Source organism: Tasmannia lanceolata, unplaced genomic scaffold, assembly GCF_043159265.1.
Source record: "Tasmannia lanceolata isolate RefF3 unplaced genomic scaffold, GAP_Taslan_0.1 ptg000037l, whole genome shotgun sequence".
Classification (NCBI taxonomy): Eukaryota; Viridiplantae; Streptophyta; class Magnoliopsida; order Canellales; family Winteraceae; genus Tasmannia; species Tasmannia lanceolata.
Genome location: NW_027518714.1, coordinates 54,211,847 through 54,331,588, shown reverse-complemented (window position 1 = coordinate 54,331,588; position 119,742 = coordinate 54,211,847). Strand labels below are relative to the sequence as shown.

Here is a 119,742-nt window from a genome sequence, read left to right as displayed (position 1 = left end):
TGAAAAAAATACTCACTATAAGGACTTACAAGTTACAACATATAAAAACTCTCATAATCACATCATTTCTCTCTAAATCATGGGGAAAAGAAATTCCCCCAAGAATTTTTTTTTCCTCAAAAATGTTTTTCTTGCAATCAAATAAAGATTTACCAGGAATCAACCCTATTTAATTTCTATTTAGAGGGACCTTCAATTTATGATCACATCATTCTAATTTAACCATAATCATATCAATTTCCTTTAAATCGTGGAAATAAAACATTTGCCTAAGAAATTTTTTCCATAGGAAATGTTTTTCTTCCAATCCAATAAAGATTTGTCTTGGGTAAAAGTTTTTATGATGTAAAATTTAGACCAACCACCAGCTACCATACACATCTGACTTTAATATACAACATGGACAACTATTTCAAAAAAAATATACAACATGGACAAAAAAATTCCCCCTATAAAAATTTGGGAAATGATAAATGCGCCCCTTTTCATCACAAGCATACCCAGGTGCATTGTACATGGCAATCGGGTCACTCTATTCCTTCAAATGTGAAGTACATCAGCCCCTTTGCAGTCATAGATACACTGTAGCTGGGTGTCCCAACTGATGAAAAGGGGTGCATTTATCATTTTCCTAAATATTTTCCATCAAAAATGTTTTTCTTGCAAAAGAAAAATGTTTTACATGGCTAAATTCTAAAGAATTTTTTTCATTGCAAATGTCTTTCTTCCGATCCAATAATGATTTGTCTTAGGTAAAAGGTTTCGGGACCTAAAATTTAGGGGTGTAAATGGATATTCGAAAATTTGATTACCGTCCGCATCCGAATCCATTTAAAGCGAATATTATCCGAATCTGTTTCAAGCGGATATTATCTGAATCCGTTTATGAGATATCCGGCTCTTAGCGGATGCGAATCTGGTAAATGGTATATCCGATCCGTTTAACATCCGAATTCGAGAAGTAAATCCTTTTTATTTATTATTAATAATATCATTAATATTTATTTTTAGTAATGACACACTATCTTTTGTTTCTATAAGAAAAGTGAATATTCTTTTTAGAAATATAAAAATAAAAACAAAAATAGCCCAAACCCATTCCATCAAAATAACCCAAACCCATTCCATCATATACAAAAAAAAAAAAGGAAAAACCCAAAGACCACTACCAACACTATCATCCATCCCCATCGCCTCCCTCTCTCTCTCTTTGCCTTTGTTTTAAAAGGAAGAAGAGGATCTCATATATTTTAGGGTTTGAGAGTTAATTTTGTGAAGAGAATGTAGAGGTCTAGTTTTAGAGTTTGGAAAATTCATTAGAGTAAGTAGGAGAAAAAAGATAAAGTGCTGCAATAAAATGTTCGAATTTACCGGATAAACGGATACGGATAATATCCGAATTCGAACAATATCCGACGGATACGAATTCAGTAATAGACATTAAATATCTGTTGAATCCGAATCTGAATCTGAATTCGGATAGTGTATACTGTAATCGAATTCGGATATAGCCATATCTGCTCCGAATTCGATCCGTTTACACCCTAAAATTTAAACAAACCACTAGCTACCATAGGCATCTGAGTTTAGTACACAGCTAATAAAACATTTTCTAAATATGGAACTAATTTTATGACTAATGTGTTGAAGGGCTAGATATGGCTGATGACTCTTGTTCACAACTTAATTATTCCTTCAATTCATACTTTGCTAGATCCAAACATCTCTAGAAGCTTCAAGCCATACGAAGCTCCTTTCAATTATACACCGTTGGCATAAAATTCGCTATTGGGACCTTCAAAAGCAAGAATCAAATTGCCATTAGCGTCAGAAATAATAACTCCACAACGACCTCATCTATGATATCAAGGATGTCAGATAATTATCTGTTGTTTAACTAAAATTTTGTTTATTCAAGTAATGGGGGAGTTAAATTGTTACGAGCTTTAAATTTTTCTACAGATTTTAGCTAAAACATTTTTGTTTTTCCTAGAGGGATTGAGGTCATTATTTTTCACTATTGCACCGTGCGATAGGTAATACAAAGGAATATGTAATCTATAATCTTAATTTTTTGAATGGGAGTTTTAACATTAACCCATTGATTAATCTTTCTCTATTAAGTTTTGAACTTTTCATCATCAGCACTAATGACCCTACCTTGACCAAAATATAAATTGAAATTGAAAATGATTAAAACTTTAGGAGGTAGATTCAAATGGGTTTGGATCTCAAACTAGAAAGGAAATTATTACAGGGATAGATAGTTGCTTTCTTTTTCTCTTATAGGCACCCTAAGCACGTGCAATGCACGTGCATATTTACTAGTTCCTTATAAGGCTAGAAAAACCAATGTTTTTGTTGGCGGAAGCCCCCCCTATTTGTTTTATTTATACCTTGTTTGCTTTGGATCGTGAGAATTGATTTTGGCTACTGATATCCCTCACTACCATGTTTTGATAACGAGACAAGCTCACCTTGTTTTTTATTATTTACCGAACTCTCAAAAGCTGTTTCAATTTTCAAAGAACTCTCAGCAGCCAATTAGGGAGGGAAAGGCAAGGTGAGTTTAATCCAAAACTGATTATTGGTTTCAAAATCGCTTTTAATTTTGAGCCTAATAATCAGTTTGGACTCAAAACCTGGAAACACAGACGATCTCCTACTCTCTCACTCGACGGAAAGAAGCGCGAGAAATTAGAAAATGACGGACGGTCTCCTCCTCTCGTCTCCCATCTAGGATTTTGGGGAAATCCAAGATTATAAAATCCATGTATCAAAACGGCTCCTACGAAGTCGTGGCCCAAGGATGGCATTAAAATGGAATCAACCCAGAGCATACCCGATTTTAGGTCGAACCAGATTTTAGGTCAGGCCAGGTTTATCTTTTCCTATAAGGCTCCAATTCCTTCATTGTAAAATGGGCGTAAAACAAATTTTATGCCTTTTTCAAATGAAGATGTCAGGTGGGGTTAGGGTTGAGACCTTGGGCAACTTGACCCGACCCCTTTCATCCTAAATTTATCATGATTTTCAATATCTTAAGTTCATGTTGCCTTTTTATGTTTTTTTATGCCTCTAGTCAACACGAACCCAACCCAACCCGATTTAGAAATTCAGGTTAGCCGGGTTGGGCTTTGCTAGATTTAGAGGGGTCTTGGGTTAGGGTTGAGGTAATGCTGTCTTTTGTTATGCTAGTGTTGGGTAGTGCGGCTAGAGAAGGAGTAGAAGAAGGAGAGAGAAAGAGTGGGGGAGAAGAGAGAGAAGGAGAAAGAAGAAGAAGGTTTTGTCTTTGGGTTTCTCGGGTTTTTCTCCCGGGTTCATCTTTCGGGTTACTCTTTGTGTATGGTCTTGAGTTGAAAGAAGCAAGGAAAAGGTTGCAGGTTGTGGGTTTTGGGTTTAATCCATAGTTACCGGAAACTTCTGAGGCGCTACCTGTGTGTTTCCTCTTAATTAAGAGTACACTTCCTATTTAGGAGATGATTTCTTCCTAAAAGAATATTTCTCCTTTTAATATAACAATGGATGTATTTAAAAAGAGGTGCATTTAAAACTTGAAAACTCATCTGAAGTAAATTATCTGGATCTTTTTCCAACCCTTTAAGATTAGATTTACATGAACAAAACATAAATTGTAAATTCCTAAAACTTTTAATTTCATTTATTCACGGTCTTCTTTTCTACTTAGAATCCTTGCATATATTAACCATTCCTCCCTAATCTACTACAATCCTACTCTTTCTATATACCTGTTCACTTCCAATGAGACTTATTACATGCTTCATGTTGATTTTCAATGATGCTTCTTGCACTTTTTCACTTTACTCTATTTATAGATTTTCACATCCCGCATTTTCTCTTCTCTAAACCCCTCGCTTCCCACTCTGGCAATTATGGTTTAATCCATGTAATCCTCGTATATTGCTTTTTTCTCATCGTGGAAGATCATGTTTCTCTCCCGTGGATGTAGGCTTGGCCTAACCACGCAAAATCTTGGTGTTCATCTTGTGGCTTGTGTTTATATTTACTTTTTAATTAATTTGTGCACAATCAAATCGGAATTGCTCAGTGGATTTTCTCAACAAGTGATATGAGAGCTGTGATTGAAGCGATCGTCGAGGGGTGTTGTAAGTGGATTGTAGTTACAGTGATCATCAAAGGGTAGAATGATTGTCGGAGAGATTCTCGTTCGAGGTAGAGTGCTACAACGAGAAGTGCATTCAGTAATCTAAGATGGAGGTAAAATCGAGTTATACCCAATTCAACATTGACAAATTTGACTGAAATGACAGTTTCACCCCATGGCAGATGAGGGTGAAGCGTATCCTACTTCAACAGGGATTGGCTAAGGCGTTGAAGAGAAATGATGGGAAGACGAAGAAGATGATGGATAACGAGTGGGAAGACATCATGTCGAAGGCGGACATAACGATTCGGCTATGTCTGATAGATAATATTATGTTTAATGTTATGGTAGAAGATGAAGCGCTTAAATTGTGGGAGAAGTTGGGAAAGCTTTACATGTCAAAAAGCTTGGCCAACCGACTGTATCTGAAGAGGTAATTGTACAGACTAAAGATGCAGGAGGGCGAAGATCTTCTGGAACACGTGATTGTGTTCGATGGGCTTTTTGGATCAGCTCCACAAGGTTGAAGAAAAGATGAAGGAAGAAGACAAGGCCCTATTACTTCTTACTTCACTTCCTGATTCGTATGATAATTCGGTGACTACATTATTATTTGGTAAGGATACCATGAAGATGTAAGAAGCCACGACGGTGCTCTTATCAAATGAGACTAGGAGGAGGCCTAATCAAGATGATGGTCAAGAGCATGGGTTTATGGAATATTGTATCATGACAAGACCTACAGAATTTCTGACTCTGTAAATCTCTGATATACCAACCCTTTACTGAAAACTCTAAACCATATTATTTGTCCTCCTTGGGTCATCCAATGAACATAGGCTCACAATGTGGACATCGTGAGCAATATCAAAAGGAGTTATCATAAGGTAGACAAGCCCTACAATAAGCTATTGAATTCTGAATCGAAAGAATTATTGAAAGATCTGAACTTATTGAATTTTGTACTATGCTTAAGAACCAATGAAATTCTTAACGTGTGTCTCCCTTTGAATCCTCTAGATTATTGATATGTGATAATTGACTCTTTTCAAATCCTCCAGACTACTGTCAAATGATATGTAAATTTCTTTGATTCCGTCGAAACATGAATAGGATATGTGACTCTTTTGAACCCCTCAGTTTTTGAAAGTGACCTGCGATTGATCCCTTTGAACTCCGGTAGAATTGCGACCATATGAACTCAGTCCCCATACTTGTAAGACTATTGACTTGGCTATTCTGTATATGAACCTTTGAAGTCTCAATACTTGTGACTTTCTGGTTATTGATCAATTGACTTGTGTACCAGAACCTTGGAATTCTGACATTTGGCTTCTTTGGAATAATCCATCTTGAATGCAGTATCTGATTTCAGAACTGTGAATGATATTGAACTTTGATATATTTGTTTTACTGTCAGTTGCAAACTTTCCTCTCTTGGCCTGTTTAACTGTAGTTGCGCTTTATTGTTTAGCATTAGCTCACCCGTGGTTTGCAAATTTCAGATATTGAACCCTATTCCAGCATGGGACATGGAGAGCATCCCCTAGCCTAGTTTTGAAGACGAACCCGTTTATTCGAACTGCTGACCGTGAGTATCATTCATTGTGTTTATCTTGAATTATTGTAATAATTAAATAGTTTATCATAATAGAAAATAGTGTATAGTTCTGTTGGCTATTGTTTTGAGGCAAATTGCTCTGATATTGTTTGCACTTATTGATATCAAATGCCTTGCATGCTTGTAGCCTTGTAGGGTTTGCCTTGCAGTTTGTGCGGTGCTGTTGCGTCATGGGTTGGATCTAGGGTTTGGGGTGTGGCATTTTCTTTTCATTATGCTTATAAAAGGGGAGAAGTGGCAAACCGTTAATGCATAGAGAGAAGTAAAGAAGCGGTGTACGGGTGTAACCTTTTGAATAAATAAGAATCAAGAGAAAGTGATTCTCTCTCCTAGCCTTTCTTTTTATTTTCTTCATGATTATTGTTTTTTTGCTTCTTATTGCTTTGATTTCTTTTTTCTACATATAATCCTTGTTTCCAAACTGCTTGGGGTGAAAACACTAGGAAAGGAGCGGGAAAAATATTTCTCTTTAGGCTCCGTTTCTTTAGATGTAAAATGGGTGTAAAAAAATGTGGCCCAACCCGAATAAATGTCAAATCAGCCCGAGCTGAAATCGGGTTGAGAAGTGTCAGGTTTGTGTGTTGGAGCCCGGCCCAAGTTGCGCCCCCGGCCCACACGACAGACATTATTACACTGGAAAGTTGGCGTCTCGTTGTGCTCTCAATGTCTAGCTGCCATCTCTCTCGGTCCCAACAAAATTTGGAATGTTTAAAAGGGAACTGATATATTCGTCCCCTGTTCTTCCCCGGGCCACCCCTGTATCTACACTATTCATTTTACACTAGAAAGGGGTGGCCCACGGAAGAAAATGGGGCGAATATATCATTTCCCATGTATAATAAAACATGCAGTACCCACAGATATGGCATGTTGTGGGCCCCTAAACCCACAACTACAAAAACCATTTTTCGGACGATAGGCGGCAATGTGGGTGAGGGACAGATAAGGGTCATGATATTTTCATCCCCCCCCCACAGTACGCATTCGCCCCCCTTATAAGGCCAACTTTAACGCTTTTTGAAGTCAAATCACCTTAGAGGGGGGCGAATACATACTGGAGGGGGGTGAAATTATCATCTCCCGACAAATAAATGGGAGATGAAAACGATGCCAGTTGTGGGGCCCATCAATCTGCTTTTACGCTAAAAGTCAAGTAGTCCGTGACCTCCATTTGGATCTTGTGAGCCCTTTCGTGCTTTTATAAGAAAATGCATTATTTACTTTCTTCTCCCTCTGGTTTGGTATTTCCACCCAATTCCCTTTAGCTACTACTGGAAATAAAGTGGGGCCCACGAAAATCACGGGCACCATGGGGAGTTCGGACAGTGGCACTGTGTAGTCACGTAAAAGTTCCATCACTAATTTATGAATTTATGAGAATGCTAAAGTGAAGGGCGACCATGCGAAAACCAGCTGCAAGGCCACCTCCATTGGATCCACATCATCAAATTAAAGTGAATTTATAAAAGCACTAAAAATATAGAAATAACAAAATAATCAACGTTTTTTTATGACAAGGATCCAATAGTAGCACCCTTGCAGCTGGTTTTTGCATTGAGGCCCTTCAGTTTAGCACTCCTCATATATCAGCTTTATATTTCGAGGAATGCTAAACTAAAGGGTGCCCTTAAAAAATCAGCCACATGAGCGCCTCCATTGAATCCAGGTAATCAAAATGCATTAATAATAGCATTGAAACATGTAAACTAAATAAATATTTAATACATTTTGATTACTTGGATTCAGTTGGGTGCTCCTATGGCTTATTTTCACAAGTGTATCCTTCACTTTAGCATTCCTTAAATTTATGTCACTTGTTCACATTGATATTAATATTGAGTAAAATGATATTTCCACCCCCTTTCCTAATACTTTCACCCCTTCTTTTTTTTTATAAAAATGACAAACAGGCATAGGAAAAAGAAGAGTTAATTTCAAAAAATAAAAAATAATTAAACGAACTTGAAATGGTAGAAAAAATGTGGAAATAACTAATAAATGAACATGTCAATAGAATAATATTAAAATAGGAATAATATCAATTCTCACCAGTATTTTTATCCCTCTAGTTTAGGGGTCGCAATGGTTCGGTTTCGGTTCGGTTCGATCCCCAAACCGAAATTTGAATCGGTTTGGTTTTACCAAACCGAATCCGAACCAAAACCAAATTTTCGGTTCGGTTCCTCCAATTTTGTCACCCCTTACTCATAATCATTGGAAATATTCGGTTTCGGTTCGGTTTGAGATCCCCAGACCGAATGAAACCGAAATTTGAATCGGTTTGGTTTAACCAAACCGAAACCAAATTTTCGGTCTGGTTTTAGCTCGGTTCCAGTTCGGTTTGGCCAATTTTGCCACCCCTGCTCTAGTTTGTCAAAGCGGTGGAAATAACCAATAAATAAATAAATATAATAATTTTAAAAATAGAAATAATTGCATTATTTCACAATTATTTGTACTCCTCCAGCTTGTCTTTTTCTTAAAAATGACCTCATTTTCGAGAAAAGTAAAACAAAAAGGTAGAACTAATTCAAGAAAGGACACATAAAAGGAGCTGAAAATATGGAATAACATTGAACTTCTCTCATCGTTAGTAAATATAAAACTACTAAAATGTGCATTCCTGTTACAAAAATAAAAGATCTTCTAACCATAGTTTAGAGACTCAAAACTTGACCAGGCTTGAAAGCGATTCGAGTCAACTTGACCGAGTTACATCACTCAATGAACACTCTAGCCTACAGTAACTTCTAGGCAAGAAAGTAGAACTTCTAGGCAAGAAAGTAGAAGGTGAAGGACAAAAACACTCACAAACATACACATGTGGTATATACAAGACAAGCCACAAGAATTCGGTCAGGTACATATGTAACATGTCTCTGAGTTGATTTATTTTGTTTTTTTGGCTATAAATGTTCCTATCATATGGGGAAGTGGCTAATACCGAGGACCAACGTTTGCCAAACTCATTTTCAATTAATTTTATTTTTCAAAATAAAAATTTTCTTGTTTTCAATGAAACCTGCAAAACTACCATCCTTTGGCATATTTTTTTTCTATGGAAATTGGTTGTTTTTCATAATTTTATTTTACATAGATCCAAACGCCTCCTTAAGGCACGTTTGGCCGTCATGAAAAAAAATAATGGAATATTTGTTTACCAATGTAAGGGAGCGGCAAAGAGCTAGGTAGGAAAGAAAAGAGATTTGGTTGATTCACTTGCTAAAAGTCAGGTGGACTTGCGCCCATTCTTCTTTTTTTCATCTTTTTCTTTTTCTTCTTCTTCTTCTTCTTCTTTTTTTTTCTCATTCTTTGGTGTTTTACATATTTTTTCGTGTTTTCTATTGTTTCTGGCATAGTTTTATAACTCCCCCGTGTCATCTTGGACTCCCTCAATCGAGTTAACTCCCTTTTACTTTGGTCGTGTTCTGTGTTTTGCCGGCGCGTTTTGCGTTTTACCCTACAGAGACAATAAAAACTCCTTTGATTCTTCCGAATTATGGCCGCGTCAATCGAGTACTCAGCCGCATCAACCGAATACTCGACCTCGCCGTGCTGAGTCGACTAGGATTTTCTTCGACAGCGTTCCGCGCCACATCCGCATTTTTAAACACTGATTTTTATCATTCCTCTTTTTCTTTCTTCAGCATTTTTCTTGTTTCTTATTTTCTTTGTTTCTCTTTTATTCCTTCTTCACGGCCCTCTTACTCTTCTTTTGAGTTGAAATGGCAGTTAAGGGAGCACAATGACGTGTAAAAACAGTAAAAATTAGAGAGTGAGAAGAAAGAGGTAAAATGGTCTTTTGGACAAACCACTTTCATGGTTTGAGGACAGCCCTGTGAGTTTTCCGATATCTGTGCAAACGACCACAGTCTTTCTTCCTTTGGTGGTGTATTTATCACTACTCTTTTTACCCCCAACAAAGGCTGGTACAGGGAAGATAATGGGGCGAATATCTCATTTCCCACCGCCAGGCCTACCAACAAGAGTTGGTTTGCTTGTAATTTTGCATGATGTTGCTTCCAGTGGGGTGTGGTTCTGCGTGGGTCCCATTTTTTCCCAACCAATGGGAGGTTAGACTCGTGAAACGGCTAGAGCCCTTGTTGTCCTGTACTTATGCCGGTCCCACCAATTGCACCGCTTCGGTCCTCTTTGTTTTGGAAACAATGTGACCCATGCAAAACCTCAACTTCAATATGGGACACGGACTTTGTGGATAATTGGAACGAACTCAACAGGTGTGGCTCTTTGGCTTAAAGTCTTGGGTATGCTCCCCAAGAGACGAGAGTTCGAATCTCACTGGGCTTACCCGATGCTCGTGGTTTACGGGTGATTGCCCGCATCCGGCGGGCATTAGTCCCAATCTACAAAGTAGGGTGGGGACACCCTACTCATAAAAAAAAAGGAACGAACTCACCTTTTCCACTCTATGTACAGAAAAGTGTTCTTAGGTATGCTCCCCGAGAGATGAGAGTTTGAATCCCCCTGGGCTTACCCGATGCGCGTGGTTTACGGGTGATTGCCCGCATCCAGAGGGAATTAGTCCCAATCTACAAAGTCGGGTGATTGCCCGCTTCCGGATAGGGTGTGTACCAAAAATCGGATCCATAGGGTCGTCCTAGCCCATCCAAAAGTGAAGGGAAAAAAATCGGCAGACACCGTTTGTTCACAAATCTGCCCATTTTTTCCCTCAACTTTTGAATGGGTTAAGATGATACTATATATTTGATTTTTTTGTGGACACCCTATCTAATTAAGGGCCTTCCCAATGAATGCTCATTGCCAGGTGAATTAAATTAATAAAACAAAATCTAATAAAAGGTGAATTTGTGTGTCTGCCAAATGGCTTCAAATCCCTATATATACATACAAGACAAGGTGAGTTCGTGCATATTATTAAAGCATGGTTGTACCTATAATCATTTGCCTATATATCCGAGCCTTTTTCTTCAGTGTTGTATTTGTGACTACACTTTTACACTACAAGCGGGTGGCCCAAAAGTAAGAAAAAGGAGTGAATATATCATTTCACTAAATATGTAATCTATTGATATTGGCACTATCATCATTTAATAATTGCACAATATAGCCTATTGATACGGGGCTCACATTATTTGGTGATCTAAACCATACATTTCTGGGCTCCCTCCCTCTCTAAATCTTTTATATCTAGAAGACTAGAAGTGATATATTTGCCCCCTTTTCTTCCCCAGGCCATTTCTAGATGAGGGGTGGCCTGGGGAAGAAAAGGGGGTGAATATGACAGTTCCCTTTTATATCACCGAATAATGTGGCCCCCACTATATTTTTTTTTTCTACAAGCACTGTCCACGGCCGTGTAAAAAACTCTGTAAAATAACCATTTTTGGTAATTCTTGAATGGATTGGCCTTCTACTTTCTACAGGGTGGTGGTCACTGATTGGTGTGGAAACATTAGAGAATGGGATAACAGTCACAAAAACGTGACTCTGTTCAGTCAAGCCTTGCATTTCAAGGTGTAATATAGCTCTTCCTTTTCATGGTGTGTGTATGGTTTTTCCTTTGCTCTAGATAAAAAAAATGGAGGATTTTAGATGATAGAGAAAGAGAAAAGTCTAGTGACTTTGCTGTGGATATGGCTTCTTCATGGATGCTTATCTTCTTCATCATCTTCACGGCTTATTCTCATCAAATTTCCATAGCCAACAACATTCCTCTCCAACTCAATGATGATGTTTTGGGTCTTATATGCTTCAAATCAGAACTTTCAGACCCAACATCTTATCTCAGCTCATGGAATGAAGATGACAACACCCCATGTTCATGGAATTACATTAAGTGCAATCCAATCAATGGCCGCGTCTCCGAACTCTCCCTTGCAGGTCTCGGTTTATCCGGTAAGATCGGACGAGGCCTCGAAAGATTACAGAATCTCAAGGTTTTATCTCTGTCACAAAACAATTTATCAGGTGAAATTCCACCCCAACTAGCACTCATCTTCGGCCTACAAACGCTTAATCTTAGCCATAACAGACTCTCAGGTCGGGTTCCAGACGATCTTTGCAACATGACATCTATCAAATTCCTCGATTTTTCACTGAATTCTCTGTCTGGACCAGTCCCAGATCGTCTTTTCGAGAACTGGTTTTCGCTTCGGTTTGTTTCTTTATCTGGTAATTCCTTTGAAGGACCCATTCCTTCTACACTTCCCAATTGCACCCTCTTGCAGGGTCTTAATCTGTCTAATAATCATTTTTCGGGCAACACCGACTTCAGCAATGGAATTTGGTCACTGACAAAGCTTAGGATATTAGACCTTTCGCACAATTTGTTCTCTGGTTCTGTTCCTCAAGGAATTTCAAGTCTACACTACTTGAAAGAGCTTAACTTACAGGGAAATCAGTTCTCAGGACCATTACCATCAGATATTGGATTATGCCCCCATTTGAATTACTTGGATTTTAGCAATAATTTGTTTTCAGGAGCCTTGCCCGACTCGATACAGAAACTTAATTCTCTGCCAATCATTCGTTTAGCCGATAACAGGTTTACAAGCGACTTGCCTCATTGGATCAGTAACATGAGCAGTATCCAATTATTAGATTTCTCAAACAATGAGTTCTCCGGGAACCTGCCGGCGTCACTGGGTGATCTGAAATCACTGAAATTTTTGAGCTTATCCCACAACAAACTTGAGGGAGAAATTCCAACAACACTGTTTGATCTTGCATTAGAAGAGCTTGATTTGTCAGTAAATGGGTTCAACGGTCCAATACCTCCGGGCTCTACCCGACTGTTCGAATCACTTCATTTGTTGGATCTGTCAAACAATAAGCTTATAGGGGATATTCCTCCTGAGATGGGTCTTTGTTTCAATTTGAGATACTTGAACCTATCATGGAATAATCTCAAGTCAAGGTTGCCGCCAGAGCTTGGATATTTTCAAAACCTTTCAGTGTTGGATCTTCGTAACAGCGGGTTATATGGATCGATTCCGGAAGATTTATGTGATTCCAACAGCTTAAATGTCCTCCAGTTGGATGGAAATTCCTTAAACGGGCCGATCCCAGAAGAGATCAGAAATTGTTCTGCGCTCTACTTACTGTGAGTTCCAAAGCCTATAAAAGGTTTTTTTTTTTTTTTTTGAAAGGTAACCATTACTTTTCTGGTACCCAAGAGTTATCATTATAGTGTCAAACTTCCTTGTAGCATTGCCTTGATGCTTGATTAAGCCCAAAGTTATTCTTTTTTTGAAAGATAATAGTTACTTTTCTGGTACCCAAGAGTCATCATCAAAGTGTCAAACTTCTTGTACCATTGCCTTGGTGCTTGCTTAAGCCCAAAAAAATATTACAGTTTAAAAAGTATTTCTTGTTCATTTCATGGTTTAATTGAATGTGATGTTGCCAATGCAGGAGCTTGTCTCATAACAGATTGAATGGGTTCATTCCAAAGGCCATTGCAAGTTTAAAGAAGCTCAAGATTCTGAAATTAGAGTTCAACAATTTGAGTGGAGAGATACCACAACAGTTGGGTAGTTTGGATAATCTTCTTGCAGTTAATATTTCTTACAACAGGCTAGTAGGCAGACTTCCAATTGCGGGTATATTTCCAAGCTTAGATCAAAGCTCATTACAAGGAAATCTAGGCCTGTGTTCTCCAATCTTGACAGGACCCTGCAAGATGAATGTCCCAAAACCTTTAGTCATCAACCCGTTTGCTTACCCCAAGGGAAATAATAGTGGTAATTTAGTCCCCGAGTCTAATTCGTTAAAATCGAAACCCAGAATATTTCTCAGCATTTCTGCAATTGTGGCGATCTCTGCAGCTGTTCTTATAGTTATTGGGGTTTTAGTGATCACCATACTTAATTTTTCCACTCGAAGGCGGTTAGCATTTGTTGAAAATGCAATGGAAAGTATGTGCTCTACTCCGAGATCGCGGGCTCCAGCCATGGGGAAGCTTGTTTTCTTTGGCCCTAACAGTGATTTGAGATATGAAGATTGGATCAACAATGCTGAATTGCTACTAAACAAGGCCTCTGAGATTGGCAGAGGGGTCTTTGGAACAGTGTACAAAGCTTCTGTAGGAGGGAGGATTGTCGCCATTAAGAAGCTCATAACATCCAATATAATTCAGTACCAAGAAGATTTCAATAAAGAAGTTCGAATCTTAGGGAAAGTGAGACACCCAAATCTGTTAACACTTAAAGGGTACTATTGGACTCCTCAATTGCAACTCTTGATTTCAGATTACGCTCCGATTGGAAGCTTACATGCAAAACTTCACCAGAGATCCACATCTAGCCCCCCTCTTTCTTGGGCTAATCGGTTTAAGATCGCTCTTGGAACGGCAAAAGGACTAGCCCATTTGCACCAATTCCGTCCACCAATCATACATTACAACATCAAACCAAGCAATATCTTGTTGGATGAGAACTACAATGCAATGATCTCGGATTTTGGATTAGCAAGGCTTCTACCAAAGCTAGACAAACATGTTCTTAGCACCCGGTTTCAGACCGCACTTGGCTATGTTGCACCAGAATTAGCCTGCCAGAGTTCAAGGATTAGTGAAAAATGTGACATATATGCATTTGGGGTGGTGATTCTAGAGCTTGTGACGAGGAGGAGGCCGATGGAATATGGGGAGGATGATGTGGTTGTGTTGATTGATCATGTGAGGGTACAGTTGGAGCAAGGAAATGCATTAGATTGTGTGGATTTGAGCATGAATGAGTACCCTGAGGAGGAGGTGTTGCCTGTTCTCAAGTTGGGTTTGGTTTGTACTTCTCAGTTACCTTCCAGTAGGCCATCCATGGCAGAAGTCGTCCAGATACTACAGGTTATTAAGACCCCAATTCAAGATAGAATGGAAGCTTTCTGAAAAACCAAACCACAGTCTCTATTGGAGAAATTAATGATGATAGACCCAAAAGACATTCCTGTTGTATGCATTTTTCTTCTTCTTTTTCTTCTTCATCTACTTCTTTTTCTTTTTTTCTTCTTCATGTAACATGCTTCAATTGATTGCTATTTTCCCTTGGATTGATCTCATATTCCCTCTAATGAATGATCCCTTGAAAGTAATGAAGCCTTTATGTTCTGGGTTGCCATTACAACTTTTAAGAAATTGTTTCTTCACCATCATCATCATCATCATCATCATCATCATCATCATCATCATCTTCTTCTTCTTCTTCTTCTTCTTCTTCTTCTTATTCTTCTTCTTCTTCTTCTTCTTCTTTTTCTTCTTTTTCTACTTCTTCGACTTCTTCTTCTTCATGTAGCATGCTTCAACTGATTGTTAATTTCCCTGGGATTGATTTCATATTCTCACTAATGAATGATCACATGAAAGTTGTGAAACTTTTATGTTCTGGGTTGCCATCACAACTTATAAGAAATTGTTTTTTTCCCAGTGAGGGATTTCAGATGAATTGTTTTTTAAATTGATTGCTATTTTCCCTTGGATTGATTTCATATTCCCTCTGATGAATGATCAGATGAAAGTTATGAACCCTCCAAACCTTTATGTTCTGGGTTGCCATTACAACTTTTAAGAATTGTTTTTTTCCCAGTGAGGAATTTCAGATGAATTGTTTTTTTAAATTGATTACTGTTTTCCCTAGGATTGATTTCATAAATGAAAGTTATGAATCCTCCTGTATGTGGTTTACGGGTGATTGTGTGCATCGTAGGGGTTAGTCTTGCCCTAAACGGGGTAGGTATACCCTATGTCATTAAAAAAAAAGATAAAAGTTATGATGATTTTATGTTCTGGGTTGCCATCATTTTTAAGAAATTGTTTCTCATCCTCTTTGTCACGCCCCGACGCCATTGTGTAAATATTGTCCGGTTCAGAGTCTTCTATCCACCCCGGTTTTGTTTTTCAGCAGTACTAACCGTGCCCGACCCATCCTGCAGGGATGCTGCGGGATGGCTGAGAACGCGTATAAACAGGGAGAAGGCGAGTTCACATATATAGCCCAAGATCTTTCTCTCTCTTTCCGATATAGGATCTTACAATCCACCCTTCTTAGGGCTGAGTGTCCTCCCTGGCACACCGTATTGCGGGAGGTACGGCTCTTATACCATTGTGTCATGCCCTGACCCCATCGTGTAAATATTGTCCAGTTCAGGCCTTCAAGGTCTTCTACCTGCCCAAATGTTATTTCATGGGTTCAAGGCAACAACATTGGTCCATGGAGATTGGCAAAAATTTTGGATGGCATCAGTTGTATGATTAACGATAGTTTTCTCTCTTTTGTTGATGTCCCTAGGAGTGCCTATGATTTAGCGGATCGACTTGCTAAATCCAAGGCATTGAGGGACTCTTTTTACTTTGGGGCTTCTCTTCCCAATGACATGAATCAATCTATTATTTTTACTCTTAATATAAGTTATCATTTACTCAGAAAGGGTCTTCTACCTGCCCCGGTTTTGTTTTCCAATAGCACTAACCATGGTCGATCACCTCGCAATAATGCTGAAAACACGTCTACACAGAGAGGAGAGTTCACATATATATAGCTCAAAAACTTTCTCTCCCTTTCTGATGTGGGATCTTACACTCTTCTTGTTCTTCTTCTTCTTCTTGTAACATGCTTCAATAGATTGCTATTTTCCCTACGATTGATTTCAAATTCCCTCTAGGCTCTGTTCACTTGTTTTCTTTGTGCAGGAAAAGAAACTGTGACGGGAAACCTGTTTTCTCCCTGTTCACTTGCCCAGATTAAATGGAAAAGAAAGGAAAAGGTAGCCTATATTTTCTCACTACAGTGAGAAAATCGTTTTCTTATCAAATCGTTGGGAAAATAGTTAAGGGAAAGGAAAAGAAAGCAGATTTTCCACGTAATATTTCCGGATTTCCACGTCAGTATATATCTTTCCCGAGAAAGGAAGAGAACAGCGGTATTTATGCTTTCTCGGATAAAAAATGAGCGATTTTCCTTTCCTTTCTAGCATCGGGAAGACAAGTGATGAATTATCACATGAAAGTTACGAAGCTTTTACCTTCTAGGTTGCCAATACAACTTTTGAGAAAGTGTTTTTCTATGATCATGACAACATAGCCAGCCATTAGAAGGTTTGTTCTCAATTATGTAAAAAGAAGAATATACTCTTTTGCTCAATCCAGTCACCATTGGTGCAATGTGCTTGGTACTAAGAGTTCACATTAAAAACTAGAGTCAACCATTGAATCATTGAGTCAGCTCAGTTTCATTGCAGCGAGTCAATAAAAAATTCAAAACCCTTTCAACTCACCCGAGTCAATAAAGAAATGAAAAATGCATAGACGCTGTGGCTCTTATATTGTTTCCTTACTGTCACTATTTCCTTACCCCAACCATGCAATTTCAAGGGCAAACCTAAAAAACCAGGTATACATTGTCAGGTGGCTCTAGTTGAGAGTAAAACAGTCATTTTCCATGCGTTCATCCTGACCATTGATCAAAATTAGGTCAATAGTTATGGTTGATTCCAGAGATGTAAACATTCAAATGATTTCTAGCTTTTAAAATTAGACAAAATTAGAGGGAATCTCTTTGGAAATGGATAACTGTTTGCCTTTGATTAGCTTAGATCAAGAGCAAAATGGTCTTTTTAGAATCAAATCTCAGTCCTTAATCAAAGCCCTAATCAATGGTATTGATTAATCATGAAAAATTCTGGGCTCGGGTGATAATTCATTTCCAAATATTGTGGTTGATTGCATGAAATCAGCTTTTTTTTTTTACCAAAAATCTCCTATTTTTTTTTAAAAAAATCAATGTTTGTAATAATCTTCTCTAAAACAGAACTGAATATTCTTGCCTGTGTAAGAGAAGTCATGCCCCCTCATATTAGAAGGATTTATGGTCTAGATGCCCTTAGTGCATCATATTCACCTGGGACACATTGAGAAGGGCACTTGTGGAGAAGTTTGAAAAAGTGCATTTTGGCAAAAATCTAAAAGGAAGAAAGTAACTATGGCATTTTGAGTCCATCTTTGCCATTGGATTAGACTTTTTTCATGATATTGATCGAAAATTTTGTGCTTTGATTACGATTTTGGACTCACAATTTCTCAATTTCTCAATTTTCCAATCAAACTGATCTTGTTCTCAATTGAATTGAGCAATTGATCACTCTGATCCCTAGTTCGAGCTACATAAGTGTCCCAATTTCTCCAATTATGAGCAGATCACAGGGTTAGCCTCAACACCCAACACTGAAAGCTTAAGCATTTGGAGTAATTGGTTATTTCACAAACAAAAAACAACTTTGAAACATCGAATTAGCTCCTTGTATTACTTGAAAAGCATAAAAGATAAGCTGCTATGCAAAATATAGGTTGGTCTTTTTCAGTAGGTGGAATCACATACTTCAAATTGCTAGTAAGAAAGATGGCACATGTTTGACATGTGAGAGGATTCCATGCCCCAACCAAATTGAACCCAACACCCTAGAACATTCAAAAAAAAAAAAAAAAAACTAAATGAGATGGGAGATTTCACTTACCCGGAGCTAAAATTTTCTCGGATAAAAAAAAAATGTCCACAAGCAAAGGTAAAAACTAATTCGGGACGAGCTACCCATCACAACAATCAGTTCAGAACAATGTCTTATTCAAGGTTTATCTATCCTACAATCAAACAGGCCCTACAAGTACCTCAGATAAACAAAAAATATGATACGAAAACAATAAGAAACAAAATCCCACCTGTTGCATGAAAGCTTGCGAAACAATAGTCCTTGCACCACATTGAGTTTACTTGAAGAATAAAGCAGTCTAACAGTGAAAGCTCTTTGTTTCTCGAACCTTCTACATCTTGATGTGAAGCCTTCCTTGCTCTACTCTGAAGCCAAACATTTTTGCACTGTACATGTATAAATATATATGCTGTGTGAACACTGCTCCTTTCACAGCATCTAAACATCATCGTTGATCAAGGCCTCTCTGCATCCAAAAAGAAGCAAAAAATAAACAAGCGTTGGCCGCTTATGAGCATCCTTCAATCAAAAATAGGAGTCCAGATAATTATATGCATGCCTTTTGCCATACTGAAGCAAACTGGCATAAGTTCTGTCCCACACTCCTATAAAGATGGACTCGTCATCTGGACTCATTGAAACCCCAGAAACCTCCCCAAAGAAATCGATTTCTTGTCGCTTCTTGTAATCTGCTTTGGTATTATAAATGTGGACAAAGTCCGCAGGTTCTGCCACTGTCATGAATTGCCCATCTGAGGAGAAATGTATTGATCGAACGGCACCCAAGTTTCCCTTCAGAACTGTAACGGCAGATGAGAGATTTCTAACATCCCAAACACGGCATGTCTTGTCCTGATTTCCTGTGGCAAAAGTTCGGCCATCTGGGTGCCATGCTGACGCGAAAGAATAATCCAGATGACCTAGAAACTGAGCTACCGTCTGTGCATCACAAAACAATTTGCAGCATATGAGTTGGAAACACATAGGATATTGATTGGCTGCAATCATGGTTTTAAATCTCCGTTCGGTTTTGGACTCAGTTGAAACCGAAATTTCGGCCGAAATACCGAAATTCGGGAAAAAAACAAATTTTCATGTTTTGTAACGAAATTTCAGCCGAAATCTTGGGATTTTTTTAAAAAAGCATTTTAGTGAAATTTGGACATTTCGGTTTCGACTGATTTCGGTTTTGGTCTTGACCGAAATCCGAAATTATGGCTGCAATATAATCCAATTCCAGAGGTAAACTTTTAAGGCATTTACCTTTCCAGTTTGGGAATCCACGAGCAACCCAGCAAGCTGGTCTCCAACGACTGTGAGAAGCCTACCATCTGGACTAATTGATGTGTGCTGCAAAGCATTTTGTTCAGCCAAAGAAATTTACAAGTGTCAGATGGGTAAAATAATAAGGAAGAAGCCAATCATTCAAACACGTCCTCATCGTTTAAGAAGTTAGTAAGCGGAAGGGAATTGAGAACTTGATGGTATTGGTAAGAGGAAAAATACTCACATTCACAGGTGATTGGAATCGGAAGTGATTCAAAAGCTGAAACCTCTCTGCATCGAATTCTCGCACGCCACAATCATTATTGGATGTCATGAAATGGATGCCGCCACTGTAAGCAATTTCTTTACATGCATCAAACTGTGTTCCTCAGAAATATCTGCCGCAGAAACTAAATAGAAGAAGGTAATACCTTAAACAGTCGTAAATTTCAACTGCATTTGTGATCGCATTGTCATCAAAGGTTGTCCTGCTACAGAAGCTAACACCTTGCCAGTCCAATCTCTGGAATACAATCAAAGTACACCATTAATCTGATGATGAAGAGGCCAGTAGCAAATTGTATTTGCAGAGTTTTTAATAGGCATCTCGCTGTGTGTGAAGGTAACACATAGGCACACAGAACGGACACCTATAAATTCATATTAGAGGCACTGCTTAACATACAACATATGCTTATATCCGCACCTCAACATGTAAGCATAATGGATCTTTTCAAATCTAATGTCAGATGTGAATGAAACTGTCCATAAAAACCCATGGCCGTACATGCATATTAGACCGCATGTTTGCATCCATATATCCATATACTAAGAAACCAGACTTCAAAGGTTTAGGGGCCTCAATCATAGTTACGGAGTTGGGAAACCAATTCAAGGAGTGAAATAGGAAATATAAAAAGGAAACAAGATTTAAAAAAGAAGAGGGAAAAAGAGAAATGGGAAATCAACACCAGTAATCTCCTTATTGGTGGAAAAAAGGCTACTGAAGACAAGGAAGTGTTGGTTATAGAGCACGATTATTCAACATGACAACATCTGTCTCAAGTCCAGGGTGTGGAGGAGCCCTTCTTCCTGGGCATTCATCCAATATGGCTAATCCTGAGGAAGGCAAGTCGCTTATCGCTCACTCCTTTTGATTGAAAGCAGTCCTCACAAGCGGCGACGCATCTAACTCATGCATTTAAGCCCCCCCACCCCCCCCACCCCCCTTTTTTTCAAAAAGGTTATGAATTTTATTCCAATATCATAGCAAAAACATACATAGGGGACAGGTTGTCCTCGGTTGCAATTGCCGTGATAGCAATAAAAAATAACAATCCGAATAATCCAATACAATTACATCTCAGTATTTCCCACCGTACTTCTTTCATCCATGATAATCGTAGTCTCCTGGTTGGCCCCAGCCTTAGCGAGTTAATCTGCCATGGAATTCGCAGATCTTCTCATGTGATAAAATTGTGGACGAATGACTCTAGCCAGATCCCGAATTTCGTCGATTTTTGCTTGCTAATCGCCAAGGCCCACAACGTAAGTTCTTAGCCCATGCAATGGTGTTTGTGGAGTCACCCTCGACGATAAAGGGTCCAATGATGTTTTTACCATACCATTTCAATCCAAATAAGAGAGAGGTTACCTTGGCTTCATTCGCATCGCATATGCCAGCCGGGCTTGAATATGTCATGACAACAGCTTCATCGCAATCATGAACGACACCACCAATTCCAGCCCTGCCTGGGTTCCCAAATGAGCTCCCGTCAAAATTAAGTTTGAACCACTCCTCGGTGATGGGTCAAACGCGGCTGAGGTCTTGCACGAGATATCCTCTCAGAAATAACCGTGGACCAGGTTGCCTGATCACTCTTTCACAAAATAAAAATAAAATAAAAATTACAAAAATTCAAAGAAGAGGAGATCGACTAATCACTTTTACGCAAGAAATGGGGACAAGAAAAGTCGCTAATTGGGAGTGATAAGGATGGTTATTGTAAAAACAAAACTGTTGGCTTATGGGGGCCAACGATGCCCCCTGTGCTTGGAGGGCTCAGACCGCCCCATGGTGTGATTAACCCGTCCTGTCCCGCGAGGTGCTACTCAATAAAGATAACGGTTGCGCCCTTTCCATCAACTATAGCTTTTGGTAAGACTGGTACCACCACGATCCTCCATTCAGAGCAAGGTTGTGGGTTCAAGACTTCTCGTGTTCATCGCAAGAGAGGGGGGGGGGGGGGGGGTGCGCTTATGGGGGCCAATGATGCCCTATGCTGAGAGGGCTCAAACCGCACCACAATGTGACTAACCCAGCATGCCCAGCGATGGTGCTACTTATGCATGGTCTGGAGGAGCTCTTCTTCCCAGGCATTCATCCAACATGGCTAATCCTAAGGAAGGCAAGTTGCTTATCTCTCATCTCCTTTTGATTGAAAGCAGATTTCACAAACGGCAAGGCATATAGCTAATGCACTTTATTCTCGCGTAAAAGCAATCAGTCGAACTCCTCTTCTTTGCATAACTTGAATTGAAAGTTGAAACTTTCAGTCGGAAATACTTGCTCATCAGAAGCCTAATCCCGTTTAGGCACCTCTTTCTGGAGCTACTGATCCATTTTATGAATCCAATTCTTATCTGAGATTTTAGGAGTTTGATTGCTTCACCTATATGGAATTATGTTGATTTTAATAGACTTTTCGGTAAGGCTTAGTACGTGTTGAGATGTGGCCATTTGAAAAAAAACATGAATAATATTTATTTTTTATTTTTAAAGTAAGCCTTAGAAGTACTTGGGCTTTTGGGCTGAAACTGGCTGTTCAAACTGTTTCTACATTGGGGGTTTTTTTATGTGATTTTTAAATGAGTTCAAGAGAACGCTAAAGTTGCTTTTAGGTGGACAATATCTAAACAAGTGAAAAACATATATAGCATACTTCAAGTATCATTTTACCATTGTTTAAGAAAGTCCTTTGGATTATAGGAAGGTGTCTCTTAGTCCAAGAAAAAGCATAAATTCTTAGTGATAAGAATGGCTATTATAAAAACAAAACAAAGGAATGACACTAATTTGTGGATTAGGTCAGTGACGCAGGATAGGGAGAGAAGAATAAGAGTAAAGAAGAAGAAGAGAAGAAGAAGATGAGAAGAGAAGAATAGAGGAGAATCAGGGAAAATCTCAGACGCTATATCTTAATCAAATCATCCAAAAGTGAATATAAAGTATACAACTAGCCTATATATAGGCATCAACAAAAACAAAAAAGACTAACATGTCCCCAAAACCAGGAAAAGAACAAAATATCCCTAATAAAGCCAAAAATCCCCAAAATGTCCGTACGAACAACAAATAATACCCAAAATGTCCCTACGAATAATAAAAAGATCCCTATGGGGCCCCCTGAGTGCGGCCTCGCCTAGAATAAACCCGTAAGGGACGTCTACGATCCCCATCACTGCCAAGACAATGCGCAACCAAATACTGCCAAAAAGAAAAGAAAGCAGTCGTTGGCCCTTTTCCTCATATCTTCTATTCCCTCTTCTTCTTCTTTTCCACACAACCAAATACTGCCAAAAAGAAAAGAAAGTAGTTGTTGGCCCTTTTCCTCATATCCTCTATTCCCTCTTCTTCTTCTTTTCCTTTGGTGGGCTCCATTAAGTATGGCGAGAGTGAACTTTCCGACAAATTTTTTGACGGCTACGAGGGGGCTCACTCACAGGTGCCTTCATGGCCCGCAGACAACCTCAAAACAACTAATTCGTCAGGCCACAACTTTGTAGTCAATTCTCTTAGATTAATCAATAAAAGAGATCTTTTAAGCTTTCTATTCCATTTACTTTGCACGTTTTTTAATGGCTACTTTGCGTGTTGGAGAAAAATGGTAATGATCCTTACGCCTTCTATGAGATATTTGCAAATTGCAATCCATTGGAGTGACAGGAGTCCATCCGGAGATGGATTAGAGGTAAACAAACATCAAAAGGGTCATCTCTTATACGGTCCCTATGAAGTGAAATCTCACTCCCTTTTAATCTATAATAAGAGCCACGCTCTCAATGTCACCTAGTATATCACAAGGTGACTTGATAAGTATCATCTCTCATTTATGGACTGTGTTAGAAGCCAAGTAAATCCGATGAAGAAATGTTTCTACCTCTGAAACGACTCTGCAGATTATAGATTACATCTTCAATATGTCTAAGGATAATTCCCCACATCCATAAAGAGACCAACGTAATGGAAAATTTCTCACCAAGTAGAAAAATCACTGTCCTGAGCTCTCCCTCTATCTGCAAATTCTATACTTAAGAATAGACCATTTTCAGACCCTCTCTCCTTGCACTTCTGGAGCATAAAAGTAAATCTTTTGCCCTTGCACCCAAGAAAACAAAAAAATACATGTGTAGCCACAAGTCAACCAGGAAAAGAGGAATTATAGTTTTTCTCTAACAAAGACTATGAGGTGAGCAAGAGTTACAAGAAATCACCATAATGATGGAGGCTATGGTACATGCCCGTGAGCATAACAGACTCCTTGGGTTGTCTCTTGCAAACTCATGGATTAGTAGGAGTGATTAAAAATCCAATCATTAGTATTAGGAAGGCGTAGTATTCCATTGGTGGCAATATCCTAAATTTAAAGAAATAAAGTATCTTGTTGCTTCAGTCTCTGTAGGAAACTCGGAATGATCATCCCTCATGCTAGGTAATGAATGATGCGGTCAAAGCTCTTCTTTGTCAGACTTACCTTTTTTTCTAAAAATGTTTGTCAGACTTACCTTCTTGAACACAAATTGAGGATCTGCCTTCATGATAAGCAGGTCAAGGAATTGATCTTCTTGATTAGCAAATCAAGGGACTTGTTCTCAATAAACATATCAATGATTGGTATTTTTTATCAGAAGATCAAGGGATTGTCGTCTTGATACCAAGGAATTGGTCTTCTTGATCTTTAGATCAAGAGCTTTGTCTTCTTGATCAACAAAGCAAGGGATTACTCTTATTGATCGACACATCAAAGGCTTGGTCTTCTTGATCAGAAGAGATTGGTCGTCCTGATCAGTAGACTAAGAAATTGGTTCAATTCGCAGTTAAATTTCTTTTTGATTAACATGTGGGGTGAGTACCACCCCCGTGTTGGCATGGAGGTTGAAATGCAAACCCCTTTGGTTAAGAAATAGAGTTTCTTCCAAATTGACATGAATGGATAAAAATCATGGGTCAACATGGAGGGATGAAAACCCCCTATGGTTGGCATGGTGGGGCTAAACCCTTTTGGATGAATAATTGAAACTTTGTCTTACCTGGCATGAATGGGTGAAGCCCTTCTATGATTAGTATCGTTTGATTGGATGACCAGCGCATCTTATCCCATGATCCAGAAATCAATACAAGGACTTGGATTCAACAATCAATATTTTTTATCTGATCATCAGAAGATTGATGGAGACTCCAACAATTGACAACATTCAATCCAACAATTAGAGGAACGGTTTTTTAGTTGATGATTTATATCAATCGATCTGACAGTTGGGAGATCAATCAGATAAAGTTTATCCAATATCAGGAGTCAGGAGATCAATTGAATACCTGGGATTCAATTATCAATATTTTTCACCCGACGATTGAGTGATCAATTGAAAATTTATGAGCAAAAGATTGATTTGATGATTTATGTCATAAAAAAAAACCCAATACCTTCTAGCCAATGATCAAGAGGTCGATCAAAGATCTTATATCCATATCTTATCTGGCAAATGAAGAGATCAATTAGAGGTCTTTGATCAATTGATCAATATTTTATATCGAACTAAAGGCAGATTGATTGGAAATATTTGATCGAATGAGAGATATCTACTCTCTTGAAAATACAGTTCTTTCTTCTCTTTTCAGCCATTCTCCCACATCTTTCATTAAAATTCATTTCTTATCTCCTCCCAAAGGTGATTGACTCCCGTTTAGGCATTTACATGGACCCAAGTGATGGAGACAACCACCTCCACGCCATTCATATGTGGTTTTGTGCTCCACGTAACCATGACTTGCACTCATAATTGCATGAGGGGTCCATCTATTTGATTTACGTGAATTAGATAGTGGACCTCATCCATTTGGTTTATGTAGAAAAGAGATTTGTCCCCATCTAATTGACAAATAGGACGACAATCTTTTCTTGCATGGATTAGAAGTTGGCTCTCTCTCAACAGGTGGGTCCTGCTGCTTCTTTATTTGCACATGTACAATGGTGGCCCCATCTCCTCCCATTCTATCTATATTAAACTATTAATCTGTGAAGTCCGTGCTTAAATAGTTATAAGGAAATCTCGCAGGCCTTGTCTTTCAGTTCCATACTTCCATGTGATAATTTCTGTGGCCCATCCCCTACTTTGCACAAGCAAAGCTCGTGGGGCCCATCTCTCCATCAAAGAAAAAGGACTTTTCAGTCCCAATGTCCACAATTTCATTGCCAACAACATGCAGGCATAGAAAGCCTTGCAAATGTGCAACTATGATGAATTATGAAAAAATGTGATCATGTGCAGTATTATGTTGTAACAAACATGCAATAAATGAAAGATCACCCTTGAGTATAAGTAGAGAAATAAACTTACCTTACAAATAAGTTCTCCTTGGAAGCCTCCTGCAACCAGCAAATTGTCCTTGACTGCAAGCGTACTAATTTGAGTTTGTGTAAAACCTTCTAACAAACTTCCCGGGTATTTCTATACAACAAAATAATAGAAGTAATTCACAGCTCAAAAGACAGTAAAACATAGCCACCAAGAGTAGCTAATTCACGCAGTTAAAAACCATAACCAGCTGAAACTAAGAAAATGAAGAAAGTGCATGCAAACACATATCAATAAAAACAACAATAAAAATGGCCTAGAAAATGAATTTATGCTAAATGTTTGCAAAGGAATAAGAGATTAAAACCTTAGAAGGTGCCACATGCCCTGAGAAATTGAGGACATCTGACAAATTGCAAGCTAAAGAGGACCAATGAACAACAGAATAGTTTGACATGAGATAGACATCATGTTTGGAAGTAGACCAGACCAAGTTCCTCAGCTGCAAGCAAAATGATAGAAGTAAATGTCATTCTAAGAATTGAAATATAATTTTATAGAATATGAAGTAAAGCTATTACAACAATTAATAAGAAAATGTTTGTTGTGTGTCTATGTATGTGCCCTTCAATAAAAAAGATTCAGAAAAATGCAAACATTCAACATCCAACATACAGCATATCATTAAGATTAAAGCTCAAAATATAGAGTGATGATAGAGCTCAAAGAACTTTTTTGACAAACAATTAGGGAAACAATATTAAAATAAAATGTCAAAAGACAAACTGTAACTGGGATAATTAAAAACAAAATAATAAAAAACGGTAACTTGTTAGAGGAGGATTGACTTCAATTTGTAAAGGAGAAACCTCTGTGATGGTGGTTGTCCTACATAGCTCCATTTTTATTTGCAAAAATCACAAACTTCTACTCCCACATTATTAATAAAAAGAAGAAAAAAACTCCCAATCTGATGCACTTCACATGATCCAACAGGCTTGAGACATGCTATAGGAGAATGGAGGGGTGGCCCAGTGCAAGAGGCTCCGGCCATTGCGGGGTCTGGGGAGGGCTAGATGTACGCCGCCTTACCCCTGCTTTGCAGAGAGGCTGTTTCCGTGACTCGAACCCATGACCCCAAGGTCACAATGGAGCAACCTTACCGTTGCACCAATGCTATAGGAGAATGGAGGGAAGACGAATAATAAAAAAAAGGCCTAAAAAGATGGCGTACTGATACACTGGCATTAGTAGGGAATCCGAGCTCCATTCATCATGAAAATACAGTTCTGGGGTTATGGCCTTCCGAAGATCCTTTAATGTCATGGAATTGAATTAAGATAACAATTAAGTAGGCTGAAATTCAAAAACAGTTTTCGAACTTACATTTTAGGAGTTATGGTCCTCTTTTATTTCGTTTTTTAGGCTAATTAGAATTGGTTTTGTGAAGTCTCTCACGAAGAGACTGTCTGATTGTGGGAACCTTTTAGGACTTTAAACTTTCTATTTAGATTTAGATTCTAAGACCCATGGATGCGGTCAGTAGAAGTTATTGTCAATTTATTATATAGGTTAAGAAAGTCATTTGATTCATCTATATTCATTTGTAATATGTAATAGAAATGGTGTTTATGTAGCTTCAGATAATATGTTAAGCGATATATAGAGAGGAGATTAGTGGAAGGCAACTCCTACTCCTTTCCACCCGATTCATGAAGCCTCTCCCTTCTTCTACTCTGCTTATTTTCCTCTTCATCTATTCTCGAGCTTGACAAAGGGCAGTAGGTTAAATTAGAATCAAGGAATAAGCATGCTTACAGTTACTGGTTAAGTAAGGGTTATGGATAATATTCAATGTGTTCTTCCACTATCTTTCTCTATATTCCCTTCTCTGAATTGTTTTGTAGTAGGGATGCTTTTTTATTTCCTTCAGTTTTGGTGATTTTTCTGCTGCATTAAGAGGGACATCTTCTCCAGCCTAAAAGAGATGTATAAATATGTTAATAGCAAGTTAGCGACAGAGTAGCTGTTGAGGTAAAAAAAATTACCAAAAAAAGGGGAAAGTAAATAACCTTTGTTAAAAAAAATGGCCACACGGCCATTGGGGAGGATCCTCCTCGCAAAGCTTCATCCCCTCAGAGGATGAAAAAATTCTATGCCTTGGTAGAGAATGCTAACGTATTGGAATCCGACATGTGTCTAACATGGGTACTTCATCCATTCAGTAGAATTCGTGTAACATGGGTCGTAGGGTTACAATAAATACTACAAACTGAAAATTACAAAGTGAAAATCATACAATGGTAGTTCTATCATATCAAGAGCTCATTCAAGTGATTACGGAGGAACATAAAGATTAAGGAAATGAAGAAAGGCACCCTATAACCTCAGAAGAAAATTAATGCAAATCTAGGGTTTGCAAATCAGGTCAGGGAACTTTTGGAACAATAAAAGGGTTATTAATTTATCTTTTAAGTTTGCATCTAAAAAAAAAGGTTACTAATTCAAAAGGATGCCAGAGGAAATAGCTTTACCAGTAATGCAATGGCTTTACCACTAATGCAAGAGGAAACAGGTCTACTATTAATGCTCCAATTCAGATGTAGTGAATAAGGAATTGGGAATAATTCCAAATGCTCTAGATACACCATACGGAGCAAACAAATTTGGTTAATAACCTAAGGAAAGAGCTTTACCAGTAATGCAAGGGGAAATAGCTCTATTATTAATGATCAAATTGAGAAATAGTGAATAAGGAATTGGGAATAATTCCATATGCTCTAGATACATCATACAGAACAAACTACTTTGTTTGAGAACCCTTTGACAAATTGTGAAAATTGAAAACATTATCTTTTCATAAATGGTGAAGAGAAGACACAAAGTGCTTGCCACTAACTTCATTGAGTTTAAGAGATGGCACTAGAGCGGTAGGCAATCAACTTGAATCCTATCAAATAAAATAGCTCAAGATGAACATATGTCAAAAATGTTTCATAAGAAAAATGCTCATAACCATAGTTGTCAGAGTGGGAAGACAGTTCGAGAAGCGATGTGGGAACGGGGGGCGAAAGTAGGAAGTGAGGGGTCTAAGTAAAAAGAGGAAATGTGTGGGAAGCATCATCAAAAGTCATCATGAAGCATGGAATAAGCCACATAGGAAGCAAACAAGAAACAAGTAGAAAGTGATGGACTAAAGTAGGGTAGGGAGGAAGGATTAATGTAGGTTAGTAAAAAGGACTTCGTGCTGATTAGAATTACAAGTTTTAGGGATTTGTAGTTTTACATGTTTCATTCATTTAGGTTTAATGTGATTTTAGCTTCAGAAGTAAGCTTCCAACCCAACTAAGAAGCTTCGATAACTATGGTCCTAACACGCCAACAACAACTAGAGTAACAAACAAACATGGAAAGAAAAGGCATAGCAAGATATAGTGTAAGACTTGCGAGAAAAAAAATTCAATAAATGCAAGGGAAGCAAGACAAAATGCTGAACAAATGAATGTTAAGTTTAAAATGATGTACTGTCCAGTTCCTAATATTTGACAATGCGCTAGCACGTCGGCCAATAGTAAAAGTCCGTACAAACATCAATTGAATATTTCATAGAAAAGTCACGTATGCGGCATTTGCAAAAATCTACTGACCTGAAAATGAAGAATAGTGGGTGTCACCAATCTCGTGTTGTGCCGAAACTCATAATAATTGCCACCTTTTTCCATTTGTTTGCATTCCTAAATAAGTGGGTAGAACTTTCAATACATCAATGCCAACAAAAGCTTATTACAACTTCCTCTGCTTATAGTCAAATAAACTATGGTATAGAAAAAGACCTTATCAATGATCTCCCCAGATGAGGGGATGTTCTCGTAGTTCTTATACTGTTCCAGACGGGTCTGTCTATAATTTTCCCTTGTTATATTCAGTCTGTCCCACGGGATTCCCTGAATATCCTTTCCTCTCCGGGCTTGCGCGGATGATGTATCTGTCACTCTAGTGAGCTGCTCACAATTCAATACAGACATAGATTTTAAGAAACTTTTGATGTTTGCAGTTATGAGCATCTAAATAGACCCCAATTCAGAGAAAAAAAAGCATCCACTCAAGTAGGCTAATAACAAGAAAAGGAAACTATCAATAACACTCTAGTGAGCTGCTCAAAATTCAATAGAGATATAGCTTTTACGAAACTTTTGATGTTTTGCAGTTATGGGCATCTAAATAGTACCCAATTCCAAAAATAAATAAATAATCTAAGTGGGTAATTAATTTGCATATGTCTGATTAAAAAGGGGGGCTAATAACAAGAAAAGGAAACCAACAATATCACTCTGGTGAGCTGCTCACAATTCAATAGAGATATAGATTTTATGAAACTTTTGATGTTTGCAGTTATGGGCATCTAAATAAAACCTCAATTCAAAAAAAAAAAAACACCTCCACCCAAGTAAGCAAGCAATTTGTGAATGTCTGATTAAAAAAGGGGGCTAATAACAGGGAAAAGGAAACTAACAATATCATAGTCATCATCATGCTCTGCTTCACCTCTGCCTCTACCATTAAACTTTTCATCCATTTCTTCCACAAAATCATCCATTTCACCCTCTTCAGCCATATAATCAAAGTCCTCCCCTCGATCAAAGGACATAATATCTCTGCATTACACACCAAATATGATTTTGAGAAAACCAACAAAATCAAAGCTTTCACAAATTACATAAATTCTCACTGAATTTCATCAAATCACTAAGATACCTTCCCAGCTCTAATCATTAAAAATGAAAAAAAAAATCCATTTTATGCCATTTTACGGTACAAAAAGGAAAAAAAATTACATATGAACCCTAGAACTACTCACACAAGGCATAAAAAAAAGGGGGGGAAAAGCAGAACAATGATAAAAGTAGAGATCTCGAGGCACAAAAAGGATGAACATAGATAGAAAAGACTGACCTAATGAAAATCGATCTCTGGAATGGAAGAACACTTTCTAGGGTTTCTCTCTATCACTCTAGGGTTTTGTTTTTTCCTTTCTCGGTCTCCCAAAAATGCGTTCTCTTTCCTGTATATAGATAAACTAGTGGAGAGTCTGAGAAGAGGATTACAGTACACAAAACGAGAAATCTGTCGCACGTGTGAATATTGGTCATATACCGTGGTCCTAAGTTTTGATACTGGCACTCCCACGTTATTTAACGTAAAGATAAAGATTATGGTGAAAGACTGAAAGTGACCTTTGATTTTGTCATTTGAATGTGAGAGCTCACGTTCTTGTCTTCTTGCGCACGTGTCATCGTCAAAGGAAATTGTCTTCTTTTTTTTTTTCCAAACGGGATCCCGTCTTGCTCGCAGCCCAAAGACTCTTATGGCCTTTAGACTCTTTTAACCAAGAAATCTAAACCGTTGTTATTTGTAGGCCTTTATATTGTGGCTGGGATGATCCCAACCTACTTACTCCTGTTTATTAGCTCTTGGTGGTTGTTAATGAAGTTAAGCTCTTTATTAACAGCCACTTTTTTGGGCCCCACATGTGCTTTGCAAATGTGATCAAATCCTTTAATCTGAATTTGATCGGATTAACTTAGCCCCTTGATATACAAGGCCTTATTTAGGGTTCTGCCAATAGACCTTGTGTGTGGCCTTTGCATCAAGGTAATTCTTTAACTCTGGCAACAAATCACTAGAGTTTGTGTAGGTACTTGGGCTCCAATTTTGCACTAAGTAACATGCTATTCTTGGTTCACTAAGCTCTGTTTGGTTGCTGGGTTTTTTTTGTTCCCAGGATTTTATGTGGGTAAAGGTTTAATGGTCACATCAGCTTTTTCTTGCTGACATCAGCAAAATCTTGTCTTGAAAAGGGTGTTCTCTCTTTCTCTCTCTACCCTCTCTCTCCACTCATCATAATATCTTTCTCTAATTAATGCTTGTCCCCTCTTTTGTCTCCTACCTACCCCAATTCGCTTAATGGGAGCTCTCTTAACTTGTAAATAAGGCCTTTGGTCCCTCTTCCTCTCTCTATTGATGTTCATCTTTGGTAAGAACGCAATCACGTCCAAGAAAGGTTTCCCATTAAACTGAAAAAATAGAGGAGAAGGAAGAGAAGAGCAAACGAAATGTAAATCTATACACTCTTGGTAGAACTAAGATTTTTCTTTAATTTGAATGCCCGAGATCCAATGGATTGATTTCAGTAATGTTAGTTTAATACCTTCTCAATTCTCTCATCCTTCCACTCTTACTACACCTTTCTCGCGTTACTTGTTACTTGGCAAGCTAATATTTCTTGAAAAAAATTTCATGGTCGTCTAACATGACCTACAATAGGGGAAAAACATTCCCTAATTTTCCAATCCATCTCATGCTCCCCTCAATTGCCGTCCCCTCGAATCTATCTGGTCAATCCTCTCTACTCCTCATGTTTCGTAAATCTACTCCTCATGTTTCGTAAATGCTAAATAGGATTTCCTTGAATTTTTTTTTTTTTTTTCATGGTCTCCAAACATACCAAGATCAATTGTTTTAATCTAGAGAATTATATTATAGTAAGGCCCTATTCATTTTAGGTTATGAAAAAACGATTGTGAGTGCTAAACCGATTATTGGACTCAAATTTAAACAGAATTTTGCATTTAATAATAGGTTCGGCACTCACAATCAGTTGACATAATCTTAAGTGTGAAATGATAAAAGGAGGGTCATTATCAAAACAAGGGACTGTGTCAACATTTCCCCACATTAAAATATGCTCACAACAAAAGCTCGTGGTATCTACACAACCACAAAATGATGATTTGGCATACGTGGGAAGCATTGAAAGTGATAGATATGGGAATGTTAATATACAATTCAAAGAAACAGAATAAATAAATGGCAACATAGGGAAAAAAGTTGAGGATAGGAAGAAACCTATCTAGAAGCTTCATTATATCCTCCTTAGGCCACTTACGCAACAAAACATGTAACTAACGTTTTATAATGATAGATATAAACCTCATATTTTAATAACAAGATAAGTATAAGCTACACATGACTATGTCAAAGTTTTGTTATGTCATGTATTGCTTCCAAAATATTCCACATTTTGTATGACATGTATTGCTTCAGCGAGTTACATGCCCATGCATAGCATGATCCAAGCTATTGATTTGTTGGTACCTAAGGCAAATAGGCCTTACCCCAAAAATCATCTCCATAGGATTATTGCGACCCTCTAGAGGTTTCTATAACACCCGCCAGTTTACCACCGGTTAATACATAGAAATACCCAAGATCTTGCACTAACGAGATGGAGAAAATATATGCAAACAAACCGCAACTGCAAAAGGGAGCAAATCATAAGCAACTACAAGAAGACAAGAATATACATGGTTCACCATAATGGGCTACTCCATATTAGAGAATAAAATCAGATCTTAGATCTTATTTTATTTTATTCTCTAATACTCCACGGACAAGTCAACACAAAAATCCACTATTTAGAACAAATAGTACAATGCTACCTCCACCGGTAAAATCCACCGATAAAACCCCTCTCTATCCTTTGATGTAACTCCGAAGCAACCATCAAATCTCTACACGGAGTATGAGAAAAATTCCTTTGAAAAACCCTCTAATACAATGCTTATGGAGAAGAAGAACAATGAAAGAAGAAGATCAAACCTCTAAGAAAAACTTTACTTTTGCTTCGCCACAAAAGCACTCCAAAAGCCCCCAAGAGAAAAGCCCTATTGCCTTGCTCTAACCTTTCTTCTTACCCTCAAGATGAAGAACCTTGTTTTTGTTTCACCACAAAAATCCTCCTAGAGCCGAAGAAAAACCCCTCTTCCTCCTCTCAACCTTGAGTAGAAGAACCACCTTGATTAACCAAGAAGAAGAAGAGAAATTATTGTTTTGTTCCACCACAAAAACCCTCCTAGAGCCCCAAGAGAAAGCCTCTCTTTCCTTGCCCTAGATTTTCCCTCTCTTCTCTTCTCTTCTCTAAACCTTTCGAATTCTCTAACCCTTCTTTTAACCTTTTCTTGCCTTTATGTATTTACAACATACCCCACTTAACCAATTGGGACCCACTCCAAGAAATAAATAAGAAAACAAAAGAAATACAAAAAAGTGGCGGTGATTATACATCACCATTTCAACATCGTCCTGTTGAGATGATTTCAAGGGATAGGGCATGGCATGGCCTATTTACGTTGGGGCTTGACAAATCAATGGTTTGGTTCATCCTGTGAGTGGGGGCTACTATATTTTTTAAAAGTACTTGCTTGTACATGCAGACACCATACAAAAACCCTACCATACATACAAGCAGACCCTTTTAATGATTCCTTCCATTTATTTATCTATACCATATATAAAGCAAAGCCCCCTCCTGTTCTTTTGAATTTTTATATGGTGTCTGCGCATTCATGCACATAATGTAAGCACCGCCCTTGATCTTTGATCCAAAGACAGCTGATTTTTCATTTTGGTTCTTAAGAATTGTGTTTTAGCCCAAAATTGATTATTGGACTCAAAATTAAACACAATTTTGAGTCCAATATTCAGTTTAAATCCAGAACGAACGAGGCCTTAGGGAGCTATTAAAATTGTTTTAGTAAATGTAATTATGATCTCCTTCCCACTTTAATCTATAATCATTTTTAATCTTATATTGTTTTCCTTAATTGGCATAGGTAATTAACTTATTTTGAACCAAAAAAAAAAGAAAAGTCCCGACTACCCCCACATCTCTACATAGGTGGTAACCACTCAAACTTCTAACATATTTTAAAAATAAATAAATAAATAAATCTTACCCGTGATTCTCCATGTAGCCACTCTAATTTCCTCTTCTTCTCCAACATCACCCATCCTTCATTATCTATCTTCTTCTAAAAATATTCGGCAATTGTTAATTGAAGAGAAACAAAAATAGCGTGAAACTAAGTTCGTGAACATTTAGACCGCACCTGTACGTTTTGGTCCTTGACTGCCTGCATTTCTATACCTATAGAGGTGATGATGATTAATAAAAAGCGGCCCGGTGCACGAGGCTCCCGCCATTGCGGGCTCTGGAGAGGGCTAGATATACGCAGTCTTAACCCTGCTTTGCAGAGAGGCTGTTTCCGTGACTCGAACTCTTGACCACAAGGTCACAATGGAGCAACCTTAGCTAAGGCTGTTTCTTGTATTGTCTTAATTATGATACTACATATTTTTGTGACATGAATCTATCTTAGAGAACACTATGTCCACGAAAAAATCTAAAAAAGTGCAGTTTCGAATGAAAATTTACATAAAAAAAACAAATAAAAGACTCACTTATAAGAGTGTGGGCCAAAACAAGAAATTCTTAGCTTTTCCTCCTTGCGCCTTTGGATGCACTATTTAATGTCTGTCTAACAGGTGGAAGTCATAAGGTGTTGCGGCTAGTGAGAACGAGAGAGGGAGAGTGAGAAAAATGGAGAGAAAGGGAGAAGAGGTTTTTCTCTTGGGTTCTTTTTCAAGTGTATCTCTCGGGTTACTCTCGGGTACGGTCGTGGGTTGAGAAGTGAGGAAAGGGTTTTGGGTTAAATCCATTGTAATCCTTGTGTATTATTTTCTCGAGAACTTATATGGTGGCCGACCGTGAATATAAAGCTCGGAGAGAGAGAAAAACTCTCTCCCTTGATTTTAAATCCAAGAGAAAGCCCTCTTTCGATTTTTCCTTGGTTAAAAAACCAAGGAAGAAAGTTTTGTCTCCTTCCGCCCTTTACGTTTTCACGGTCGGCCATCATATAATTTCTCTATTTTCTCATAGCGGAAGATCGTGTTTCTCGCCCGTGGAGTAGGCTTTGCCGAACCGCGTAAAATCTTGGTGTACATCTTGTGGCTTGCTTTTGTTGATTTTAATTTTTCGTTTAATCTGTGCACGATCGGCTTGTTTGCCCGATGGATTTTCTGAACAAGTGGTATCAGAGCTCAGGGCGTCGTAAACCCCGGTTTGCCTCTAAGGGCGGAAATGTCCCTCGGGGAAGATCTCGAAAACCCCAGTGTAGTATCTCATAGTTCCCACGTTGCCGCCGCGTGGAGGGGTGAGATTGTCCAAGTTGCTTCCGCGTGGAGGGGGAGATTGTTGGAGTTCCACGCAAAAGCAAATAGTCCCACATCGGATAAGTGGCTTGATTTATTTATTTTACTTTTTCATTAAATTTGTGCATGATCGGATTGGATTGTCCGGCAGATTTTCTCAACAAGTGGTATCAGAGATGTGGTTGGAGCGATCGTCGAGGCCGGGCGGAGTGATCGTGGGTGTTGTAGTTGGATTGCAGCTACAGCGGTCTTTAGGAGTAGAAAGATTGTCTAGGAAAGATTCTCGTTCGAGGTGGAGCGCTACACTGAGAAGTGCAAAGCAGTATGAGATGGAGGTAAAATCAAGTTCTACTCGACATATTTGATTTAAAAGGCATGCATTCAATGTACTCTACGGATAGAGGAATACATAGAGTTGAACATAGTAAAATAAGAAATTGAAAGATTTCGTTGAAATTGTTCGTTTGGTTTCACCCTATGGCAGATGAGGGTGAAGGACATTCTAGTTCAACACGGCTTGGCTAAGGTGTTGAAGAGAAAGTATGGGAAGCCGAAGAAGATGACAGATGCTGAGTGGGAAGACATTGAGTCGAATACGGTCAGCACAATTTGACTATGTCTGGCAGATAGCGTTATGTTTAACTTTATGGAAGAGGAATATGCCTAAATTATGGGAGATGTTGGAAAAGCTTTATATGTCGAAAAGCTTGGCCAACCGGTTGTATTTGAAGCGGCAATTGTACGGGATGAAGATGCAGGAAGACGGGGATCTTCTGAAACACATTGTGGTGTTCAATGGGCTTATGGACCAACTTCACAAGGTTGATGAAAAGCTGAAGGATGAAGAAAAGGCCATTTTGCTTCTTATTCTGCTTCCTGATTCGTATGTCAACTTGGTAATGACTTTATTGTGTGGTAAGGATACGATAAAGTTGGAGGAAGTCACGGCGTCGCTCTTATTGAATGAGATGCGAAAAAAATCCGTTCTCGGTGGAAGTGAAGAGCATGGTTAGTTGTTCATGGTAGAAATCAAAGAGGAAGGTCGTCTGAGAGGGGATTAGGAAGATTAGGAAAATGCGGGTTAAGATCCAAGGTCGGTGGAAATGGTGTGCAATGTTACCGCTACAAAGAATATGGCCACATCAAGTGAGATTGTCTAAAGCGAGCTGATCAGGTGGACAAATGGTGCTACGAATACGGCGGTGGCGGTAACGGATGAGCAGGGTGAATAATTCGGAGACGTTCTCACAATCTCCACAGGTAATCACACTTCTCATGATGAGTGTGATTTAGATTCAGGGTGCTATGTTCATGTATGCTTCAAGAGGGAATACTTTGATACATTTTAGGAGACAATGGTGGGTATAATGTCCTTGGGTGACGGGTTTACTTGTAACATCACGGGAGTTAGGACGGTGAAGATCAAGATATTTGATGGAGTGGTTCGTACTTTGGGTGATGTGATGTATGTCCCAAAGATGCGAAAGAATATGGTGTCACTTGGCCGGTTGGACTTCAGGGGTTGCAAGTTTTCATATGCAGGTGGAGCCATGAAAATCACATTCGGCTGCATGGTTATGATGAAAGGAGAAAAGTGTGGAGGGTTATATCTTCTGGTCGAGGACACGGTGACTAATGTTCCTAAGATCTCGGTGATTAGTTGGAAACAGAGGGTAGTGTGCGCACACGTAGGGTCTCTTTCGCAGTTGTTGCAGAGATGGGTTTCCAGGTTGCAGACAATGGTGAGAAGGTGACAGTACTTGTTTTGGGGATGATGAATCGAGATCCCACTCCAAGGTTCTCTGGGTGAGTCAACGGATTGGCAGCTACACATGTGCATTGGTCGTATTGATCGATTTGAGAGGAGTCAGAACCAGAATGATTCGAGGGTGTGTAGCTGGTACTTCAGAAGGCCAATGGTGGTTTTCGACAATAGCAGACCGGTGGTGGCATCAACAGAAAAATCTTCAGGTGGCTAGGAAATAAGCCAAGGTGGAGATTATTGGGAAAGTTGCCTTATTTCCCACTCGCTTGTGTGGGAAGCAAAGTTGAATAGCAAGTGTTTATTTTTAGGTTCTCTTAAAACCTATGTATAAAAGGTAACTTCCCTTATACGAAAAAGGAGGTCGGCTGCAAAATGAAAAGGGGGTTGCAGCTAGTGAGTACGAGAGAGGGAGAGTGGGAAAAAGGGAGACAAAGGGAGAAAGGGAAAGGGAGAAGAGGTTTTTCTTCTCGGACTTTTCTCTTGGGTTCTTTTTCGGGTGCATCTCTCGGGTATGGTCTTGGGTTGAGAAGTGAGGAAAGGGTTTTATCCATTGTAATCCTTGTATATTGTTTTCTCATAGTGGAAGATCATGTTTCTCGCCCGTGGAGTAGGCTTTGTCGAATCACATAAAATGTTGGTGTTCATCTTGTGGCTTGCTTTTGTTGATTTTACTTTTTTGTTTAATTTGTGCACGATCTGATTGTTTTGCCCGACGGATTTTCTCAACAAGTGGTATCATAGCTCAGGGCATGGTAAACCCCAGTTTGCCTCTGTTGGCGGAAATGTCCTTCGGGGAAGATCTCGAAAATCCTGTTGTAGTATCTCGTGGTTCCCATGTTGCCGCCGCATGGAGGGGTGAGATTGTCCATGTTGCTTCCGCGTGGAGGAGATTGTTGGGGTTCCACGTAAAAGCAAATAGTCCCACATTGGATAAGTGGAATGGATGAGGATGGGTTAGAAGGGAATGGTCGCCCTCCCTCTAAAGGCTAACTATTAGGGTTGAGTTCTACCCGATTAAATTCCCTACACAAACCTTTTATCTAGTATTTCATGCTATGAATGAGTAGAGAACTGATGGGTTCGATCATGATTTGGAAACATATGTTTTGGCGGCTTTTAAAGTCGTCATTGGTGGCTTTGGTGTGAGGCATGAGCCCTGAAGGACGCACAGGGCTTCTTGATCATATTTTAAGAGAGACTAGGGGTAGTTTGAATATGCAGATTTTAGAATTCATGTTTTAGTTTAAAAACAGTGTAAAAGAGGCTTCATGATCAAGCTCTTGTCACCTATCGTGATAATGTTTCTTGGATTTTAAGTAAGAAATCCAGGTTTTAGAAATCTCTCTTGTATCCTGAGATTTCTAAAACCTATAAACACAGGACGATTTACTACTCTCTTGCTGTCGGAAAGAAGGGCGAGAAATCAGAAAACGACGTCTGGTTTCTATCTTCTATCTTCTCTCGTCTCCCATCTGCAATTTTGAAGAAATCAAGGATTCTAAAATCCACATATCCAAACGGCCCCTAAGTGATATTAGTCATTTTACAGCTTTTTTATTTCTAACCAAATATTAGTGTCTGTTAAACAACCAATTATTCCAAAAGCTCAAGCTCTTAGAGTTGGTGTTATTTAATCATCTATACTTCAACAATCCTCACGTGTGGCCCCTCTTTTTGTGTTGGCAGTATAATTGGACAAAATCAAACTAAAACGTGAGTCCAATAATCAGTGTTGGAGTCAGAATCGGTTATCAAAATCCAAAGCAAACAAGGCCTTAACTTCAGCCCTAAATCGACTATGAAAAAGTCCCATTCCCTCCCCCGCCCCGGCTCCCGCTCCCGCTCTCTCCCTCTCTCTCTCGCACACACTCCTTGTTCCCCGGGCCACACCCTTAAGTGTAAAATAGTCATAAATGCACTATAAGGGGGAGGTGGCCCTGGCCCAAGAAATAAAAAAGGGGAAATATAACTTCCCTTTAACCAAATGTTGTTAAAAAATATAAGCATATTTGCACCTACAACATATGCACATACATCATATACATAGGCCCATAGTTTGTTGGCAAAAGACAGCCTACTTTCTATTCGAATTCCGTTTCGATGTTTCCATAGTACAAGGAACCGTTTTTATTTACTTTTTTATAGCATTTTAAAACACCGCAAATCCAACGCTGTCTTGCAAGGGAATACTAAAAGGAGCTGCCTTGGGGATTCTAAAAGAAATTTCAATGTTATTTTAAGGGTGCTGATAAATTTGCCCAAAAAAATTCCCCATCTGTCCCTATTGGATACAAAGATTTTATAATCTAGGATTGTAAAATCCGTTTTTAATTATAAAGAAAAGAAGAGATACATGAAATAAATAATTGCTCTCTCTCTCTCTCTCTCTATGAGAAAACTTTGCATCTAATTTGGACTTTGGAGTGGTCCACATACAACCATTTGTCATTGAGACACTCCTTGGATGCTTGCATTGACTGGTAGAGAGGCTAGTCTCGGTCGCACAGGCTGCCAAAAATTCGTAACTATTATTCCATAACATTTTACTCATAGGGTTTGTTTACTTACATCCAAAATTAGGAAAATCAAAGTAAAATGACACATTTTACTTTTCCTAGCATTGTTTGGTTGCCATTTACTATTCGGCTCTGTTCACTTGCATTCCCAGGAAAGCAAATCCCTAGAAAACAGCATCTTTTTTCCTTGACATGACAGAATTCTAGTGTTCACTTGCTTTCCTGTGAAAATAGAATTTCACATGCGGAATTTCTACAATAAGTCAAAAAATGACATGGAAAAGCCCATTCCCCCCACTAGAGATTTCATTTCCGACTAAAAATACACGGATTTCGTTTCCCTGGGAAACTAGTACAAAAAGAAGGGCAAGCAGTTTCCCTAGAAACCTTTTCTTGCACAAGTGAACAATTCAGGAAAACCTTTTCCTACACAGATACCCTGGATTTCTTTTCCTAATGCCATGTCGGATTCCCAGGAAAGATTTTCTTTTCCTTTCCCGGAAAAACAAGTGAACAGAGCCTTCAGGTGCAAAATTTTCTAATTCAAGTCGTTTTTCACCGGGTAACTTAATTTCCTCTCCAATCAAGAGGAAAAAGGAAATGAAACAGGAATCTATTTTCTTTAGCTTCTGATTAATTTTATACAATGAACATCCAAATAGACCCTAGGCCATGTTTGTATTGCAAGAAAAATCTTTTCCTAGGATTTTTTTTATTTCCACAATTTAGAGGGAAATGATAAATTTTAGGGATGTTATTATATGTAAAAGGTCCATGTGAATAAAACTTGAAGCGCGGTGGATCAAGCCACTTTTTCCATATGTAACTAAAACAATGGACAAACATGAAATTTTGGGAACTTCTTATTTTCCAATCTTTTCCAAACAATTCCTACAATCCAAACATGACCTAAGAAAAAAAAAAAGAATTTGAAGCTTAAAATTTATTAAGGCATTGCAATATCAAATATCAACATTAAAATATTAATCACATGAGTAGTTGAAAATAATCAAAGTTGGGTATCATTCTAAAGTTCTGATTTCACGACAATTGGATCTATCCGAAGGAATTATTCGCCTTTAAAGATTGAGAATTATTTAAATTTCCTTAGATTTGTTGTTGTCTTCATTTGTTGCACCATCATCTATTTAAAATGACTAAATATTTCGTTAACTTCACGTAAGCTATCCCTTAATTTATGCTATTAAGATTATAATATTGATTGGAGAGATTATTTTCTAAGTTACAAAAATCAAATCAAATAAAGTATAGTTTTAAAAGTTCAAAATAAAGAGTGATTGGCCATATGTATTGGAGTGATGGGAATGGAATTTTATATGATGTGTGCGCGTGAAGTCCGATATTTTGTAGAACATAGAGTGGGGCCCCACTTCTTAAGATGATACAATCAGTTCATTTAATAGACCAATTAAAATGTAAATAGGTTGTTCCTCCTAAATCATCTTCTGTAGGATGGTCCTAACCCTCTGGTCTTTGTCGAGGGACTGCATATTATAGAAACCTCTACAGATCGGAGAGTTAGGATCATCCTGTACAGCCTATTTAAGTTGTGGCCCATCAAATGAACGGTTTGGATCATTCTAAGAGTGGGCCATTGTTCTTTTTTGCAAAATACTAGAATTCGCCCACGTCATATAAAATCTTTTTAAGAAGAGAAATTATAAGATGAAACTGTGTAAATGCTTCCTTAAAAAAAAAAAAAAAAAAAAAATTCTTTACGGTGAATGAAATAAAGTGCAAGGTTAGTGGGTGACATCAATCGTGTAGTGTAGGCCTTGTTAGGCTTTATTAAGTGCAGGTGGTCCCACTTTGTGCACATCTTCACTCTTCCTTTGTATATAATTTCATAGATACCCTCGGTTCTCAATCTTTCTCTCTCTGGATGGCTGCACACGGAATTGATCTGAAAAGGAGTTTCAAAGAAAAGATCAATGACCAGAAGAAGAAGTAAGGTGACTTGGTTGGATTTTGCATGGAATTATTGATAACCTCTAAAGCACTCGTGAGGTTATAAAGCAAGATCTTTGCCATGTAAGATTCAAAAACATACATTTAATCAAGATTCATTAGACATCATGATCCCTTGTGGGAGAAAAATGTTTTGCTGAGAAGGGAAAAAGGATATCAAAATCCTACCTTCATGCTAGCATTTGAGATTTCCTAGCTTCCCTATACCGATCAGATAAGACATTGTCATGTATTTATGGTATTTCTAAGTATGATACTATCAGACTTAATTGTGAAGCCCTATAATTGCTTTGGATTCTGCCTCTTTGCCTTTTCAGCATCTCTCCCTCCTGTTTGAAGTGGCCTCGGGATAGTGAATCCATGATATGTTAGCTTTATTTTAATTCAATTCAATGCGGAACTTACTTCCGGCCATGGCGATTAGAATCCAAGATTGTGAATTTCCTCGAGCTTTGACGAACCAGGAATACGAATCGTTGCATTACGAAGAGAGATCTTCTTAAGACCTTAAAGCTCTATCGATGGAATTGGAAGCACAATTTTTCTCTCAGATTAGGGACCCTCTTTGTGATGAAACTATAGGTATAAATGTATGTGCGTGTTCCCGAATACACATATTTATAGAGTTTGGAGCTCACGAATCCTCCCACACTTAAAACACTTGGTGTTTCGCAAAGCCTAAAACACTTGGGATTTATCTGTTAGACTCTACAGTAGAGAAGAAAGGGAAATAGAAAAGCCAACGTTTTCCTCTTAAAGTGGGTCCCACCAATGTGGGCCACACCATAAAACACCAACAATTCCCAACTCGGTCCACATTAGTATATATTCACAAAGTATCTTAGAGTCTTAAAATACTTAAATTTTGAAAACTTTATGGCCGTGCCTCTGTGTGGTTAGTACTTGATTTCAACCCCAACACTTACCCATTCAGTGGCCATAGATAATTAAGATCATTCATTTTTAGGTCCTAAACCCCTAAATATTTAGGTGGAGACTCTACCTAAAAAAAATGTGAATCGTCATTTCAAACAATCTATACACTCTTTCCTAGATAAAAAACCCGTAGAGCAACTTTTTCTCCCTCATAGTATGCTCTAATGTGGGATCCGACTATGACTCTATGAGGTTCTCCATATCTAAATACAAGGGGCATCTAAGATTTGGGCATATAAATGTGGATATGATTAACATACTACGTAGGGTTGAATCTCTATGTTCACTCCAATTGGAATCCTATCCAATTTTTGAAACCTAACTACGTGGTAAAATTCCTAGAATACCCATTTCCAAGAAATGGTGTTAGAACCACTGGTAATTTGGATTTAGTTCAAAGTAATTTTTGTAGTCCTATAATTCATATTGCGAGGGGCGGTTTTTACTTCATAATATTGACAAGTTAAAATGCATGATTCTAAGAAAGGGCTCATACCGCGGGCTCATGCCGTTTAGACATGAAATTAGTCTTTCCAAGACGATATTCCTTAAGATACCATATGAAAAAGGAGAAGATGAAAAATTGTCCATATGCTTCGGCTATGGGAAGCTTCATGTACGCAGTGTTATACATTAGATAAGATACCAGTAATCTATATGACAAGCATAATAAGTAGATATCAATCTAACCCAAAAGGATAGCATTTGAACTAAGTCAAGCACACCTTTTTTTTTTTTTTTTTTAACAGTTAACAATAACTTTATTAATATATAATCATTACATGGGAGGGACAAGATGTCCCCAGTCGGAGGCTAAGAAACCCCAGACATACATGTAATTTCAAAACCCAAAATACCCAAAATTACAGTTCACACCACCAGCTCTCCCATAACAATGCTGACCGCCGGTCGATTAACGCCACTCTTAGTCAAGCACACCTTTGTATACTAAAGGCTATACACATTTATCTGGTCTACTCTTGTCTCTTGAGGGCTACACTCAGTAATCTTTTATCCTTCAAGTGTGATGTTGATGAAAGAAAGTCAGTTTCTAGTTATATCTTGACTTTGGTATGGTTCCTTTATCAAAATTCCTAATGTGTTAAATTGTGAAAATAATGGTCTCATTGCTTAAAGGAACCTAAGTTTCATCAAAAGATCAAGCACATTGAGCCGATGTGATATATTTAATAGAGGAGATATTCGATGGTTGCGGACTTGCATAAGCGAATTTCAAAACTTTTTCCTCATAGAATCTCTGAACAGGACATCGATATGGCAATAGAGTAGAAACTTGAAACCAACATTGTTCAATTGGTAGCACCGTCTGCTCAATCTCAAAGTTAACCGTAAAGGCTGAAAAGAGAGTTCGCTAACCTTGGATTACTTAGGAAGAATGGGTTGAAGCCTTTATGCCCTCTACCATCGCGGGATCCTTTGACTAAATTTTTTAATATTAATGGACATTATGATTATCATTAAGGCAAGGAACATACTATCCAGGACCTTCTCGAGGCATGAAAAGTCATGTTCACTAGCCAATGGATTCGTTCCAACACCGTACATTATTGGCATCAATATGACAGCGAGCATGTTATGAACCCAAATTGGTTCGCAATGTATGTTATTTATAACAAATAGAAAGCCTGCTTGCAAGTTGCAACCACTCTAATACTTCCTCTAAAACTCTTACCCAAGCCAGTCTAGAAACCATAACCCTTGTAAGACTCCTGCGCATAAGGAGAGCAAATCGTACCAACTACAAAATCTAAACTAATTTATTCCACCCGGACCATCTTGGCACATAACATAGCACATGAATGGCTACTGAGATCCATGGGGTGCACCCAAAGTGGGACCCACCTTGGAAGAAGAGCCCTCCGAGTTGGAAGGTTAGTATAACTTATGTGAACGGCTCCCCCAAAACCAACAAATCTCTTAGAAACCGAAACGTATGAGACTTCATGCAGTATGGTCAGGATCTAGGGGTGACGATCAAGGTTCATCCCATCTGCATAAGGGACATCCTATTCGTAAGATAAAGAACTATTAGAAAAAAAAAACAATAGATTCTGTTTGGTTGAGAATTTAACATGCAGCCCAAAGAAACAATGGAGCCCACACTGTTTGGGTGATCCAAACCATTCATTCGTTGAGATCATCGAAACCTTCCAATCGGTTGAGGTTTCTATTCTGTGCCATCCATTTTAAACATCTACAAATCGGAGGGTTAGGATCATCCTAGGGAGAACATTTTCCTGGGAAACCCTATCTACATCAGGGCCAAGTAATTGAATGGTTTGGATTACCCAAATAATGTGGACCCCAGTGTATTTCTAGGCTGCACGTGCCCACCATATAATTTCTCCTGTTTGGGGTATTTGGCCCGAGTAGAGATCCATGGTCCGACCAACCGATCCGAAGCCTGGCTGTTAGGAACGAGCCTAACAGCCACCCTGTTTTTAGCATTGCTCGCTTATTGCTCCGTCGATATAAAATATCTAAGAGTCCTGATTTTTTCGCCCCCTTGCAGGATCATGCGCCCCACTGTAAAGTGAATTGTGCGCAGACATTAACGCTTTTTGACGTCAAATCACGTCAACAGTGGGGCACATAATCCTTCAAGGGAGCGAAAAATAATTACCCAATCTCTAAACTTCAAGGACTTCGTTATTATCTTAAACATCCTCTCTCTCTCTCTCTTTCTCTCACATAATTTGGACAAAACTTTTCCTTTCTTATCGAGTTTAATAGACTTTCTCAAACCCTAGACCAAAAAAAGGGTTCTATCCCGTTCTAGATCTTTGCTACAATTCCATTCTATTGCACTTATTTGGAATTTCTTCTCATATCCTGCAATTAACCCTAGAAGATTGTTCATCTCTCTCAGGTTTGTTTCGTCTCTTTGATTCAATTATCCTGAAATCGATGCATATGTCATGGGAGAAACCTTCAATGTATTGCTTGAAATTTCATTGATCCTTTGTCAAGCCCTAGATTCACATCCTCGAGTTTGTTTTATAGATGATTAGATGAATTGTTTGTAACGGAATTTAAGATTTCCTTCCATAATCTTGAAACTAATTTCAAATTTTCACTCTACTTTTTTTTTTAATGTATTTTTTATGGGTATTTGCTCTGTAAATCGCGTAGTTCTTGATCTGATAGAAATTTAGAAAGGAAATATTGTTTTAGTTTACCAGAAGGCAGATATTATTTACTCCAAATTGTTATGTTTCAATAAACCCTTACAGCTCATTGAGAACTGTAACACCCAATTAAAATTTTACCAAAATAAGGGTTGTAAATGTTCACTGCGTTAACAAATCTTGCTTTAGCAACGATGAAACAGATTATAATCCGAGTAAAGAATTTAGAAATCAGTTATGAGGTTTCATGAGATCTCATTCGGTTAGCTTTCTCCAACTTGAACCTTTGAGTATTTATTAGTCATGTTTATATGTCACATTCCTTTTCTTCATGGAAATTTTCTTATCACGGTATTAAGGCATTAAGACTGTCCAACTCTTGTTTTTGTATATCATCCTTGTATGGTTGTGTCCTGATAATATTCAATACATTTAATTTTTACAGTGATGGCTTCCTCTTCGGATTCGTGGTTGAGAGAATTCAATGAAGCTTCCAAGGTTGCTGACGATGTTAGTGCAATGATTGCTGGAAGGAGTTCCTTGCCTCCCTCAGGCCCAGATACCCAACGGCATATATCTGCAACTCGGAGGAAAATTACGATTCTCGGGACTAGACTTGATAGCTTGGAATCCCTTCTTTCCAAGCTTCCTAGTAAGCAGCCGATGTATGTGCCTTGCCTCAGTTTATATCTACCGAAAGGCTATTTATAATTTTATTTTGTACTGAGTTTCAATTTGCATCTATCTTCTTCACTAAAAGGATACTAGGTGTATATCGATATTGATACTTTTACCCATAACGCTTCTATTTCTATTGTGTATAATTTGAGCAAATAAAATTGAAGTTCCTGTGAATATGCTGATGAAACTATATGTGCAGAATTTGTATTACTTCTAAGATATCCCAATGCATATTCTGCGAAGATCCATTCACTTTTGTTTCTTGCTCATGTTATTGGTAAAATATCCCAATGCATATCCTGCGAAGATCCATTCAGTTTTGTTTCTTGCTTATGTTATTGGTAGTTTTTATTATTCATTTTTGAAGAAAATTTCACCACCAAGCTTCTTTTCTAATAGCAAATGCTGGACATGCCTCACATTCAAATAACACAAATTATATCGATTGCAATAACAGGAGACAAATTTCAATCCCCAATCATATATTTAAGACATTTTACATGGCATCTTTCTTCATCTGGCTACATCATTCTTGCATCAACTGCTTTAAGGAATTCTTTTCTTTATAATGCCCTCATTATATGTTGCGCATCTCCCCGCATCACACTTAAAAAACGTATGACCTTTGAAATGAGGCAGTTGGGGGATGGGTGCGTGATGTCCATCGGATAACCGACTCAGGCACCATGAGATCTGGATGCTCGAGCTCCCCAGGGCCAAACATTCGCTTCCTCAACTTTCTCTTGATGTCCATATCCAATTCTCTTGAAACAGATGCCCCTCCCCTTCAAACATAGCTAGTCGTGTGCTTGGTTTCTTTGATCTTGCATAAAAAACCAGCAAAAGAATCTGGTTAGATAAAAGCTTCTGAAGATGGCCTCTCTTTTAGTTGTATTAACTTTTTATCTGTTGACTCACTTGACTGTGAAAGCCCATAGGTTCTCTTGCTTGACCTGAGAACTTGGGTTGAAAAATTCAAAGCTGGGAATTGAGAGAAGTGCTGAAGAAAACCCCAGGCTATTTGATTCAAGGATAAGCCGCCAGATGCTGTACAAGGCGTGGCATCAACCGGCAAGAAAGAGAATGACGTTTTGCAAGTGAGTTTGGTGAATGTTCTTGTTGGACATTGCCGGGAATGCGAGACCTCGAACCAAAGTCGCGGTTTCTGGAGATGAATGGGTTAGAGAAGGAGCCACAACCCAATCCCACATTGCCCACAATTTAAGTTGCCCTACTCAAATTGTTCCTCAACCTGTTGCACATAATCCTTTATCGAGGCATAATCAAGAACCCGTGCAACCTTGGGCCTTTGAGCACAATCTTTAGAGTGCATCCCAGTGATTCCCTGACAGATTCAGAGACACGAATCCATGGATCTGCCAGAAATCAACGATCAGCAGCTGTAAATGCGTTAAAGACCTGTGACTTAGTCTTCCCCAAAAAGGATGGAATCCCGTTGAGAAGAATGTAAAGATGATGCCAGAACTCCACACAGCAGCGAAGGATGTCTGCTAGAATTCCTCCCAGTTTCGCTAGTGGGCTAATTTAGTGCCACTAGGAGCTGTGAGAGTGAGAGAAACTTCTGGGTCAAATAGTCACTGGATTCAAGCTAAAGGTAAAAGAACAAAGTGGATTGACAGGGTTGCAGCTAGGATAAGGGAAGCTGGTTTTGGGGATTGGCGTTGTTGCAAATGCAGTTTCAGAAATTTCAAAAGGTTGGAATGCTGGAATTGCAAAAAGATTTGGTTAGGAAGAGACTTTAATTTCCCATCGCAACTAAAAATGGTGAACGTTGGTTCCTCATCCTTTGAGAGGCCCAAGTCTGTTATGAATATTTTAAGGAAAAGAGATCCAATGATCTCTGAGGGTGTTGCTCAACCTAGAAGCAATACCTCTTCAATCTATTTGCAACGCAGATTTGGGTATCTGGGGTAAACTTAGCCCAGGTTGGTCTGGAGATTTGGTCGCTATGGAATCATGGTTGACAAGGAGGAACTTTTCTTAGGGGGAGGTTCTAGTTTACAGGATTTCAGAATAGAAATCTTGATAATTTTGGCATCAGGGGTGGATAGAAATAAATCGATGGAGGAGTGGGAAAAAGCCATCAATTCCCCATTTGTTGAGAATTCTTTGTGGACGGAAAAATTTGAAGTCGCTGATAGAAGCCAATGGTGGTGTATTGAAGGCGTTCCTCCTGATGCGTGGTGTGAAGAAAACTTAAGAAGAATTGGAGAACGGGTTGGGAACGTTTTGGAGTTGGATTCTTCTTGTGAAGCTGGTATGGGTTATTCAATTGCTAAAATTTTAATATCTGCTGAAGGGATTTTGGGGAAGGAAATTTCTCTTCAGGTTTCCCTGAAGGGGTCTTTGAGATGGGTGAGGGTTTTCAAAGAGATCAAAGAAGATGAACCTAAAGGACCCATAACATTTTGCTCAGAGGAAAGTGATCAATCTAGCAGCTTAAATAGCTCCAGTTCTTATCAAGAAGAGGAAGATTTTTAGTCTCCAAGCGGGTTTCTAGTCATTGAGAACTAGGCCGGAGGGGGATTGGTCGAACCAGAGGCGTCCGGAGAAAACGAAGAAGCGTATTTTAGCTCTGTTGGCTATCCTACGCATGGGGCGCAAGTTAATACCTGTCCTTATGGCGGTGATTTTGAATTTCGAAATGTCTTTTCTCCTGCAGCGTACAGGTTGAAAAGCCTAACTGGGAAAGGCTCTGTTGAAGCGACTGAGGTGGACCCCACCTCTATTTTAAATGAATATTTTGACTCTTTTACTGAGGCCAGCTGTATTGTTCCGGAGCCTACACTTACTATGGGTACGTTTGAGACCGTGGATTTTGTTAGTCCACAAAGTAACAATATTCCATGGGCTTTAAACTCTTTACAACCTGGACCGTAAGAAAGCCCAGTAATAAGTTATATCGTTGGATCCACTTTAATTACCTCTTCTGGTTTTGGGTCAATCAATTCAAGCATTTCCTTTTCTTCTTCTGGTCTGGGCTGTTTGGTTCCTGGTTCCGTCTCTACCCCTTTCAATCAAAGCCTTTCAGCCTTTATTCAGGAAATTCCCATCGTCGAGTCTGATCTTCAAAGGATTTTTCCAAAGGAGATAGTCTCTCGGCTGGATTTTGACTCGGTAGCATTTTTGGATGACAGCGCAGAGATTGGTGAAGTCCAATTTGGGGTTTTATTCCAGAACCATCTTCCGAAACTCACTAGGGATGATATGTTATCCAAAATTGAGGGATTTCATAGGAAGAATCAGAAGTCACAAACGAGTTTCTTTCTTTGGGAGAATTCTAGATTTGTGTCCAACTCGTGTTTTAAGATTAATATGAATATAATAGAAGGAGACATGTTCTCTGTTTTTTCGCTTATTGCCTTGATGAATAGTTTCTGGGAAGGTTTAGCATACCTCAAAGTTCCTTTCTCTGAAATTCAGGGTTGGCTTAAAAGAAGAAGATTGCTGCAGTTTTCTAACCAGTTAGTAGAGCGTAAGGAACTACCGGAATCTTCTTTGAATAGTTTTTTTGGGGGATTTGGTATCGAAGCAGGATGTTTTTGTCTGCTCTTCAGAATCAAGGAATTTTTGTTTGGAAGGAGGGGTAGATTTAGTAGTCAATCACACGGCAGGGGTATGCCAGATTTTGGGGGTAAGGTCCCCTGGGAGTATGGAAGAATTAAAGGCGCAAATAAAAGAAGCTGAGATCAGATACTTGAAAGCTCAGATTTCGGCTAATAAGGTTGAAGATCTGATTAAAAGAAAGGCAAGGGAGTTAAAACGTTTGAAATCTGGATTAATTACGAAGGGGGTTTTTCGAGAGAAGTTTCAAAATCAGCTCAGCAGGGGAGAAAAAAGGGGAGTTTCACTCACAAATGTTAGTTCATTATGAAGATAATTTCTTGGAATTCAAACGTTTGGGGTCTCAGGGGAAAAAAATCAATTAAAGGAGTTAATTAGAAGTTCAAAGTCGGATTTAATCTGCATTCAAGAAACAAAATTGGAAGATATTTCTAGAGAAATAATAAGGAGTTGTGGTGTGAAGGCAGATTGGGATTTTTCTTTTGCTCCTTCTTTGGGAGCTTTTCGTGGAATTCTTGTAGCATGGGACGAAGTGTGTTGGCAAAGTATAGAAGTGTAGAAATGCTCCTTTTCCATTTCAGTGGCTCTTGGGAGGTTGGAGGATGAGTCTTTGTCGCTATTCACTGGTGTTTATGGGCCGGTTCAAAGGGCAGACAAAGAGGTTTTTTGGTCAGAGTTGGGTAGAATCAGAGGTTTATGTTCCTATCCATGGTGCATTGGGGGTGATTTCAATGAGATAAAATCTATAGGAGAGAGGGGGGGGGGGGGGGGGGCAATCGTATTAATCAAGGTATGAGGTCTTTTGCTAATTTCATAGCGGATAATGAATTGATCGATCTTCCTTTATTGGGATCAGCTTTTACCTGGTCTCGAGGAGAAAGTCGAAGCATACTTGATAGATTCCTTATTGGTGCTGAGATGGCTATGGTGCCGGACATCCTCCAAAAGGCTCTGATTCATTCAGTTTCAGATCATTCCCCCATTTTGCTTAATCCAAGGCTAGAATCTTGGGGCCCGACTCCCTTTAGATTTGAAATTGCTTGGTTGAATTATCCACAGATGGTAGAAAGGTTGGGAGAATGGTGGTCGTCTTATCATGTGGAAGGTCCAGCGGATGTGAATCAAGGTATGAGGTCTTTTGCTAATTTCATAGCGGATAATGAATTGATCGATCTTCCTTTATTGGGATCAGCTTTTACCTGGTCTCGAGGAGAAAGTCGAAGCATACTTGATAGATTCCTTATTGGTGCTGAGATGGCTATGGTGCCGGACATCCTCCAAAAGGCTCTGATTCATTCAGTTTCAGATCATTCCCCCATTTTGCTTAATCCAAGGCTAGAATCTTGGGGCCCGACTCCCTTTAGATTTGAAATTGCTTGGTTGAATTATCCACAGATGGTAGAAAGGTTGGGAGAATGGTGGTCGTCTTATCATGTGGAAGGTCCAGCGGATGTGATAATTGGGAAGAAGCTCAAACTTCTGAAGAAGAAAATTAAAGTGTGGGTGGGAGAAGAAAAAAAACAGATTTTAATCAGAAAATTAGTAATGGAAGAGAGAATGGTGGAATTAAAAGCTCTAGTGGTCTGGGTGGAGAAGAGGAGTGGGAAGAATTGGGTAAACTTAATCAAGAACACTAGGCTTTTCTTCTTCATGAGGAATATCTTGGAGGCAGAAATCCCGAATTAAATGGTTGAAGGAAGGAGACAAAAATACTGCTTTTTTTTCATGCTATGGCGAGTGCTAGAAGGAGAAGAAACAGAATTGTAGTTCTTAATGCTGGTAATGATTTGATCACAAATAAGGAAGACATCTCTCAAGCTTTTGTAGATTTCTTCTCAGTCCTGTACACTTCGAAAAATTTACCTTGTCCAATTCTGGAGGATGTGGATTTCAATAGTTTATCTTTAGAAGAGAGTTCTAATTTAGAAAGATCATTTGAAGAGGAAGAGGTGAAGGTTGCCCTTTTTTCTATGGAGAGAGATAAGGCTCCTGGCCCTGATGGTTTCTGCCTAGCTTTCTTTCAATCTTGTTGGTCTTATGTCAATTCTGATGTCCTTCGATTTTTCAAGGATTTCCATTGAGGTATTTCTCTTGATAAAGGAACAGGTGCCTCTTTCATTGCCTTGATCCCTAAAGTAGAAGGTGCTTCAAAAGTTTCAGATTTCAGACCTATTAGTTTGGTGGGTTGCTTATACAAACTTTTAGCCAAAGTTTTGGTTGATCGTTTAAAAGTTGTTCTTCCTAAGGTGGTGTCAGATAGTCAAAGCGGTTTTGTAAGCAACAGACAAATTCTGGACTGTTCCCTGATTGCGAATGAAGCAATATATTACTTTTCGAGAAGTGGTGGAAAAGGAGCGGTTTGTAAGCTGGATATGGAGAAGGCATATGACAGAGTTGAATGGGACTGTTTAGTTTCTATCCTCGGGAGAATGGGTTTCAGAAATATTTGGAGATTTTGGATCCGAAATTATGTCTTCGGCTTGGTTCTCTATATTGGTTAATGGCTCTCCTAAAGGTTTTTTTAAATCATCCAGAGGCCTCAGACAAGGTGATCCACTATCTCCTTTCCTTTTTGTTCTAGTCGCAGAAACTCTCAGTAAATTGATCCAGAATGGCAGCGAGAAGAGTTTAATTGAAGGTTTTGTAGTTGGTAGGAATAAAGTGGAAGTGTCTATATTGCAATTTGCAGATGACACCTTGCTTTTCTGTGTGCCGGAAAACAACAATATTTTAAACCTTAAGGCGATCCTAAGATGCTATGAATTGATAACAGGGCAGAGGACAAATCTGTTAAAATCCAGAATTTTTGATATTAATATTTCTTCTGCAGAAATTGGTTTGTTTGCAGAAATCTTGGGGTGCAAAGTGGATTTTTTCCCATCTTCTTATCTTGGTCTGCCTTTGGGAGTTGGAAGACGAAAAAAAAGTCTTTGGGATCCAATTGTAGATAGAATTGAGAGGAGATTGGAAAATTGGAAGAGAAAATTGGTTTCAAGGGGGGAAGATTAACTCTGATTAAATCGGTGCTTGCTAACATCGCAGTTTATTTTCTATCTTTATTCAGGTGCCCGGCTAGTGTGGTTTTGAGGATAGAGAAAATCCAGCGTAGATTCCGTTGGGGCGGATCAAATCGTGGGGGTGGAGTTGCTTTAGTAAAATGGGATAAAGTTTGCCTTTCTCGTAAAAAGGGAGGCCTGGGTATTCGTAGAATTAAGCAATTCAACCTTGCCCTCATGAGCAAATGGTTGTGGAGATTTGGAGAAGATAGGTCTGCTTTATGGGTAAGAGTTATTGGGAGCAAATATAGTTTCCTCTCAGGAAACTGGGAGTCAGATGATCGGTTTGAAAAAGAAAGGTACAACTACCTAGAGGGATATTATGATTTTGTGCCATGAATTCAGAAAAGGGTGTTGCTTCAAAGTCTACTCTGGAAATCGGATCGGATTTTGGATTGATGCTTGGTGTTCAAAGGATCCTCTGTATATTGTTTTCCCTGATCTTTTTATTGTAGCTGCGGAAAAGAATGTTCTTGTCTGTGATTGCTTCGAAAGAGTGGAGCAGAAAGTGGTGTGGTGTCCAAAATTTCGCAGGAACTTTTTCGAAAGGGAATTATCTTCTCTCTCATCATTATTTGATTTAATTGAAAAATGCTTTATAAAGAAATCTGGTATGGATAAAAGAATTTGGATTTTGGATTCGTCCGGATTTTTCTCGGTTAAGTCATTTTATGATCGGGGTGCTATTGGCTCTGAGGAATCCTTATCGGCCAAGGTTTGGAATTTCCATTGCCCTCCAAGAGTAAGTTTCTTTGGGTGGTCTGTGCCCTCCAAGGGTAAGTTTCTTTGGGTGGCCTGTTAGTTGCCGTCGCATTCAGACAATTGAATTCTTAAGAAAAAGAGGTATGTGGCTTGTTGGTCATTGTTCTTTATGCTTAAAGGCCGGAGAAACAATTGATCATTTATTCATCCATTGTAGTTATGTTCGCGAAGTTTGGAGTTTGATTTTGATGAGATTCGGTATTCAGTGGGTCTTTCCGTATTCTACTGAACAAGTTCTTGAAAGCTGGGATTTTGCTCCTTGGAAGAAAAAAGGCAAGGTTCTTTGGAAAATTTGTTTATTGGCAGTCTGGTGGTCTATTTGGAAAGAGCATAACGAGAGAATCTTTAATGGAAAGGCAAAATCTTCCTATGGTCTATATTTGAAGATTATTGCCCTGGCTATTCTCTGGGCGAAAAGTTCTCTTTTCTGTGCCGTTTCTGCCTATGATTTGTGGGAGGGTTGGCAGATCATATGCAATGAGGCGTCGTTCAAATTAAAGGTGATTCAAAAGTGGGCTCTTCCTCCCGTTGGTTTTTTCAAGCTAAATTTTGGTGGTGCTTCTTTTGGGAATCCGGGTGCAGCTGGAATTGGTGGTCTTCTTAGGAATGATAGAGGTGAAGTGATTTGGGCTTTTTCCGGTCCAATCGGTATAAGCGATTCTTCTGATGCGGAAGTAAAAGCAGCTTTTTCTGGAATATTACATGTAGATAATCTCATCCTGGACAAGGTGATAGTAGAAGGGGACTCGGCAAATGTGGTAAAGTGGCTTTCGGGTTCTGCTCCGCCGCCGTGGAGATTTCTCAGTATTATGGATGAGATCTCTGATTATGTTTCTGATTCAACATCAGTTTTCACTCATATTCCGAGATCGACAAATGGAGAATCTGATTCCCTTGCCAAATCTGGAGTTAGCAGGGCTAGTTTAGAGTGGTTTGATTATCTCCCTCCGTAAATTGTATTTTCTTTTTCCTTTTCTTTGTATTTTGTGAACCTTCTCGGTTCTTTCCATCAATATATTAATATTTCAAAAAAAAAAACAAAAAACTCCACACACCAATCGCCTGATTGTATCCCCAGCCACTACTCCAGGAGCTATATAAAATGAGCTGCTAACAGTCCCGTACAAGCTCTGCCATGGTTTGATTTATGTAGCAAGACCAAAAATGCAAATTTAATGGGCAACAGCAATGACTTTATTGTCAAGAGAATGTTCTACGGCTTCTCTCTACGAAAAAATCCCCTTGTCATGGCAGTACATCTCTGCTTCCGTGCGTTGTTTGAATAGAATCTAGGCCTCGTACTCAGGAATTGCCTGTGTTGCTTTAAATGGTGTAAAACCTGCCTCCAGTATCAAGCTCCATCACCAGATATATATAATTCTCCTCTTTGTATTCTGCCTTGAGACCCATGATATTTGGATGCCGAGACAATCTAGTCATTATTTCAGTTTGTCCAAGCAGAGTCTGACGACACCTCAAGCCAATTTGTTCCCCAGAACATATTGATCTTCCAAATTTGATGCCTGTTTGAAATTCAGAATGGCAACATTCATGCTGGCTACTTTTTTAACAGTTGCACTAAGCGATTGAGGATGGACTGCTGTTGCTCTTGACAATGGCAATAATAAAAACAAAGCATCTATGAAATTGGGCTTCTATTCCTTTGAAATCAAAGTTGCATCTTCCTCGTTTCATTACCCAATCGCTCTCCAAAACATATCGATCTTCCAAAATTGATGTCTGTTGAGGTTCAGAATGGTGTCAGTCAATTGGGTACTTTCATACTTTGTCACAGTTATTAGATGCAATCAGGAATGGACTGCTATTGCTTTTGTTAACAGCCACAGCAAGAACAAAACCTATGACATTGGGCTTCTGTTCCTCTGAAGTCAATTTGTCATCTTCCCCTTCTTGATATCCATTCATCACAGTCAATAAAGAGCAAATGAATGACTCCCCCCCCATCCACACACACAATTTTATTTTATTTTCTTTTTAATTGATTCTACGGTGTAGATCTGAAATCATCAGCTTATGTCCTGCTTTCTCCTCTTCTCAGTAAGTAACCTTTATCCCTGGAAATTTCGGAAGCTAACACCCCAGATTTCTTCTGTGAGTTCCAATTCAAATATCTCGGTCAATATCCAAGAGGAGCTTCTGAGAATTAAAACCTATACGTTGATATTTGACAGTCATGTTTATCTCATGAGATATGCTGAAGGAGGAGGCTTTTAGCCGACCAGCAAACTAGAACCCTACAAAAGCCGAAGATCTCTTCATTTCCATGTTGCCAAATATCTTCATAACATATATGGCACATGGTGCTAGGGAAAATACCATCAGCTAGAGGGTGAGCCTTGGCGCAACGGTAAGGTTGCTCCATTGTGACTTGGTGGTCACAGGTTCAAGTCACGGAAACAGCCTCTCTGCAAAGCAGGGGTAAGGCTGCGTACATCTAGCCCTTCCCAGACCCCGCAATGGCGGGAGCCTCGTGCATTGGGCCACCCTTTTTTTACTATCGATTCTCCATAATGGCAGTTTTCATATAACTTCTAGCTGATGCTTTGCAGTTTTTCATTTCTATTTATCCATATTGTTGATGAAATTTCTATTATGCATTCTTTGTTTGAGTAAATGGATGCTTCTTAATCAAATCATGCATTATGATTCAGGAAAAATATGTGGTAACAAGGAAACTAGTTTGATCATATACCAGTGTTATTGTTGATTTTATTTTCCACATGGATTTGATTGAAAATTGTAATAAATTGGATGATTGAGACTTGAGTTGTTGTCCTTTGCTATCAAAACCGACAATATTGTATTAGTAACACCAACTTATCTTAAGAGGTTTTTTTCATTAATCTCCTGCACTAATCAATAAAATGGTGTATAAAAATCTAGGGATAGGGAATTTTTACCCTAGTATCTCTTTTATTTGGGCCTTTGGCTTTCACTTTTTGATTCATCCTTTCTTCATTTTGTTTATTTCTATTGAAACCTTTTCTTTTGTGGATAATAAAATGTGGTGTATTTTGGGATTTTATGTGATGTTTACTATCAAATCCAACACTACCGTAGTAGTAACACCAATGTCTGCAATTCTAGAAATATGGAACTTTTGGCCTAGTCTCTCTTACCTTTTGGCCTTCTTGCTTCAATTTTAGTTCACTCTTTCTTCGTATTGTTAATTTCTGTTGAATCCGTTCCATTGTTGGATATAGAAAGTGTTATGTATTTTGGGATTGTATGGAATGTTTCTCCGGGCTCTCTTGGTGGTGAGTCATAGGACGTAGTGTTCCAAGTTGGACAAACCAAAGAAAACATTTATCTAGGCTTTTCTTTGTTGTATAGTATGGCCCAGTTTTTTTTCTCGGTTTATGGGCTTTTATATAGTCAACGGAATGATTTTTTTTTTTTACCTGAAAGCCTTGACTATGGGATATTGCGTAGAGAATAAGTGAATATTTTAGGTGTGATGCTTTACTTTGATATGTTTCAGCTCTTCACAAACTGAGACAAACAAAACCGAATCCTACCAACATTGCTTATCCATGGATTCCATCATATGCCCATAAGGACCAAAAACTATGAACATGCATATTGGCACAATTGAAATTGCAAACTAAGATTTAGGCGTTCATTTATTATCCCTTCTGCCTTTTTGTGGAAAAATTTGATGTTTGTCTTCCGGTTAACAAAAATTACAAGGACAAATCATTGGGAAGCAAAGGCCCAAATTATATTTGAGATCTAGCAAAACCCGAGTTAGCCGACTTCAAATTATATTTGAGATCTAGCAAAACCCGAGTTAGCCAACTATCAGCTAGGTCATTAGCACCCCTTGGAATGTGAGTAAAAACAATATGCTGTGCTCTAATCATGTTGCAAATCTCGTCAACCTTGGCTCTTGGATATGATTTTGAACCCCATGCTGAAATGAATATTTTTATGAAGGCGATCTCATTTTTCTGGCAAGTGTTATCAACGTTCATTTATTCTCCCATGTTCCTTTTGTGGAAAATTTTAATGTTTGCCTTCCTGTTAACAAAAAATTATTAAAACGGAAAAAAATTACAAGGACTGGTCATTGGGAAGCAAAGGCCCGAATTATATTTGAGATCTAGCAAAACTTGAGTTAACCAAGTATCAGTTAGGTCACTAGCAATTCTAACGGTTTTGTAAAAACATCAGCATGCTGGGTTTTGGTGTTGATATAAGATGTACGAATAAGGCAAGCTAGTAGCTTTTCATGAATAATGTGACAATCAATTTCGATATGCTTGATGCGCTCATGGAAAACTGGATATGCTGCGATGTGGAGGGCACCCTTATCAGTGTTTCAAAATGCATATGCAAGTCAAAACGCAGCTAAATAAAATCCTAGTCGACTCGGCACAACGCAATCGAGTACTTGATTGACGCGGTCATAACTTGGGAGAGTCAAAGGAGTTTAAATTCACTTTGCAGGACAAAAGGCAGAACACGACAAAACACGGAACACAGCCAAGGTAAAAAAGAGTCGATTCGGGAGAGTCCGCGATGTCACGGGGAAGTTTTAAGACTACACAGAATATGAGTGCCGGTTGATGATGCAAAAGCTGTAAACCCGAAGCAAGAAGAAGCCATGTTACTTCACAACAGGTAGTAGCCATTGCACGACATTCAGCTTCAGCAAATTTTTTTGGAATTGTGCTTTGTTTCTTAGACTTCCATGAAATTAGAGAAGTGCCTAAGAGGATACAATAATCTATAACTGAGCTGTCATGTGCCTAAGAGGATACAATAATCTATAACCGAGCTGTCATTTATGGGCAGCTTGCCCATTTAGAATCACAACATGCATATAATTGCGCTTCACTTGAGGAAAGAAGAATCCCTTGACCAGGAGATCGCTTGATGTAGCGAAGTAACATGTGAGCGGCATCCAAGTGTGGTTGTCTCGATGTGGCCATGAACTGATTGAGAGCTTGAACGGAGAAAACAATATCAGGCCGACTCATAGTATGATAAATTAAGCGTCCAATTAATTGGTGATAAATAGACGAATCAGGCTGAGATCACCATCAATGGAATTGAGTCTAAGATTCTGTTCCATCGGAATCATAGAAGGCTGAGAACCAAGAAACCAGTATCTTCTAAATGTTCAAGACCGTATTTTCTTTGTGAAAGAAAAATACCACGCTTAGAATGAGCTACCTCCAACCCTAAAAAATACTTGAGCGGACCGAGTTCTTTCAGGGTGAATCGGCTATGGAGAAATTGCTTGAGAGATGTAATAGAATTGAGATCATTTCTAGCTATTAGGATGCCATCCACATAGACAAGGACAGCAGTAAAAACATTTGAAGAGGGACGTGTAAAAAGAGAGTAATCCACGTTAGCCTAAAAAATTCTAGCATCTAGAAGAGCCACAGATAATTTTGTAAACAATTGACGTGAAGCCTGTTTAAAAAAGGGCGGCTTAGTGCACGAGGCTCCTGCCATTGCGGGGTCTGGGGAGGGCTCGATGTACGTGAAGCCTGTTTAGGCCATATAATAATTTATTGAGCTTGTAAACCCGAGTCTCCCCCTATCGATGAGAACTAGGTGGAAGCTTCATGTAAACATCCTCATCCAGGTAGGTCGCCATGAAGAAAGGCGTTGTTGACACCGATTTTATACATTTGCCAATTCTTAATGGCTGCAATAGTCAGAAGAAACCGAACACTAACGTGATTAGCGACGAGTGCAAAAGTCTCAGGAAATCCAAACCCTCCTTTTGCTACTAGACCTGCTTTATAGTTCTCAATAGAGCCATCAGAATTGTACTTGATTCTGTACCCATTTACAACCAATGGGTATTTTGCCAGCATGTAGATCTTTCTAGAGTTGGAAAATACGAGGAGCATTTACCCGCTTTTCCTTCCATATTGAAAGATTATAGGTTTAATGCGTAAGAGAAAAGAAGATAGATAAGATGAATGGTAGAATGATCACGTTGCCGGTGGAATGACCGTACTGAAGATGATGTTGTAAGAAACCGACATATTGATCGTTAAAATAGGGGAAAAATGAACGTTTCTCTTCTGATACTATGAAGATACATAAAACATAATATTTACGTACGTCTCGTCCCCAGTATTTGTGCTTTAGATGAATAAAATTTCGTTACCTTTTCAAAACAAAAAAAAAAGATGCATAAAAATAAATCTGTATATATTTCTCATTCAATTTACAAGTGCATACGAGTGCTATATTTATAGACAATATACAAGACTCACGAATCAATTGTGATAGGATCTGGATTTGAGCAACATCCCTCAAATTGGTATTGTGAGGATGGAATTAAAATGTTAGGCAATTACATAGGATACGTTTCCCAGTTTGTTGCCAATCTAGGGATTCTGTTTCCTAATACTTATAATTTTGTGTTCTTACACTGGTACAGTGCTCATGAAACAATGTGAAAGAAGTCCTACATATAGGTCTCATTGTGAAAGAAATCCTACTTATAGGTCTCATTGAACTATTACCAAAATCAGTCATGAGCATGTTTGTCGTATTTGTACCTTATGCCCATTGGCATTACCTTCTACTTCCAAATGAGTTGGTACTCAAGCAATCGTCTTCTTTTTGTAAAAAATAATAATAATAAATAATATATTCTGATAAAAATGCCCACAAGGTTCTTAAATATGCATTACATCACATATATGATTAGAAGGCCTAAAAGAGCTACTTGCTTAGTTACAAGGTTCCTCACCCACATGTTATATTGGGCATATGGTATCAAAATCTAAACGGAATCCCGCTCTAATATTTGTCTTTTTGAAGCGTGCAATTTTAGTCAGTAAGATTGTAAACTAACACAGCTTTTGTTCTATACAGAACAGAGAAAGAGCTGCATCGGCGGCAAGACATGCTTTTAAACCTGAGATCTAAAGCCAACCAGATGGCCTCTACGCTAAACATGTCAAACTTTGCGAACAGGTAAGTTTGTTCCGTCAGAAATCTTTTCCAGCGTATTGCATTGTTTATCATGCCCCATTTTGTCAGTTGTAATCAATGATTTAAATTTCGGTTTCGGTTTCGGACATAGTCGAAACCGAAATTTCGGCTGAAATTTTGGAAAAAAAAAACTTAAAAATCACATTTTCCTGAAATTTCAGCCGAAATTACCAAATTTCAGCCTCGGATTTTGGAAAAAAAAAAATATTAAAAAATCACAATTTCCCTGAAATTTCAGCCGAAATTACCAAAATTTCAGCCTCGGATTTTGGAAAAAAAAAAGGTTAAAAAATCACAATTTTCCTGAAATTTTGGCTGAAATTACCGAAATTTCAGCCTCAGATTTTGGTGGTTTCAGTTTCGGTCCCACCTGAAATCCAAAATTTTGGTATTTCGGCTGAAATTTAAAACCGTGGTTGTAATATCTTTGCTTGCTGGATTGGAGGTGGCGCTGCAGCTTGAGACTGTATCCTTTTCTTTTATGACTTCTCAGCTTACAGAATTAATCCAATTAGTTTTAGCAAGCTGTGCTTTTATAAGCTTGCCCTCATGGTAAGTATGTATAAAGAGGGATCTGGTACTGAAAACGCCATTATTGTGCATTTTTGGCTCCTATTGCAAGTTGTATTGTATGTTTTACAGCATTGACACTCGGTGGAAAATGGTTCCAGAATAGTTTAGAACTGTACATTTGCTGGCTTGTTTATTCCCTGTCAACACAGGTTTTCAGGATAAATAGCACATGTATAAAGGTTTTTTTTTCTTGTTTGTGGGAATACAAGAGGAGTTCCTTTGTAGCTTGTATTGTTTTGTGTGATAGGATATGGGGAAGTAAATCTTGTGTCTTTTATTGTGAAATCCAGGGAAGACTTGCTTGGACAAAATAGAAAACCTGTTGATGAGATAAACAGAACTACTGGATTGGACAACCACGGTATTGTCGGTCTACAGCGACAAATTATGAAAGGCATGTCATAAGTAAATTGTCATTGCGTTCTTCCGTTATGTATAAAATTGTATCTCTGAGCTTACCTTATGTGCATTTATCTTGTTTATTACAGAGCAAGATGAAGGCCTTGAGAAGCTTGAGCAGACAATAGTAAGCTCAAAGCATATCGCATTGGCAGTTAATGAAGAATTGGACTTACACTCGAGATTACTTGTATGTTTGTTGACCCTAGAGTTTCATCTCATAAGTAGTTCCCTATTTCTCATCACACCGTCCATTTCATACATTTTATGATTCTGTATGTTGTTACAGGATAACTTGGACCAACATGTAGATTCAACAGATTCACGGCTACAGGTATTACTCTTTTACTGGACTGGCTAGTCTGAGATCCATGTGACACATATGGATAAGCATTTGGGCATGCATTTGACGATGTGGTGTCATTCATGAGGGCCTCTGCTTGAAACGCTCCTGTGTGTCACATGGGCTATTGAATTTGGCCAAGGGCCTTTTTATCATCAATAACAAAAAGGGACTATTTCACAATTTCAAAAAAATAAAAATAAAAATAAAACAAATAAGGCACTATTAGAAAACACCTTGGGATTTTCGGCTCCGTGTATCCGAGTTCTAACTTGATTTTTCTGGTGAATGGAATGTGTACTGTTACCTTTCAATCGTGAAAATGCAGAGCAAATGTCGGCATGAAACTTCCTCTCTAGGTGGGGAATTGGGCTACTGCTTCTCTCAAAATATGCTAAAAGAGACCAACTTCCTGTTTCCATAATGGATCAGGAAAAAGAAGAAAACACTTATGCCCAATCAGACCAAATCACCAAAGAAACACTTGCCACCTCTTTCGTTTTCAAAGACAACCCAAATTCAAGCAAAATGTTTGGTGAAAGAGTAAATCTTCCTGGTTATTGGAATCTTTCAAAAATTTCTCATGAGAATAAATAGTCATACCTCTAACGAAAAAATAGAGGCCTTTGAAATTCTGAATACAAATGAGAATTCCTTAAACAAGAAGGTTCCTATTTGAAATTCTGTGTTTTTGAGCCATTTTTTCTATGATCATAGAAATCTAGTTCTAAGACATAAATTTGTTTTGAGATTCAGCTCTGAAATTCATCTCTGCACACCCCATCAATGAGTCAAAATATCCTGATATCAGTGTGGAGTTACAAATGCCTTGTTGATTAAGACTTCTCTGTTTCACCTGAGTTCTTGTGCACAGATTTGCTGCGATTGTAATAACTTTATATACTTTTCAAGAGTTTATTTAGACACATTGTTTAGACATTATTACATATATTATTCCCCCGACCGGTGCAGAGGGTGCAGAAGAGACTGGCGATTCTTAATAAGCGTACAAAGGGAGGTTGCTCTTGCATGTGTCTGCTAATAGCGGTGATCGGTATAGTGATTCTTGCTGTCGTTGTGTGGGCCCTTATCAAGTACTTGTGAGGAGTGCCAGAGCCCTTCTATCATCTTGTTGTTTGAGGAATGTCATGAGTTTGCTTGCTTTTGCATTTTCAGCATTTCATTCAGTGGTTTGTCTGTGTATGTTTGCTTGTGGAGGCAGACTTTCTGGGTATTTTCTCTGTGAGATAAAATGGCCAAGTAAAACTGGGATTCATGTTGGAATAATTAATTATGCCACTGATTCTGTTAAAGATTTGTCACAATTATAAGAGTATATATAGATGTCTTCTCCACTAGAAGAAATGTGTGCATTTCTGAGGATGTTTGGTTGACAGGAAAAGCGTTTTCCGCTTATGCTTCCAACATTTGGTCATAAACCTGGAAAAGAAATTCGTCCGAGAAGCGTCTTTCCTCTGAAAATTTCCTATGAAAAAAATGATAGATTTCTGTTACGAAATTCGGCCTGTGGGACAGTCTTGACAATGTGATCGCCCATAACTGGGGTCTCTCTCTGATCTCGTCCTCTAAGTGATGAATCTTTGCCAAATTTTATCAATAAGAGGAGGGTAAAGTACTTTGATAAACCTTTAGTTGAAAAAAGGACATAAAATAGGTGTAGAACAAATTTATGTTGAAATAAACAGAGCTAAAGGTTTCATTCTTGCATGCATGGGATTTATTTAATAGTCTATCTACCAGTCTCGTCAGCACATGTGAAGAAAGCTTCACTTGTATTAATGTTTGATTTTAGGGTTTTAAGACCGGTAATATCTTTGTATTTCGTCAGAGCTTTCATGATATTGAATGTGGTAGAAGATCCCCGTATCCTTATACCCTAAGACTACAGAAAATAACTATGAGGGCTGAGGTTAACAAGGATAACAGTGCTTCCAATGTTTAAGAAGGTTTTTTGGCTGATTAAGGCTCTGGTGATTTTGATGTAAAATGGTTTTATGCCCATTTTTAAGTGAAAAAACCAGCGTAATTTTTGGGCGATGATATTTTCACCCCCACGCATGCACTCCCTTACATGGCGATTTGACGTCGAGAAGTGTTAAAGTTGCACACTGTTCACATCAAATCACCTTATAAGGGAGAGTGCATGCTTAGGGCTGGCAACGGGGCGGGCCGGATGTTGCATTCCACGCTCCCGCCCCTGCTTCGTAGATGGTGGGGAATCCCAATCCCCGCCCCACCCCTGTCCCGCACAAAAATCCTCACCTAAAAAAAAAAAAGCTTTTTAATGCCAATAAAAAATAAAAGACAAGCCGTGTTTGTGCACTTATCAAAATATGGTAGTGCCAATGTCACTGGCCTAAAAGAAATACTTACTGTTAACAAAAAAAATACTACGGGGCGGGGCAGGCCCATCCCCATCCCCGCCCATGCGGGGCAGATCTCCGTTTTCATGGGTGAAAATTGCCAGCCCTATGCATGCATAATGCAGGGGGCGGGGGGTGAAATATATCATCTCCTTTTTTACGCCCATATTGTTAGATTTTGGTTTTTAAAATCTTATTTTTGGTCAAAAGATAGTATTTGAAAAATGTCTTCTAAGTGTGTTTTCGAAAAGGAAAAACTTTTCTTTGGAAAGACTTGCTTTTTGCAAGTAAAAGAGAAGAGTGCAAAATTAGTGTGAAAAAATAGTCCCGTACCAACTCATAAGAAAGGAAAAGTTTGGCTTATAAGGCTTTACTCTTTTCTCTACTTTATTAGTTGCACAATGGGTCTTAGCCTTGGGTTGAACCGCGGGACGGTGCAACGCACTGTTCGCGCGTGGGCTATAGGGTGCATATTGGCGCTTTATTGACTTTTTTTAGGCATACTTTGCACTTCGCACGCTGTAACAGCTAGTGAAAGATGACCGTTGGATGGTATCCCATCTACTCAATGGTCAAAGGCCCAAAGGGTGTGATCTGCACCATGGATGGGCAATCTAGTGGTTCGAAGTTAGAAGGTTTTTACACAAGCCAACGGTTACTCCAAGATTGATTTGATCCGTAGAGTCGCGATTCGACACGATCTAATGGTCAGAATTCGGTTCGGAGTTGGAAGGTTTTTACACAAGCCAAAGGTCACTCTAAGATTGATCTGATCCGTAGAGTCGCGGTTATACACAATCTAATGGTCAGAATTCAAACCCGCTGAAAGGATGTTCAGAAAAAAGTGTTTTCCAATGGAAAAAGCCACCAGAAGCTCTATAAAAACAATAGAAAATACTCATTCTATACAGAATTCGGATTTCTACTTTGTCGTACCCAAAATTGCTATTTCTAGCACAGTTCTCTCTCTAAACCCCTACAAAGTTTCTGTTTGTACTGTTTTAGAAGTTCTCTTCAAGTATTCTGTTTTCTGCAGAACCAAAACACTTGGGTCTCAATTACTTGAAAAATTCAAAGGTGATTCAGGCTTGATTCCGTTCAGTGCATAACGTCGTCAAGCAATCGGTTTGGAACCGGGCTTCATTGTATCTTGGAGGCGAGTTCGTGGTCCCCTTTGCACACTACTGTAAGGGCGAATATCATCTTAAGGAGAGCGTTTACGCACCTTGAAGCATCTTCTTATCTTCTGATCAACCGCTACACTGATTATTTCCAACACATATTAAGTCGAAAGATCCTTTCTTTCGATGTAAAACGGACATAAAACAAATTTTATACTAATTTTTAGTGTAAAAATGGGCATAAATTTTTTTTATGCCTGTTTTAGGTCTAGAGAAACAAAGGTAATTTTTTTTTAAAATAACAGACTCTTACCTTTCAATGCCGAACCCCAACTGGTTCGGGGCAAAAGCTTAGTTGAGTTGAGTAGACTCTTATTTTTCAATGCTGTGGAGAGCGAGCACTGCTACCAGTGAGAGCATGGGATTTTGCTATGGACCATCACATGAGGCATTTCGTGGTTGGGCTGTTGCATGTGAGAGAAGCCACCTTAGGTTAATTAAATGAATAAGACAAAATCTGCGCCTGTGTGGCTGCTCTCACATACAACAGTTGAACAACAAAATGCCTTCTGCTACGGTCACTAGCAAATCCCAAAGTTAAAAGTAGACAATGGTATTTTTGTCTTTTGAATCATATGACAAAGGTGAATATGGGAAGTGATATATCCGCCCTCTTTTTTTACTTGGGACAGCCAGCTGCAGTGTATCTATGATCGTAGAGTGGCTACTGTACTTCACGTGGGAAGGATTGAATGGACTTGATTGCCATGTACACTCATGTAAAGAAAAATAGGTGAATTTATCATTTCCCGGTGAAATATTTTTTTAAATAACCATGTTACTAACTCTTTCTAATTACTTAGTAAAAAATTCGCTCCCATAGACGAGGATAGTAAATTGAAGGGCGCCCTACTAAAAACCAGCTACAAGCACCCCCATTGGACCATCTCACCAATGAATGCACTTTGGTGAAATGGTCCAATGGTGGCACCCTTGTATGTGGTTTTGTTTTTCAAGATCTATAGAGGGTTAGGATCGACCCTCTAAGATTCAGTGCCTCTATAGATCAGAGGGTTAGGATCAACCTATGGAAATGATTTTTGGGGCACAATCTATTTAAGGTGTGGCTCATCTAATGGACAGTTTGGATCATCCGATGGTGTGGGCCATACCTTACATTTTAATAAAGCGAGGAGTAAGATCAAAAGTACTGTGGTGCCCATTCGAAGCTTAGGATCATCCTATGGAGATGATTTGTGGGGAACAACCTATTTAATTATTTATGTTGTGGCCCAACAAATGAGCAGTTTGGATCATCCTATGAAGTGGGTCCAGAATCCGAATTTACTCTTGGCGGGAATGGGAGACCCAATTTACTCAAAAAAGAAGAAGAAGAGAGGAAGCGTGATAGAGACACTACTCATAATTTATAAACAGAGAGAGAGAGAGAGAGAGAGAGAGAGAGAGAGAGAGAGAGAGAGTATTTTCCAGGTTTAGATGCTGACTGGAAGGGAAAGCCTTAATAGACTGATCGGAAAGAGGAGGAAGAATCTCTCCCTCTCCGATTCAAACTCATCATTGCTCCTCAATTCCAACAGCAAATTCAAAAATACGCAGGCAAGTTTATCAAAACAAAAAACCCTCCTTTTCTTATTCTGCTTTTATCTTGCTTTTACTTTCAATATATGTTTGTGAAATTAATGGTAAAGACCCTTGTGTGGATGACCACAGAACTCTCCCATTCTCCCAAACAAGCCCTCTTCTTTTACCGAAGAAAATGAAACCCTAGATTGGGTCAATTGCCCTGTTTGTGGAAATGCAGTTCGCGGGACCGATTACATAGTAAATTCTCATCTGGGTATGTTTTTTTTCTCTCATCCTTTTAATGTAAACCCTAGAATTTTATCTGTAATTCATGTTTGGGAATGTCTGTTTCATTTTTCTTGCTTTTTTTTTTCCTGGAAATTTGCTGTATATTAATTAAGAAAATGGACTGGAAAATAGAAGGGAAAAACAAAACCCTAGAAATTAAAAACATAAGAAAAACAAAGATGAACTTCATGGCTGGTATATGATGCCAAGAAATTTATTTCGCCGTATAAAATGTCAAAATTGGCTTAAATTGTCAGCTAAAGAGTTTCCTACTTGATGAGTGGTAATGACATTTTTCAGAAAAATTAAACATAATGTCCTCAATATACATGACAAATCACAGAAAACAATGCGGAGAGCTGGAATTCCTCTTGGGTCAGTTGACAACAGATAATGAGGTGCATTCAATCCATATTTTAGGTAGGGGTGCAACTTGGGTCGGTTCGTGTTGGGCTTTTGTAAAAAAATGAATTTGAATCAAAGAATGATTAAGAAATGCAAATATCATTATCTATCTCTGTAAAACCTGATCTTCTATGCAACAAAAGCATTTTTGCTCACACTTCAACTTTCACTTGTAAAATTGATAAAATGATCTAAGCGTTCCTTGTTCTGATTTTTTTGAAAATTCATTATACCATTCATGATAGGATATATGTTGGGAATTTAACCGGGTAGAACTCACTCCTAAAAGCTAGCCATTAGAGGGAGGGTGCCCATTCCCTTATAACCCTTCCCCATCTATTCCACTTATCCGATGTGGGACTATTTGCTTTTGCGTGGAACCCCAACAATATATCCCTTTCTAAATATGAATTTCATGTTTTAGTTGCCAATGTTGGTTTAGAAATGTATTCTTTAGATGCTTATTGTTTAATCCAATGATTTGTAGATGCATGCCTATCCAGAGGAACAAAACGGAAGTTGACCCAGTGTACCCTTCTTCAGTTCAGCTTTCGTTCAAGATCAAATGGCGACACTTGCTTGGGTGAACCAAATAATTTGGAAGATGATGTTAGGCAGGGGGTATCTGGTGACGAATCTGAAACGAGTTCCATTCATGAGCTGGATAAATTTGGTGCTTATGAAAATAGTGGAAGAAATGAATGTAAATCAGACTCCTTATACTTTATAGGGACCACTTTAGAAAGTTGTGATGATGTTTCAGTGGAAAATTTTATCAGGAACGATGCAATCAGCTGCAAGAAGGGGGGCACATTGAGTCCCCCTTCATGCCCACCCAACATTAAGATGCCTAAGCTTGATATATGTAGTGCTGGAATTGATATATCTGTGGCAGCTCTGGAAACTTATATTGTTGGACGCAGGTTTAGTGATGAAGTTGAACTAAAGGAAGGAGCCAATGTCTGTGTCTTGAGAGACCCCGAAAATGTTAAGGATCCAAATGCTGTCAAGGTTTATTTTCACTTTACCATTCCTATTTTTCCTTAAGTTCCTAGCAGGCAGAAGTTCATGGCATGGTTTGTTTTGAATCAGGTGATTTGTACAGATTCTGGATGCAGACAAATGCTTGGGTTTCTCCCCCGAGAGTTGGCTAAATATTTATCGCCTCTAATTGAGAAGTACTGCCTGAGATTTGAGGTACATCCGAGCAAAAAAATAGGCTAGTGAATACATACTGATAAGATAGCCATTGAAGTGCAATTTATTTTCTCCTGAGCTCTCATGCTTCTTAACTGAACATTGTTGTCTACAGGATTGCTTAAATTTTCTTGGACCTACGATAAATTTATAATCGCAAGAACTTTTACCTCTTTTATCGATCAGAGCTATGCTTCTTTCTGCAACTAGAAAATTTCCTTTTTCTTTTAGATTTTCTTTCAGCCTAGTCGATGTTTGCTCTCATTTTTTCTCATGCAATTTACAGAGATTTCCTATGCAATCATTGTAGGGTCCAACTTTACTTGTTAGGAATGGTCCTTGTTTGGATGTTTATTAAATTTTGACGGTTTCTTTTAGGCCACGTTTGGATACCCACAAGATTTAGATTTGGATTTCTCACATTTGCAGTTGAGAATTGGAACTGGATCAGATCCTTAGATTTCTAACTCAGCTACAACAGTGAAAAAAAACGCGATTTTCAAATCTGTTCTGCAAGACATTATTTGGAAATCAATATTTGTGGCAATTACCTTCACCCTCGCTGCTCCTTGACCTTGCTGCAGCAGCAGCGAGACGTTCCTCCCTCTCTCTCGTACAACATGAGCATGAGGATGATTGATGCATTTTGTATCGAAAACTCAAATCCAAATCCAAATACAAAAACATGAGGTATCCAAATGTGGCCTTAGGGAAATCTCAAAATCTGTTCTAGTTTCATGTTGCAGATTTATTTCTGTTTGGTATATTTCTCATTTAAGCTCGTCTTGCTTTGATATCATTTGTTTATGATGAACTTTGGACTCAACTTCATGAAAGTTCTGTTTGAACAGTTTTTAACTTATGGAAGTGACTTTTTAGACTTTTTGGGAGATGATTTTTTCACCACCACCCTGAAGGATTATGCGCCCCCCTTTGACGTGAATTGTGGGCAGACTTTTAACGCTTTTCCGCCTCTGAGTCATGAAGTTGAACTGCCAAGTGTTATATTCTTGTATCCTAATAACATAGACTGAAACCAGCAATATTGGGGTTAGCCTTATATAATATCTGGAAACATGCAATAGCCTTATATTAATCTGTCAGCTATTTCGTTGAGCTACAGAACCCTTGTCTTTTCTTAAGTTTTTATGTTTTGGATTTAATTTTATTGAACTTTTTTTGGAAATGTGTGGCAGGGATCAGTTACATCTCTTCCTAAACATTCTCTTGATGCTGTCCCTATTAGGCTTGTCGGTCAAGAACTGATAACCGCTTGTGGAAGTGGATTTAATGATCGCCAGGTCTTTGAGTCCTTATGGGAAAATGCCGTCCGTGTTGTTGAATATGCAAAGTCTTTTCCTCCTAGCATTACAAAATATCAGCGTAACTTCCATGTTTTGATTCAAGAGGTTTTGGAGCATCACATTCATCTTTTTGCAGAAGATGAAAAGCGGTTTCTAGGTACTTATTAGTTTTCTTTTCTTTGGATGATTATTTCTTGATCTTATCTATCTTACTAAAAAGTGTTATTTGCTTCATCTGCAGGATCTTTTGCCTCACTCTCAGATGATAGTCAGAGGCTTTTTATTCGACTCTACACACGAAAAGGTTATTTCTGTGCTATGCTCTTCCAATTTTAGTTAATTATCAATGTTTAGAAGGGTTTCTGAATGGCATGCATATCAATATATTGGCATATTTAGATCTCTGTATGAAGACAGAAATAGATTAACTTTTTGGAAATTTAAGTTGTAAAAACTAGATTGAACCCCGCCAAACATTTCAATTGAATCTGCTGGAAAATTTATTCCTAGATGTTCTTTAAGGCATGACTACAAAAAGATATTGGTATTCAAATTATTTTATAAAACCATTTCATAGCTTCATAGTAGCACTATAATAAAGGCTGAATATGATCCATAATGTTTATCGGAGAATGATCTAATTCGAAAATAAGTAATAACACGACTATATCTGTTCTAAGGGATCCTTTGGATGTCGGGTAAATTTTTGTGGAAAAGAATTTCCCCAGGAAAAAGAAATTCGTGTATGATGCACAGTTGAAATTTTTGTATCAGACAAATCAGATCAACTTTTACAAAATAGAACCTGAGATATAAAAATGACAATAAACTTCAATGATCCATATTAAATAAGAGGGATACGCTAGGGACCATCACAGAAGGCATTTCGCGGGCAGGCTGTTGCATGAGAGAGCATTCACCTCAGATGAATTAGCTGAATATTTCAAAATCTGAGCCTATATGGCTGCTCTCTCATGCAACAGCCCATCCGCGAAATGCCTTCTGCGATTGTCCCTAGAAAATCCCTGAATAAGAATAGCTTGAAAGTTCTTCAGACAAAATTTTTAGCTCTTCATTAACCTCTCCATTAACCTCTCCAAAAGTTCATCAAAACTACATGCATAAGTTTATAACCAGTCAGAAACGTAATTTTATTCTAAGCACCGATCGCGGATCATTTTCACCTACCATAACTTATATAAGAATCAGCCCAAAATAAAATAGACAGGAAATTACATTTTGCTGGCCGAGAACACAGCACATTTACATTTTCTCTAATCAGGGCTTTCAATAGCTAAAAGCAGGACAGCTGATTAGCATTGCTTTTTGAGAACCAAAAAGACATAATTGATTGGGATTTCATTGGGCAGTTTTGATCAAGGGTTTAAATTTCGGTTTTGGACTAAATTTCGGACCTCGCCGAAATAGAAATTTTGGCCGAAATTCGGTAAAAAGTTTTGAAATGTCGGTTTTTTGGGCTGAAATTCAGCCGAAATTGGAAATTTCGACCGAAATTTTGTACATTTTGGAAGTTTCAGTTTCGGTACATTTCGGTTTCGGTCTCAACCCAGTGCACGAGGCTCCCCGCCATTGCGGGTACGCAGCCTTACCCCTGCTTTGCAGAGAGGCTGTTTCCGTGTCTCGAACCCGTGACTACCAGGTCTCAACCGGAATCAACCATGGTTTTGATCATACGAAGGACAAATGTGAGATGGGCAATAAAGTATGGTTTCTGCAATTAGTAGGGGTTTGCAAAATGAAGCTGTTTTCTTTTTCCACATCTCTGCTTTGTGTGTCAGAGCTGAAATGAAATATGGGGCTAAGCCTTCTACACGAGGTTTAAAAACTCGTACTCAGACAATAAATCGCCCAAGGTAAAATCGAGTTGATTTGGGCGACCTAATGATTAGCACACAGGTTTTTTACTCAAGCATTTCAAGGGATTTCTGATGGACTCGGTAAGGCCCAACACTAGTTGATTTGGGGGAATCAATGAATGACTTGAGGACTTTTTAAACAAATTTTCTGCATGAGCATATTTTGTGTTACCGATCTTGTCCAAGAATCTGGTTTGGATAAATGCGGGGTTTACAAAGACCAGGAAACAAAATTTAAACTCTTCTCTTCCTATATGAACAACTTATCACTTTTTAAAAATAGAAAATTTTATACATGATGAGATTCCTAGATTGATTTGGGATTTTAGGTGATTAAAAAACTCAGACTAGGTAGGGCAATACTTGTACTTGTAAAGCCTAGTCAACTTGGGCAGTAGCCAGCCCCTCCCCCTACATTACTCCATTCCATGCTGTTTTTGACATTCCATTTAATGAATTCACTGGCAGAGTCTTGCCAAAGTTAGGTTTGATGAGAATCCACCAATTTTGGCGTGGGGTTTGGGGTGGTGGGAGGAGAGGAAGAGCATGGAGTGGGGTACGGGAAGGGACTGTGTATTGCTCATACTCTGAGTATTACCACCTGGCCTTGTATGAAAAAGACAAAAAAGATCAAATGGAACATTTAATTTTGGGCAATCATATGTATATGTACATTTTGTAACTAATGGTTTAAGTTCATACTACTATATTGGACTGAATATGCTCTTAGCTGTTTAAAGCTAAACAGTTCCACTGTTTGTTTGTTTAGTATGCGATTACTTATAAATTTGAGCAGTTTGGATTTCTCCGAGAGGAATATAACTATACTGTAACCATCTTCTCTGATTTAGGGCCATGGTTTCGGATGTCTAGTGTTTCTTACCCAGAAATATCTGATTCTCGACGGGCAGTTGAGGAATTGTCTGGTAATAAATTTCTTTACCTCATTATGTATTAAATACTTTCAAGTCAAATTTGCGAGTAGGATTGAGTAATTGTTGTTTCATATTCCCTGACATTTTGTCATTTTTTCAGGGGCGGGTTATATCTGTTCTTTGAAATCCACAAACGAACTGTCTGAATGTGATCTAAAGGGGGTTTTAGATGTGCTTACAGCTTTTGAGCTACGAGAAATTTCGAGTTTGACTCTTTTAAGGGTTTGTATGTTTTGCTTTTCTTGCATTCTCATCTTGCTGAAAATTTACAAATATTTTTTATTACTATAATTTTTTGACTAGAAGATGAACTGGCTTTTGATGTTCAAGTATAGATGTTTATCTCACTCGGGTTTGATATCCTAGAGTTGAATACTGCTATTATCTCAAGAGATTGCTTTTTCCGCTACCCTATGGTCATGTACAAGCATGGGTTTAAATTTCGGTTTCGGTTTCGACTCACTGCTTCTAAGTCATGCTCCCCTACTGTCTTTCTTCGACCTTGAGTTAATTCGTGGTTGAAGCTTTCTTTCATCTGGCATTGTAGGAAAGGGGTGCTTCCCGGGTTTTCCATTGCCTATGAAAACAGCTTTTTCTACGTTGTTGACCTTAGTTACTGGGGGGTTTCGGGGAAGACCTATGTGGGGGCACCTTTCGGGTGTGGGATGCCTTTGTCGTTCTTTAGTAGTTTCACTACCCAAAATGAAATCGAATGCAATCAACAAGCGGTGTGCGCGTCACCCAACCCAACTAGAGCGCTTTAGCGGGAATAAAGGAAAGCAAACTGAGCTGCTTTAGTGCGCTAGGCCTAGTCCTGTAACCATTTAGAAGGGGCAATGAGAATTTCCTCCCTTCTATGCGTGTGAGCGTGCGTTCGTTCGGAGCAGTGCAGTGAGAGCCGAAATAAAGAGCGGCCCAGTGCATGAGGCTCCCGCCATTGCGGGGTCTGGGGAGGGCTAGATGTACGCAGCCTTACCCCTGCTTTGCAGAGAGGCTGTTTCCGTGACTCGAAGCCATGACCAGCAGGTCACAGTGGAGCAACCTTTCTGTTGCGCCAAGGCTCGCCCTCCAAATTTCGGCCGAAATCCGGTAATAAAAAGTGTATTATTTTATTCTCTCTGAAATTGCAGTAATTTCAGCCGAAATTTCAGAATAATACTATATTTAAAAAAAAAATCAATTTCTTGAAAATTTTAAAATTTCTGAAATTTAGGCTTATATTTGGGAAAACTGAAATTTCGCGAAATTTAAATCCATGTGTACAAGTCTTCCCAATCCAAGCATTTCAGTTTTTATGCTTATTGTACATGGTAGCAGGACATGTAAATGACAGTGGTTTACCAATTTATTGAGAAAATCTATTACTGTTTTGCATATTTGCTTTAAAAAAAAAAAAAACTGGTGTGAGTTTTATTAAAGGAAACGGAGCAAGCTCCACGATTGAGAGATACAAATAGGAAATAACAGATCACAAGAAGACAAAACGACAAATTAAGGAGGAAGATAGTCGAAAATGACCAAACTGGCCATATTAATTCCTGCACCGGCAAGCCAATTAGTATCGCTATTGGCCTAATGCCAAATATGCTGGAATATTATCGAATGAATCTATCAAAAATCTTATCTAACAACTTTCCAAACCTCCACGAGTGAGGTCAGCTACCGCCATCCATCTAATAACTTTTAGGGAGTCTCTCCCCATGATGAGCCCTGCCCATGTCGCTTTTGTTTGCATACCTGTCATCACTTAGGAGCTCTCCCACTCCTGCTGGCCCAAGGTTGTCAAGGCTGGAGCCATCAACGTTTAACTTCAGATTTCCAGGCTCAAGGGGAGTCCATCTGGGAGATGTTGTCTCCACACTCTCAGAGGTAGAACAAATTTCTGTCCAACACCTACTTAGGTATGAGCTGGAATAAAATTTGAGGCAGGGAAGGATCCTTACCCAATAAATGATGATGGCAATGATTTTTGTGTATACAAAATGAGGGTCTCTAACAACATTTTTGAAAAATATAGTGTTCCTTTCCTTCCGCAGAACCCAGATGGCTGCCATCAATGCCGCAATATCATCCCTTTTTAGGCCAAGGGACATAAAACCAACTATCTAGCATATCTGCTAGGTGATGAGGAAATGCCCACGACGTTCCGAACCTTCCTTGGATTCGGCACCATACGTCCCAGGCAAACCTTTTGATCAAGTAATTTCAACATCCTCCACACAAAATGCACAATGGTCGATGATCAAGATCTTTACCGTCAAAGTCTTGTCATGGAAGGCTGACCACCTGAATGCTTGCACTTTATGGGGAACCGGGATACTCCAAACCTTAGAAGCAGGAGTCTTCCCTCATGGGTGCCACTCCCACCTTGGAACCGCAATTTGGCGCTCTTTAAGAAGGAGCTTCCAGGGAGTGCGTCCCCGAAGAGACGGAAATTGCTCCCATGGCGCTCCCAACCTGCTCATGTTACTCCATCAGTCCCACCATCACGAACTTACTTGCATCAAACTCCTCCAACTCTTCAAAGTACTTCATTGGAGCAAGCACAAAGCTTGTTCAGAAGGCAAGAGGAAAGAGGGCACGGAAATGAAGATGGTTAGAAACTACTACTTTATGATGCAGTTAAATTTTGAAAGATATATGAAGATGGTTAGAACTTACTATTTTTTAATTTACTTGAATTTTGAAAGACTTACAAAGAAAATATTACATAAATGCTCTCATGGTGCTCCCAACCTTAGTCTCTTCTAGACACCCATGCTTCCCCGCCTCCACTCCCGCCCCCGCATCCGCACCCGCTTCTTGCTTCCATGCTCCAAACTCTAGTCAAGCACATGGAGAGAGAACTATAAGCCATATGGAGGAAGAAGAATTTTATGCTAAAAGTGTCGGATATGCTCTAGATCCAAACCGTTTTAACCCTTTTATCTCTGCCAGAGTTGCCAATGTAGATGGATTCAAGGATATGAAGAAGGTGATTTTGTCTAAGAAATTCTGCATAAAGTTAACCTTCCAAGAGATTAAACCTTCTATCCTCTCAAAGCAATATTGGACAAACTTTTCTTTGTTAGAGACCACGACAAAAAGTTCAGGGAACATGTCCAGTAAATAGTTCCCTGCGTACCAAATATCTTGCCAGAATCTGACGATGTCCCCTTTGTAAACTCCAATCTTACGCCTTCAGCCAACTTTTTCTGATGTTTCAGACTGTCTCTCCATAATGTCAAACCTTTACTTCTGAACTTATCATCAGATATCCTGTTTCCGGGGCAAGACCAATATTTGCTTTCAATTATTGGGTCCAAAGCTGATCTCTGTCCTCTCCAAACTCCTATAACCCCTTGTCTAGCAGATCTTTGTTGACGAGTCTTAAATTTTGTGGCGGCTCATGCTTTACGTTCGAAGGTTGGAGCTGCTCATCGCCGAGCTGCGGCTTTGTTGACGAGTCTTAAATTTTGTATTCCTAGGCTACCCCCTTTAATTGATCTACAGACTTCCTCCCAGCTTACAAGGTGTATCTTTTTCTTTTCCTTTGTGCCACTCCATAGGCAATTCCTTTGAATTTGTCTAATCGTTTGATCACACTGATTGGACATCTCAACAGAGATGGATGATAAATGGTATTGTTAGCAAGCACATCTTTAACAAGAACGATTCTTCTCCCCTAAAGACACCAAGTTCCTCTTCCAGGTGGATGATCTCCTTTCCACCCTTTCCACTATCGAATCTCAAGCCTTTTTTTTTCTAGGTCTGCCCATACTTAACTGCCGAAATAGGATGCCGGGAAGTGCTCCACGGAGCATCCTAACAGGCCAGAATCCAGTCTGCCTCCTCATCTTCAAGACGGATACCGAGTAACTTAGACTTCCGAAAGTTTGACCTTTGTCCCGTTACTATTTCTTGGCACCGAATAACAACTTTTAGTTTCAGAACTTTATCTTCCCTGTCTTAGTGTCATCTGCAAACTAGAGATGGGAAGCTTCTACTCCATGTGATCCCACTGATAAACCTTCTATGAGTCCGTATCTTCTGCCTTTGTCAAGCATTCTATTGTCGATCAGGAAAAAGGATGAGATAAGGGATCTCCCTGCCTCAGCCCTCGAGAGGATTTGACAAAAAAAAAACCTTTGGGGGAGCTATTCACAAGCGTGAAACTAGCAGTTACTCCAAAAGCTTAAGCTGTTAATGATGGCGTTATTTAATCTTTTATACTTGACACTTCCCCTCACGTGTGGCCCCTATTTTTAGGGTTGGCCTACACGTGGCACATGTGGCCCCTCTTTTGGGTTGGCCGTTGCATGTGGATATATCAAGGAGATTTGAACTCAGGACCTTTGCTCCGATACCATGTGAAACTACCAGTTACTCCAAAAGTTCTATTGGAGATGGCGTTATTTAAACTTTTATACTTTAACAAGGATAGAGAACCAGGGAGCCATTCACAAGAGGAAACACATCTCATCATCCAAGCATGCCACCGAGTTCCAAATCCCATCCTACCCATTGTTTTAAAACTCCCTCGCGTCCGCGTCGACACCCCCGAGTTGAATCCCTTTTACCTTGGCCACGTTCCACGTTGCGGCGCATCCGCACTTTGTGTTTTGGGTCAATAAAAACTCCTTTGACTCCCAAATTATGACCGCGTCAACCGAGTACTTGACCGCGTCGTGCCGAGTCAACTAGGATTTTCTTCGGCCGTGTTCTGCGCCACATCCACCCTTTTAAACACTGTTATTCCTACCCATTAGGTAATCGAGGCAATCTCATTCTACTATGCCAATATTATCTTTTTATTTATATTGTTTGATTATATATTTGTACATGCGTATGGGGTACACATAGATTACTCTATTATTCTTTTATATCTTGATTTTTATGTTTTCTACAACTCATATCAGTGTATTATCTTCGGAGAAAAGAAGAAAGACAGAATAAAGAGGGTAAGCGGAGGGAGGGAGGGTTTGTTTCTCTCTATTTCATTGTATTGTATTGTATTGTATTTACATTAAAAAGAAATGGTCCTTGTTTTATGAGGAATCATGCGGTAAGAAGTTTTTTTTCTTTGATTTGGATCTGATTCCGAGCATAGCTTCTCTTTCTGACTGCATCTCTGACAAATTTCCTACTAATCCTTTTTCAGTTTTGTTTTTTTGGCTGAAGCTTCAAAAAAGCATCCGTTGTACAAGAAAACAGGAACTTATTGAATGGTTATTGGCTGCATATAAAGATGGAACATGGTATTTGGTTTGCTTTTGGGTGTTCTTTCTTTATTAAAGCTTTCTGAACATTTTCTTGAAACTTTACTATACTTTTCTTTAAAACCATTGTATATGCAGCCCAATGTTGCCAAGCATTGTTTCAGAACGTATGGGAATCTGTGTACGGATTTCTTCTACTGCTGAGTTTCTTCTCTGGCGAATCCAAGTAAATTCATGGTGTTTTTTTAGTGCGCTTTTTCATTCACCTTTAGTCTCCTCTATTTTGGATTCCTTTCTCTGTGTTAAATTTTTGCAATGAAATCTTTCAGTTGGTTTTCAGATCGGATATTTCTTCTTTATTCACTTACTGTGCTGCAGAGACTTTTTTTCCTCAATGGAGAGCAGGATCTATCAGCCTTTCTATTAGTTGATTTGGGGTTAGTCAAGTATCCAGATTATAACTGCAATATTTCCCATCATATTTTCCCAGGTCGAAGTGAGCTGCTCGCATACGAAGAGGTGCCGTTTAGTTTCCTTGCATAAATGCATTTGACTTTTTTTCTTTTTTTGTCTTTGCTGATTCTGGTAGTTATCTGTTGGCAGGCCATTGAAGTGGCACAGATAATGGACCAATTCCTCGATGAAAACAATATGGAAATGGTGTTAAAATTCATAGACATATCTGATCAGAGAATTTCTACTTCTCCTGATAACGTGCCTCTTATTCCTGACCCTGCCGGGTCTTTCCTGTCACGCTTCTCATCTTCATGGGTCTATTCGAAAGTGGTCACATTGGGCGTGTCTTTTTTCGAGCGTGAACGCAGGTATGGAGGACATTAGGTTAAGCACTTGTCTTCCATTTCTTGCATTTAGTAAAGATTGAAAAGTTCTGTAATTTCTATATTTGCATTCTTCCACGTGATGCAGAATAAGGGTTTAATTTTGAGTCCAATAATCGGTTTGGGCCCCACAATCGGTTGTCACAATCTCAAATGAACACGGCCTTAGAGTTTCTGGTGACTCTTGATCACACAATAACGATGTAACTGGAACCCCAACCTTTGTTATTTGTCCATCTCTCTCATTTCTCTTTATTGTTTCTGCCCTTGGTGTCGGATCATTTCCCTGACCTCAACAAAGATTTTGCTCTCACGCCCTTCCTCACTAGCCGTAGGACCGTGGCCCTTACAGGAGCCATAACTCTGATACCATGACATAAATCTGATCTAGCATTTCAGTTTACTCAATAGACCTGAAATTTATCAAATCTGAATTTTATGACAGATCTGAAATCTATAAGAGTTTATGACAGATTTGAAATCTATAATAGTTTATGACAGATTTGGAATCTATTACCTACTGACATTTATAACAAATCTGTTTTTTTAGAGATTTGAAATTTATATGCCTGGATAGATCTCTCAACTTGCCAATTTACATTATATAATCGTAAATTGAATGTTGAAAGCAAATAACACAACTTCAACATGCAATATCAAACCCATTTCTCATTGAAATAACATTTTAAAATAAATCAATCTTAAAAATAAAACTGCAGCAATCAAATATGAGATGTATTGACCTTGACATAGACCCAAAATTAGCCACAGATAATGGAGAATGAGAGCCCTATCCTAGGTGATTCACCGTCGTAGGAAACTGCCTTTCCCTTGGAGATATCCAACACCTGACACTCTCTGAATCAAACCATGGATCTTCAATAGTCAAGTACGAATTCTTGCACCCTGGAAAGTTATGCAGAAGATGGAAAGCAGAAAAGTCTCTATACTTCTCTTAAAATACTAGTCATTTCATTTCTTTTCATAAAACAAAACTTCAAAGAGGTGTTACAATAATATGCATTACACTCTTGAAAAAACCCTAAACTAAACTTCCCACTTTTGATGAAAATATCCTCTCTTAAAGTTTCCCTTTAGGAGGGCTTAGCAAGCAGTGCTGCTCATTGATATAATTTTCATATGTTTCCTTTATTTTTTCAGGTATAAAGATGCAATTAGGCGTCTGAAGCGGCTGTTAAGCAGTTTCACTAATGATGGAAGACGGGGATATTGGACCCTAAGATTGTCAGTCAATTTGGAGCATTTGGGTCAGCTCAATGAGAGCCTTTCAGTTGCTGAGGGAGGGGTGCTGGATCCATGGGTTCGTGCTGGCTCAAAAATGGCTCTCCAAAGGCGGGTGCTACGCTTGGGAAAACCACCAAGACGCTGGAAAACTCCTAGTTTTGCTGAGTCTGTTAATAAGAAAATCAAGGAAGTGGGTACTCCATTGCTTTAATATAAATCTTTAAGGATTAATAAACTCTTGTCATGGATCATTAAAGTATCAGTGGATACTGAGACATATCATATGGTATGTCTTGGTTTTCTTATGGATGATGTGAAGAAAAGTGTATGTATCATCTGACAATTTTTGGCTCAGGTGATATGGTACAATATATTTTGAGATTAATGATACACACCTGCTGTTTGATACTTTAAACCATGACATTTGCTCTGTAAATTTGAAGCTAAAAGAGTTACTAATCTATTTTTAATGTCCCTTGTTAATGTACAACAACTGCCTTACTGTTTTGATAGTAACAATACTTGCTCTGGTGGCTGATATTTAGGTTCATGTGAAGGGAAGGCCTCTGAACTGTGATATAGGAATGAAGAACAGGTTTTATGGTGATGATGGAGATCAGTGTGGCGTTGAGCAACTAGCCCTACAGTATTATGCAGGGGAAGGAGGTGGGTGGCAGGGTGTCCATACAGAGAGTGGCATTTGGATGACCATCTTTGGACTTCTCATGTGGGACATCATCTTTGTCGACATTCCCAATGTCTTCCAGACCAAATTTCAGGTATGGTAATACGTAACTTCTGTAGTTACCGTTTCTTTCAGTTTTCTAGTGTTTGAAGCTTGCATACTTGTTCTGCCTACTAGGTCGGGGCATGCATGTAGTCATGTGTGCACATGCACAGTTACAAGCATGTGGGCAAGAGTTGCGTTTTTTGCTACAAAATTTTAGCATGGCACATTCTTTCTCCTAATATCAGAACTTATCTGAGTAATTTTCCAACAAAGAATAAGGGTTTTTGGTCATTTAGAAGGGATAAAGACCCAGACACCCCCCCCCCCTCCACTTTTCCTCTTTCTAATTAAAACCTTCACCAAGGTAATGCTTATTTGAGCTTTAGATGGGAGCAATTGCGGTCCTCTAATCTTCATATAGCTTTGTCAGATAAAGAAATGGATTGCTGACTTTTTTAAGTGGTCATAGATCAACTTTTCCAAAAGTGGTGTACCTTTTAAGTTGGAACTGTACATAGGGAAAGCACTGGATTCTCTTAGTTGAGTTCTATAGTGCTCCCCAAGTTGGATATGACAATTAGTTGGGGCTTGAGTCCCAGACCCCAACCAATGCCACAAATATTTGCGAGTTCCAATTTCTCAGTAAATATCACAATATTGTGGTAGCTGGGATTTAGAGAAAGATAAAATTAAATAGAGCCAATCGTTTGGACTTAAAATAAAGGTTTTACCGTGTTAGCATTTGTAGACACCCCATTTTGTCGAGGCCGTGCTAATGATAGGTTGTCGCGAGGACGTTTCCTATGATGAGTCCAGGAGTATCTCTGGTCTTTCTCTTGATCTCTCTCTAGTTTTCAGAATGAAAAGATTTCCTTAAAACGAATTTGTTTCAAAGTTAAACCAAAGCCCGTCTTCGAACGGCACCCGCCTTTTACGGTACCACCAAAAGCCCGTTTCTACACGGCATTAAACCGAAAACTAACTTTTTGAGCAAAAAATTGCTTCTCGGGAGCCAAGAATCAATTCTGGGAATTAAAAAACCACTTTTTTAAAGTAAAAAACCCCTCTGCGATTTTCCAACCTTCCAAATCTCAAATCGCAACCTGCAATTTGCTTGCCGACCTGACATTTGTGTAAGGGCAAATCACAGGTTGCGATTTCAAATCGCAGCCTACAATTTCCAAGTTTTTCCCTATAAATAGAGGTGAAAATCAGATCAGTACCATCTGAGTTTTAGTTTTCAGATCAGAAACAGATCAAGATCATCTAGATTTTGATTTCCATCATTTGCTTTTCCCAGAAATTAGTTTCTTTCAAAATTCCTAGTTTCCTTTTGGAGAGAGAGAGAGAGAGAGAGAGAGAGAGAGAGAGAGAGAGAAGCTTCTGAAATTTCCCTAGAAACTGGTATACGACCATACCCGACTGTCTAGTTCCTCTCGAAATTCCTTACAAACCCCGGGCATTGGCACTCTGCCGAAATTTTGAGGACTCGGAGCGACACCACACTATTGCGGGCTCTAGGATGCCGACACTCCATTGAAATTCCGAGCGCAACACCACTTGCTTGCTAGGTATATTTACTAGTTTTCTGTATTCCACTTACAAAACTCAGAAGTGGGTGGCTATAGGGTTTGGGGATCCTTTGGCCCCAAACCCTTAGCATAAAACCCCTCCTCATTTTCAAACGAAGGCTGTTTCATTAATTCCGGTCATTTATACGCAACAAAACAATCTGATTAACCATAGACCGTTCTGCTTTGTATTCGTCAGCGATACGAAGAAATATGGGCTTCGATCCCCCCCGATGCCCGGAATCCGACACAACGTCTATCCCAATCATTTACCATTGTTGTTTATAAACACAGTAGATTAAATAAATTCCCTTCATTAAACCCATTTCGTCCTTCGTAAAGATTTTCTCGAGTCCTCATTCTTTGCCGTCGGTAATCAACTAGCTTGAGATCGACTCCGCTTCTAGGTGCTCATTTGACTTTTTTAAGAGCGCTTACGCCTAAGAAGTAGATTTAGGGGCAATCCCAATCTTGTGAGCATTACTTGAAGATTGAACTAAAGAAAATACTTTACTTTTTTGCATTCAATAAATAACAAAAGACTTACTTTTCTTACTATTTTCACCCTCTCTTCTATATGGACTCGAACCAAAGAATAAGCTTAATCATAATAGAGGTTTTAAAACTAATTCTGCTAAGTTTTCCCAAAAATCGCCAAGTCAAGAGACCGGGTTTACCTGGGCATGAGGGGTGCCTAATACCTTCCTCGAATGTAACCATATCCCTTACCCAGATTTCTGTCGAGAACATGCCTAAAAACAGAGTTAATTACGGGTTCTAGGCCCTAACCTAGATAGTAGCTTTGCCGCTTTGGTCATTACTTTTCTTATGAAGTTCGGATCTTTATCCTTAGTTCATTAGAAATGCAGACATGGTCCTAGGCCCTAACCTAGGTGGCGGCTCTGAGTATCCCTTTTTTTGTAAAATTCGGATCTTTATCCCTAGTTCACAGGAAACACACATTTACAAACACTCCCTGACCAAAGGAAACAAAAAGGACAAAAACGAAAGAGCAGAAACACACACGTGCCGTGACGCATGGGTAGATAGCTGAGGGGCTCACCCTCCGGGTTCGGGTTCCACAACATTTAAAGATGACAAAGAATGAGGACAATTAATTTGAAAATGAATATATTAGTTGAGTTATTTTTTCGCATATTCTTATTATTTATTTAGCCCTCCCAGATCCCGTAGTGGCGGGAGCCTTGTGCACCGGGCTGCCCTTTTATTCTTATTATTTATTTAGTGAGTGTATTATACTTTTTTTACCAATTTTTGTTTATTTTCTTTCAAACCTTTTTTACCAGAAAAAATCTGGGAAAAATAAATTAAAATCTCTCAAGAAGTACCTTTCCTGATAAATTCTTGAAACAAGATTTGTGAAATATGGCTTCACAAGCCAGCAGCTTACATGGTAAAGTTTGGGGCAGTTAGTCATGGCTAATCCTTAAAAACAAGGGTACAAAATAAAACTGATGATCTGCCTTCTGGCAATTATTAAAGTTTTCAATTATTTCTTTTCCTTTTCTGCAGACGGCACCATTAGATCTCGATACAGACAGTTTTTATGTAGCAAGGAAGAGCCTCATAGAATCTCACCTAAACAAGATTTCTTCTGGCATGGCTGAAGAGATCCTCATTATTTCATGGCAATCACATGAGGGAACATCCTGCCGGGGTGTGAACTGGGACAGGCATTGCTTGGATGACCTACGGGCCGCTGTTTCATGCATCGACGGCCCTTGTCTAGCTTCTTTGTGCCGGCACTTGGCCCAAGATTACCGTAGCTGGTCTAGTGGGATGCCAGATTTGTTTCTCTGGCGTTTTTCTGATAAAGATCGAGGAGAGGCAAAGCTTGTTGAAGTTAAAGGACCGAGAGATCGACTCTCGGAGCAACAGCGAGCTTGCCTGTTGTTGCTCATGGATTGTGGTTTTGACACAGAAGTGTGTAAAGTCAGTCCTCCACAGCCATTAGATTGAAGGTTTTAGTCATTGAGTGTTGTATTGGAATGTTATAAGATTCTTTAGTTCCTTATGAACTGTAAATATCATAAAATTGCTCTGGTTTCTATCAACTGTAAATATATCTCTTCTGTAACATTTTAATATCACTCTTCTTGAAATTCACTGTAGGTCTGCTTCATTTTCTGCTTCTCAAATGATGAGTGGGCTTTTTTATTTCTCAGTGCAATGCTCATTTGAGAAGAAAAAAAATGCTGGTATTGAAGCAGGATAATGGTGAAAAATATGATGGGAAATTGCACTTGAAAGCATAGGAGCCAGGCTCGTTTTGAAGTGGGGCCCTGCCTAGGGATGGGCTAGGTAGGACCCAGCTTGGTATGCGACTTCCATCAGTTTGGGGCTTTTGGTGTATTGGTTAGGCACCTAACAGGCTCTCAAGAGAGAGATGGGGTGTCAACAGATCCACTTTGGATCGGATCCACCTATGTCTTCGTAACCCTTAGCCTTATTTTCCACCAGTAAGGGGATTGAATTCCCAACGCGCCTTCACTCAGCCAGAACACTTCTTCATCTTTTCTTGAGGAGTACTACCCTAAGGATGAAAAGGGTTGAGAGCTTCCTTCCCTTCACCTCTTTTGAATCTTCTCACTTAGCACTAGAGATTCCGAACGAAGAACATTGATTATATATAAGCTCACCATAAGAAAAAGGGTAATGTTGCCAGCACCATAGGATGATCCAAACCGTACTTTTAATAAAGTGAGGAGTGCCCTCATCAAAATACAGTAGTGCTGATAACATTTCCCCGATAAAAATTCCTCAATTTTACAGACTATCTCTGTAAAATTTCAGACTATCTCTCCACGCCCATTTCACACCGGAATAAGAGGCTTTAACTTTACATTTTCTTTTGGGAGATGATATACTCTCCTCAATTTTTACTAGAGACAGCCCTCTCTACTGTAAAACAGCAGGCATAAATACACTGGACTGGGATGTCCCAGGTAGGAAAAGGTACCGAATATATCACTTCCCCCTTTCTTTACCTCTCTGACTAGGTATCACTGAATGGTTTTTAAGTAGAAAGGCAACACATCTCAACCTCTCCCATTCTCTCCTACAAAAAAAACACCCCAACCCACGATGAAAACCTCCTTCCCCATCCTCTCCTCAAAACCCAACTCACTCCCTCCCACCCTCCTCCAATCCACCTTCCTCCCTCCCTCAATTCCCAATTCAAAAACCCAACCCACTCACTCCCCACTCAAAACCCAATTCAAAAAACTCACCATCACCTCCTCCTCCTCAATCAAAATCACCCCCAACCCACCACTAGACCGCCACATAACAAAACACAACAAACTCAAATTCGCCCAAAAACTCAAAACCCTCCTCCTCTCCAAACCCCACAATTACCTCCCCCTCAAAGTCCTCTCCAAATGTCGCTCTTACCTCTCCCTCACCCCTTCTCATTCCACCCTCTCCATGATCAAACGCTACCCCGCCATTTTCGAACTCTTCTCTTCCCCTTCCGACGCCCTCTCCGTCCGCCTAACCCCCGCCGCCTCCTCCCTCGCCGCCCATGAATCCCTCCTCAAATCCCAACTCTCAAATTCCCTCTCAATTAAGCTCCAAAAACTCCTAATGCTCTCCCCCCACCGCCGCCTCCTCCTCTCTAAACTAGTCCATCTCGCCCCCGACCTCGGCCTCCCCCCGAATTTTCGTTCCCGCCTTTGTAATAACCACCCTAACCGCTTTAAAACCGTCGATACATCCTACGGTCGCGCTCTCCAACTAGTCTCTTGGGACCCAATTCTTGCCACCCCATTACCTAAACCAAAATGTACCCACAAAAGAGACTTGATTATTGATCGCCCCGCGAAGTTTAAGTTGGTAAATGTGAGGAAAGGATTGAATTTGAAGCGGCGGCATAGGGATTTTTTGATTAAGTTTGGGGAATTACCTGAGATTAATCCGTATTTGAAAGAGATTAACCTGCCTTTGCCGCATACGATGGAGGCGGAGAAGAGGGCGTGTGGGGTGGTGAGGGAAGTGTTGGGTATGACAGTGGAGAAGAGGACATTGGTGGATCATTTGACGCATTTTAGGAAGGATTTTGGGTTGTCAAATAAGTTGAGAGGGATGTTGGTGAGGCATCCTGAGATGTTTTATGTGAGTCTTAAGGGGCAGAGGGATTCTGTTTTTTTGGTTGAGGGGTATGATGAGAAGGGTGGGCTAGTGGAGAAGGATGAGCTTTTAGTGGTTAAGGAGAGGTTGACGGAGTTGGTTAGGGAGGGGAAGAGGATGAGGAGAGACAGGAGAAATGGTGTTCATCTTTATGAGGAAGATGACGATATTGAGGAAGACTATAGTGATGGAATTGAAGATGAAGAAGATGGGTTTGAGGAGTTGTTTGATTCAGGGATTGAAGATGGTGATTGGGAGTATTTTGGAGATGGTGATGATGGTGGGGATGAGTTGTTGGGAAATGGGGAGATTGAAGAGTTTTGGACTGTAAAGGCTTCTGAGAATGGTGAGGTTGGAGGGTTGGAATCTTGGTGAAGAATAATGTAATAGGGAAACTCATCAAACCATTGCGCAAATCTCATGTATGGTATGACTCCCCTTTAGCCACCTAATCACATTCAAGGACTCTCCCTCCGCGTTACTTGATACCCTACCCTCCAATATCTTGACGCCCTAAAGGAATAATTAAAAAAAATATTGTGTCATTTTTGGGTGGGTTACTGACTTGTAATTGGTAGTGTTGCATACATCTTTTTTGTACATGAAATGAAAATTTAGTATATACATTGTGTTAAACTGCGGAAACTTGAAATGGGTTCTTCTGTTTCTCTCTGTTACTGCCTTTGTGAAGTTACTTATTTGTTGTTGGAGCCATGGTTGTTAAGTTCCAGTTGAGGAATAAATCAGGGAGCTAAATGTTTGAAAATATGTCTGCTAGTATTGGAGAATTTTTTTTCAAAAATGCATGTTTTTCACTTGCTGCTGGTATATCTACTGCATATCTTCTTTTTTTTCCTAAAAAAAACATAACAAGGCATGATTTTTTCTAAGGCCAACCCGCCCCGTGAATCTGGGTCTCTTGGGGTGGGTCTCACTCACAATGTTATCGGCGATGCTCCATTCACCACATTCTCATGAACAGCAAGGGATGCTCCATTCATCACATTCTTGATGAAAAGCCTTGTCGCCTCCTTGCAATCAATCAGTGAGTTGACAAGGGTGGTATACTTGGAGAATTGATCCACCACTACCATGCAAGGTTTCAAATTTCAGTTTCGGTTTCGGCCACAATGGAAATCGAAATGTTTCAGTGGAAAATTTGGCCTAAATCTTGTAAATTTCATGGAAAAATTTCGGTGGTCAAAAGGAAATTTCCAGGGCAAAGTTTTGGTGAAATCCCGTAACAAAACGATTCCATGCTAATTTCGTTTCGGTCTCAGTGGAAGTTCAAAATTTTGGCCGAAATATTTCGGTTTCAGCTGAAATTTAAAACTATGCTACCATGATGGACCCGAAGTATCCTACCTTAGGCAATGCATATCTTTAGTCCATTGAAACACTTGCCTAGTAAGCAACAATAGTTGCCTCCCCTTACGTGATGGAGGCCCCTTAAACAGTCACAAAGGACTCCAAACGTAGTCAGGCTTATCACACACTTATTAGCCTTGAGAGAAGTTTGCTTGCTGCTCCATAATCACGCTCTTCGTACCACATCTATTAGTATGATAGGTTTCACTCACTGCTTGCTAGTCCTTTTCCGCTTGCTCGCTAACTCACGAGTGGTTCATCTGTTTATCATTCCATTTTAGTGTTACAGGCGGGCAGCGAAGCTTACACTTGTTCATTTATTGTGTTAGTTCACCATGGCCTCTTTCCTCCTGCTCACTCGCAGGGATCTAGACCCCCACAAAGGGGAGGGAGCTCACTTGTTGGGATCTAGACCCTCGCAAAGGGGAGGGAGCCAAGGATGGTTAAGCATATTTGGTTGCTAAATCAGGATGCCAGTTCAGTTTTCATTTTGAATTTCTCACTCGAAATACAATCATTGTATAACATTTGACTAATTATTCATCAAATTCACATTTAATTTGGGAAAAAATGCATTTTAATCCAAAAAATGAAAACTGAACTGACATTCTAACTTAACAGCCATGTCGGTTTTTCAGTTCTTCAGGAAATTTTGTAAATAAATTTGGAGCCATGTTGATTTTTCTATGAAAAATGAATGGAACTTGCTGGTCCTTTCTAGGTATTCATGTTATCTTTATATAATCCATTTTTGCTTTCTGGTGTTCAACCTCTAAAAGCAGACTTGGGAGACCTACACAATTGCATCACTTGTAATGAATGTGTATACAAAAGTCTAGTCTGATTCTATGCTCCAAACATAAGTTGCTTTGATCCTCGTTGGAGTTCTTGTTGCTGCCTTGCAAATATAGAGAATGACCAGGCAGAAAGTCACTTTAACGGTCAATGATCACAGGTAAAAAGCAATTTTTGGGTCCTACATGAGGGCATAATGGGGCATGTACATGAGATCAAGCTTGTTGATCTTGTAGAATATCAGAGGCAACCTAAAAAGGAAACAGAGAACCAGAATAGAACTCTTATGTGCATAGTAGATGCTGGGAGCCTACTCGCAATCATCTTGGCGTTTAAGCTATTTCCATTGGAGATTTTCTTGGAGAGTAATGCAGAAGATTATTGAGGCCAGGATGCCGAAATTTGCCATGAAGAGAGCTTCCACCATTTTTTAATTTCTCTTCCACTGTTCCGCTAATCACACGCTAAGTTTTCATACTTAATACTCAGTCCTTTCTCTGCATAGCATGACGCCACTGTCATGTCAAGTTTTTAAATACATTCCATTAACAAACAAAAACAAAAAAACACTTGACAAAAGATACCTATGTAGTAAACCTTTAATTAAGAGAAAGTACTTCTAACTAAATTTGTTGAAAGAAAGAAGAGTTTACCTTTGACACTTATAAATAGCTTCCATTAACAATGGTTTAAATGCTGGTAAATGGAGAAAAATTTCACTTACATCGGTTGAGAGTATATCAATAAACTTTATACCCAAAATAATAACAACAATTACAGATGCAACATGTATGTGTAGTAGATAACAAGCCTTTAACATCACAAGCAACCTAACATTTTAGACCTGTTGAATTTGGTGCAAAAGCCTGTTGAGCCCAACCTTGGGGCAACTCAGCATGAGAAACAAAACCCTTTTTTTTTTACAATGGATATCCTCCCATAATTTGCCGATACATAGGCAACGCTGCATTTGCAAGATGGTTGATAGGCAGATGGGCCTCATGCATGGAATCATCCCTTTGCTCCTGTTTAGGCATGAGAAACCTCATGTCACTCTCTTTAGGTTGCTGCCCTAGAAAGGCCTGAGCGGCACTGATGGATTTCCCATGATTGAAATCAAATCTGGGCAGTACAAGGTTTGAAGGTCGGTGGAGACCCATTGTAAAAGAAAGTGGGAATTCTGGAACCTGAGCAACAGATGCTGCTTGATGAAATTCATTATCCCTAAAAGAGCCAAAACCCATGGGTTGTAATGGTGAAGCCCCAAGTTTCATATCGCCAGTAAAGTTGCTGATATTACCTGGTTTTAAGTATTCGTTGGGTTTCCTCTCGAAACAAGGGGCGAGATCTTGAACTTGTGGTTTGGGTTTAGGGATGTTGGCAGATCCAGATAAGGCCATGGTGCTTTCAGATTTAGGTGCAGGTGGAGCATTTCCACCACCAGAGTTGATGTGACTGCTATTTCTGGCCACAGGTACTTCATGGTTGTGTTTCCCTTCATAAGTTGTGATCACAGACTTTAGATCGTGTGAGGCTCTTTCCACGTGCTTCCTCACAGAACATCCTGCATTTGTGCACTTGTAGTAGCTCCTGTGGCAGCAAAAAATTGCAAGTGAAATTGAATGACTGAGTGGTTGAATTTGCTATAGAATTAATGGTAAAGCAATCGTTATAAAAACAACAGATTGTCAATGGGATGGTTTTTTTGGCAACCTAGTTCCGTTATTATTTCCAAGATTAGTTTCTTGACTTCAACACAACATTGGGTTTCTCATTTATAATAATACGACTTGGACAAGTTAGCAGCCAAAGGACTTGGGAACACCAGGCCCAAGAGTAGCTATGAACCCTTTAGACCATCCCCATGGGGGTGGTGAAGGGAGGGCCCCAATTGGTAGAAAAAAAGCCCACAAACCTCTTGCGGCTATCCTGCGGTTGGAAGAAGTAGAAAAAGGAATAAAAATATAGTTTTATTTTCAGCTTGCTCATTTTTGAAACAACAGATGAAATATGTCAGGGCAAGTAAGGCTTTAACAATTCAAGAAAAATAATTATAAAGGACATTTTTGTGGCCTCATTAAATAGCAAACATGAACCCAAAAATCATGAGACCTGCATTAAAAACAAACAGTACTGATGATGAGTACAAAATGAAAGTTAACTGTATGAACACAGTTACCTAGGGTTTGGATTTCCTTTAACCACCTTCTGCCCATACTTGCGCCAGCGATATCCATCATCAAGAATGTCCACTTCACTATCTGTTTGAATAACTACTCTTGGTTCACGGACAGCTCTAGATGCCAAATTTGTTTCTATCAAACAGTCGTCTTTCTTCCTAAACAATAGAACACGGAAAATTATTAAATGCCCAAGTTACTTCATAATGTAGTTACATTGTATGATAAATTTAAAAATGGCCATATGGTTTAAATATGTAGTTAATCAAACAGCTATGTTCTAATTACTGCCGGTGTAAATTTAAAAGTAAAAAACTGCTTCCAAAGTTCAGAAATAACCTTCTTTTTTACTCCGACTCAACATCTTCAACATCATCTCCAAGTGATATGCTTCCTTGTGTGGGACCATCTTCCTCGTCATCATGGCTAGCAAGAGTAGATGAAAGCTCCGGAGTATCTGCGGATTCAAGTACATTTAGGTGCTTCCCTTGGGCAGTCGACAATGGATCTGAAAGCTCAGTTACAACAGAGGTTGATGATGTCATCTCCAAACTATCAGCCCTCCAGTCTGTACCACATTTATCTTTTGATCCTTGTTGAAGGTTGCGCCAAACGGACCCCCCTTCAACTTTGACATATGATCCAAGGCCATCAGGCATCTCAGAAATCTCATTGAGTGAAAATGCTGAGCGACGACTAGGCTGAGGTTTTGGGTGATCATGAGAACCCTTATAAATAATTTCGGTTAATTGACCATCGTGTGAGCGTTCTACCTTTTTCTTCACCTCACAATTTGGATGAGTGCATTTGTAATAGCTTCGTGGAAACTCACTCCCTTTTACCTGTTTCTGCCCATACTTTCTCCAGTTATATCCATCTTCTGATACCATTCCCATTCTCAATGGAGGAAATGACCCTTTCTGGTCCTCTTCCAAATTCTGCTGCGACCCTGTATCTTCCTCATGGGATGTCTCATGCTGAGGTGCCTGGTCTTGCAAATTTATGGACTTTGCCTTCACCATCAAATTTTTGGCACCATCAAGTTCGGATAGATACTCATTAGCATAGTTCTTTGTTGTATTTTGTTGAAGAAACCCTGCTTGACACTCAATATCAACTTGTGATTGTATTCTGGCAGGAGCTTGATGGTTGACATCAGCCATCCAAAGATGTTGCGCCTGATTGGGGTTGAAAGAAACATAATGAAATCAAGTTGCTGGGGAGATACATTTTCTACTCCATACTAGGCAAGCAATTACCAGTTACCATTGAAAAAAAAGTGCTAGAATGTAAAAAGCATCTAAACATGCTTAAAGCATCCCAAGTATATCTATATATTGTTATGAGAAAAGTGTTTCTAGTCTGCCGACTAGAGATCATTCTCTAGTCCGGCGACTAAAAACACTTGGGTCCCACATTTTTTGTGGTGATCTAAAGCATTCATTTGATAGGCCCCATCATAGATAGGGCGTCCACAAAAAATCAGCTTCATAGGATCATCTTAACCCTTCCATTTGTGGAGCTAAAAAATGGACAGATTTGTGCCGATTTATAGCCGTCCATTTTAAGCTCCACAAATCACAGGGTTGGGATGATCCTATGGAGCTTATTTTTTGTGGACACCCTCTCTATGTCAGGGCCCATCAAATGAATGCTTTGCATCACCCAAATAAGGTGGGACCCATGTTTTTTGGTCGCCGGACTAGAGAATGATCTCTAGTAGGCAGACTAGAAACACTTTTCTCTATTGTTATAAGAAGTTCCATAGTCATCCAAACGACATGAAATTTACCCTTTCATTCATGAGAAATTGTCGAAATTTCCACTGAATTTTATGATTTCCAGCGAAAGTGCCGAATTTTTAGACATTTCAGTGGAAATTTTAAAAATGCTGATTTTTTTTTTTTTTTTAAAACGGAAAAATGCTGAAATTATTATCACAATTTTACATGATTTCAGCCAAATTTTTTATCGAAACCGAAATATTTCAATGTCGGTGGTGGCCAACACCGACACTGAAACCGAAATTTAAAACCTTGATTGAAATGGATTGCCATTTCATTTATGAGAAGCTACAAAAGGAAGAAATATGTACGGAGAATTGGCTGATATGTTTACCAAACCATCGGGAAAGTCTAAGTTGAGTGATATTTGGAACAAGCTGAGGTTGTATGACATATACACTCCACCTTGAGGGGGAGTGTTAGAAGAGTTAAAATTCTGAAACCCATAAAAGGGTATTTCAGGCTTTCTCCTTGTACAGCCCTAATACACACACACACACACACACACACACACACACACACACACACACACACACATATCATGTTTGTGAGAGGTCAGTTTCAACTCTCTTATTTTCTCCCAGCCACCATACTCTCTCTCTCTCTCTCTCTCTCTCTCTCTCTCTCTCTCTCTCTCCACCATTGTTAATAAATGTAATTATTCCTTTTTTCACTTACTAGTGGCATATAAAGAGCCAAAAAAGGGCCCGTGATTGGATCCATGTCATTTTCGGTAACCTTTTAAAATCGGTTGAGAAAGTAAATTCGGTTGCACTTAATGACATGGATCCTATCAACGGCCCTTTTCAGGCTCTTTATTCAAGGGTGCCCTTGCATCAATCATTCCTCTAATTATAAATATATATAAGGGAGATATAGATTGGTCGACCACATTTCTCTAATTCTCTTTAACGTTTTCTCCCAACTCTTTCCTCCCTCCCTCCACTTCTTCTATCTTTCTCTTTCTATTCACCACTTTCATAATTTCTACTGTTTGGAGGTAAATACTTTGATTTTTAATTGATTTCATTTTTATTTGTAAATCCATCAGAGCTGATCAATGCGGTAAGATCAGATATATTTTAATTTAATTTTTATTTAACTTAAAGAAAATTTCATATTAGTAGAAAATAAACTTTCAGTTATATCGTAGTCATGCATATTATGATTTATTTAATAATGAAACTCACAAGACACATGTGATAGTGTCTCTCCAAAAGCATTCATTTAGTTCATCAATACTGAGAAATGCATGTTCTCATGTAATCATGGACCTTATGGTCCTTTGCATCATTACACATGAATCAAAACTAGAATTTCTATAGTTGGATGAATTAGTAACATTTTCAATTTAGGAATCAAGAGCTTATTGAGCCATGACTAAAAATTAATAAAACACTGCATGAATCATAATATTGTGTGCTAATTTTACTCTAACTTGAATGAGGGCAATATCAGCACTAGTGCAAAAAAGTAGCACCACAAGAGTCATTATAACAATACCTGATTTTCGGCACTTGAAAGGCATGACATTGAAGCAGGATCCACATGAGGCTTGAAAATGAATGAAGAATCAAAATCTTCAGACTTGTTTGTATTGGAAGTTATTGGGATTTCATGACTGAAGGATGGGAATGGAAATGTTCCAGTTGTTGGAGATGGTTGTGCCTGCAACAATATGATCCCTAACAATTGAGAAATGGGTGGCACTGTGATAGGCCTAGTTCAAGGGTAATATATTATGTTCAAAAGGTTACCAAAGATGAAATTTGAAGCACTACAAGTAAAAAATCACATTAACAGACCAACGAGGGTGTATATGTTAAGGAAGTTCCGTGCTGTCAGTGATCCAAAAAGTGTGTGGATGCAAAAAAGTATCTAGACATATGAGGTAAAAAAAACTTGGCATAAAATATCCATACTCAACTCAACTCAACTAAGCCTTTGTCCCAAACTAGTTGGTGTCGGCTGATGAATCCTTTAGAAGATTTTCATGAATGAACCAGAACCTATATTCCAATTGGCATAAAATATTCATAGTTTAAGCAAATTTTCCGTTAGCGAGACGAACACAAAAGGCTGAGATTTTTCAGGATATTTTAGTTATGGAGATGAGTCATCACTGATTGGTCGCAGACTTGAACCTAAAGATTCTCAAATCTGGTAGTTCATTATTACAGATCATCCATAAAGTTGCAACCACATCAAGTTATTTTTCTCCTTTCAAGATGTTGCAGTTACCCCACAAAATTATGGTTGTCCAAATATGTCATCTTTCGTTGGAGTATCAGTAGGCGTGGTATTTTGTATTGATGATTCTTTTTTGGTTTAACAAATTTTAGTTTAAAGAATAAGAATACTATACACCTTGACAAACCAAAAACCAGGAGAATGTCATGTGCTAAACATAGCTAAAAAAGCTTTTTGATTGTGTCATCAACTCGTCCCAGTGGACTCAATTTTACCTTGATCAAGCTATCATTTGAATTTAAGTTTTGCCCTATCATGTCAATAAAAAACTCCTTTGACTCACCCGAGTTAATGAAAAGTTGACCGACTACCAGTGTGTAAAAACTCAAAGTTGACAGGAAGTCGGACAAGATACAAAGGAGTCAACTTGGGCAGTCAATCATTGACACGGTCAACTTTTCATTGACTCGGGTGAGTCAAAGGAGTGTTTTATTGACATGATAGGGCAAAACTTAAATTCGAATGATAGCTTGATCAAGGTAAAATTGAGTCCAATGGGATGAGTTGCTGACACAATCAAAAAGCTTTTTAACAATGATACAAATAAACAGACTCATGATCAAAATAAAAAGACAAAGACATAGTCTGCATATGTAATAATTTAGTCCAGCATGTTTCTTGACCATAGTACCAATAGGGTGTGCCATAGTTTTTTTTTTCTGATGAAAATAATATGAAACTTCATTAAAAGGAAACATAAAATTTACAAAGTTAGGTCGTTGTGCAATAAAGGCCAAAAATACATTTGCAATCTAGCTACACCTGACTTAGCCAATTTGTCCGATGGATCGTTGGCACTCCTTGAAATGTGACTGAACTCAATCTCCCACCCCTAACCATATCATCAATCTCATCAATATAATTACCAAGCCTAAAGACCGAGGTTGACCCCATGGATCCATGAAATCACAGGAGATGAGTCACCTTCTTCCTCAAGTCTTCCCTCCATACGACCAAAGAAAATAATCAAACCAAACTGTAAAGATCTAACCTCTACGTCGGACGAGTCAGCATGGTTGATCATACAAGAAAAAAGATAAAAAAAATGTGACCATTTTTTAGTCGCCAAATAATCTGCCAACACTCGTTGGGACGGGGATGCCAAGAGATTAAGCCTTGACATTCCAATTGATGGATTTGAATGGGAAAGGACACCACTTTTCCATGGACTTCTGGCCTACATCCTGAATGATTTTGTATCATCAGTTGATGTTCTAATCCTTTGAATGATGGTTCGGACGGGAGTGGTCCCCCCCTTTGGATAGGAGCGCTTCCCGTGCTTTTGCCCACACAGGATGGGGGGCATCGATAAATCACGTCTAGAGATGTAAAACGTAGGCTGCTCCTGAATGGTTTCTTCTTGGCTTGATACAGATCTTTGATGGTCTTTTGGCATACATCAAAGCTACTCTCGTATTCTTCCTTTTCCTATTTCTTTGGAGAATTGGGGAGACAGCCCCTTCCCTCTGTTGGTTGCTTTCTTTCTCTTAGTCTGATTATTCTATGGGATACACCTCCGGCCCTCTCTAAGTTGCTCTTTCTCTCTAGTTTCAGTATTATATAGTCCGTGATGGTGTCATGGCTTGGAGTGTCTAAAGTTCATATGCAAGCATACTAGGAAAAAGTTGCGTAGGTTTAGATTTACAATCATAAGTTAAACTAATTGTAAATAGACTATGGCCCAACATAAATTGGAAACAACATACAACATTAATTAAATGTTGAAGCAGTGTCCTTTTCAAACACTGTAAATAACCATATGAGAAATTATTATGTTTGGTAAAAAAAAAAAGAGATGTGAGAGTCCACACCATTGTTTCAAAATGTGGATATGGGTCAAAACGTGGCCAAAGCAAATCCTAGTCAGCTTAGAGCGACGCGGCTGAGTACTCAGTTGAAGCAGCTGAGTAATCGGTTAATGTGATCGGGTACTTGGTTGACACGGTTGAGTACTTAGGAGAGTGAAAGGAGTTTTGATTTACTGCGTAGACCAAAATGCGGACTCGAACAAGAACGCCGCCAAGGTAAAAGGGAGTTGACTCAGGAGAGCCAACAATGATGCGGGGGAGTTTTGAAACTACGGTCCACACTCTTACACTCGAAAAAAAAATTAAATATGTTTTTTCTCCAAAATGAATTAATTCCAAAGTGGGACCTTAAAATGCAAGCCCTGGTCATTCGCTTTTGCAGTTCACATAATTCTAAAAAATTAGGAAAATTTTGAGGCATATGCCTTGTACATTTGCCTTAAAAGCACTGTCCATACCAACTGTACTGCACACCTGTTTGCTAGCTATACCTTAAGTTAACAACAGCTATAAGTATCAATTGCTCACTCCAACCACAATGAAGATCGACTGACTGATTAAAATGCTAGAAGAACAACAACATTTGCACTTCCATCATATGCCAAGTAGCTATAATTTGATCTAGGTAAAAGAATGGCACTCACGTATTTAGCATGCAAAATTCTAAATTTTTAATCAATAGGTCCACAATAACTTCTCTCAGAAAAAAGAAAAGAAAAGAAGAAGAAGAAACTCCCAATTTGGGGGATAGAGAAAAGAGACTGGTTGGTATGAACAAGTGAAGAGTGGCTTTACACTTACTATTATGTTTTATGGAGAGCAATAAACCAGAAGAATAAGCCAAAAGGAATTATAAAAAGCTTCAGGTTTCTAAGGAGAGGCATGGAGGTGTCATAACCTTAACCTGCAGACTGTTCCAAAACAGAATAACAGCTACTAGTTACTCTTATTTGTTACGAGGAGAGCTATCACCCAGATGAATAGCCCAACAGAAATTTTGTCTCAAAATTACTTTTAGGTGGTTTTGAAGGGGAACCATTCAAAAAAAAAAAATTGGTGGTTTTGAAGGGGAGCTACGAAGGTGTGATAACCTTGACCTAAAGCCTGTTCCAAAACTCAATCACAACACAGCACAACACATCACAAAAATGGCAAACACTAATATATTTTCAACAGGGTTTTCTTGAATTTCTTACATTCCAAAACTAAAATGAAATGAACACGCAACAAATGAAATGAACTTATGCAAAGTGCAAGACTAAAATCACTGATATTACCTGAGAATTTGATAGCATGACTGGAGAATCCAACAATGTTGCTGGACTGAGACCTGGCGGAATCTCAAAATAGGGTGAACGAATAGCCGGTGAAGTCAAAGGGCTATCGGATCTAAACCGAGCAGTGTTCAACCTCGGACTGAATCCAAAACTTGCTGCCCTTCTCTCAGCAATACTCCCCCCATTGTCAGCCTTCTTTTGAAACCTCCCCCGAAAATCCTCCACCTTCTCTGTATTGGGCCTCGAAGCAAAAATGTCAGACAGATAATCCGAGAAAAGACCCCTAGGGCTTGAAATTAGAGCTCTAGGGCTTGAAATCAGAGCTCTCCAGTCGCCAAACCTAGAACTACTTTCTTCCCTTTCAGCCATTACAATGATTACTCAATCTCTACACTAATACAACCTTAAACCCTCCATTAAATATCCCGAAAGACCTTCAAATAAAACCCCTCCAGTGATCTAGGGTTTCTGAAAACCCTAAATAAAGCGCTTTTAAAAACTAGGTTTTGAAGCTCCAGAAATGGCCCTTTCTGCAGTTACAATTACCACTCAATCTCTACACTAATACAACCTGGAATCCTCCATTTAATCCACCTTCAACTAAACCGCCTTCAGTAATCTAGGGTTTCTGAAAACCCTAAATACGGCGATTTTAAAACCTAGGGTTTTTGAAGCTCCAGAAATTGCAACTTACAGAAATGCCAAAAAACATATATCAGATAATTGGAGAGTAAAATGAAAATGCAGAACTAAACCCCCTTTCAGTGATCTAGGGTTTCTGAAAACCCTAAATACAGCTCTTTTAAAACCTAGGTTTTAAAGCTTCAGAAATGGCCCTTTTTGCAGTTACCATGACTACTAATCAATCTCTACACTAATACAACCTTAAATCCTCCATTAAATCCACCTTTCAGTGATCTAGGGTTTCTGAAAACCCTAAATACAGTGCTTTTAAAACCTAGGGTTTTTTAAGCTCCAGAAATGCCAAAAAACATATGCAACAGATAATTGGCTACTAACACGAGAAAATCTCAGCAATGAAAAAATAAATCCCAAAAGATTTCAAAGAGAGAGAGAGAATTTGGAAACAGAAGAGGCTTTTTTCAGAGAAGTTTGACGAGAGAGGGTATCGTTTGACCGATAAAGGAAAGGGGTCTCTGTTGCTGTATAGCGAAGAAATTCAAAAATTCTAAGGGAGATGATATTTTCACCCCCCTGCAGTACGTATTCGCCCCTCTCTTGAAGTGATTTGACGTCAAAAAAGCCTTAAAGTTGCCTACTGTTCACGTTATTAGTGGGGGTGAAAATAGAAAAAGAAAAATCCAAAAATAGAAGAAATCCGTTACGGTGTAAGTTATTGACGTTGGTCTCCCCTCCTGTATTGCATTATGATCCCTCATTTTACGTTGTGTAAGGGAAATCCTGACCGGCCTTCACACGTGTCGTTCTCTGGTTGGACACGGGCACAACTGTGTACCCACTTACCCATATTGGTAGGGACCACTTGTGCCCCACATTGGGACACCTTGATATTTTATGAATATTATCTGGCAAACAAACAGGCAGAGTATGAGGAGGACAATGAGTCAATGAGTGGAACCAAGATTAGTGGAACCAAACCTATTCACTTTAGATAATATCCATCTAAATTAACCATAATCATATCATTCCCCGCTAAATCGTGAGAAGGAAAAAAAATATTCCCAAGCCCAATCCAAATATAGGGTCGAAGGGAAGATGGTTGGTTGTGTCTAGGGGTGCAGCTTGGGTTGATTTTTGGGAATTTCGGTTGAATTTTTATCATAAAATTGAGGCGGATTCGGGTTGGTTCCGATTCATTTTTAGCAGTTCTTTATTTTTTTAGGCTAGTCATAAATTTTAAGTTTTGGGATGAGAACTGCTAGGGAGATGATGAGCTTCTTAATAGCCCTTTTGAATCCAATGACAATGGATTTCTAGATTTCGGACGATTTTCATCGTTGTTGTGGCGCCGAGGAGTTGATCATCATCAGCCCCTTTTCAATCCATTGGTTTTTCTCGTCATGACCCTCAGGTGATGATTATTCGTTGTCCTTGTCAAACTATCTTTCCATTGACCCTGAGTCGATGAGGTCGCCGTGAAGGCATATACATCCTATAGGGATTATTCTCCCCGGAAAAGATTCGATTAGCTTCCACATGCCCGAACGACTCGATGAGGATAAGATCATCTTGGCTTAGAGCCTTCTTATGGGTCAGCTACTCGCCCTATAATTCTAAGTATAATAACTAGAAAAAGAGATATCTAGAAGCTAGATTCTAGTCCTTGAGATCCATTGAACTAACTTTTATCTTCTAACCTTTTGCATTTGATCATTGTGTGCCAACTGCCAGAGAGAGGCATTTGTACACATGTTATTGTTTCCCTCTTGACTTAAATTAGTGCAGTTGTTGTGCCCCAGTTAGGGTTACAACTCGGGTTGTGTTTTCTAGAACCCTACCCCACCCAAGAAACTATCTTGGGTTGAGTTTTTTTACTTGTTTAGCTTATGATAGTGATTAATTAATTTCAAAGATCATAGAAAACAACCAAGTTTCACACCAAACATTTCTAAATTTATCAGCAGCCCTTGATAAATGATAATTGATCCAACATCAGCCTATTAAAAAGTTGAAAAAGTGGGTTGCTGTTGGATCAAATATCAAGGGTGGATGCCCCGCTAGTGTCCGTGTCTGATCGGGCAGGCAACGTATAAAAACTCTAAGAGTAAATAGGCTGTGCCCTAAAAATCATCTTCATAGGATTATCTCAACCCTCGATATAGAGGTTTTCATAATCTGCAGTTACTCTATAGATCAGAAGGCTAGTATCATTCTATGGAAATCATTTTTTTTTTTACGTTGCGGCCATCAAATGGACGGTTTGGATCATCCTACGCAAAAACTCTGAATTTTGTAACCATGGTGCCGTTATTGGAAGAAGGGAGTGTGGATAAGAATGCCCTTTTAAATTCCCAACAAAAACGAGGCAAAAACAGAGGGTAAAAAACATACCCTCCGAACCCTCTCTATCTGTGGCTTTACCATGAAGGTGATCTCCAACAAGTTGCAGGCGGCACAGCGGCGTATGCTGTGTAGCAGCAGCGGCGGAATAGAAACCATCAGAAATCAACAGTCGGGTGAGATTAGAACCCAAGTAAAACAGGTTAGCAAAGCTAATTTCACCATAGCCCTAGACGAAATAAAGAATCACATTCAAGACTGTGATTTCATAGCTGTTTCCTCACACAAGACCGGATCCTTCTCGGACCCATGGCGTCGCCTTCTTCCTTTCTTGGACACGTCCGAGACCGCATATCTAAAGGCCAAGAACGCTGCTGAGAGATTTGAGCTCCTTCATTTCTCTGTTTGCCCTTTCAAAATCCAACAAGGACCCAACACTAACAAGCTCCTCGCTTACCCGTAAATTTTTTTAATCTTTCAATCTCTTTAATCATTTCAATATGCATCAATTTTATTAGTATCTAATGGGGAATGAGAAAGTATAAAGAAATGAAGGAGAAACTCATGAAAAGATTGTCTATTTGTCAGTGAAGTGAAATAAGAAACACAAATTTGAAAAATTGACTTGTATTTTAGTTTGGGGGAAAAGGGTTGGTTGGATTTGCAGAACTGAGCTTACTTTATAGGCCTAAACACACGCGAGACAAGCGATGAATACCACATTTGGTTCTAGTGCATTGCTGGGGAGTTTGGTTTCCATACAATAAGACTAATGGTGAATTTTAACTTGATTTTTAGATTGATTGACATGATTTTTGCGATGGGCCTATGTGCAAAAACGTGAACAATGTTTTCTGTTTTTGTTTATTTTCCAATTGAGGCTAGGAAAAACAGATTTTTTTTTTTTTTTTTTTTAGTTTTATTTGAGGCTGAGGGATTAGAATTGGATCAAGGCTTGACAGTGAAGGGAGGTGTTTAGATTAGTCGTAGAAAGTCCTGTTTTTAAATTTTTTGGAGGTAATTGATTGGTCAGAAGAACTAGTTATGTGTTTCCATTTTAGAGAATCAATCAAGTAGCAAATCTCGTCCAACAATAGAGCTATTTATGATTGTCTCTTGTTATTAGAGGGAAGTTAGAGGAAAGATAGAATGGACAAGAATAACCAGAAAAAAGTAGTGCATTTGAGGGCCATCTAAACTGATTAACATACTTAGGGGCCTAGATGTCCCACATTCTTCAGGCGGATGGCACAGAGACAGCTGAAACCCGTCCAATTACTTGTCAATCTTTGAGCTGAGGATCTACTCAAGATGCTATAGTTAGAGTATGAGGAAATTTTCATCAATATTGTATTATTAAGGACTAGGAAACACCTCTAAATGAATGTGGTTATTGTTACATTCGAGTATGAACTTGTTTGTGTATCAGTCAGAAGGTGATTATGTTGCAACAAGGATGTTTTGAGTTCCCACCAGTTACCCTATAGGAATGATTAAAAAAACAAGGTTAATCTGAGAACAAGAATTAGAGATGTCAATGGGCTGGATCCAATTGCTAATAGGATCCAAAATTTACCTTGTAGCCTGGATTTGGGCTACTTATTTTTTCGGCCAAAGACGCGATAGATTCCAGCCCATTGATACCCTTGAAGTGAAAAGTAAGGTCAAGGGCTAGGATTGGTTCCAGGTTACATCGTTCAATTTTAGCTGATATATGGTTTTTCTATGTAAAATTTCTGCAGTTTTAATGTGAATGTTTCTGTTTTTTGAAACTTGGGAGCTATTGCGTCTTTGTTTGATCACCTTTTGAATGGTTGTTTTCTTTGTGTTTTTTTTTGAATGGTTGTTTTCTTTGTGTTTTATCCTCAGCATTATGACTCATTATGACTGAATATAGGTTTTATTTGGTATCAAATTGACTACTGATCCCAGTGTTTAAAAATGCGGATGTGACGCGGAACGCGGCCAACAAAAATCCTTGTCGAGTCGGCGCGGACGCAGCCATGAACTCGGTTGACGCGATCATAACTCGGGGGAGTCGAAGGAGTTTATTGACTCTATAATGCAAAACGTGGAATGCGGATGTGGTGCAACGCGGAACGCGGCAGAGGCAAAAAGGAGTCGACTCGGGGGAGTCCCTTGTCGAGTCGAGGAGTTTTTAAACATTGACTGATCCATTAAGTACCATGAATTTTCATGACCAGTATGATTGGACACATTCATGATAGGAAACTGGCTAGAGAAAGAGAAGTTGGTGTTATGCTCAGAGGGATCATCCTTCATTAAATAAAAAAGGGCCTACATATGATGGTGGGGGATGGGGTCCGTTAAAAGTGCATCGCTGTTTTTTATTCGTAGGGACCAGGGGTATAATTATCCTTTATTTTAGTAGGGATATGCTTTTGATACTGAGATTTTTTAATTTCAATGTCACCGAGATAGATTAGTAGTTTGATTTAGTTAGGATTTTACTATTCACGCGCTTTCTAGTGTTTTAGTTGGAGTTGTTGGAGGTTAGTGGTAGAGGGAGAGAGGAAAGAGGAGAGGAGAGGACAGGAGGGGGGTGAAGAGATAGAGTGGGTGGAGTAGTTCCTAATATGGGCTAGTTCCTAATGGAATTGTATCTAGCTTTCTTGTTTGTACTTTGACCATCTTGGTCCGCTTTTTTCAATAAAATTGGCGATCATTAAAAAAAAATGATAAAACCCTACACGACATGGAGAAGACATAAATACCCCCCAAATACAATCTAATTCCCATGAAAGAAATAATACTTATCCCCCCCACCCCCCCCCTTCCCCCCGCGCCCCTCTTCTCAAGTTGAGCATGGATATCAATCATGCCCAGCTTGGATAAAATAAAGTCGAAATGAGACGTCGCAACTCCTTTTGCCAAGGCACCAACGAGTTGATGACTAGTAAGAACTAAGGGAAGACAAATCTTCTTAAACGTAACACGTTCATGAATGAAGTGCCTGTCAACCTCAATGTGCTTCGTGCGATCATGTTGGGCATGATTATTTGTTATATTGATTGGTGCCTGAGTGTCACAGTATAGTCGCATAGGGCATGGAATTGACACCTATTACTCCTTCAAAAGATGCCTCAACCAAAGTAATTCTGCCACTCCATGAGCCAATGCATAGTATTTTACTTCCACCCTCGATCTAGCAATCACATATTGTTTATTGCTGTGCCAAGTAATGAGGTTGCCACCTACAAAGGTATAATATCCAGTTGTAGATCTCTTGTCATCAACTGAACCTGCCCAATCAACATTAGAAAATGCTTCAATCTTCAAGTGAGCATTGTATTGCTAAACTGCGAGGAAGGAAAAAGATAATGCACATTCGTTGATGGGAATGGTTAATTTTTTTACTGGTCATTGTGAAATGTTCTACGAATTTGAGTGGGAGTGGTTTGACTTAGTATGGAAAGATTGAAACAATAGCATTGTCACACATGGAAGGTAAAACATTGAATCATTAAGAATGAAGATAAGTATTATGATTCATTTGAATCATTAAGAATGAAGATAAGTATTGTGATAGCTTGAAAGCACTTCAAGCAAGTTGTCTGTTCTGTTCAAATAGTTTTTCCATTTTTCTTCTAGAAAATAGCCCCAAGGTGTTCCATTGGTGTTGTTCTGTTATTTTTCCGTTATGCAAAAGGTGCAGCGAAAAAAATTAAAAGAAATTAGAAAATATAAACAGTAATGAAAAAATTAAAAAACCATTAGAAAACAACATAGCAAGATAGAGCAACACAAACTCTCAGATTTACTTGATCAACCATGATAGCTTGTTAACAACTGTTGGATATATGTAATAAGCCTGAGGGCATAGATGTAATTATGCTTCTCCATTATTAATAAATATATTAGTGAGGGGGAGATCATCTCTCTAACTCACTTTTCTTCTCTAATTGTTTCTCTCAACATGGTATCAGAGCCCTAGGGAAACCCCTTAGCCTCCATCTTCTCCATTCTTCAACCCTAACTCTAACCCCTTTCCTCATCCTCCTCTTTATCTCTCCCTAACCCCTTCCTCATTCTCATCTTCATCTCTCCCAAGTCCTAAACCTAGCCTTAACCTTCCCCATATCCAAAACAGATTTCATCTTTTTGCCTCCCCTCAAATCCACTCGTGCCCCCCCTAAAAACCCATGCTGTGTTTGGATTTCTTTATTAAAAGCCTTATTTCTTTTCCTCTTTCTTTGATGTGTTAGATTTCTCTCTTCTTACTCCATCTTCGGCATCTTCCTAGTCTCTATATGGGTCTCTCTCTGCACTTGGTCCTTTCTTGTGCGCTTTTTCTATGACCTTCCTGGTGGATTAGTTAGTTCTTCTTCATCTTCTCTACGTCTCCCCGTTGGAGCCCTTGGTTGTGGTTTCTTTGTTTCTTGATCTTTGTTGTCTTGATGGATCCTCCTGTCATCATTGATCCATCTCTTGGCACTCATGCTTCTACTACACCGTCGGTTCCTTCTTCATTGTCTCCCCCTTCCTTGGCACCTATGGAGGGTTCATACCCACAGTTGAATATTGCCAAGTTTGATGGAACTAACTACCTTCCCTGGAAAGTTGCAATTGAGATCTATCTCCTTGGGAGAGGTAAGGTCAGTTTTCTTCGTCAGGACCCCCCTCCACGTATGGACCCGTCCTTCACCCGTTAGGAAATGGAAGATGCCTTGATTCGTAGTCTTCTATGGCAGAGCATTACGCCTGCCATTTCATCCACGATTATTCTCCTTCCCACTGCGAAGGAGATTTGGGATCATACCGCTGACACTTACTCTGGGGTTGAGAATCTCCGACGTATTTGCTCTACTTATTTTGAGTGGATGCGTTTTCGTCGTGGTGATCTGTCCCTGGAGACACGTTATGGCCAGTTTCTGTCCTTATGACAGCAGCTTGACATCTACTTGCCCTTCACGTCTGATATCAATGTTCTTCGCCGCCAGCGTGAGCAGATCCGAGTTGTTCACTATCTTGAGAGCTTAGGCCCTGAGTTTGCTTCCTTCTGTCAGCAAGTCCTTGGCTCGGGCACTATTCCCTCCTTACGGGAGACTTATTTACGAGCACAACAGTGTCTTGATGATCCATCTTCCAGCCTTCCGTCTGAGAGTGCAGCTCTAGTTTCTTCTGACAGTTCTGGTCGGTCTCGACCACCTAGAGGAGGTGGCTACTCTACTCGGGCTTGTGGCTGTGGCCGTGGCGGTGTTGGTGCTGGCCGTGGTCGTCCTTATTGTACTCATTGTCATAGGGATGGCCACCAGATTGAGACATGCTACACACTACATCCAGAGCTTCGCACAGGCCGGTCATCTCATCTCACTGTGCCCGGTCCATCTGACAGTGTGACCTCTTTGCCTGTCTCTATTTCTGCTGATGAACCTTTCACATTCACGAGATCAGATTATGAGGAGCTGAGCGGTTCAGACAGAATGCCTCCCATCATATTGCTGGGTTTGCTCAGCCAGGTAGCTCACCCACGACCTTACTTTCTAGCTCCGGGTCCTGGATTATTGACTCAGGAGCCTCCAATCACATTACTGGTAACTCTTCTCAGCTTGCTTCTTTTCATTCCATTCCGACAGGAACTCAGACCATTACTCTTGCTGATGGGTCCACTTCTCCCATCACTGGTATTGGCACAATTTGTCCTTCACCTAATATTTCTTTATCATCTGTTTTATGTGTTCCAAAATCTCCTTTTAGCTTATTGTCTGTTAGCCAATTAACGAAAAATCTTCAGTGCTCCATCTCATTTTATCTATCGTATTGTGTTTTTCAGGATCTTTCGACCGGGAAGACGATTGGATCGGGTCAGGTAGATGGTCTCTACCGCCTTGACTGCAGTCGTTCTCCTACTGTCCTGCATACCTCCGTCGATGCCTTTCAGTGGCACTGTCGTCTTGGTCATCCGTCCCTTCAGCTCCTTCAGCAGTCGTCTTATGTTCCATCTTCTATTTCTCCATTCCAGTGCGAGTTGTGTGAACTTGGGAAGCATCACCGGGTGTCCTTTCCTTCCCGAGTCCTCAGTCGTGTCGATAGTCCTTTTAGTTTATTTCATTCTGATGTATGGGGGGCCCTCTAGGGTCGCGTCCAATAATGGTTTTAGGTATTTCGTTGTTTTTATTGATGATTATTCACGTATGACATGGATCTATTTGTTGAAAAACCGCTCCCAGTCTTCAGTGCTTTTCAGAAATTTCATGTTGAAATAAATAACCAGTTTAATTGCAATATCAAAAGTCTCTGTACTGATAATGCTCGTGAATATTTCTCTTCTACACATGGTTTTGAGGATTATCTTACAGGTCATGGAATTATTCATCAATCTTCGTGTGCCTACACGTCGCAACAAAATGATGTCGCCGAAAGAAAATTGAGATACCTACTTACTCGCACGCTCTTGTTTCAAATGCGAGTTCCTAAATCTTTTTGAGGAGAGGCCGTGTTGACGTCATGTTTTCTTGCAAATCGTCTCCCATCTTCTGTCCGTCGTGGTTCCTCTCCTTTCCGTCTATTGTATCCTCAACAGGATCCGTTTCCTCTCCTCCCTCCCGTCTTTGGGTGTGTCTGTTTCGTTCACCTTCTTGGACCTAGTAGGGACAAACTTGATCCTCGGTCAGAGCGTTGTCTTTCTGGCTTATTCTAGGACTCAAAAAGGTTATCGCTGTTATAGTCCTCGTTTACGACGATGGTTTGTCTCCGCCGACGTAACATTCTTTGAATCAGAACCTTTTTTTTGGGCCTTCGACTCCTCCTGCTCCTAGTTCCATCCCGGATGAGGCACCCTTGTTTCTTCCTTCGCTTGCTGACCCTGTCCAGGTACCACTCCAGCCTGCGCCACACTCAGAACCGGCACCCTCTTCTTCAGTTCCAGTGGTTCGCCCACCCGTTACAAAAGAATATCAACGACGGGTGCAGCAGACGAGGCCTCCACCTCCTTCTCATCCTCCATCGTCTGCTACAGTCGAGGTCCCACTCATGCCTACTGAGGTATCTTCTTTACCATCATCTGCTATTAGTTCTGATTCTCCCATTGCTTCTCGTACTCGGTCTCATTCTACAACCCATCCTATTTCTCAGTTTGTTTCTTATGATCGACTAACGCCTTCTTTTCAAGCCTTTGTTTCTTCCTTGTCCTCTGTCGAGTTACCCAAATCATTACAGGAGGCTCTTGAACATCCTGGCTGGCGAGCTGCTATGGATCTGGAAATGGGGGAACTTCGATCCAACCAAACATGGGAACTTGTTTCTCTTCCAGCTGGGACTCGACCAGTTGGTTGTTGTTGGGTCTTCTCCATTAAGTATTTACCTGATGGCAAGGTTGAACGGTTGAAAGCTCGTCTGGTTGCTAAGGGGTACACTCAGACCTTTGGAGTTGACTATCATGAGACTTTCTCCCCTGTAGCCAAGATTCCTTCAGTTCGTGTCATCTTATCCATGGCAGCTAATCATGGTTGGCCTCTGCATCAACTTGATGTGAAGAATGCATTTCTGCATGACGATCTACAGGAGGAGGTTTACATGGAGCAGCCCTCCAGGGTATGCTGCTCAGGGGGAGATGTCCTCCTCTGTTTATCGCCTTAAGAAATCCTTATATGGCTTGAAACAATCTCCAAGAGCATGGTTTTGTCGATTTAGTGAGGTTGTTATTCGCTTTGGTCTTAGACAGTGTGCAGTAGACCATTCAGTATTCAGTCATAAATCCTCTGCAGGATGCATCCTTCTGATTGTGTATGTTGATGACATCATTATTACAGGAAACAACTCAGGAGGAATTCAAAGGTTGAAGAGTTTCTTACAGACAGAGTTTGCTACAAAAGATTTAGGTCGACTTAGATACTTTCTAGGGATAGAAGTGGCCTATTCTTCTTAAGGTATATCTCTATAACAGAGAAAGTATGTGTTAGACCTACTAGAAGAAACATAAAATCTTGGAGTAAAGCCTATATCTGTGCCTATGGATCCTAGTGTGAAACTTATTCTAGAGGAAGGAGATCTGTTGGAAGACTCTGGCAGATATAGACGACTAGTTGGCAAGCTCATATATCTTACAGTTACTCGCCCAGATATCTCCTATGCAGTTGGAGTAGTCAGTCAGTTCATGAGTGCTCCTTGTACTTCTCACTGGGCGGCAGTAGTTCAGATTCTCCGTTATTTGAAAGGAACACCAAGGAAATGACTACTATTCAAGAAAAATGGACATGTCAGAATAGAAGGCTATTGTGATGCAGATTGGGCAGGATCTCCAGCAGATAGGAGATCAACCACTGGCTACTGTACATTTGTTGGGGGCAATCTGGTGTCTTGGAAAAGTAAAAAGCAAGAAGTTGTTTCGAAGTCAAGTGCTGAGGCAGAATATCGAGCTATGTCCTATACTAGTGGGGAGCTCCTTTGGTTACGTTCCCTCATGGCGGATATTGGTTTTCCTTGTTCTTCTTCAGCGCAGCTTTATTGTGATAATAAAGCTGCAATTTACATAGCCACCAATCCTGTTTTCCATGAGAGAACCAAGCATATAGAGGTGGATTGCCACTTTATTCGTCAGAAAATTCATAAAGGAGAGATACAGGTTTCTTTTACTCGATCTGTGGACCAGTTAGCTGACATATTTACGAAACCCTTGCATCAAAGTTGAATGATATTTGTAGCAAGCTAGGAATGTACAATATCTACATTCCAGCTTGAGGGGGAGTGTTGGATATAGTTGGATATATGTAATAAGCCTGAGGGCATATATGTAATTATGCTTCTCCATTGTTAATAAATATATTAGTGAGGGGGAGATCATCTCTCTAACTCACTTTTCTTCTCTAATTCTTTCTCTCAACAACAACATTTGTAAATATTCCACACAATCAAATTAGCAATTTAAGATATTGGGAGGATCCAAGAGAGAAGTACTACGTCCGAGCTGGTAGAGATAATAGGTGACATTTTTTTCCTGGTGGTGAAAGAAAAAGGTCAAGAACATTCTCTAACCTAATTTTTTGACCATTGCCTTTCTTGTTTCATATAACAACCAAAGCATACCTTTTTTTTTTTTCTTGTACCCTTTTCCACTTTCTCTTTGAATACAGTTGTATGGAGTGATTTTATTCTCAATTTTTATTTTCTATGTTTGGAGTTATTAAAAAGTGATTAATTTAAGGTTACTCAAAATTGAGTCTAAAGTTGTTCAAACTTCATAAACTTGGGTAGATGGATGTGGAAGAGAGAATAATTTCTTGTATTTATAAAATTATGTAGATGGAAACTGCAGATGTAATAGTTTTCATTATCAATTGTGTCTGGGTTGTCATTGCTTCTGAAGTATTGCAATTTCTCAAATTAAATTTGAGTAGCTAATTACAGGCAGTGTAAAACCAAGAGGTGCAGCAGTATATGTCCTTATCTTTTCTAAGGATCTCGTAAGGACTTCCCATTGGAAAAGTGATCCAGACAGACTGTTTAGACCCCTGTTCAGTTGAAATTAATGTAATTTTGTGTCCAATAATCAGTTGGGGGCCTCACCATCGGTAATCATAATCTCAAACCAACAGGGCATCAGTGATGATGCAATTATCTTTTGATGTACCTTTTCAATCTGAAACTACCTTTTCTTGATTGTACATTGTTGGTTTCATATTATTATGGTCAAACACACAACAGGTGCACATAAGGCCTCATGGGCTTCTTTGCTTTCGGAATGTCCTGTTTTTTTTTTTAATTCACATACACATAAGTCCGCATGGTCCTCTGCTTCCTGAATGTCCTGTTTCATTTTTAAAGGCCTATTCAAACTTCAAAAAACAACTCTGGGCTTTCTTTCTTTCTTTTTTCTTTTTTTTTTTTTTTGCAAATCAAAGTTTCACGTTATTTCTTCAGTACAAATTACATATGAAAAATAATAAGTCATTTATTCTGTACCCTGTGATGAGTGTAACGTGTTTTCTTGGTGCTTGCTATATATGGACTTTGGCTAAATTTTAGGAGACTGATATCTGCACTACAATAATTTGATAATGACACTACTCACTTTGCTTTACATTTTGATGTTGATAGCCTCGTGAGTATTGTAACAGCCGTGAAAAGATAACTAAAAAGTGTAAAGCAAAGTGAATACTGCCATGATCAAAACTGGGCAGTGCGGATATCCTATCTTATTAGTTCAGTACCCACCTCTTGAATTGCTTTTAGAAATATCAAGGTTGTTAGATTAAAAAAATAACTCCGGGTTTACTGTCCTTTACAGGTACAACTTTCTTTTGTTCCCTAGAGATGAGTTGAATATAGGCATGCCATCCTACAGTTTTTCATGTCAAACATCAAGTTTGGCATCAATGGCTCGAGAAGGTTTTGATTTTAACATCTGCATATATGATGGTGAGTCTTTGTTTGGAAAATGATAAAGAGTCATTTTAGATCTTTTTCCTATTTCTTTTTCTAACGTTTTGCTTGGAGAAAGTTATTTGTTAAATTGGAAATCTCAATTCTTGTAAGGTTTTGTGGTTGACAGGCTTATCATACTTATCCAGAGTACAAGAGGCCTCTGCAAGATATCGGATTAAAAATTCCATACCCTGTATCCGTCCAGCAAGATCCTCTTCAAGTCCATCAGTTGCTGATGCCATTTTTATGGAACGGATTAAGTCACGAGTTCGAAATTGGAGGGATGGTTATAAACATTCAAACAAGACATCTGATGGTAGGATCCACAGTCACTAGGGTCACAAAATTTATTCCATTTTGCTTATGTATCATTCCCATTGTTTCAAAACTCACCCGCATCACCATGGACTCCCCCGAGTCTACTCCCCTTTACCTTGGCCGCGTTCTTTTCCGAGTCCGCGTTTTTCCCTACAAAGCCAATCAAAACTCCTTTAACTATCCTAAGTTATGGCCGCATTAGCCAAGTACTCAGTTGCGTCAACCAAGCATTCGACCGAGTCATGCCGAGTCAACTAGGATTTGCTTTGGCCACATTTTGTCCCGCATTCGCATTTTAGAACACTGATCATTCCTATTGTGATTTACAGATGCTCTAGTCACATCACTGAGGAAACTTATTTTAGGAAGTGAAGTTTATGGATCAAGGCCATGTTTGAATATAGATGTTTGCAATGATCACCAAGTGGAGCTAGTTCTAGTGGTATGAGTTTCACTTTATTTGGATCCTATTGATGTGATTCTGCTTGTTGTTTCATGGATTTTAGTCTGTATTATGGTTTCCTATTTGCTTTTAAGTTTATTTATATTGTAAGAATTTTAGCTTTACTTTTTCGTTGACTTGATATTTGCTTTGTTGATATACAGAATTAATCAATGACATCTCCAAAATCTTTATTTTATTACCATGAATTATATTAGGTTTTTTTTTTTTTTTTTTAATTTTGCAAAAGAAGTCTTTTACTTTGCTTTATTTCCTGAAAACTAAAATTTTAGTAAGAATAATAATGATGGTAATAATTATTATTACTATTTGTTGTTGTTATTGTTGTGATTATATTTCACACTAAAACGAGGGGGGTTCGCGTCTATACGTGTAGTGTGGTGGTTGGGTATATATTGCATTTTTTGCAAAAAATGTTGTGGCATTTTGATTACTCTTTCAATTTTCTAAAAATAAAATCCAAAGGGAGATGATAAATCTGCACCCCTTCACCATGAATTGACGTCAAAAGGCGTAAAAAAAGGAGGTTATATGGCAGACTTTTAACGTTTTTTGACGGCAATTCACTTTAGGGAGTTGCGAATTATCCTACAGCGGGTGCGAATTTATCATTGCCCAATTCAAAATATGACAATAATAATTTGGAAAATTATATATGCACTTCATCATTTTGATAATGGCACTCATTATTAAAACTTTTTTCATTGGCCCTTGGTTGCTTTTTGAGAATTTTGATAGCTAAGTATAAAAGTGTAAACTGAAGATTGTAGTACCTTTTTTTTATTGGTGTTTTGTTGTAGCACCATTGTTAAGAAAAGGGAATGCAGATATCAAGTCTAATAATTTCTATTGCTATTATTATTTTTATTATTGTTATCGTTGTTCTTGCTCTTGTTGTTATTCAATGGATTCAACAATTTTACCTTAAAAAATAAAGGTATTAGCATTTAAGAACAGACATGTGGGCACGAGTCCTTTTATTTTCAGACAATATATGCGCTAAACTGTTTCTTTCCCCCTATTTTTACGTATTTTTTAAAGATATTATCTCTCTCAAAAACATGAAAGAGGCCGAGAAAAACCAAAAATAATCTCTCTCAAAAACATGGTTTTAAATTTCGGTTTCGGAATGCGTTTCGGTCCTCACCGAAACCGAAATTTGGGCCGAAATTTCATTCAAAATTCGACGAAATAGAATAACGTATATTTTATCTACCATAAATTTCGGTGGAAATTACCAAAATTTTCGCCCGAAATTTCGGGATAATATTAAATAAAGATAAAATCACAGACTTTTGGGTGAAATCCCTTAAATTTCGCCCGAAATTTCGGGATAAGCGGAATTTCGGTCAAGTAATGTTTCGAGTATATGGGATTTCGTTCTCGCCCAAAACCCGAAATTTCTGTCAAAATTTAAAACCATGCTCAAGAATACCATTGCCAAGGCATTTCACTAATGAAACTGTTAATGTATAAAAGATTAAATACTGCCCTTCTCCAACCGCTTAAGCTTTTGGAGAAGTCGGTAAGTTTCTCACATGGTATCAGAGCCAAAGGTCTCGAGTTCAAACCTCCCCGATGTCAAAAAAAAATCCACATGCAATGGTCGGCCCAAGGTGGGACTACATGTGCCATGTGTTTGCCAAGTGGGCCACACATGAGAGGGAGTGTTAAAGTATAAAAGATTAAATACTGCCCTTCTCCAATTGCTTAAGCTTTTGGAGAAGTCGGTAAGTTTCTAACAGAAACAAACTAGCACATTAAGTCTTTTGAGGAGATCTCAAGGCTACTTTTATGCTCAAATGTTCGCATTCATAGTGTTTCATCATAGATGTAGGGAATTCAATTCATATTGTATTATTTATCTGTCTGATAGCATTAGTGGTTAAGATGTTTTTAACTTTTTTGGTTGTTTGCAGACGTTGAGTTTGTTCTCTGATGACATTGTACCTTTAATTATCCCAGACAAGGGTGGGGGACCTAAGATTGTACGGATCGTGTTGACAAATTCAGAAGAGGACAAGAATCTTCTCAAGGTATGGCCTTCCAAGACCCAAATGATCATTACTTTTCACCTGATCGTTCCCGGCACATAATTGTGTTTTCTTTTATAGAGCTCGCTCCAAAATCTTGAAGAGGAACAAAGCAGGCAAATTCGTGGCTTTCGAGAGGTCATAGATGCAATGTCCACTTCTCATAAACCAATTGTTGCCTACAACTGCCTTAGTGGTGATTATTTGTGTTCCCTCAAGATTACAGGCTCTATCATTCCCTCCTATTTTATTAATATTTTTAAGTGACATTTATTGCAGATTTTACTTTCATTCATTCAAAGTTTCTCGGCCCCCTGCCTCCGAGCATGAGCGAGTTCATGTGCTCCTTACGGTTGGTTTTCTCCAGTATCTTGGATGTCAACCATTTGTGGAGGGAGATTGGTCCTCTTAAAAAGGCAAACAATTTGTCGGCTGCTTTTGCCTACTTAAGGAGACAATTCTTTGTGCCACTAGACGTAGAAATCCCCCACCAAGGCAAGCCATCTTTTAAGAAAGTAGTTTCCATTTCTTTCTTTCATTTTTCTTTCCCTTCTTTGCTTGACAAAAATCACTTTGGCTTATCAGTGCAGGGAAATGTTGGAAGTAATCATGGACATGACGTTCTAAGGATAGCAAATTTGTTTTCTAAACTTGTTTCCATACTAAAAATCTATCCTTCAACTTGCCAAACTGTGGCTGGCCATCATACTACTGGCATTGAAGACTATGCAAATATCTTCTATCCCTGCTGTACTAGTCTCCAGGAACCAGTGGATGGAGACGTTGGAGTGGGGACAGATAATGTGAGAAAAGTGAGCACTGAAAATCTGGTTTTCTTATGGGGATTTAGGGTTGGGATCTCTGCTGGAGTACTGAAGAGACAACTCCAGGGATCCCATGATGTTTTGTCCGGTGACTTCGAGGTGAAGTTGGTGGATAAGACTTGCGCTGTTCTAGTTTTTTGGGATCAGGGTTCGGCCGAGGCATTACTCACAGACATGGATACTGGAGCACATGGTTTTGGTGCTCTATTGGAAATGATCTCAAATGGGCTAAAAGCGGCGGGTTATGAAGCATATAAGAGGGTCCTTAGTTCGGACATTCGAGAGGCATATCTACCTGATTCTTTCGACAAGGTCTTGACTGAGCCATTGCCACATGATTTTTTGACAGAATCTGGAAAGGATGGCCCAGAGATACACTGGAGCAACGACTCGATTGAGCTGAATGATCTTTGAGATTTCATTTTCTTTCCTGTTCTTATGAAACTAAGAATCAGTTCATACCAGGGCTATCGAGGGGCGGCACCTTTCGTTTGATTATGAGTTCATGCAATTGGAGATACCAATCATATGAGTAGAGTCCTTTGGTTGGTTCAAGGATTTCAACAAACAGTTACGAGAACCAAGGCAATTTTGTTCCCAAGTTAGCCTGTACATCATGTACTATAGCCTGCCCTGATTTTCTTATATTTATTTAATTTCTATTTTTTTTACATGTCATTAAAAAAATTTCTATTTTCTTATACATGCACCTGCTGCCCCAAGGGGTTGGTTTTTTTTTTTTTTTTTTTTGGTTTTTGTATTTGGACTTGGTCTATGGGAAATGCTATGTCAGTTTCTAAGCCCTTTTGAAGGTTTGGATGAGATTTTTCTTTGGGAATTAGATATCTGCATCACTAATGAGCTGCAAGGGCTGATGTAGAGATTGACAAAGGGGATGCTCCTGCATCACTGCACTCCCTTGTTTTAATAATGACTGCAATATTTCCATTTTCTAATTTTTATTTAAAGGCTGCTACACTCCCAATTTACTGTCAATACCCAATGAAAAAAGTGGCTAATAAAGTGTGGAATGCCATTATCAAAACAAGGAGTGTGGATGTCATTTCTCTTTTTTGGATAACTTGGAATGACTAAGGCCGCCTTTCACAGGAGAGATCTGCCACAAACAAACATATCTGATTTTTTCTTTAATTTTAGCGCCGGTTTGGATACACGGATTTTAGAATCTTGGATTTCACAATGGAAGCTGTGTAAAATTCTGGATTGTACAATGGAAGTAGGTTGCAGATGTGGGGCAAGTAGGTTGCAGATGAAAGGTTTAGAAATCTCTCCCCCATCGTGAGATTTCAAAAACCTGGAAACAAGGTACAATCTCCTAGTATCTGCAAGCTACTTCCGTTGCAAAATCCAGAATTTACACTGCTTCCGTTATGAAATCCAAGATTCGAAAATCCATGTATCCAAACGGCCCCTTACAGTGAAAATATCTCTAGGCCTTAAAAAACCTAGGCAAAACATCTACAAAAATACCAAAATGTCCCAGAATTCCATAAACCATAATCCTTTGACATTCAATTTCTTTATAGGTCCATATGACTAAAAACCCTATTCATACGGCCTAGAGAAATGGCAAAAATCATGAAAAAAACAAAGAATAAATACAATAATTGAGAAAAATGAGAAAATAAGGATATATAAGAGAAGGGACAAGGAGGAGATAAAGGTTTGGGGAAAAATGAGAATAGGGGGGTGATGGACCCTTTTTCAACTTTTATTAAGGAAAATGTTATCGGCACTACTGTATTTTGATGAGGGCACTCTTCACTTTATTAAAAGTACGTTATGGCCCGCACCATAGGATGATCCAAACCGTCCATTAGATGAGCCACAGCCTAAATAGGTTGTGCCCAAAAAATCTTTTCCATAGGTTGATCCTAACCCTCCCATCTATAGGGGTTTAGGATCAACCCTCAACCCTGATAACATTTCCCTTTATTAATAGCCTTCACATATGAAACACAACTCAACAAATACAATCCAACTTATGCAATAATTCAGAATTGACCAGAGACACTAGGGATGTCAATGGACCGGAGATGGTCCGATGGATCCAAAGGATCCGAATTTTAATGGATGGGGGTACAACAGCTGGATCCAACTGCATCCATTGGATCCACATCCTAAGGTTCAAAATTATTTCGGATCATGAAAAAATCTGATCGTGCGTCCCAGATCAGAATAAAGAGTCAATGTACAAAAATATCCTTCATTTATTCCTATTCTTAAGGAGTATTTTTGTAATATTTAAAAATCATAAACAACATTTTATTTTAATGCTTTTGTTCTTGTATTATGACCTACACCTAGGACACTCCAATGGACGGTCCTATTCAAAATAGATCGCGACCCAGAGTACAATCCAAATTGCACGTTGAAAAGGATCCGACCCATAAGAATCCGATCCGAATTAGATCCATTACACCCCCTAATTAAAACACCGTAAAATATAGTCAAGTACCGTCAAGGGTGGTACTTTTGAAGTACCACCTTCACGTGACTTGACGGTCGGGCATCATATAATTTCTCATAATGTGGAGGATGTGCCGTTATCAAATATCGGAGTACTACTACTCCCAATGACCAGCCGCCGGGGTCCACTTTATGCGCGTCATATCATCTTTTCTTAGCATGTAGTGCGCATATTATTCCGTGTCCCCAATACATTTTGCACGATTATTTTTTCACCCCTCCGTAGGATAATGCGCCCCCTTGTAATGTGATTTGATGTAGAAAAGCCCAAAATTCACGTTAAGAGAGGGGCGCATTATCCCACAGAGGGGTGAAAAAAATATCCCTCTACATTTTTTATCTTCTTTTTGTGTTGCCATGAAATTTCTTTTTCGGATTTTTGCTGATTAATCCCTACATGGCAAAATAATTACTTATTAGTACCTAAGAAAAGCATATTAGCTTAACAGTCCTACTTTTAGAAAATATTTGCTAAAAGGTCCCTAAAATTCACGAACTTCAATTTTCTCCGTTAAAAATTTTAAAATAGCGAATTTAGACCCCCAACACATTTAATCAGTTTTAGCATTTTTTGATTTCCCTTCCAAAAAGCTTGGAAAAAAGCAACAATATTATCTCTTCCAATATTCTCGTCAAAAAACCTTCAACAAAAAAATCATTTTATGAATTAAATAAATTGTAAATCTCTCTAAAGTAAATTAAATAGGGTCGGTTTGAATTATTTTTTCTTCATAGATAAATAAGTAAGAAATTTTAGGAATATTTTTCATCTCTAACTTTTCTAAAAAATTCCCATCTTGGTTGGATTGCAAGAAAATATCTCTGATGGAAAATTATTTCTATAAAGGGAAATGTTATCAGCACTACCGTATTTTGATGATGGCACTCCTCATTTTATTAAAAGTACGGTATGGCCCGCACCATAGGATGATCCAAACCGTCCATTAGATGGCCATAGCCTAAATAGGTTGTGCCCCAAAAATCATTTCCATAGGTTGATCCTAACCCTCCGATCTAAATGTTACAGGGTTGATCCTAACCCTCTACAGATCGGAGGGTTAGGATCAACCTATGGAAATGATTTTTGGGGCACAACCTATTTATGCTATGGACCATCTAAT

The 119,742-nt window shown here is 39.0% G+C and overlaps 8 protein-coding genes across 14 annotated transcripts; 5 read left to right on the top strand and 3 right to left on the bottom strand.

Moving 5' to 3' along the window:
- The first annotated feature begins 11,157 nt into the window (after positions 1 to 11,157).
- LOC143861020 (uncharacterized) lies at positions 11,158 to 14,783 on the top strand. The gene is made up of 2 exons (XM_077371906.1): positions 11,158 to 12,831; positions 13,143 to 14,783. Exons 1-2 carry the CDS (start codon positions 11,363 to 11,365, stop codon positions 14,611 to 14,613), a joined length of 2,940 nt encoding a protein of 979 aa, XP_077228021.1. The 5' UTR covers positions 11,158 to 11,362; the 3' UTR covers positions 14,614 to 14,783.
- Positions 14,784 to 18,233: 3,450 nt separating this feature from the next.
- Positions 18,234 to 31,156, bottom strand: LOC143860465 (putative WD repeat-containing protein C2A9.03). 2 transcript variants are annotated; one of them, XM_077371132.1, is made up of 11 exons: positions 30,999 to 31,156; positions 30,559 to 30,700; positions 29,879 to 30,046; positions 29,693 to 29,779; positions 26,413 to 26,547; positions 26,088 to 26,198; positions 19,901 to 19,992; positions 19,714 to 19,819; positions 19,467 to 19,553; positions 18,763 to 19,142; positions 18,234 to 18,669 (listed from the first exon to the last, which is right to left on the bottom strand). In XM_077371132.1, exons 2-11 carry the CDS (start codon positions 30,691 to 30,693, stop codon positions 18,642 to 18,644), a joined length of 1,329 nt encoding a protein of 442 aa, XP_077227247.1. In that variant the 5' UTR covers positions 30,694 to 30,700; positions 30,999 to 31,156; the 3' UTR covers positions 18,234 to 18,641. The 2 variants fall into 2 exon arrangements, with proteins under 2 accessions (XP_077227247.1, XP_077227246.1); XM_077371131.1 differs by having other exon boundaries at positions 18,234 to 19,142.
- A 14,840-nt stretch (positions 31,157 to 45,996) lies between these two features.
- On the top strand, positions 45,997 to 64,152 carry LOC143861939 (syntaxin-52-like). 2 transcript variants are annotated; one of them, XM_077372906.1, is made up of 7 exons: positions 45,997 to 46,191; positions 46,896 to 47,115; positions 61,405 to 61,506; positions 62,388 to 62,491; positions 62,586 to 62,686; positions 62,786 to 62,830; positions 63,168 to 63,775. In XM_077372906.1, exons 2-7 carry the CDS (start codon positions 46,898 to 46,900, stop codon positions 63,261 to 63,263), a joined length of 666 nt encoding a protein of 221 aa, XP_077229021.1. In that variant the 5' UTR covers positions 45,997 to 46,191; positions 46,896 to 46,897; the 3' UTR covers positions 63,264 to 63,775. The 2 variants fall into 2 exon arrangements, with proteins under 2 accessions (XP_077229021.1, XP_077229020.1); XM_077372905.1 differs by lacking the exon at positions 63,168 to 63,775 and adding an exon at positions 63,812 to 64,152 and having other exon boundaries at positions 45,998 to 46,191.
- A 3,619-nt stretch (positions 64,153 to 67,771) lies between these two features.
- LOC143861205 (zinc ion binding/nucleic acid binding/hydrolase) lies at positions 67,772 to 85,660 on the top strand. Of its 4 annotated transcripts, XM_077372136.1 has the most exons (16): positions 67,772 to 67,961; positions 68,076 to 68,202; positions 69,109 to 69,632; positions 69,714 to 69,818; positions 71,015 to 71,279; positions 71,364 to 71,426; positions 73,851 to 73,925; positions 74,035 to 74,156; positions 78,833 to 78,874; positions 79,095 to 79,171; positions 79,271 to 79,358; positions 79,511 to 79,651; positions 79,736 to 79,956; positions 81,133 to 81,406; positions 81,762 to 81,995; positions 85,051 to 85,660. In XM_077372136.1, exons 1-16 carry the CDS (start codon positions 67,842 to 67,844, stop codon positions 85,495 to 85,497), a joined length of 2,925 nt encoding a protein of 974 aa, XP_077228251.1. In that variant the 5' UTR covers positions 67,772 to 67,841; the 3' UTR covers positions 85,498 to 85,660. The 4 variants fall into 4 exon arrangements, with proteins under 4 accessions (XP_077228251.1, XP_077228253.1, XP_077228252.1 ...); XM_077372138.1 differs by lacking the exon at positions 78,833 to 78,874; XM_077372137.1 differs by lacking the exon at positions 78,833 to 78,874 and having other exon boundaries at positions 74,035 to 74,160; positions 79,075 to 79,171.
- Positions 85,661 to 86,444: 784 nt separating this feature from the next.
- Positions 86,445 to 88,338, top strand: EMB1692 (Ubiquitin carboxyl-terminal hydrolase family protein). Its single transcript, XM_077371708.1, has one exon. It carries the CDS (start codon positions 86,623 to 86,625, stop codon positions 88,039 to 88,041), a length of 1,419 nt encoding a protein of 472 aa, XP_077227823.1. The 5' UTR covers positions 86,445 to 86,622; the 3' UTR covers positions 88,042 to 88,338.
- Positions 88,339 to 90,477: 2,139 nt separating this feature from the next.
- On the bottom strand, positions 90,478 to 100,282 carry LOC143860425 (putative WRKY transcription factor 2). Of its 2 annotated transcripts, XR_013239708.1 has the most exons (5): positions 99,129 to 100,282; positions 95,297 to 95,461; positions 92,349 to 93,187; positions 92,009 to 92,167; positions 90,478 to 91,419 (listed from the first exon to the last, which is right to left on the bottom strand). XR_013239708.1 is itself a non-coding variant. In XM_077371056.1 (3 exons), exons 1-3 carry the CDS (start codon positions 99,495 to 99,497, stop codon positions 92,357 to 92,359), a joined length of 1,365 nt encoding a protein of 454 aa, XP_077227171.1. In that variant the 5' UTR covers positions 99,498 to 100,282; the 3' UTR covers positions 92,348 to 92,356. The 2 variants fall into 2 exon arrangements, 1 of the variants encoding a protein (XP_077227171.1); XM_077371056.1 differs by lacking the exons at positions 90,478 to 91,419; positions 92,009 to 92,167 and having other exon boundaries at positions 92,348 to 93,187.
- Positions 90,750 to 92,214, bottom strand: LOC143861578 (WRKY transcription factor SUSIBA2-like). Its single transcript, XM_077372482.1, has 3 exons — positions 92,210 to 92,214; positions 92,009 to 92,167; positions 90,750 to 91,419 (listed from the first exon to the last, which is right to left on the bottom strand). The coding sequence occupies exons 1-3, from the start codon at positions 92,212 to 92,214 to the stop codon at positions 90,750 to 90,752; spliced, it is 834 nt and encodes a 277-aa protein (XP_077228597.1).
- A 1,838-nt stretch (positions 100,283 to 102,120) lies between the features above and the next one.
- On the top strand, positions 102,121 to 116,872 carry LOC143860769 (Polynucleotidyl transferase, ribonuclease H-like superfamily protein). The gene is made up of 8 exons (XM_077371584.1): positions 102,121 to 102,569; positions 112,357 to 112,487; positions 112,621 to 112,809; positions 113,141 to 113,253; positions 115,194 to 115,310; positions 115,389 to 115,503; positions 115,587 to 115,802; positions 115,893 to 116,872. Exons 1-8 carry the CDS (start codon positions 102,193 to 102,195, stop codon positions 116,543 to 116,545), a joined length of 1,911 nt encoding a protein of 636 aa, XP_077227699.1. The 5' UTR covers positions 102,121 to 102,192; the 3' UTR covers positions 116,546 to 116,872.
- The last annotated feature ends 2,870 nt before the right edge of the window (positions 116,873 to 119,742 follow it).

Bases quoted from the DNA above. Each gene is read 5' to 3' on its own strand.
- LOC143861020 (XM_077371906.1), top strand. From the start codon at position 11,363: ATGGCTTCTTCATGGATGCTTATCTTCTTCATCATCTTCACGGCTTAT. The intron at 12,832-13,142 runs GTGAGTTCCAAA...TTGCCAATGCAG, and splicing joins TGTTCTGCGCTCTACTTACT to GAGCTTGTCTCATAACAGAT.
- LOC143860465 (XM_077371131.1), bottom strand. From the start codon at position 30,693: ATGTCCTTTGATCGAGGGGAGGACTTTGATTATATGGCTGAAGAGGGT. The intron at 29,780-29,878 runs GTCTTTTTCTAT...CCACTTATTTAG, and splicing joins CTGGGGAGATCATTGATAAG to GAATGCAAACAAATGGAAAA. The intron at 19,554-19,713 runs GTGAGTATTTTT...AATGCTTTGCAG, and splicing joins GATTCCAATCACCTGTGAAT to CACACATCAATTAGTCCAGA.
- LOC143861939 (XM_077372905.1), top strand. From the start codon at position 46,898: ATGGCTTCCTCTTCGGATTCGTGGTTGAGAGAATTCAATGAAGCTTCC. The intron at 47,116-61,404 runs GTATGTGCCTTG...TGTTCTATACAG, and splicing joins CTTCCTAGTAAGCAGCCGAT to AACAGAGAAAGAGCTGCATC. The intron at 62,687-62,785 runs GTATGTTTGTTG...ATGTTGTTACAG, and splicing joins ACTTACACTCGAGATTACTT to GATAACTTGGACCAACATGT.
- LOC143861205 (XM_077372136.1), top strand. From the start codon at position 67,842: ATGCTGACTGGAAGGGAAAGCCTTAATAGACTGATCGGAAAGAGGAGG. The intron at 71,280-71,363 runs GTACTTATTAGT...CTTCATCTGCAG, and splicing joins AGATGAAAAGCGGTTTCTAG to GATCTTTTGCCTCACTCTCA. The intron at 73,926-74,034 runs GTAATAAATTTC...TCATTTTTTCAG, and splicing joins GGCAGTTGAGGAATTGTCTG to GGGCGGGTTATATCTGTTCT.
- EMB1692 (XM_077371708.1), top strand. From the start codon at position 86,623: ATGAAAACCTCCTTCCCCATCCTCTCCTCAAAACCCAACTCACTCCCT.
- LOC143861578 (XM_077372482.1), bottom strand. The intron at 91,420-92,008 runs GTAACTGTGTTC...TTGCTGCCACAG, and splicing joins AAAGGAAATCCAAACCCTAG to GAGCTACTACAAGTGCACAA.
- LOC143860425 (XM_077371056.1), bottom strand. From the start codon at position 99,497: ATGGCTGAAAGGGAAGAAAGTAGTTCTAGGTTTGGCGACTGGAGAGCT. The intron at 95,462-99,128 runs GTAATATCAGTG...ATATTGTTGCAG, and splicing joins TCATGCTATCAAATTCTCAG to GCACAACCATCTCCAACAAC. The intron at 93,188-95,296 runs GTATTGTTATAA...AACCCCAATCAG, and splicing joins TTTCAAGTGCCGAAAATCAG to GCGCAACATCTTTGGATGGC.
- LOC143860769 (XM_077371584.1), top strand. From the start codon at position 102,193: ATGAAGGTGATCTCCAACAAGTTGCAGGCGGCACAGCGGCGTATGCTG. The intron at 113,254-115,193 runs GTATGAGTTTCA...GGTTGTTTGCAG, and splicing joins AAGTGGAGCTAGTTCTAGTG to ACGTTGAGTTTGTTCTCTGA. The intron at 115,803-115,892 runs GCAAGCCATCTT...TTGGCTTATCAG, and splicing joins CGTAGAAATCCCCCACCAAG to TGCAGGGAAATGTTGGAAGT.